Consider the following 144,179-nt stretch of genomic DNA (forward strand, 5'->3'; position numbering starts at 1 on the left):
TGGTTTGACCAGACACTTGTACTTATATGTTGGTGTATAATGGTTGTAATCCTCAGCTGGACACCCTGTACCTGTAATATATCCAAGCATGCAGAAGTAGCTTGTATCTTCATCGTATGGCTCACATGGTCTAACATCTCTACATAGCTAAATGTGAAAATTAAGCAAGCAGACAATGTGTTTCTGATGGGTAAATTGATTACAATGCTAATACAGAAAATACATTTTGGACAGAAAGTAACAAAAATGTAAAGTGAAGGGGTTAGTCATGGTGAATGAAATCATTGGAGTAGATGCCACACCATTGGGAGTCAAAAGTCCAGAGTACTCCTCCCATTGGAACTCGTAGGGAGTTGGGGATCAGTCAACAGAGTGAAAGTGTGGCACACACAAGAAGTCCTTTCGGAAGAGGTCACTTGCTGGATTCTTAGCTGGACGTCCCCGCTGTGTAAGGGGTGGTAGTCTGCTGCTACAGAGGGAGGGCTGTCTGGGGCTGGTTTTTCCTTTGGCAGGGCATCGCTTCCAGTGGCTGGTACCGATATTGATGTGCCTGATGTTGATGAGCAAAAGGAAGGGGTAGACTGGTGTTGAAAAACCCTGCTCAGGGTGATGTGAATGTACTACTCCTACTCCAATCTAACCCACTTGGGGGAAAGTGCTGAACACTAAAAGGATGACATTTACTATCCCATTCCAATCAAGGATAATTTGAGGAAGGTGTTTGATAATAAAGGGGTGACAATTATTATTTTCATAACAATCTAAAACATTTTATGCAAGGTGCTGCAGACTAAAAAAATTACATCTCAATCAATACTCTTATAATTCACATAGTTTTTGAACTATAAAATGAATTAAAATGTACTTAAAATACAATAATTGAAACTACAATCCTATACATTCGTATTTGAACATTAACATATACAATATTTTTATCATTATCAATAATTACTATATATATTTAAAATATTTGCCACAATTTCTCATCTTTTAGGGAGGCCATGTTGGTATTGTGGGCACCCATCTGTTCCCACATGTCTCTGTGCATGTCCCTCTGTAGCTGCTTCATTTCCCGGAGTTCAATCAACACCTGGCCCATCATGGCTTGGGACTTCTGAAAGACCTCCAATACGTGGCTTATGGTGCCCTGGCTTTAGGGTGGTGCCTACAGCACGCTGTCCCACATTTTGATTTTCAAAATGAGAGGAGTATGCTGTACTTGTACTCCAGACAAACGTGGCTCTCCTCTTATGATTTCATCCAACATGACTCTTAACTCATCTTCTGAAAAACGGGGATTTTTAGAACGTGACATGGTGGAACAAGAAAAAACGGGTGACAGTGACTTACTAAACAGTGAAAGAGCCAAAGGGTGTGAATGGACAAAAGTGTGTGCAGGGTGTTTTATGGGATGGTGAAAAAAGGGGTACCTAATATATGTAGTCTGTGAAAAAAGGTGCTCTGGATTCTGTGTTTTACATTGGAAATGCAAAGGATTATGGTCTGTGAAGGGGTGTGTTTTATAGTGTCCCTTGCAGGTGTGCCCACTGTGGCAATGTGTGTCATATGTGTTGTTTTCAAATTCATTCAATGTGCAGTTGTCTTATACTTTGCTGACCGCGAACCGCCGTGGTTCTGACCGCCATTGTAACCGCCATGAAAGGTCCGCCACGGCAACTGTGTGCTTGTAGTACGCTCGGTGGTTGGTCGCAGTGCTGTTGGCGCTGGAGGTCAAACCGCATACTTCCAGGCTCCTGCGACGCTGGCGGTCTGCCATTTTTGCTTGGTAATCGACGGTCCTGCCTGTGCAACTTGAAAAAGGGCAGTCTAGAAGACCACCAGCATGGCAGTCTTTTCAGGACTGCCAACATGACGGTCTGGCGTTTCGACCACCAAACTCGTAATGAGGCCCATAGTGTTGCTTCAGAACAAGTGTAGAAACATATAGGGTTTATTAATGTGGATATAGCCATGCTGTTAACCCTTTTCTGAACTATGATGAGCAATAAAAGGGTGACATTTACTATTCCCTCTCCAATATAAACCAATTTTTTGAAGGCGTTAGACACTGAAGGGATGACATTTACAATTCCTGCTCCAAACAATACCAATTTGGAGAATGTGTTGGACACTAAAGGAGTTACATTTACTAATCATACTCCAATCTAACCCAATTGTGGGAACATGCTGAACACTAAAGGGATGAAATTTACTATCCCACTCCAATCGAAGCCAATTTGGGGTGTTTTCTAAAACATTTAATACAAGGTGCTACAGACTAAAGAATTTACATAAACGATCAATACTCACTAATAATTCACATAGTATTTGATCTATAAAATGAATTAAAATTTACTTAAAATACAGTAATAGAAATTACAATCCTATACATTCTTATTTAACCCCTTCACTGCCAGGCCATTTCCCCCTCAGGTGCCAAGCCTTTTGTTTGGCTGTTTGGGGCAGTTCGCGCTTAGGCCCTCATACCTTTCTGTCCGCATAAGCTACCTACACCAAATCTGCGTCCTTTTTTCCCAACATCCTAGGGATTCTAGAGGTACCCAGACTTTGTGGGTTCCCCTGAAGGAGACCAAGAAATAAGCCAAAATACAGAGATCATTTCATTTTTTAAACAAATATGGGAACAAAGGGCTGCAGAAGAAGGCTTGTGATTTTTTCCCTGAAAATGGCATCAACAAAGGGTTTGCTGTGCTAAAATCACCATCTTCCCAGCTTTCACGAACAGGCAGACTTGAATCAGAAAACCCAATTTTTCAACACAATTTTGGCATTTTACTGGGACATACCGCATTTTTACTATTTTTTTAGCTTTCAGCCTCCTTCCAGATAGTGAGAGAAATGGGTGTGAAACCAATGTGGGATCCTGGAAAGCTAAACATTTCTGAAAAGGAGACAAAATTCTCAATTCAGCAAGGGGTAATTTGTGTAGATTCTACAAGGGTTTCCTACAGAAAATAACAGCTGAAATGAAAAAATATTGAAATTGAGGTAAAAAACTGCCATTTTTCTCCACGTTTTACTCTGTAACTTTTTCCTGCAATGTCATATTTTTTAAATCAATATATCGTTACGTCTGCTGGACTCTTCTGGTTGCTGGGATATATAAGGCTTGTAGGTTCATCAAGAACTGTAGGTACCAAGAGCCAATAAATTAGCTGCACCTTGCAATGGGTTTTCATTCTAGACCGGGTATACAGCAATTCATTTGCTGAAATATAAAGAGTGAAAAATAGGTATCAAGAAAACCTTTGTATTTCTAAAATGGGCACAAGGTAAGGTGTTGAGAAGCAGTGTTTATTTACACATCTCTGAATTCCGGGGTGCCCATACTAGCATGTGAATTACAGTGCATTTCTCAAACAGATGTCTTTTTTACACACTATCTTACATTTGGAAGGAAAAATGTAGAGAAAGACAAGGGGCAATAACACTTGTTTTACTATTCTGTGTTTCCCCAAGTCTCCCGATATAAACGGTACCTCACTTGCGTGGGTAGGCCTAATGCTCGCGACAGGAAACGAACATGGACACATCACATTTAAACATTGAAATCTGACATGTTTTTTGCAAAGTGCCTAGCTGTAGATTTTGGCCTCCAGCTCATCGGGCACCTAGGGAAACCTACCAAACCTGTGCATTTTCGAAAACTAGACACCTAGGGGAATCTAAGATGGGGTGACCTGTGGGGCTCTCACCAGGTTTTGTTACCCAGAATCCTTTGCAAACCTCAAAATTTGGCCACAAAAACACTTTTTCCTCACATTTCGGTGACAGAACATTCTGGAATACGATAGGAGCCACAAATTTCCTTCCACCCAGCGTTCCACCAAGTCTCCCAATAAAAATGGTACCTCACTTGTATGGGTAGGCCTAGTGCCTGTGACAGTAAATGCCCCAAAACACAACCTGGACACATCACATTTTACCAAAGAAAACAGAGCTGTTTTTTGCAAAGTCCCTAGCTGTGGATTTTGGCCTCTAGCTCAGCCGGCACCTAGAGAAACCTACCAAACCTGCCCATTTTTTAAAACTAGACACCTAGGGAAATCCAGGATGGGGTGACTTGTGGGGCTCTCACCAGGTCCTGTTACTCAGAATCCCTTGCAAACCTCAACATTTGGCCAAAAAAACACTTTTTCCTCTCATTTCGGTGACAGAAAGTTCTGGAATCTGAGAGGAGCCACACATTTCCTTCCACCCAGCGTTCCGCCAAGTCTCCTGATAAAAATGGTACCTCACTTGTGTGGGTAAGCCTAGTGCCCACAACAAGAAATGCCCCAAGACACAACATGGACACATCACATTTTTCCAAAGAAAACAGAGCTGTTTTTTGCAAAGTGCCTAGCTATGGATTTTGGCCTCTAGCTCAGCCGGCACCTAGGGAAACCTACCAAACCTGTGCATTTTTAAAAAACTAGACACCTACGGTAATCCAAGATGGGGTGACTTGTGGGGCTCTCACCAGGTTCTGTTACCAGAATCCTTTGGAAACCTCAACATTTGGCCAAAAGAAAAACACTTTTTCCTCACATTTCGGTGACATAACTTTCTGGAATCTGAGAAAAGCCACACAATTTCCTTCCACCCAGCATTTCGCCAAGTCTCCCGATAAAAATGGTACCTCACTTGTGTGGGTAGGCCTAGTGCCCGCGACAGGAAATGCCCCAAAACACAACCTGGACACATGACATTTTTCCAAAGAAAACAGAGCAGTTTTTTGCAAAGTGCCTAGCTGTGGATTTTGGCCTCTAGCTTAGCCGGCACCTAGGGGAACCTACCTAACCTGTGCATTTAAAAAAAACTGGACACCTAGGGTAATCCCAGATGGGGTGACTTGTGGGGCTTTCACCAGGTTCTGTTACCCAGAATCCTTTGCAAATCTGAAAATATGGCCCAAAAAACACTTTTTCCTCACATTTCGGTGACAAAATGTTCTGGAATCTGAGAGGAGCCACTCATTTCCTTCCACCCAGCATTCCGCCAAGTCTCCCGATAAAAATAGTACCTCACTTGTGTGGGTAGGCCTAGTGCCTGCAACAGGAAATGCCCCAAAACACAACGTGGACACATCACATTTTCCCAAAGAAAACAGAGTTGTTTTTTGCAAAGTGCCTAGCTGTGGATTTTGGCCTCTAGCTCAGCCAGCACCTTGGGAAACCTACCACACCTGTGCATTTTTTAACCTAGACACCTAGGAGAATCCAAGATGGGATGACTTGTGGGGCTCTCACCAGGTTCTGTTACCGAGAATACTTTGCAAACCTCAAAATTAGGCTAAAAAACAATTTTTCCTCACATTTCGGTGACAGAAAGTTCTGGAATATGAGAGGAACCACAAATTTCCTTCTACCCAGCATTCCCCCAAGTCTCCTGATAAAAATGGTACCTCACTTGTGTGGGTAGGCCTAGTGCCCGCGACAGGAAATGCCCAAAACACCACGTGGACACATCAAAATGATCAAATACAAAACTAACTGTTTTTGGGGAGGAGGGGCACCTGTGTTTTTGGTCCTGGGCTTAGCAGCCATATAGGGAAACCTACCAAACCCAAACATTTCTGAAAACTAGACACCCGAGGGAGTCCAGGGAGGTGTGACTTGCGTCAATCCCCCAGTGTTTTCTTACCCAGAATCCTTTGCAAACCTCAAAATTTGGCAAAAAAACACTTTTTCCTCACATTTCAGTGACAGAAAGTTCTGGAATCTGAGAGGAGCCACATATTTCCTTCCACCCAGCATTCCGCCAAGTCTCCCGATAAAAAATGGTACCTCACTTGTGTGGATAGGCCTAGTGCCCGCGATAGGAAATGCCTCAAAACACAACCTGGACACATCACATTTTTCCAAAGAATTGTTTATGGATGATACGTTTTTGGAAGAGATTGTTGAGCAAACTAATTTGTATGCAGAGAGGCTCGCTTTGATAGACTCCTGAAATTTCACAAATGGCATCCTTGACTCTGGAGATCTATCATTGAACACAACAAAAGCATTAAAAGTTGCCAAGTGGAACAGGTGAACCGCTAATTTCTTATACCAAACATAAGACTTACGAGCAGCAGTGTAAGGTTCCAACCTCTGATCTACTCTATCCACACCACCCATGTGCTTATTGTAGTCTAACATGCACACAGGTTTGCGCATTTCAGCAACTTGACCACAAACAGCCACAGGTGAAGTACTCTCATCATAGATGATAGTTAGCATGTACACATCCCTCCTGCCTACAAATTTCAGAGCTAGCAGCTCATCATTCCGCAAGGCAATGCACTGTCCCTTCCCAAGTTTTTTACAGACAAGCTATCTTGGATAGCCTTTCCGATTAGAGCGGATTGTGCACAAGCAACGGTGTCCACTCTGAACAACTCCTTGAACAACTGAACTCCAGTGTAGAAGTTATCTACATATAAATGGTGACCTTTGTTAAACAGTCGTCTACCAAGTTCCCACACAATTTTCTCACTAATTCCAAAAGTGGGTGGACAACCAGGGTGGGCAAATACTTGAATCCCTACCAGTATAGACCCGGAAATTATAAACATATCCTGTACTACTTTAGACAGCGTAAACAATTTAATTCCATACCGTGCCCTCTTGCTAGGAGTGTACTGCTTAAAAACCAAATGACCCTTGAACAGGACCAAAGATTAATCTACAGATATTTCTTTGCCTGGAACATAGATCTCTAAAAACCGATCTACCAAATGATCAAGCACAGGTCTAATCTTAAAAAGACAGTCAGAATCAGGGTGATCTCGTGGCAAGGCTAAAGCATTTTCTACAAAATGCAACATCCGAAGAAGAAGCTTATACCGGTTATGACTCACGATAGCAGGAAATATAGCAGTTGCCATCAAGGGACTAGTAGACCAATATGAAGACAGTGATGGCTTTCTTATCAGCCCCATCAAAAAAGTTAAACCCAAGAACTTTTTCAATTCTTCCAGATTTGTGAGAGTCCACTGGCTAGCTCTGGAGTGTGGCCTAAGTCTGGCAGTGTTGTCCCTCAAATACTGCTCTGCATACAAATTAGTTTGCTCAACAATCTCTTCCAAAAACGTATCATCCATAAACAATTCAAAGAAGTTGACAAGCAAAAGGTTTTCCGTATTAACTTGACACCCTGGGAAACCACTAAATGCAGGCAACTGTGGCTGCTCCATGTTTAGTGCAACCCACATGTCAGGTCTTCCAATGGGAAGCCTTTCAGCCACTGGCTGCTGCACCATTGGCACATCAGTGTCCTCCTCTAAAACAGGCCCTTCATCAACACTGAGAGTTGCTTCATCATCAGATGATTCCTCTCTGACAGAAAATTCAATTACAGAATCTTGCACTTCCTCCTCTGCCTCAGATGCAGAGTCAGTCTCATAATCATGATCAGAAGACAACTCCAAAAGCACACCCACAACCTCCTGAGCGGTCATCCTACGGCTAGCCATGATCCCTCCTGCAAAAAGTAACTGAACAAATGCACCATGAACAACCAGCAATGTGTAAGATAAGTAATAAACAAAGTGTAGCTTTATCACTAAGAGTTATAAACTCAAAAACTAAACCGCTCACTTGCCTGAAAAAAGCTTGACTCACCAGCAACTACTCTGAACAGCCACAGCAATCACTAATGATATCCCACTAAAAAGAAGAAAGAAAAGCAAATTAGACATAAGACAAGTCACATATCATTGTGCATAAATCCAAGGATAATTTCACACACAATCCTGCATTCAGTACACCACCTACAAACATGTCATTCATACATGGCAACAATACTCCTTTGGAATAAATTTATCGCATCGCGATCGGGCAGCAGGAATGCTGAAAGAGACATTGAGGGAAAGGAAAACCCTTTCCTTTCCCCCAATGCCTCTTTTTCTGTAATCCCACCCCCCGCCCGGAGCAAAACTTACCTCCTCCTCCGTAGACGCGCTGGAAGCAAATGGCTTCCAGTGCGTCTTGCACCCTTTGATGATGTCAGAGCGCGATTGTGCGCTGATGTCATTAGGGTGGTAGGGGGAGGTCGGGGGTGGAAGGGGAAGTGATTCCCCTTCCAACCCTGATCTAGGGGGATGGCCCTCGGGCCTTGAGGGCCGGTACCTGGACGTAATGGTTATGTCTGTGGCACCTGAGCGGCGCACCCACGGACATAACCATTATGTCCATGGCGGGGAAGGGGTTAAACATTAACGTATACAATATTTTTATCACAATCACTAAGTAATATCTATATTTTAAATATTTGCTACAATTTTTCACCTTCTGAACCATAAAATAAAAAATAAAATCACAATCCAGATTTAACAATCATAGAATGAAAAAAAAATGTAAATAACATTTTAAAACAAATTCTCAACATAAAAAAATATAAATATTTTAATTATATTTTTTTCACAAAATTATAAAATGTTAATTGTTTTTATTTACATTTTTTTTAATTAATCTACTTTATTAGGTATACTTTATATGTAATTTTTATGTTTAAAACAGTTTTGTATTTTAAATATTTATTTTCAAATTTAGAAGAAAATAATTTAACATTTATTATAATTATATATTTTTTAAATAACTATAAATTATTATTTATAAAAAAAAATGTAATGTAACAAAATACATTTAATTATTTTAGAATATTGATTTGCATATCATTAACATAATTAACAATGAATTAACATTCAAATATACACTTTTTAAAACTCTCCTCACCTATGCATACATTTGCAAAACTCTTGGGGTGGCCACACAACATTAAGGAGAACTCAAGTCTATGGCTGAAGGAGGCCGACCGAAAGCCTCTCTCTGTACATTATGGGGGTCATTCTGACCCTGGCGGCCGGTGACCGCCAGGGTCACCGACCACGGGAGCACCGCCAACAGGCTGGCGGTGCTCCCAAGGGCATTCTGACCGCAGCGGTTCATGGCATGGGCACTGCAGGGGCCCCCGTAAGAGGGCCCCACAAAGTATTTCAGTGTCTGCTTTGCAGACACTGAAATACGCGACGGGTGCAACTGCACCCGTCGCACCCCTGCAACTACGCCGGCTCAATTCTGAGCCGGCGTCCTCGTTGCAGGGGCATTTCCGCTGGGCCGGCGGGCGCTCTTTTGGAGAGCGCCCGCCGGCCCAGCGGAAATGTTTGAATGGCCGCCGCGGTCTTTTGACCGCGGTGCGGTCATTTGTCGGCGGTACCTTGGCGGACGGCATCCGCCGTCCGCCAAGGTCTGAATGACCCCCTATGTGTTCTTTGCATTGTGTGCTGTTCTGAAACAAGATTATCTGTTGCCAGACCTAAAAATGACTGGTGAGGTGGGCAGATGGTCACTTACTGTTCAAGGTGCATCAAACTAAGCATAGGGGTTCATTACGAAGCTGGAAGTCTTGAGACCACCCGTCTTGCAGTGGCAGTTGGACCGCCTCACTCCAGGCTGTGTCTGACCGCCACATTACAACCCTGGCAGTTGGATTGCCGTCTTCGCCAGGAACATGGTTTCCGACAGGCTGACACCAGTCAAACTTGTGGTCAGTCACGGCGGTGCTTAGTTCGGCACCACTGTGCTGATCCTGAGTCCCCTTTCCACCAGCCTTTTCATGGTGGTTTAACCGCCATGAAAAGGCTTGTGGAAAGGAAGTGCTAGGTGCCACAGGGGGCATCCCTGCCCAGCACCCTCAGAATGCGCACTGTCTGCTTTGCAGACAGTGCGCATTGTGACAGTGCTGTTGTGCTATGGTATTGGCCTCAGCTCCCTTAAGGGAGCCAGGACCAATAATGTAGCACTGTTCCCGCTGGGCTGATTGGCGGGACTGTCGAAATACGATGTTTCTGCTGGTCATCCCGGTGAGACCATCCTAATATGAGTGTGGGTGAGGCCACAGGGTTGGCAGTCGGCTCATCCAACCACCAAACCCGTAATGAGGGTCATAAACCAGACAGAGAGAGAAGTGATGGTTAAAGGTGAGAGGGATAGTGGAACAGGGACTAGATGGTCTGGGGCTCTCTCTGTTGAATGTGTAGAGTTGGTAAAAAAAATATAAGAGAGCAAAAGCACAGATCCCATGCATTGAAAAAGGGCAAAATACATTGCAAAGGACAATGGAGGCACAGGTGTCACCTACACACAATATTTGCCCAGATTATTAAAATTATAGTCAACATTTCATGAGAGCTATAGTAATTGGCTGAATTAATATGAAAAATGCATCATATGCATTATCAGTCCTAAGCTTGAATTAACAAGGCCATGGTGTAGCTCAATCAATCAATATTTGTAAAGCGTGGCTACTCACCCGTGAGGGTCTCAAGGCGCTGGGGGGAGGGGCGTCCTCCAAAGATCCATGTCTTGAGGTTCTTCCTGAAGATGGTAAGCAACGGCTTTGTCTGAGGTGAAGGGGGAGGTTGTTCCAGCTGTTTGCTGCACTGTAGGTGAAGGTTGGTCCTCCGGAGGTGGTTTTGCGGATGCAAGGGACGGTGACCAGGGCCATCTGGCAGGAGTGGAGGGATCTGGCAGGGGTGTGGAAGGAGACGCGGTGGTTCAGGTATGCTCGTCCTGCATTGTATATGCCCTTGTACCTGTGGGTGAAAAGATTGAAGGTGATTCGCTTCTCCACCAGTAAGCAGTGGAGGGTCCTCATGTTCTCGGCACAGGAGGTCAAGAATGAGTCTGGCAGCGGCATTCTGGATGAGTTGAAGTTTTTTGATGTTCCTAGTTGAGGTGCCGCCGTAGAGGGCGTTGCCATAGTTGAGCTTGCTCGTGACTAAAGCGTGGGTGACTGTCCTGCAACAGTCTGCTAGGATCCATCTGAAGATCTGAAGTTTGGGGAGTGTATGCCAGCAGTAGGAGGTGACAAAGTTTACCTGGGGGTCATGGATAGGGAAGAGTTGAGGATGATTCCTAAGTTGTGAGCATGCTCGGTCGGTGCAGGGGCGGGTGCTGAGGGATGTGGGACACTAGGAGTTGTCTCAAGCTGAATTGCAGTTGAACCTTCCACTTGGAGACCAGCTACATTATACTCAGATGGATTCCCCCAGCTCCCTCTGATAGATGAGAATGATGAACACTTGCTCCCGGTACTGGTAGACAGTTCTTGGTCACAGAGAAGTATCTCTGGACTTGAAAATATCATCAATAAGTGTGGAGCCCCTCTCCACTCACTTACACAGTACACAGCACAGTTGAGGGGGTCACTCCCCATACCACTGTTACTGCAGTACGTGCATCACCTGGGTGAAAGGCTAAATGTACATGAAAGATAAGTCGGTTAACAGGTGAGGTGGGCCTGCAATATTAAGTGGCCACAATTACCCCCAAATTTAGAAGGCTATGATATGCAGACCACTAGGTGGGTGTCAACTTTAAGCTATTGCGGTGTACGCCTTTGAAGTGTAAAACATTGTTGCAGTAGTAGTAATTGAATAAGAAATTAAACAACACGATGTTGCTCCATTTATCTGACTTAGATCAGGAAATTAACACCATCTCTCCCTCCAGGGCTCCCTTGAAAAAATAATTTTTACCCAGAGACTGCAGGGACCATTCCACCAATATATCACAGAATAGAGAAAAGAAAGTATATATGCAGAGAAAGACATGCATGAAGTGAGGAAATAAATGAAGGTCAACATAAGGGTTGATCAGCAAAGTGGTTACAATGAAAATCGGAGGAGGATAAAAGATGTGTAAGCCAACTATGCTACAGTGGTAATTTCGCTAGATGTGGAGGTACAAAGACTTCAGAGGATTTGCAGAAGAATTCATAGCGATTAGAAAATTATGGTATAAGGAAAAACAATCATCTGGGGGGCTTACAGGAAAATGAGGTGAACAGGGAGGGTGAGGTTTTCTCCGGAAGCTCTTTGATTATTGCACTACATTGGTGATCAAACTAATTCTGCTCTCACACCAGGTAAATGCTGGTATCGTGAAGTGTGGTATTTATCTCCAATTCTGAGTTTTTCCTAAAGAAATGAGAAATTAAGGCCAAGATGTATAAAAGGAAATTGCATTTCTTAATGGAGCGAATTACAATTTCGATCCATTAAGAAATTGAATACTGCCTTTCAATAGGTACTAAGGGCCAGATGTATCAAGCGATTTTGCATTCGCAAACGGTGCGAATCGTAAAATTTGTCCGTTTGCGAATGCAAAAATGCCTTTCAGAATGTATGAAAGGCATTCGCAGTGCAATTTTCAGGAATCGCTAAAATAGCGATTCCTTAAAATTGTGACCCCCATTTAGAGAATCGCAAATTGCGATTCTCTAAATAGGAAATCACAAATAAGGAATCCTTATGTGCGATTTCTTAAGCACATGTATCAAGCATTTCCTAAATGCGAATTGGGCATTTAGGAAATGCAATTACCACCAACAAAAGTTTGGTGGTAACCATGTGTAAATTTTAAAAATGCATTTTAAATGCATTTTTAAAATTGACATGTAGTGCACACATGCCCCTAAGGCATGTGTGTGCTTCACATGTCCGTAAAAATATTTTTGGGGTGCAGCAGTGGGGGCCTTAGGCCCCCAGCACCCTGGGATTTGCATTTCCTAAATTGCGTATTCCTAACTGGAATTCACAATTTAGGAAATGCAAAACCATTCGCAGCAGGCCCATAGGTGCAAATGGAGTTGGATTCTCTATTTGCTATTCGGTAATAGCATTTGCGAATTTTAAGAAATCGCTATTACCGAATCGCAAAAATCATACATACCATTTTGTATTTCTTAAATAGCGATTTCTTTAAATTCGCTATTTAAGAAATGCAATTTCGTTTTTTTATACATCTGGCCCCAAATGCGGTCACAAAATGTTATTTCTACCCAGCGCATTTTTAAAAGTACCATGTTCCGCACACATGCCCCCAGGGCATTTATGCGGTTTACATGTGCATCAATTTTTTTATGGGGTGCATCAAGGGGGCGCACAGGCCCATAGGCATCCTTGGTTTTGCATTTCCTAATTTGCTATTTAAATCGGAAATTTGGAAACGCTACACCATTTAGGCCCGTGGGGACGAATAGTGTAGCATTTCCTAAATAGCGATTTCCTAATAGTGATTCATACTCTGAAGGAATCGCTATTAGGAAATCTCTATTTTTGTACATTCCATTTTGCATTTCCTAAACGGAATTTCGTACATCTGGCCCTATGTGCAGAATTTGCCATAGTGTCACAAGGCAGGTTTGAACTTTCAGAATTCACAAGAGAAAAATTGAAGGGATGCAGTAATTATCTCAAATTTTGGAATACCAATTGCCATGTAAACAGGGATTTCGAGAGGGATCTAACTGGCAAAGTGAAATGGAAAAAACAAGGACAGCCTCCTATTCTTCATTAATTATTCTGCAGAGATCATCAGGTTGAGGAGAAAAGCCTATTGCCTTTACGGCCTAATTATTGCATAAGCTAGGACTTGGTCAAGTTCTACAAGGTTTGGCTCTCCCCCCCCAACCCCACTCCCCTTAGTTCAGTGCACCATAGGTTGAGCGTGAAAGCCCCACACAAACCCACCATGCCCGCCCCACACAAACCCACCAAGCCTACATGTTGATGTGGTGTCCATGTTTTCTGGGTTACTAACAGTCTTGTAAAGAGGTCAGGAACTCAGTGAAAGGTCAAAGCCAACAATTTCATTCTTTAGAATATCACACACAAGTATTGCACTATGGGCCTGATTTAGATCTTGGCATTGTTACCACCAAGCCACGTCAGCGGGGGACCCAAGAAGACTGTCAAGTTGACGGTGTTCCGCCCACCATAAATAGATGTTACGGTTCTGCGAGCGGAGGACTGGGAACCGATTGCTGATAGAGGGAGCGGAAGATGGCGGCGGGACCCAATGGACTTGGTGCAATGGCAGGGGCTATAGAATATACGTAAATGCCACACTCTACCTTAGCCCTATATGTCCCCCGCACTACACACTACACACTACACAACACAACATCAGTCCAACACAACCTGTACATGCTGAAAACGCACATTGACATACATCCTAGGCACAACATACAGACACCATTGGTACTGCACCCACTCATAACACACAACACAAACACATTAACCAACACAACTACACATTCAGCTACACAGACACACTCACATACAAGCACACCCACACACATCACGACAACATCTGCCACACAACAACAATACTCACCTGAATGTGTCACATGGCGACACAACACACAACAACAACATTGGCTCACATGCAACTGACACACATACAGACACAATCAGACCACACACTCCAGCACCCTCGACCTCAAACAGCCAATCCACACACACACACACACACACCCATACATGTACTGACTCACATACACAACAGATAGCACAAACCTACCAGTACAGGTCCCCTAATAATGCGCACACATGGACGTTGTCCATTGTGAGTGTATGATCATTGTCGTACCAACATTCATTTTTACAATGAATGATGACACCACAATGACAGTTGTTTATGTGTGCGATATGCGTATTGTCCCAGTGTGTCCCTAACCATGTGTGACAGTTGTCTCCCCGACATATGCTTGTGATAGAGATTTAAAATAATTACTGTGACACGTATATGCCTGCAGTGGTCCCGACCTCCCATGCAGTGCTCACTCAACATACCCTGCCAATGCGGTGTCCCTACCTTCAAGTCCGGCGGTGGTGGGGGTCGTGTTTTCTCTGTGGGTCAGTGGCAGAAGTGATGGAAGGTGTTGTCCAGTAGAAAATGGAGGTGAAATAGGGAAAAACAGTAGTTTTCACCCCTTCCCCCCAATCTGCCAACTCAGAAGAGGAGGTTGGACCGTCACTTTTTTCTTGGTGGTAAGGCACATCCAAATCTAAACAGCAGGAAGGGTGGCTGGGGTCCCACCGGCACCCACTTTTCCCTCTCCTGCCATCAATACAGGTGGTGTTTCTTCGCGGAGATGGCAGTTGGAATGTGGGCTTTCGTCTATGAGACCGACAACATCTAAATATGATGGGTAGACCATCACAGTGGTGAGCGGATTTTTAGTCGAAAATGTGACAGCGGGACCCTTACTGCCAACATCTAAATCAGGACCTATATATTGAAAGTGTTTATTTCAACAGTCTCATCCTGTTGTTTAGTACATGAGTAATAACCACATTGAAGATATTTACAACAGCGCTAATCCATGTCACCAACAGTGAGAATATTATGAACATTTCTAACATATTTGTAATGCCCTTGGCAACCTAGATACTACTTCTATGTGTTACACTATGAAAGCATGGAGTAGTTAACTTGCTTCTAGAGTTTCATGGGATTTAGCAGTGGGGATGGGGCTGTCCTTGCCCTGTTCGGGCAATCATGACATAATTTTCATACTTACACTCATTTGCACTCATTATTGTAATAAGCTTGTATCTAATGTTCACATACATTGTCATTCAAGTAACAAAATTCTTAGATGTCTGAAATTATCTTAGAATGAGTGCAGCTTCTGAGCCCTAAAACTCAATAAAGCTGTCACAAGCCAGGGTCTATGCAAAGGTGATTCAATGGGGAGACCAATGAATTATCCCCCAATCTCAGGAAACATCAAACCTCTCTCTGAGAACCACCAGAATTGCAATATGCAGGCTCCTAGTGATTGGGAGATTCCATCAAAGAAAATAAATGCCAGGGATTGTATAGCTGGACACTAGGTCGAGGACTTTTATTTTTACAGATGTTACGACTGTTGAGAAAGATGGTCAAAGTTGTTTGAATTGCAAACTGCCTTGTAATCCTCATACAAGTCCCAGTCTTCCTCATCATACTTCTGTTTTTCCTCTTCATTTCCCTCTATTGAGTCTATCATACTATTTGGCTGAGAGGCCAGTTAGTTATGTCCCCAAGGAAAGGGGAGAGACTGAAACTGTTTTCTTTAATTATAAGGTTGTCTGTTAAGTCAGCCTTTTGTCTAGGTTCTCACAATAGAAATACTACATATATTCACATTACACACATACAGTGGGAGTCAGTGTATTGAAGAGTACTGGCAAGTATTCAATCATCTGCAGCTGACAGAATTTATATGAGGACCACTTTTTATAATGGTAGTTCATAGTATCTCTGGTACATGGAGTGGAGATTATTCATACATGGAACCAGTTGTATGCACTTTTCAAATGAAATATTTAAACCATAGCGGAACATTCCTACAAATGATGAGTGCCCATGTGTGCTGTGAAACCTTGTATTCTATTTGTTTTCAATTATTGGTGTTGAAATGGCAATAGTGTCATCATAGTGTCATCTTAGAAGAAACTATTTTTCTCTGTGAAATAATTGTTTTGTCACCAGAATAAAGTATTTGCAAAATTCTTCACCAGCTGTTTACAAAACCTTGATCCAGACACAATGTGAAATAGGTTGGGATGAGTAGAGCATTAAACAATCAGTTTTCACTATAAGTGCAACCCATTCATCTCTACTGTATTTATGTATTTCTGGATTCCCATACAGAGTAGGGGATACTCGGATAATTAGCACCATATTTAAAATAAGAATATCAGCGACCACCATTGTGAAAAGGTATTTAGTTGAGAGTATCATCACACTAATCAGGGTGGATGTTAAGGAAGAACAGAATGCAACAAGCAGCTTCGGCATCAAGGGGGATAGGGACCATGAGCACACATCCTTTGGCATCTATGGGCAAGTAAGTGCCAATCTAACAAGCGGAGGAGCGGAGGTCTTTTCAATACCTTCACAGAAGACTGAGGAATTTGTTCTTACTATACATACATCAACATTTTACAAGGGCAATGAGCTGTGTGCTATTCAATTCTGGGAGCCCAGGTTCACTTCAATGAAATAGCACACAATTGCCCAAACAAGATTTGCTAAAAACACAGCAGGGGACGCTCACCATGGAATCCAGTAGTGAGAGATGTGCTTACTGTTGTGGGCAGAGTTGGTAGCGGTGAGGAGGAGAAGGATGCATCCTGAGACGACAGTCTACATCCTCTATTAGCTGTGATTCGATGGAACAGCTAGGCAAGAAGTGATGGGTAGTGTGGCAAATGGAGGCATGTCAGGTGTGGGAGAGCTGAGGTCTGAGGTGCAGCCTTTTACAGTGGCTAGAATGAATCCAGTCAAGAACTATTTGGCACTTTACAGCAACAACAGTGTTCGTGGGCAGGAGGTTTCTGATAGGATCCCTTCCACTGGGGCTGCAGGGAGTACATTCGTTGATGGACCTTCAAATACTCCCGCTAGCTAGGTCAGAATTCCATCTGGGCTTCATGAACCTACAAATGGAAACTGCAGCAAATCAGTTAACTGCAGTATTGCAGAACTATGTCATCACTCAGAAGCAATTCAAAAGTGACACAGGGAATGGAGGGCTTCAGGGTAGTAACATGGGGTTGCCCATAAATATCTCATGCAGAGACAGATTTGGACTGGTTCTGGGTGGCAGAAGCAAGTAATAAATCATAAATGTACTGAAAATTTACTGAAAAGCGTAGAGCCCTTCAAAATGACCAGAGTGTTAAGATCTTTCTTAAGGGCTTGGGAAAGAATAGAAAGGCCCTTTGTAATGCCCCTATAGAATTGGAAGGAGAAGAGATACTTGCTCTCCTCATGAATCCTTTAGCAGAGGTAAAGCATACACCCTGCATAACTTTCATCTGTAGACCATAAGAAACAGCTTGATTGAGCAATTCCTCAAACTTTTTTGCATCATATGTTTTGTTTGACTCTCCCATCCCTTCAATTCGCATAACACAGCCACTACTTTATTCTCATTGATCTTCGTGACATTCAAGTAGACCCCACCTCATGTGCTGTAAACTGTACAATTTAAGAGAACAAATCTTGACCTACAAAGTTTACTGGTGAGGTTGGGCTCATCAGGAAGGTATTTCGATTGGTAATAGCTCCTAATGTGACAGAATAGAATCAGTGATGTGGTGGGAGATCTTAAAGTTGGAAATGCCATCTACATCAATGGTTGAGCCCTAGAGAGGTAAGGAAGGAATTAAGAGGTTTTCAGGGCTTAGCTGCTGACCCCAGTATCAATAAGGATGAAGAAGGTTTGCCATTTATCATGAGCTATTTTGATCAGAAGGAGCACTGTATTATGTGCATCTCAGGCTGTTTTAATTTTCAGATATTTGGTCTGTGTTGCTTGAGTGGATGCCCTTAAAAACTACAATTAAAACATGGACTTTCCTGAGGGGCTCTGTTACCTCTGACTATACCCTGTCCCCATCCTCTTATTCCTGCTCCATGCCACTTTTTACTCTCCTCTGTGTGCAGTACCCCTTCTTCTCTCTTTTACAGACTGTTGAAATGCTTACATTTATAAGGACGTCAACTTGCATTCATTTGATTCTTTCTTACTTTCTTGCACTGCCAGGCAGTGGTCTACAACAGTAACTAACTCCTCTACACCTATATTTTGCCACCAAATGCTGCTAAATCTTCAGCAAAAATCCCTACACAAACATAAACCCCACAGCTTCCTAAACTTCTTACACGTGGAGGGCAATAATAAAGACCCTCTCAACATGTCTTTCAGCCTATTTAAGCAATCAGTTGGTGACTCTCCTTTGTTCTGCTTACAATGTGAGATTTTCGACCAGTCAGTGTTACTGGACACACTTCTATCACGGGATTCAGCAACACCTCATTAATTGTTGCATGACTCAGCCATCACGGATTTTGGGCTTGTAACCAATACAGCTTTCATTAATGCTAGGGGAATGTTTCATGATGTTAACTAAGTCTGTCGGGGACAATGGCACAAGAATGGTCATTTTCCCCCAGGCCAGTGTACTCTCTGAGGGGAAAAGGGCATGAAGGGGCTCTTTCTGGCATTTGTCCTTGTCTTTGTTGTTAGAGAGTGGTGTGTGGTCTGTCACTGGTTTTCAGACTTGAGATTCTAGCTAATCAGCTCATAGTGCACCTAAGACTAATTCCGAGTAACAGTCAGACTGCAAACCCAGTCAGTTAGAGGTCAAGCGGGGAGTTATCGAACCCATTGTACAGAGTGGGAATGAGGGTTGACCTCTTGTCACGAGCGCCACTCACTATCCCATAATGCTTTGCTGCAAGTCACGCTAATATCTGCTGATCTTGCTGCACCCGTTTTTTTTTGTCGCCTTGTGTCTCTACTTTCTCTTGAGCAATTAGTGAGATTCACTGAGAATTAGAGAGTGAGATTGTGAGTGAGAGTAAAAGTGGATGTGAGTGACACTGAGTGAGAATGAGTGTGGGGGAGTATAGAGCAGTAAGAATAAGGGAGTGTGGATGAGCATGAGATTAAGTGAGAGAAGGAGTAAATGAGTGAATGTTAGTGAACATAATTGAGCTTCTGTTTGTGTTGCTTTATGAATATTTGTGAGTGTGCACCACTCTGGTGAGTCTGCACCTGGCCCTGGCACCAAAGAGGAAATTCTTTGTTTATGGAGGCACTCATGGCAAAATGTTGACATATTTGTGGCAGCTATTGGCTAAAGGGGTAGTCCGGCAAGAGGTTGGTAATGGCATACTGGGCATTATTCTTAGTATAAACGACACCCATGACAAAATATTTGTGCTAGCTCACTGCAGGTAATTCCTGGCATATAGGACACCTGTGGCGAAATGGTGGCTTTAATATAGTGGAGATAATTCTTGCCAATATGGAAGAGAACCATGATACATGGAAGGAAGGGGGTGGTGTCCACGGCAAAATGCCAGCCTTAACATAAGAGATAATTGTTGACATACGGGCTACTCATGGCATATGGAAGCTGTCAACAGAAAAATATATTGTGTGCATTGATTGTCATGTGGGGTCACCTACAGCATAAGATGGGCATCTACTAGAAACTCTAGCCCATAATGGAGGTAGGTTTTGGCACACAGTGATGCCCACTTAAATTTTGTTTAAAAATTGGGGTCAACTCATGGGGGGGGGGGGGGTTGGTATACCACAAAAGTGCTTCATTATTTATTGAATGTAATTTTAGTTCTTATGATTTTTAAACAAATTAATGTGAAAAGTACGATTTACATAACACTATTAGACCACATTGTTTCAGATTTTTGTTGTGAGAGAAGCCTTTGAATCCTCCTACAAGAAGCTGGGCTTGCTTGCTTTGCATGTTAGCTCACTGGATTCAGGACAAGTATCATGACCCACCACTTTAAACAAAATCATCAGCCACCACTGGTTTGTGGACCTGAACATTCTGGGCCTGGAGATACCAGGTGATTCAAAGTTGCTCAGTGCTAATAAGGCCCTGAAAGAGTCAAGTAGAGTATGGAGATCAGGGTCATCCACAGTAAAGCCACTGAGGACCCATTTTACAAACCTTGCAGTTATCCTGAGACAGAATACGAGGTTGGCAAAATTCAGGTAAGCAGATCGCATGGGACTAATCCTACCTCCCCAGCGCTATGTCTAACTTGTCCTCCCCCTCGTGGGACAAACCATCATTCTGCTATCAGATTTGCTGCAGCATGTCTCCTTCGCAGGATAATGCTTTAAAAAGTCAATGAATCTTTTGGCTCAGCATACGAGTGTGGAGGAAAAGTGATTAGATTACACAGCAAAACAATTCAAACATGATAGTATGACCACTGTGGCCACACAAGGAAAACTCCAGTCTGGAATATGGTTAAGGGGTTTATTGCAAACTCAAACTCAAAGTCATATAGACAATTCTTAAGACAAAGTTATCAAGGTACAGAATCACTAAGGATTGACCAACACAATGGAAAAGATTCAAACAAACTAACATTAGCAGAACTATACATACAACAAAAACAATACAAACCATCAGAAGAATCACCTGCTGTATGGAGCACAAGTGCTTTTAGGTTTTTACAAACATCAAAACAATTTAAAGTCATCTAAGCTTAGCTAGTTTGGGGAAGGGAAACCCTACAGATTAGCCAGTGAAGAATTAACATATGCTGGGCTAAACACATGTGGACAAAAAGGCAAAAAGCACAAAAAGGACAAAATGAATTTGGAAAAAGGAAATATGGGATAACAGATTACTGACTAGAGTGGGCATAAAGCAAGTAAAAAGAAAAGGCGTCAGCATTTCAGAAGCTCAGTCATGAGTCTTCTTCTCTGGGTCAGGGGAAATATCTCTAAGTCTCTGCAAGGCATTTCAGAGGGGCAAAGGTAAAGAGAACCTCTGAGAGTCTAAGGGGTTCAGCAAGTACCAAAGAGTGCGGAAAATCTGAATCAATGTCCAACTGAGGATTGATATGTGAAAGTTCATACTGCAAGATAATTTGTCAGTCCATCACTCCATTTGATGCAGAAGATATTACATCGAATGAAAATCAGTAAGGTGACACAGACTGCAACATTGCCAAAAGTTCTCATTACCAACAGGTAGAAAATATTTCATCTGGACTCATCCATGCATCTTGAAACATTTGTAAATTTTACCAGTTCCACAGCTTCAAATGTACTGAATTCAAGGCCAGGTTCTCAAGCTCCTAATGTGTAAAACAATAAAACATCTATTACTAAACTATTTTTTTTCATGAAAACGATATCTGAAAGAAAGGTTCACGTTAGTAAGACTGACTAAACATTTTCTGCACAGTCACAAAGCAGGGCCTTGCAGGCCTCACTTAGGCTAATGCAAGTGAATTAAAATAGCACATTCATTTATGCGTTTAATATACCTTTATAATTTTAAGCCATTATTTCAATATCAGTAAGCTACCAGATTTGTTCATGTAATAAAAAATTCAAAACAAAAAGATTCTGTTAACCTCTTAGCTGCTGGTCCTCCCCCCCGTGCTGAGCCCTTTTTTAGCTATTTGGGGTAGTTCGTGCTTAGGCCTTCATAACTTTTTGTCCACATAAGCTATCCACGCCAAATTTGCGTCCTTTTTTTCCCAACATCCTAGGGATTCTAAAGGTACCCAGAGTTTCTGGGTTCCTCTGGAGGAGACCAAGAAATTAGCCAAAATACACCTAAATTTTGTTTTTTTTTTTAAAAAATGGGAAAAAAGGGCTGCCGAAGAAGGCTTGTGTTTTTTTCTCCTGAAAATGGCACCAACAAAGGGTTTGTGGTGCTAAAATCACCATCTTCCCAGCTTCCAGGAACAGGCAGAGTTGAGTCAGAAAACCACATTTTTCAACACAATTTTGGAATTTTAATGGAACATACTTAATTTTTACTATTTTTGGTGCTTTTATCCTCCTTCCAGTTAGTGACAGGAATGGGTGTGAAACCAACAGTGGATCCTGGAAAGCTAAGTATTTCTGAAAAGTAGACAAAATTCTGAATTCAGTAAGGGGTCATTTATTTAGATCCTACAAGGTTTTCCTACAGGAAAAACAGCTGAAAAAATAAAATGAAATTGAGCTGAAAGAAACAGCCATTTTTCTCAACGTTTTACTCTGTAACTTTTTCCTGCAATGTCAGATTTTTTAAAGCAATATACCATTACGTGTGCTTGACTCTTCTGGTTGCAGCGATATATAGGGCTTGTAGGTTCATCAAGACCCCTAGGTACCCAGAGCCAATAAATGAGCTGCACCTTGCAATGGGTTTTCATTCTATATGGGGTATACAGTAATTCATTTGCTGAAATATAAAGAATGAAAAATAGGTATCAAGAAAACCTTTGTATTTCCAAAATGGGCATAAGATAAGGTATTGAGCAGCAGTGGTTAATTGCCCATCTCTGAATTCCGGGGTGCCCATACTAGCATGTGAATTACAGGCCATTTCTCAAATAGACGTCTTTTTTACAAACGGTCTTACATTTGGAAGGAAAAAATGTAGAGAAAGACAAGGGGAATTAACACTTGTTGTGCTATTCTGTGTTCCCCCAAGTCTCCTGATAAAAATGGTACCTCTCTTGCGTGGGTAGGCCTAATGCTCGCAACAGGAAAGGCAACATGGACACATCACATTTTTACATTGAAATCTGATGTGTTTTTTGCAAAGTGCCTAGCTGTGGATTTTGGCCTCTAGCTCAGTCGGCACCTAGGGAAACCTACCAAACCTGAACATTTTTGAAAACTAGACACCTAGGGGAATCCAAGATGGGGTGACTTGTGGGGCTCTGATCAGGTTCTGTTACCCAGAATCCTTTTCAAACCACAAAATGTGGCCCAAAAACACTTTTTCCTCACATTTCGGTGACAGAAAGTTCTGGAATCTGAGAGGAGCCACAAATTTCCTTTCACCCAGCGTTCCCCCAAGTTTCCCGATAAAATTGATAGCTCACTTGTGGGGGTAGGCCTAGTGCCCGCAACAGGAAATGCCCCAAACCACAACGTGGACACATCACATTTTCACAAAGAAAACAGAGCTGTTTTTTGCAAAGTGCCTAGCTGTGGATTTTGGCCTCTACTTCAGCCGGCACCTAGTGAAACCTAGAAAACCTGCACAGTTTTGAAAACTAGACACCTAGGGGAATCCAAGATGGGGTGACTTGTGGGGCTCTGATCAGGTTCTGTTACCCAGAATACTTTGCAAACCTCAAAATGTGGCGAAAAAAACACTTTTTCCTCACATTTCGGTGACAGAAAGTTCTGGAATCTGAGAGGAGCCACAAATTTCCTTCCACCCAGCGTTCCCCCAAGTTTCCCGATAAAAATGATACCTCACTTGTGGGGGTAGGCCTAGTGCCCACAACAGGAAATGCCCCAAAACACAACGTGGACATATCACATTTTTACAAAGAAATCATAGCTGTTTTTTGCAAAGAGCCTAGCTGTGGATTTTGGCCTCTAGCTCAGCTGGCACCTAGGGAAACCCAGCAAACCTGCACAGTTTTGAAACCTAGACACCTAGGGGAATCCAAGATGGGGTGACTTGTGGGGCTCTGATCAGGTTCTGTTTCCCAGAATCCTTTGTTAACCTCAATATTTGGAAAAAAACACTTTTTCCTCACATTTCTGTGATAGAAAGTTCTGGAATCTGAGAGGAGCCACAAATGTCCTTCCACCCAGCATTCCCCCAAGTCTCCTGATAAAAATGGTACCTCACTTGTGTAGGTAGACCTAGTGCCCGCAACAGGAATAGATCACACAACGGTCAATGTTGGTACTTACATGAGGCAACTGTTGACCCTGGGGTGATCCATTCCTTACGCAGACACTAGGTTTAGGCACTCAAGTGGGGTAGTGTTTTTATCAGGACAGGTGAGGAATCACTGGGTGGTAGGAACTTTGTGCATCGCAGCATATTCCTGTAGTTTGTTTGACAGAAATGCAAGAAAACTAGAGTTTTTATTCAACATTTCAGCTTTGCAGGGTATTCTGGGTAAGAAAACTTTGGGGAATCCACACAAGCCACACCTCTGTGGACTCCCCCAGATGTCTAGTTTCCAGAAATGTTTGGGTTTAGTATGTTTCCCTATATAGCCGCCGAACCCACGACCAAAAACACAGGTGCCTGACGTACAAAACCAGTTTGTTTTGTGTTAGATAATTTTGATGTCTCTACAATACAATTTGGGCAGTGGAATTTGGGGCTGAACTAAATTGGGGAGCTCCTAAGAGTGCATCCTCTCTGTGCTTGCCCCCGCATTCACCTGCTCTCTGGGTTGGGCTAACCCACTATTGCCCTGTTGCACAGACTGTGCTTGCGAAGGGACAACAGGACTGCCCTCATCACCTCCCTCAAAATTTACTGGAAGGAGTTATCCAATGGGACTCCTCCAACTGAAAAATCACTCCCAGAGTCTGCGCCATTGTCCTATCCCTCAGATGCTGTCTCAGTATCTGCTGTCTCAGTCTCTGATCCTATGTCAGAGCTGTCTTCTATAACCCGAGTGACGTCAGCAGCAGTCATCCATCAAGATGCTATCTCTGCTATTGGCTAAACTGTTGCTCTAAAACACTAGCCTACATAGACAGTCACAAAATTGCTGGTGTGTGTGTGTGATACGTGCAACAGTAGAGGCCACCTTACCTGCACGTCTTCCCTCAATCAGCACGTTCTTTCAAGACACTCAAACACCTTGTCACATACCATTCATCACAGTCTTTAGCACCTTCTGCGCCCAGTCCAACAATCATTATTGGTGCTCCCACTCCCATGTCCTCCTCCTCGGATTCCCTCATTACCACCCAGCAAATGTGCTCTTCATCTCTCCATAGCCACCCCGCACATACATTTCATTTGTATTATAGCGCAGGTAGTGGCTGACTTTACTAATGTACTCAGCTATTTACATAAAATACAGATTTGCTCTTTCCAGTAGTCATATAAACGTTCTGCGCTTCTTTATGGCACTAAAACTGCCACTAGACAAAAGTCTGATCCTTTTGTAGCAGAAACATAATCACAAGACTTACTTGACTTTTTTTATTGATGCCTAAAAGCTACAGTTGAAATGCGTCAGTTGAAGTATGTGCACTGCTTTGAAGACGCAAGCTGCAACTGCAAGACAACTTGTGGCAAATATATATTTATATATATATATATGTATATCTATATATATATATACATATATATATATATATATTGTATATATATATATATATATGTATATATATATATATATATACAGGGGTGTGGAATTTATTAAAATATCTACTTGTCCAGGGGACAGGTTGCTTCTCAAATCTACTTGTCCTGTAAAAAGATCTACTTGTCCCTTTGGTGCCATGTAGTGTGGCGACAAATTATGGCAGCAATCTCATTATGTAAGAGCTCTGATAATAGCCTCTCTGATTATGCCAGGGCTACTACCTTAGTAGGGCTTGAATACTTGCAGTTTCAATCCCTACTGTAGCAATTTCCTTATTTTTCCACCTTTCTGCAGATCTGCATACTGGGGCTGGAGGAAGCAGTAAGCAATAGTTCCAGGGCTGAAATGCCTTTGAGTCTGCAAACCTACTAACCTGCATGTTTTAAAGATTTTCACCAGCTTCTCTCTAATATTTTCCCATAATAAGAAAGGTTGGACATTTACTCCTGACAATGGCAGAATTAGAACTTCTTCCAGGGTTGGGAAGAAAGTGGCTGGAGGGAAAATGAACTTGCAAATGCTCAATAGATTTTCACATAAGCAAATCTACACATCGTATTTACCCATGCTAAAATACAGTTCACAAATATTTTATAGGGGTACGACATATACCATGGGTGCACTTTTGTGACTTTCTTTAAGAATTTGGGGCCACATGTCAGTAGGTTCAGATTTGCGACCCGCAAATTACGAGTCAGAGAGACTCGCAATTTGCGAGTCGCAAATCCGAATGTAGGATGGCACCATCTGTGATTCGCAAGGGCTTCGCAAATGCCCACCTCATGAATAATCATGAGGTGGGTCGCAATTTGCGACCCCCTTGCGAATGGCGGCCCTCACAGGGATGGTGGCCTGCTGGAGACAGCAGACCACCATGTCTGTGACTGCTTTTTAATAAAGCTGTTTTTTTTGTAATGCAGTCCGTTTTCCTTAAAGGAAAACGAGATGCATTACAAAAACGAAAAATGAAACGTTTTCGTTTCATTTTTTCAGAGCAGGCAGTGTTCCGCAGGACCGCTGCCTGCTCTGAAAAAATGTTTACAGTGACATTCACAATGGGGAAGGGGTCCCATGGGGAACCCTTCCCTTTAGCGAAAGTGTTAGCACCCATTTGAAATGGGTGAAAACTGCGATTGGTTTGCGCCCGTGTTCGCGGTCACAAAACAATCCTACATTGCACTGCGAGTCGCAATTAGGAAGGGAACACCCCTTCCTAATTGCGAGTCGCAAACCCGTTTTGCGATTCGGTAACCAGGTTACCGAATGGCAAAACTGGGTTTGTGCATCGCAATGTGCTTTTTGCACGCCGCAAACAGCGAAAGTCGCGACATGCAAAAAGCTACCTACATGTGGGTCTTGGTCCCTAATTAGGTCTGGTGTTAACAAAACATTTTGTTTTTATTAAACTTCTATTTCTCTCTCTTTCGGCTGGCTTTACTGTGAGCGATCGTATTCTGCTCTTCCACAAGGAGCAAATTGGCACACAAAGTAGTTTTGTTCAGTGTCAGGAACTACAGTGGCAATCATTGACGTAACAAAACTGGAGGGTGCCCCTTTGCAAAGAACATGGAGGAGCCCCGTCTCCAGACTCACTCAGGCCAGGTGCTGTGTTGAAGGGGCCCCCAGGAGGGCGGCTGCGGGGCCTTTGTTATGCCACTGGTGGCAATGTGTGCTTTTAGAGTTCAAAAACGTTTTTTTTTTTTTTTTTGCCAGTGTTTGTTACAGTGTTGAGGGCCTGATAGCTCCCACAACAATAAAGTGTTACAAAAGCCATGTCAAAACAAGACACGCATTGATGAAACTAAAAGACTTATAAAAATATGTCCGATCAGTTGGCTTTGTCAGTGTTTGTTTATTTTCATGCTTGCCATAATCGTGTTGAAAATGGTTACACTGATTTTCCATTAGAAATATTTTTGGGAAATACTAGCATGCACCAACACATTTTACTAAATGACACTTCATTTGCATCTAATCAGAGAGCATTCTGGGAGCATTATACTTAGCCTCATAGCCTAAACTTTTCAAACGTGTATACACGTTTTTCTTTTTTGTACTGGAACCAACATCAGTAGTGAAGTGTGACCTTAAAACATTTATTTACAGCACTCACCCTAATAATGAAGGATTTCAAATAATGAACCATAAATACAAGTTCGAACAGCATTATCTTTTGGAAACACATTACCTCAACGGCAGAGAGTTCCACTTTCTGTAAACAGGCAGCCAAAAGGTTTGTGCTGCAGAGGGTTGGGCCTACTTGCCCCAAGGACAAAGTAAACATAAAAACTTGTTGCCCTTGACCCCAAACCAGATGTCCCGGGCGTCGGCGATAGGAATTCCACATCCCTGTGTATATACATATATATAGATCACTTTTATATGTGGGTCTGGTTTTCCTGAAGGCCGATTGCAGCCCCCAGGGAAACCACACATGCACTGACAAAAGTGATATATATATATATATATATATATATATCTACATGGATATAGCTATAGATAGATCTCTCTGTCTCTCTCTCTCTCTCTCTCTCTCGATATATATATATATATATAGATATATATATAGCTATATCCATGTAGATAGATATATGTATATGTATATATATATATGTATATCATCTTGAACTTGACAAAGACCATCCGGTCGAAACGCGTTGTTCTGTTCTGCTTTTTTTGTTTCAAATTAAACTCAAGAATTACTTTACCTTGGTGGAGTGCACTGCTAAATTTTTTATGAAATAATTACTTTTGGGTTGGTTCACCCAGAGCGGTTGCACCGGTATTCTGTGAGCGTGGCGCCTTTCATCGAACCGCGTTGTTGTCTGATATATATGTATATATATATATATATATATATATATAGATCTGTAATTTTTTTTTGGTAGTTGTAGGGTTTCCTTGGGGGCCAAAATGGCCCCCAGGGAAACCCTACAAGAAACCCTACAACTACAAAAAAAAATTATTGCCCCCTGCCAATTTTATTTTTATTTTTTAATTAGCCCCTGGGTCCACCAACCTTGAAATTAAAAAATATGGCTGGGGGTGGGGGGAGATTGGCCCATTTTCCGAGGGGGGCCGACCCCCCCAAGTGAAATCCCTGGTGTCTACTGCCAGTTCCTGGCCCTCGATCGCAGTTGTGCTGCGATCGAGGGCCAGGAAACGCGTTCAGGAAGGCCTCGTATGAAAGGGGAGAGTCTCACCTTTCATACGAGGCCTTCTTGAACGTGGGAAAGGCCGTTTGGGGGGGTTTTCCCCATCTGAGTAGGAAGCGGCCCTACAGCTGCTTCCTGCTCCGAAGGGGAAAACAACACTGTGACGTCAGCGTGCCTCGCAGCGTGCTGACGTCACAAAGGGGCGGGTGGGGGGGTACACGGAATAGCTTCTGTGTCTCCCAGGGCTCAAAAAAAGAATAATCCTCGGGTGCAGGTCGTGACCAGCACCAGGGAGGTAGTGCGGGCGTCGGCCATTGGCTGACGCCCGCACTTAACGGGTTAACCCTTTCGTGTAACTACAAAGCATTACTGCATTCTTTACATTTGCATATCACTTTTAAAACACTTCTTACACAAAATCTATTATAATTTCAGTGCACACTATTAGTTTTCATCATGAATTATAACATAAAGACAAATTAATTGATTATACATGAACTTTCATGACTATACCACATCCATCTTAACAGCTAACCTACAATGGATGCACAATAATATGACTTAGTGTGCCAATTTACATCAAAACTATTAATACTTTGATTAACAAAATGCATAAACTGTCATGTATAGATGATCACTGTGACATGAGGGACAGTTCTGAAGTTTCTGCTACATTACAACCATATGCTGATCACTTTTGGTCCTGACAGGCTTGAGACTTGTAGGGCCTCATTAATAGGATGGAGGCTGGATCCATTCCTCAAATTGAGTATGTCCATTCTTGGATTATGGTTGCTGTATATTGAAGTCCTAGTTGGTAGTGTTATCAATCAAAACCCAGGTCCCTAGCTGCCAAGGTCAGCAGCAGAGCTACTGGCCCACCTTGGGCACCCTTGACTCTGTCCAGGAATACATTTGAGGGATGTTGATCAATGTTCACTTTCCATATCCCTTATCGATCTTGAAATTTTAGATACATCATTCTCAGTAATTGTTGTATGCTTGCTTTGACCCCCCCCCCTCCTTCACCCCATGCTTTAAGGAAATAATTCTCTTCTGGTATATGCCCCAAAGCATACAAATTATTTGAGAGTTGGGCTGTGGAACTCAATGTATCACCTTACTAAAATAATATTTCCAGTATTTTTCTAATTATTAGTACACACATAGTGAGATTCTTCCCATTCCTACTTCTAGAAACATATATTTTGAAAAGTACTAAGTAAACAAATAACTTTACAGCTATGGTTTCTGGAGAAAACGTGCATGGATGGATACAGTGTAACAAGCGGGCCATAATGAATTCATGCTTTTCACATTTTAATAATAACTAATATTTTCTCCTGTAGACCACAAAAGCTCAAATAACGAAATACACCGTTTATTGCACCACAGCGCGGCGGGACTACAATTCGACTGATGGTGGAAACAAAATAAATATAAACCAAACTCTACACCAGGCCCACAGTGAAAGCAGAAAATACTGGGACATCAAGTTCACCGTTCACCTCACATTGTGGTGTTTAATCCACAAATTCAAAGTCCTGTCGATAACACTCTCCCATGAACTAACCTCCCCAACATTTCCTTTTTCACAGAACTAGTCACAGTAAATGCGAGTCACATTTCTAATGCTTATTCTGCATGTGTGCTGTCGGACTTTAAAGTAGCTAATATATAGTCAGCACACAACCTCCTTACTGACTCATCTTCTTCTGCGCACTAGCATTGTAACATTTGTAAAGTAGTGATGTAATAAATGCACAGCACGTCTTAACTCTCACATCCTGCCAACCAACTGCACATAAGCAACAAATGGTATGCTGAATTGCTCTGAGTCAGAGAACTCAAATACTAACATGCAAAAACATATTGAACCTGTTATCCGCTCAGTGAGTCAAAAACACACACTCGTGTGGCACACAGGATATTGAATGGGAAAAATATTGTAAAACATTCATATCGGAAAATGAGTTTAAAAAAGTAGAGGTAAAAAGTCATGTGTGTATGTCGATGAAAATGCAAAAATATAGAAATAAAAATGACATTTTCAACTATTTGAGAATAGTACATAGGCATATATATTAACCATTAAATCTACTAACTATTAATCTCTATTGGATGATACCTGATTCTCCCTAATCCATAACTTTTTAATTTGCATCATGTTGTCTCTTTTATTTTATGAGGGGGGCATGCATGTACTGCACCTCCTGCCACAATTTTTCCTCACCTTATTAGATCACAGCTTACACGATCACTTACATCTTCCACTCCTTAAACTTGACCCAACCTCTAAGCCTACTCCAACCTCAATCATCTCTCATGCCAGCTGTACTTTTATCCAAATCCTAACACTGTCCCTTACTTCAACACTAACCATAGAACCTTTCCTTACACCTTACCATACACCATTCCTTACTGTACCTTTAACTCTCAACCAGTGTGTAAAGTTTACCTGTACCTAATCCCTTTCCTTGACTCATCTCTTAATCTAATCATAACCGTACCCTTTAACCCCTTCAATAGCCTCAACCCGTATATACTGCCACTATACTTTACTCTAACTCAACCCCCTGTCATCTAACCACAACCTAACCTCCCTTGCTAGATCCCTAACCCATGAGTTGGTATACAACATTTTTCACCTTTTTGGCATATTGTGCTTTTTGCAGTATGATTTTCCTCTTCTTTAGGTCTAGTGTTAGCCAAGACCTTGTGAGTTTCATAAAATTATACGTTTTTATATAAAGAGAAATTCAACCAGTTCTCTTCATCCATTGTTTTTTTGTTGTGTCAGAGACACGTTGCTTCCACCCACAACAGCATACATCATGGGACAGTGAGTCAGCCTACTTCAGCTACTGCCTAACTTAACTTTGAGTAACTGCATTTTGCTCTTTCACAAGGAGCACACCTACACACAAGGTAGTTCTATTCAGATCCACTGTTTTTGTTCTTATTTTATGTTAGACCTGACAGCCTTAGGGTGGTCATCCCCCAACTTTTTGCCTGTCTCCCTCCCCTTTTCTGACACTGTTTTTGCTGGTTTTAGGACTCTGCACACTTTACCACTGCTAGCCAGTGCTAAAGTGCATATGCTCTCTCCCTTAAACATGGTAACATTGGTTTACTCCCAATTGGCATATTTGATTTACTTGTATGTCCCTAGTAAAGTGGCCTGCATGTGCCCAGGGCCTGAAAATTAAATGCTACTAGCGTGCCTGCAGCACTGATTGTGCCGCCCACGCAAGCTGCCCCTTAATCATGTCTCAGGCCTGCCAATGCAAGGCCTGTGTGTACAGTTTCACTGCCACTTTGACTTAGCATTTAAAAGTACTTGCTAAGCCTTAAACTCGCCTTTACCTACATATACGTCTCCCCCAAGGTAGGCCCTAGGTAACCCATAGGGCAGGGTGCTATGTAGGTAAAAGGCAGTACATATACCTGTGTGTTTTATATGTCCTGGTAGTGGAAAACTCCTAAATTCGTTTTCCACTACTGTGAGGCCTGTGCCTTTCATAGGCTAGCATTAGGGCTACCCTCATATACTGTTTGAGTGGTAGATTCTGATGAGAAAGGGGTAAATAGGTCATGTTTAGCATGGCCAGAATGGTAATAGTAAATCCTGCTTATTGGTGAGGTTAGATTTTATATTACTATGTTACAAATGCCACTTTTAGAAAGTGAGCATTTCTCTGCACTTAAAATCCATCTGTGCCTTACAGCCTGTCTCCAATCAACGTCTGGACTGGGCTGGTTGACAGCTTCCTTGTGCATTTCAGCCAGACAACAACAAACATAGGATACTCAGTCACACCTGTACTCATCTGCATGCTGAATGGGGCTTTCTGGGCTGGAAGGGTAGAGGGGCCTGACACTTACAGTTCAAAGGCTAGTGGCCTGCCCTCACACAATGGACTGCCAAACCCCCTACTGGACCCTGGCAGACAGGCCTTTACTGAAAGAGGACCTTGTGCACTTCACAACCACTCTTTAAAGTCTCCCCCACTTCAAAGGCATTTTTGGGTATATAAACTGGTTCTCTGACCCCACCAAATCAGAGACTTCTGGACCTGAACCTACAACCTGTGTAGAGGAATTGCCTGGCTGCCCAAAGGACTCACCTGGACTGCTTTGCAGTAAAGGACTGCTGCCTTGCTGGTCTCTGACTTTGCTGAGAAGCGCTTTCCAAGGACTTGGATTTAGCTTGCCTCCTGTTTTCTGAAGCCTCAGGACCAAAACGGGCATTCATTATGAACCTAGCGGTAAACACCGTCGACCGCCGTGGCGAGGGCGAACAGAAGACCGCCATTGGCGGTGAACAGAAACCCGCCATATAATCAATCAAAAATCTGAATCCGACAAAAATCACCCTTCTACCAGTCACAGCCAGGAGCTTGTCGGCAAAATGCTGGACCTCCCACCCCGCCACCACCGAGCACACCAACACCCCGCCCTACAAATAATGATGCACAAATCACTGCAGCGGTCAGTGGAAGCCGAGCGACCATTGGTGTTGCGGACCACCAGGGGCGGCAAGTGGACCCAACAGTAAGAAGTGCACACATTGGATAAGTTAGAAACCCACACACCTGACACACATCCACACCACTATAAAACACTCACAGACACACCCCACAATCCTTTGCAATGAAAATAGGACAACTAAGACAGAGAACACCAGAAGCAGACACCGAACGCCACAATCCATGATACTTACACCCAACCACACAAGAGCACCCTCACCTAGATCCATGCAAGACACCATTCACAACACTCACCATGGCACCCCCCAAACATGCAGGCTTCACTGAAAGGGAGCTAAGGACCATGGTGGACGAGATCCTGAAGGTCGAGCCACAACTATTCGGGGCAGAGGTGCAGCACACACCCATCACCAGGAAGATGGAGCTATGGCAGACAATAGTCAACAGGGTCAATGCAGTGGGACACCATCCACGCACCAGGGACGACATCCGCAAGACATGGAATGACCTGCGGGGGAAGGTCAGGGCCATGGCATCTAGGCACCACATTGCAGTCCAGAAGTCTGGGGGAGGACAACCACCAACACCACCCGACTACACTGACTGGGAGGAAAAGGTACTGGCTATCCTGTACCCTGAGGGCCTCACTGGACTCACCGGAGGAATGCACTCGGGTAAGTCGTCTAAAATTACACCATATCCATTACACCTGTAATGCATGCACCACCCCACCCCTCCAACACCCACCAGAACCACTACCCCACCCAGCCCACAAGCACTTAATCCAGTCCCCCTGCATGCCCACACACCCACTAACAGGCCCCCATCCCTCCCCCTGTGCACAGCCACCCACCCCTGTAAGGAAACACAATGGCCTATAACACCCACAATGCACCTCCACATCCTAAGCTAAAAGCAATGCTAACCTCACCAAAGCATCCGGCATGGCCCAAAGTGTGTAAGCTGCACAAACCCACCCAGGCCTCTGCACCCCATCCAACCATGCTAATGTAACAGACATGTCCATTTCCCCCAACAGGCACCACCACCCATGCCACCCTGACGGACAGGACAAGGAGCGGCAGTGCCCCACAGTGAGACAGAGGCACCTCGCATGACTCTGGGGATGGAACCCTGGACACTGACGATCAGCCTGGCCCCTCACACAGTCCTGGATTGTCACCATCCAGCAGCCCCACCCAGGATACCATTGACACCCCTACCACCCACCCAATTACATCAGCCCAGGGCAACTGTCCACACACCTGTGTATCTAGGCCACAGACTGGTGGAACACAACTACAGAGGCCACAGTCACCCTCTACCAACATGCAAGAAGACGATGGCCCCAGTACAAGTGGTACCACCAGACCTGTGCAGGAGACAGAGGCACAGGGGGCTAGGCCCAGTGGGAGGGCATCAGTGGCCCGGGGGGAGGCCATAGGATGGATACTGCAGCCCAGGATGTGATTTGGGAGGTCCTGGGAGCCTACCACCATACCCAGGACAGATAGGCCCAGATGGTATCCACCCTGGAGCAGAGTCAGAGGATGCAGCAAGCACACCACCAAGAGGCCATGGAGCAGTGGAAACTGCACAATGCCACAATGGCCAGCATAGCAGGTGCGCTGCTGCAGCTTGTCCAAACACAGCCTGAGGCCTACACAGAACAGGAAGCCCCCACTACAGCACAGGATACAGACCGGACAACAAGAGTATCAGCAGCAACTTTACATGTACTACCCTCTGAGAACACACAGGGGACATCCATCTCAACCACTGCAGGCCAACAACAGGCACCCAAACGGACCCTCAGGCCAAGATATGGCACAGGAACAGCTGCCAAGAACAAGGCCCCCTCTAAGAAGTGACTCTGCAAAAAACTGTCTACCAAGTTTCCCACTCTATCAACCACCAAACAGTGCTACAAATAATACAAACTGATGTAAGCATGGATGGACCTACCAATACTGCCAACAATGCTGCCACTATGTTGCCATTTTGGATAACCACCATTAGCCCATTCCCATCACTATAATCTGCACAATTTTATCCCTGCACCAAATAAAACACATTTTCACCTGTTACAATGTCCCCTGTCATTAAGTTTGAACAAAGTGAAGTATGGATGCAACTGGTTGATAACTCCTTTATTTGTATCTGAGTAGCATGAAAAGCACCACACGCCTTACATGTTGTTGTGCCTAAATAAGTGTTGAAATAATAGACTAAATTGTAATCTGTCCTATGCAGACCTGGTCACAGTGTCAATTAGTACTGATCCAACACCCCCATAGATGACAAGGCACACTGACAGTATGATGCATGCACGGACACCAATCTCATCCAATCGTCCCACATAGTCACTGGAAGTAGAGTTGTATCAGTTGTGTCCTGGAATTTACATCGTCCCCTTCCTCATCATCACCATCACTGTCATCCCTCTCTGAGGAAGCTGGTCTGGATATACAGCACCCTCCTCCTCCAAGAGGGGGATAGAATTTCTCACAGCCCGTTGTGCAGCATGCAGCAGGCCACCACTATTCTGCACACCTTCTCAGGCCCATAGGCCACGGAACTGCCAGAGATATGTAGACAACAAAATCTTGCCTTCAGGAGACCTATTGTGCGCTCTATCACCCTCCTAGTACGTCCATGGGCCTCATTGTAATTCCTCTCCACATCTGTTCCAGGATTCCTCACTGGTGTCAGGAGCCAACACAAGTTGGGATAGCCAGAATCACCTAGAAAAAGGTGCACAACACAACTTTAAATGACAAGCCTCAGAGGCAGACAGCCTGGCTGTCTGCTCGGTGGCAATAAGTGACAGAAACACCTACCTATGATCTACCCTCTGTCCTCTTGTAGTTGTTCCATCTTGTGTGGCACACTACTGTTCCTCAGCACAAATTAATCATGGACTGAACCAGGGAACATGGCATTCACATGTGTGATGTACTGGTCTGCAGTACACATCAACTGAATGAAAGTTCTTCCTGTTTCTGTACACCTGTTCACTGACTCTTGGGGGGATGATAGCTATGTGGGTGCCATCAATGGCATCTATCACATGGGGTATGTTGGCAAAGGCATAGAAGTCTGACTTGATGGCAGGGAGGTCAGCACTTTGGGGAAACCTCACATATGACTGCAGGTGTTGTATAAATGCATTCAGGAATCTTGACAGTATAATGCTAAACATTGGCTGTGAAAAACCTGCACCCATGCCCACTTGAAATGAGCCCGTGGCCAGGAAATGGAGTGCAGAGAGCACCTGCACTTCAGTAGGGATGGCATGCTGATTACACTTTGCCGGAGTCAGTGCAGGATCCAGTAATGCATAAATGTAAAGAATAGTTCCACGAGTGAGTCTGTAATTGATAATGATGTGACCCTCCACCATGGTCCGCAAATCCACAAGTGGTCTGTACACCGATGGGGCCCTTCCTCGCCACAAGGGTCTGTACCTAGGAGGAGTTGAAAACATGTGTGAGGAACACACATACATAGGCACACATTGCAAGTCATTCAGCACTGCTGGTGTGATTGTCGTTGACACTAATGCATAGTGTGTGTGACATAACAGCAACTTGACCACAATGATAGATCAGGGCTGGTCAGGTGAGGTAATGTTAATCGTCATATGCCTATGGGTGTTTGGGGAACAATAGGGTCTGCATTGTGCAGATGGGAGTTTTACAAATGTGCAGTTTTAGCCAAAATGTCTGCCCCATGTAATCCAGAACTGTTGTTGTGGAAGTGACCTCATACCACTGGCGGTTGACGTAACAGCATAAGGCAGTGTTTACCGCCGTGCGCAAATTCATTGGTTAACATGGATGTCAATGGGGAATCCTAGCATATCATGATCGCCGGCGGCGGTGACAGTGCACACCGCTGCGGTGCGTACGCAAACTCGTCACCCCAACTTCACTTGACTCCCTGATTTCGTGAAAGCAGGTACTCCACTGAGTGTACTGTTGTGTCCTACCTCTGGTCATGGAAGTGGCACGTGTTGCAGGAGAAAGGGCCCCGGCCTTCAACCAAGAGGAATTGGAGAGGCTCGGGGACGGGGACTTGCCCCTGTACGCCAAGCTCTACGGAAAGCCAGAGGTACAGGTGAGTAGGATGATTGGGGGCCATGGATGTGTGTAATGGTTGGTGTTGGCTGCATACATGTGTGCACCTCTGAAACTGGATGGGCCAGGGCTCCTGACATGCTGCGTGTGTTTTTGCTGTTAGTCGGTTTATACTGTCCGTCCCATAGTGGACGTATAGCCAGCTGTATATGATTGGCCAGTGTCTGACCTCTGTGTTACATTTCTGTGTGTCCCTTTTAGGTAAGCGCCCACCAGAAGAGGGGACTTTGGCATGCCATCACCAAGGAGATGCGGACCCTGGGGGTCTACAACCGGCGGAGCACTCACTGCAGGAAGAGGTGGGAGGACCTGAGGCGCTGGGCGCAAAAGATCTGCGAGGCTCAACTGGGGAAGTCTTCCCAACAGGAAAGGAGTGCCCGTCGGGCAAAGACCGCCCTTATACAACTCATCCTGGCGGTGGCGTACCCAGACCTGGATGGGTGCTTGAAGGCTGCACAGCAGTCACAAGGGGGTGAGTACACATACCATACTGTGTCATCTTCCGCCACCCTATACCATCACCGTCCTCCCATTTGCTCCCCACTGAGTTGTGCGTGCCTGCTCACCCAGAAGGGTGGGCGCCTCTTTCACCCCAGGCACCTCTTCCCCTGCCCCAGTCAGCCCTGCTGCCCTCACGGAGGAGGCTATTGACCGCCTGAGAACCATCTCTGTAGAGCAGACAACCATTGTCAGTGCGATCCAGGGGCTAGTATCAGAGATGCAGCAGACCAATACCTATCTGGATGGCATTCACGGTGCTGTGTCTGGCCTAGAGATGATCTTTTCAGCCTCTGGCCTCCTCTTGGACGGCAGCCAATGTCCCTGGTCATTCCGTCACCTCTCCAACCTCCTGTACCCCTTCCAGCACCCCACTACCTTCACCCATCCACAGCACACATTCTGACATGCAGACACACACCTCAACACACAAGAAGCACACTTCAAAACACTAGCACCACACCTCCCACCACAAGCATACACACAGCCAACATACACATGCACACACAACAACATCCACTTCCCCCAGTGTGCCCACTTCTTCCGCCTCCCTGTCTGTCCCCTCTACATGCACACCCCCAGGCACTGCACCTTCATTCACTGCTGCTGAGCCTATTCCTGCAGTCACCACAATAGCACACATCCATACATGCACCCTAGACACCACACCTGCACTCAGCCTTCTGGCGGAATTATGCCTATGGTCATAATGCGGTTGGCGGCTGGTAGCTACGGCGACGGTATGTTGGCGGCCGTCGCCGTGGCGGTAAGTGGCGTTTGCCACCAATGTCATAATGAGGGTCTTAGTCCTTTAAGTCTCAATCCACCAAACAAATACACTTCTAAAGGCCTGAGGAACTCAGGAGTGGCATTTAGAGGCTTAAAGGGTGTCAGGCAGAGGCCAAACAGCAGGGTCCAATCAAGGTCCAGTTGCCACTGCTCAGCTACAGGGAAAGGCTTCTTGTAGCTTGTTGAGGAGGAACAGGTCCAGTGTTCTATGCTCTCCTCATGTCTCAGACAGCAGGTTCAGCCCTTTTTTGATCTTCCACAGTTCCAGTAGTATTCTGAAGTGGGTGCCTGGAGATGTCAGCAGCAAGACCTACATAAGGGTAACTTCTAAATAATTAAAAGGAAGGTTTTGACCTCTCAAAATGATTATTTTGACAAGTTCAATTTGTAGTTTAAAACTGCACCAGGAAGGCTGCAGTAGGTCGGTAGGCCTGCAGTCAGGTCTGCACTGATACTGTAGTGGATGGATGGCACAAGTGGTGCTGTAGTCTACTAGTGTCATTTAACTTACAGGCCCTGGGCATATTTGGTATCACATACTATGAACTTACAGATAAGTTAAACATCTTATCTTATTTTATCTTATCTTAAGTCATGCTATGTGTATTTGTAAAGTACACTATCAGAGGCTATCCTGGTGCTGAGCAGGTGTGCATGCCTGTCCCTGCTTCTGGTCGGTCAGTCAAATGAAAAGCCAGATCTTCAGCTACATGCAGAGTTAAAGAAGAGAGGAAGCCCTGATGTGGAGTGTCTCTCCTGTTTTGTCTCCCCATCCCTGTTCTCTTGTGTTGTCTTTGTACAGCAGCATCATCTGGCGAGGGAGCTGAGTCACCGGCGAGTGGGGATGCAGCGGCCCACGGATCCTCAGAGGCAGAGTCGTCCGACGCCATGGGGACCAGTGGGTTAGAGGGCGAGGGGAGTACCACGGGGGAGGCAACTACCACTGGAGGTAGTGACTCCGATACCTCTTCCAATGGGAGCTCCCTGGCGGTGGCGGACCCTAGTGGGCCCACACCTACTGTGTCATCTTCCGCCACCCTATACCATCACCGTTCTCCCATTTGCTCCCCACTGAGTTGTGCGTGCCTGCTCACCCAGAAGGGTGGGCATCTCTTTCACCCCAGGCACCTCTTCCCCTGCCCCAGTCAGCCCTGCTGCCCTCACGGAGGAGGCTATTGACCTCCTGAGAACCATCTCTGTAGAGCAGACAACCATTGTCAGTGCCATCCAGGGGCTAGTATCAGAGATGCTGCAGACCAATACCTATCTGGATGGCATTCACGGTGCTGTGTCTGGCCTAGAGATGATCTTTTCAGGCTCTGGCCTCCTCTTGGGTGGCAGCCAATGTCCCTGGTCATTCCGTCACCTCTCCAACCTCCTCTACCCCTTCCAGCACCCCACTCCCTTCACCCATCCACAGCACACATTCTGACATGCAGACACACACCTCAACACACAAGAAGCAGACTTCAAAACACTAGCACCACACCTCCCACCACAAGCATACACACAGCCAACATACACATGCACACACAGCAGCATCTACTTCCCCCAGTGTGCCCACTTCTTCCGCCTCCCTGTCTGTCCCCTCTACATGCACACCCTCAGGCACTGCACCTTCATTCACTGCTGCTGAGCCTATTCCTGCAGTCACCACAATAGCACACATCCATACATGCACCCCAGACACCACACCTGCACTCAGCCTTCTGGCGGAATTATGCCTATGGTCATAATGCGGTTGGCGGCTGGTAGCTACGGCGACGGTATGTTGGCAGCCGTCGCTGTGGCGGTAAGTGGCGTTTGCCACCAATGTCATAATGAGGGGCTTAGTCCTTTAAGTCTCAATCCACCAAACAAATATACTTCTAAAGGCCCGAGGAACTCAGGAGTGGCATTTAGAGGCTTAAAGGGTGTCAGGCAGAGGCCAAACAGCAGGGTCCAATCAAGGTCCAGTTGCCACTGCTCAGCTACAGGGAAAGGCTTCTTGTAGCTTGTTGAGGAAGAACAGGTCCAGTGTTCTATGCTCTCCTCATGTCTCAGACAGCAGGTTCAGCCCTTTTTTGATCTTCCACAGTTCCAGTAGTATTCTGAAGTGGGTGCCTGGAGATGTCAGCAGCAAGACCTACATAAGGGTAACTTCTAAATAATTAAAAGGAAGGTTTTGACCTCTCAAAATGATTATTTTGACAGGTTAAATTTGTAGTTTAAAACTGCACCAGGAAGGCTGCAGTTGGTCGGTAGGCCTGCAGTCAGGTCTGCACTGATACTGTAGTGGATGGATGGCACAAGTGGTGCTGTAGTCTACTAGTGTCATTTAACTTACAGGCCCTGGGCATATTTGGTATCATATACTTTGAACTTACAGATAAGTTAAACATCTTATCTTGTTTTATCTTATCTTAAGTCATGTTATGTGTATTTGTAAAGTACACTATCAGAGTCTATCCTGGTACTGAGCAGGTGTGTATGCCTGTCCCTGCTTCTGGTCGGTCAGTCAAATGAAAAGCCAGATCTTCAGCTACATGCAGAGTTAAAGAAGAGAGGAGGCTCTGATGTGGAGTGGGAGGCCATTCCATGCTTAGGAGCAATGTAAGAGAACACCCGTCCTTGTGAATTGCTTCTGTGTGTGCCTTGGATGTGGGCAAGCAGAAGTCCTGTGGAGCGAAGGGTGACTGGGTAATTGGTTAAAGGAGATGGGACTGTTCAGATATGTAGGGTCTGAGTTGTGTAGTGCCTTGAATGTTTGTGTGAGGAGTTTGAATTGAGCTTGTTTGTGTGTTGAGAGCCATTGTAGTTCTCTGAGGTATGCTGTGATGTGCATTCTGTGTGGGAGGTTGAAGATGAGTCTGGTTGCCGAGTTCTGGATGGTTTGCAGTCTTCCAGTCAGTTGCTTAGTGATCTCGGCGTGAAGAGAGTCCCCATTGTCCAACTGGCTGGTGACTAGGGCATGAGTGACTGTTTTTCTAGTGTTGCTTGGGAACCATTATAAGATCTTTCTCAGCATCTTCAGGGTGTAAAGGCAGGATGAATTGATGGTGCTGACTTCTGTTGTCATTTCCACTTTACTATCAGTGGGTTCTGGGTGTGGGTATGGGTCAGAGTTCAGCCGGACACGATTTGGACTTTCATGGCGAGGTGTTCTTGATAAATATCACTATTTCTGTGTTGTTGGTGTTGGGCTTGAGAAAGTTGGCTTTTATCTAGTTAGCGACTTCAGTCATGCAGGTGGTAAACTTGTTTCTTGTGTTGTGGGTCTTGTCCGAGAGGGGGACTATGAGCTGTGTGTCATCTGCATAGGAGAGGATGTTGATGTAATGTGCACAGATGACATGGGCCAGAGGGATCATGTATGGATTGACAATGGTGGGGAGCAATGTACTTAAAGGTACTCCCCAGATGAGTTTATGGGCTTCAGAGGAATAAGGTGCGAAGCTGATGGCTTGTGTTCTATTTGTTAAGAAGCAACAGATCCAGTTGAGAGCAGGTCCTTGAACATCAATCACTTGCAGCAACTTGATGAGGATGAAGTGGGAGACATCATAAAAACACATATTCCAGAATAAATTGTCAATGACAGTTAAAAAATGTCTTTGGTGCTCAAGCATGACTGTTAGAAATTAAGGGGCATATTTACAAGTAGCTCGCACTGCTGGTGCAACACTTTTTGTGACACACCGACAGTGTAGGCTGCAACCCGTATCTGAAGGGCCATGCAAAACCACTTTGTATGGCTTTTCATGGTCTTGTATATATGGAGTAAGGCAACACAGCGCATGTCACTCCTTTGCCTTACTCCGCGTCAAAGAGGCTTTCCACAGGGTTGTAGGGGGTGTTCCCACACAACACCCATGGATTTTGACGCATTCCCAGATTTACAAGAATTTGTAAACCTGCGATTGCGTTAAAAGCCTATGCCTCCCAAGGGGAGGCATAATAAGGAAAACAAACTTTATTTCTCTTTGTTTTTCCTATTTCCATGTGTGCTGCAGAATGCAGCACACATAGAAGGAGGAAAAGGTCTTGATTATTGTTGTGCAGGAAGGTGTTCCTTCCTGCTCAAAAACAATTATTTCTACATCACAGACATGGTGAAAGGGTGCCTGCGTTGGCTCATGGCAGCCAATTATGCACCAGCGCAGTGGAAGAGGACAGGAATGTGCTGTATCTAATAGATATGGCACATTCCTACCCTTTTGTTTTGAAGCAGGGTAGAGCAGCAAACATATTGTAAATTAACCATGGGAGTCTTCATTTGGCAGACGAAGGCACCCTGTCCAAGTAGAGACCACAATCCTAGTCAGCGTAAGTCAGATACACACATTAAATTAACCGGTGCTCACCCTGTGGTAGCTTGGCACAGAGCAGTCAGGCATAACTTAAGAGGCATGTGTAAAGTATTTGTGCAACACTTAATTGCAGTAACGCAGTGAAAGACACCACTAAAGGACTCATCACCAGGTTAGGAAAATGCATAATATGTATCTGATTAAAACAAGGCCACAACAACAATTATCCAATATGTAGAAGTCAAGATATGATTTTTTAAAGATTTAGGGTCTCATTTTGAGTTTGGCTGACGGGAAAGCCCATCCTCCAAACTCCCGACAGGATGACAGCCGCTGTAGTGGCGACTACCCCGCCAGACCTATTAGGTATTTCCCACTAGACTGATGGGTGAAAACAGAGGTGACCGTGCGTCAGCCTAGCAGGAAACATGTGGCGGCATTGTCTCTGGCTCATAATTGAGCCGGCGGCAATGCTGTTGCCTGCTGGGTGCACCAGCACCCTGGCAATGCTGTGCAGACAGTGAACATTGCGGGGTGCTGGACTGGGGGACCCCTGCAGTGCCCATGCCAATTGCATTGTCAGTGCATGGGTCCCCCTGTGGCCCCAGCACCTGTTCTCCTCCAGCCTTTTCATGGTGGTAAAACTGCCATGAAAAGCCTGGCAGAGAACGAGGTTGTCATCTGCAGGGCAGTCATCAACCCATCAGGATCACCTATCCCAATAGAGACGGTGGAACCCTGGTGGTCTGACTGCCAGGGTCTTAATGTGGCAGTCGGACTGTCACAGCAGCAGCGGTCCTGACCACCACGCAGGGCTCGCAGTCTTAAGACCACCAGCTTCGTAATGAGGCCCTAAATGTGAAAACAGCGCTTAGAAGTCACTAGCGGTCAAAAGACTACTTGAGGTCGCGAGGGACCGGTGCAAATCCTAAATCCAGGCTGACTACGATAGAGGGTAGGCCGGCTACAAAACCCATGCATTGTCAGCAGAACAGTACCTTTTATTGCAGCAATGCATAATTGGTGAGGACACAATGCATCACACTTTTCACCCCGCCCTGTGCACTGCTTCGTCAGAGGCTCCATGTAAGTTGATTTGATGCATTGTCATCCGGCCATGCAGAGCGTCATTATCGGGGAGCAAAGTCTGTGATCTGCTGTCATCGGGCAGCCGCTGCGTCACCACCGGTAATGCAATGCACTGATTTTTCTGACACACTCGGGTGATGTATTGCTTTTTGAAGTTTGCAGCTGCAAAACCCACCTCTGAGGCCCAGGACTCGAGGGGACACCTCTGGCAATCGTGGGATTCATAGATGGCAGAATACAGCAGCATCAGGAGAGTTGCAAGCAGTCTTTGATATCCCTGAGACTGCATAAGAACAGGGAGCAAGCCAGTAAGCCCTTGGAGCTTCTTCGGTTCAAGGATGTAGAGAGGAAGTCCAGTCATTCTCACTGTAGCACTGCAGGACAGAAGCAGCAGGTAGTAGGCCAACACAGCAGAACAAGCAGCTATGTTGCAGTACCTCCTACAGCACAGCACACAGCAGCAGTAGACCAACACAGCAATGCAGTTGCAGAGTGTCAGTCCCTCCTGGCAGCACAGCAGTCCTTCTTTGTGGAAGAGTGTCCTTGGTTCTAGTTGAGATCTGTTTTGCTGGGGTTTGGGGTCCAGTACTTCTAGCAAAAGATGCCTTTGATGTGGGGGAGATTTTAAAGGAGTCCTTTGAAGTGCAGAAGAGTCCCTTTCATCCTGCCAGGCTATCTGTGGGGGTCAATCAGTCCTTTGTGTGGAGACAGGACACCACCTACTGAAGTGTAGCAATTTGCGATTCGCAAAATCATATGCAGAATGGTCTCCATGACACCATCTGGGAATCGCAAGGGGGTCGCAAAGACCCACCTCATTAATATTAATGAGGTGGGTCGCAATTTGCGACCCCCTTGCGATTCCCTGCACTCACAGGGATGGTGGCCTGCTGGAGACAGCAGACCTCCATGTCTGTGACTGCTTTTTTAATAAAGCAGATATTTTTTTTTTTGTATTGCAGCCAGTTTTCCTTAAAGGAAAGCGAGTTGCAATACAAAATAAAAAATGAAACCATTTGGGTTCATTTTTTCAGAGTAGGCAGTGGTCCACTGGACCACTGCCTGCTCTGAAAAAATATTTTTGTCGACATTCACAATGGGGAAGGGGTCCCTTTGGGACCCCTTCCCTTTTGCGAATGAGTTAGCACCCACTTCACATGGGTGCTAACTGTGAATTGCTTTGCGACCACGTTCGCGGTCACAAAGCAATTCTGCATCGCGGTGCGAATCGCAAAATGGGAATGTGCATCACGAAGCCCGTTTTGCATGGCGCAAACTGCGAATTTCACAGTTCCACGAATTTCATCTCTATTGTGGAGAAGTGTGGCTCAATGGTTAGAGCGGCAGACCCTGAAGCAGAGATCTGGCTCAAGACCAGAGTTCAAGTCCCGCTTCGGCAGGTCTTGGGCTCAATTCCCCTTGACCAGATAATTCTCGCCTCGGTGCCTAATCTAATTCATGGGTCCAACTCTGGGCAATAGCTTGCTTAATCTCCACAACGGCCCCAACAGCGCTTGGATGCCTGGCTTCACCCTGGGGGTGCTCAGGGTATGAGTACAGCACCTTGAGACCCTAACGGGTGAGTAGTGCGCTATACAAGTGCTAATTTACATTTTTACAGTTTGCGCCATGCAAAACGGTTGCTACATCTGGCCCCATATGGGGTGAAATGATGGAGATAGCATGCGAATGTGACAGATCTGGCATAGCTCGCGGGGCAGCAGGAGATGCCAGAACCCTGAACGGCATGAGGTAGCCTGGTGCTTTTTGGTCAGTCTTGTAATGATTGTGCGGGTACACGAATTCTAACCAGGTTGGTGGAGTACAGTGAGGACAGTGCAGTGTGTAATGAGATTCTGTGGAGCCAGAAATTAGTGGTGCCTTCCTAACTGCTTGAACTGTGCAATAGAAAGGGAGCGCCAGAGAAAAGTGGTCACCATCTTATTTAAATGTGGTAGGAATCTAAAGGGCTGGAATTCTCTCAATTATGTAGGACATGCCGCTGCAATACCTGACCCAGCTATGCCACTCCTTACAGGCACTGCGACTTGTGGATGAGTTAAATGATGTTTCACATCTGTCTTCTTCCTTTGACATTTCCCTCAAAATAGAATTTGTTGTACTCTAAGGAGGCTGACCTCGAATATTGCTACCTCGTACGCTTGGGCTGCTCCAGGTGCGTTTTCACCTCTCGCATTTGCATGGCATGTTGGGGTACTGTAACTCTGGTATTTGAGGCACTGCATCTGGTAATTAGTTGAGAGATAGATACATCGGGTTAAGTAATGCATGTCAGCGACATCCGCGCAAAATTTCAAGAAGACACGGTACATAGAACATCATACATATGTCTAGAGTATCAGAGAAATTCTAGATAGTGGGGTATCACCATGCTCACAACAGCACACATTTTTAAATAACTCCACACCCACAACATCCGACAGATGCGTTAGAAAGAATAGTGCACACACATTGAAAAAAATCACATCTAGGCCAAATAGTTTGATACTGTGCAGGCAACTGAAAACATTTCTAAGCACACCTAATTGTACATATTAGACAGAATATTTTATACACATCCAACACAACTCAGTTATGCCTTATAGTTGTGGACCACCATTCAGTGCTTAATTTGAGATGGTGGTTGCCGGTGGGGGGGCACCTGCACGTATTTATGGGGACTGGCACTTATTTTTCCATATAAAATATTTATTGAATGCAAGAAAGGGAAAAACACACAGGTCTGAAAGATGGAGGAAGAAAAAGAGGGCAAAACCATTACAAACAGGAAGCAACAACCTGCAAGAGCAAGAACAATGGGAAGGGAGTGTCTGGCAGTGTATTAAAGAATGCTAGCCTTGGTATTTGATGGACCAATGTTTTATTGATCTGATGCCAATTTCTAAGCAGAGTTTAGGGCACCAGCACTCTTCTTTTCACAAACTAAGCACACACATAATCACAACAGGACACACATCACACTATTATAAAACAGAACATATTAAGACAGAGATGCCAAACACAAGCTACATATTCTATTAAATGACTATTGAAGCACCCCACACTACTGACCACCAACAATTGTCTTGCCCACATACATGTCTACCAGACAAATGGCATGTATGCCGAACTATTAGGTGTTCAATCACCATGATACTAGGCCTGGGCAGAATTTCAATTAAGCTGGAGTAATCAGAGTAATTTTGGTAATTCTTGTTTACCTTTTGATGCACAATTACTGCTAATAACTCTATTACACCTTTCCACGTAATTAAGAGTAATTTGGAGGAAAATAATCCTACAGTGTGAGCACATTTAGCAAGCATGAGTGGTTCATCATGCTGCTGTTTGTGTTCTGTTGCATTTAGAGCTATTTTCTGTGAGCAAAATGCTTCCTTGCATCCATTTTGGACACATGGGCGTATTATGCACAAATAAATTAGCGCTAAATTCTGGAAATAAAGTGGATGAAAATCCTACCCCAAGTGCACATTTAGCGAATGCTCGCACTTGCTACAGATGTTCTGTTGCATTTAGCACTATTTCTTGGCACAAAATGCATTCTCATGTCCATTTTGGACATGAGGGGGTAGTGTTTTGCTAAGAAAAAGTGCTAAATAAAGAATTACTCATTACAATTCTGTGTGATCTTGCTGAATTGTTTGGTAATTCTGTGTTATTAGGCTACAGGAAATTACATGAATTATGCCAACCCCCACCTGACACAGCCCTTTGGACTCACCCTTCAAACTCCAAGATCTCTCACACTCAACTCATTGAAATAGAGACATTCAGCAGCTAGACATTCTCATACATCCTACCGGTAACATACTCGCAACCCAAATCATACTCCCACCTGGAAAGTAACTTCCAGACAACCCATGGCATTGCGATGCAACACCAATTGCAGAACCTTCACTATGCAAATGTGGCTAAGATAATATAAGTTTGAAGAAACACTTTCAATAGCCATTAGTTGGCAGTATTGTTACTTGAGAAGATCAAATTGCACTATCTTACATGGGATTCCGCAATTTTGTCTTTAATTTCTTTATAACTGATGAATTGTGATTCACCCAGTCGCCTCATATGAAGAATAAGATAGCCACTCAAAATGTAATTGCTTACTACAGTTGAGTTCTGATGTCTCAATGTCTGCCACAAGCAGCGGGAGGGAAAGGCAGGTCAGGTCACGGAGCATAATTTAAGCAGCTGTTTAAAGAAAAATGGATCATGACTTTTCTTCTGCTCTGTCTTTTTAGCTGTACAGTGACAAGCAGAAAGGAGATCTTTATGGCAACATGTTTCATGTTTTCCCGTCCTTAGGTTATTATAGAAAAGTTAGAATCTATCCACAGGTTCTACACATTCCAAGCTGCTGAGCTTTTTAAAAAAAACTGATTTGTATAAAAACTGATTCTCATAGTTTTTTTGCAACAAATATCTAACAGTTTTTTTGATGTATTTTGTTTTACACTAAAGATTCTATTTTTACTCTTCATGTTTGCAAACATGCTGTCTCTTTCATATGAAAGGACTACACACCAAGGATTTAACTGGTTTGCGAGAAGGGTGATTGTGTGACCATGTATTATAAGGAATAAAGTACCCCCTGGCATCCATGATAAGGTTGCTGCAAGTCACCTCAAAGCTCCAGAATCTTACAATGGAACTCAGCCTTTAGCCCCATTCCTCTATATAGTCAAAGAACTCCTCTGTTATAATGCACTGACAGAGATACTCTATTGCATGTATATTACCTGGAGATCTTAAATTCACTGTGAAGAGGAAACAGACCAGTAGTAGAAATTAGGACAATAGAGCTACTTGAGCCACACTGCTTCAGCAAGCTTCAAAAATACATTTTAAAGTAGCTGCTTTTAGTTTAACTCGAATGCCAAGAGCTAAAAGAAGACCTCCCTGCAGTCAGGGAGTAAATTAGGTTGTCACTTGGGTGACCTTGATATCAATTTGAAATCAAAAGGTGAAGGAAAATTCTTTTATCAACTGTGATATTTAGCACCAATTTATTCAATGGGTAGATGAAACAGACTTGGGCAAATGAGGCTCATTTTCTTTATCGTGGCTCCTTTTAGGAACAAGATCATACTGCCTGTATAATTATAAACAAAAAGTGAGGCCCTCACGCTAACAACAATAAATCGAGATGGATTTTTAGGGAGCCTGAGTAAGTTCTGTTATTACACGCTTTTCACAGCACCTGAAATAACCAGCCTGTCCCTTTATTCAAGCGAATGCATTTTTGGCGAGACTGGCTATTGCATGTCAAACAATTGCAATTCAAGAAATGCTTGTAGCTTGCTTCCCTAATTCGGGAACAGCATGATTTTTGGAGAGCAGTTGAGAAGAAACCTGTCGATGTGCTTCTTACGATGTGGGGTGCAGGCCCTTGTCTGCTGTCTGCATGGCACACGTGGGGCCAGCGCCTGGTATCAGTCTTCAGTGGGCAGATGGTCTGATTCAGCTCCAGCTCGCGCTCCTCTCCGTACTTTACTAATGAGGAGTTCGGAAATCATGGCGCATGTGTTTGAAGAGAACAGATTGAGCTGAAATAGTAAACAGGCTTTTTAAAGACTCAAATCTTTCATGCAGGCTTATTGTCTCTTTAACTGTTCATTAGCAAGCAGGGCAACAGAGGCACTGCACATTAAATTTACTTCAATAAAAAACAAAAGCCGCTGCTTAAGGGAACGATCACCAGCATCCCAGCACTTTACTGGGGAATGAATGAGGTTTTGCTAATGTGATGAATGGAAGACAGGAACCTTTAACACCTGTACCAATGAAGAGTAGAAAATTAAGCAAAAAGGTAGCCGTTTATTAATATAGAAATCGAACCTGCGACTCACTGAGAGGAGGGGCTTTAAAGGACTGTGTCCTACTTCCTACTGATAACGTTTGGACCCATATTCTTCTTTTTTTTTCTTCGAACAGACCTTTTTAGGATGCTAGAAAAGGAAAGGAGATTTAAATCAACCTTTTGATTTAATTGACAGTGTAACCTGTTTAGTCACACATTAAATCCAAGAGGGGGAGGATAAAGTTCAAACGTTTATTACAAATTTAAAGCCAATCTGATGTAAATGAATCTCAAAAATGGCATATAAGTACAATATCACCAAAGGTGAAGCAAAGCTTTGAATGAAGTTAAATCTTATAATCATAAGACATATGAGAATTTCAGTTGGAGCAATACATAAAATGAGAAATAGAATCAGATGATCTGTATATACCTTGAGATCCTCTTGCCTAATCATTGGAAAATCTAAATTAATCTAAGTATCCTAAATTGAGCAAAAGGGAAAACCTAATCAGGTCTCAGAAAATATAGGAAACTGTCAGCTTAGCAGAAACCTCAGTAGAAGTTCTGAAGAGAGGTGATGCATAGCATAAAGCCAAACAAGGGGATAAAGAGTAGAGAGGTCTGTACTCTAAGTCTCAAGGGATTCTGCCCTCGTCTAACTAGGTGATTACCAATTAGGCCTACAGAATCTTTGAGAAATGATGTCATCCACATCAGTAGTTTTCAATTCTTCCTTGCACACTTGAAATCGGCACCTCACCTCAAAATGTTTTCATCCCACATATCGAACATCAGTAAAGCCTTGAGTGTCTCTTGGTGTCTGGTAGAGAAACAGGAGTCTTTCTGTCTCAGTTTGTTAGGGCTCCTTGCCTTTGCCAAAATATCCTCCCTTACCCCACTATCTTCAAAACACAATGGGGCATTTTTATACTCTGTTTGCACCAAATTAGTGTCATTTTTTTTAACTCTAATTCGGTGCAAAACTAACTCCATATTTATACTTTGGTGCTAGACCCCTCTAGCACCAAATTTATGGAGTTAAAGTCATTTTTTGAAAGTGGAGACCTACTTTGCCTTAATGAGATGCAATGTAGGCGTTCCCGTGCAAAAAATGACTCTATGGCCTTAACGCCATATTTAGGGGCATATTTATACTCTGCGGCATATTTATACTCTGTTTGCACCGAATTAGCGTCATTATTTTTTTACTCTAATTCGGTGCAAATCTAACTCCATATTTATACTTTGGTGCTAGACCCATCTAGCACCAAGGCCCTGATTTAAACTTTTTTTGCACCGCATTAACGTCATTTTATGACGCAAAAGTGGCGCAAACTTACAAAATATTGGCCCTTATTTATACTTTTTGCTGCAAAACTGCACTAACTCAATCTTGCACCAAAATGTTTAGCACCGGCTTGCACCATTTCTGTGCACCAGCCGGGCACCAAATTTATGGAATGGTGCAAGTCGGTGCAAAGGGTAGGCTAGAGTAAAAAAAAATGACTTTAGTCGGGTGGGGCTGGCAGTATAGAAGAAGAGGGTTTAGCACCAAAAAATGACTTTAGGCAGGTTAGAGTAAAAAAAAATGACTCTAACCAGATTAGCGTCATTTTATGGTGCTAAACCTACCATGCCCATTTCAGGGCCCCCTATGGCACTTAAACAAAAAAAAAACAAAAAAATACAATCTTACCTGTACTTACCTGGGATAGGGACCCCCATCCTCCGCAGTCCCTATGGTGTGGGTGAGGGTGCACCTGGGGCCTGGGGAGGGCACCTCTGGGCTTATTCCATGGTGTTCCACCATGGAAATAGGCCCACAGGTCCCCTAACCCCTGCCCTGACCCAGGTCTTAAAAAATGGGGCAAAGCTTGCTTTGCCCCATTTTTTGACCCCTCCTCCCTCCCTTGCACCATTTTTACATGGGAGTATAAATATGGTGTTAAGGCCATAGAGTAATTTTTTTGCACGGGAACGCCTACCTTGCATCTTATTAAGGCAAGGTAGGTTTCCACTTCCAAAAAATGACTTTAACTCCATAAATTTGGCGCTAGACGGGTCTAGCACCAAAGTATAAATATGGAGTTAGTTTTGCACTGAATTAGAGTAAAAAAAACGAAGGCTAATTCAGTACAAACAGAGTATAAATATGCCCCTTAGCATCAAAAAATTATGCTAATCTGGTCAGATTCATTTATTTTGACTCAAAACTGCCTAACGTCATTTTTTTTAAAGCTAGCCTACCCTTTGCACCGGCTTGCACCATTCCATAAATATGGTGCCCAGGTGGTGCTAAAAAATGGTGCAAGCTGGTGCAAAACTTTTTGGGGCAAAACTGCCTTAGTGCAGTTTTGCACCAAAAAGTATAAATAAGGCCCAATATGCCTTTCATTAGCTGTAGACTTGCACGACTGCACCTGCAAAGAAAAAATATTGCGATGTGAGCAAAACTCCACATTGAAGGTTAAACACAAAAATCTACTTTTTAGGCCTTTGGTTATGCTAACCTAATAAGGCATTGAATGAACATTCAAAATACATGATTATAAGTGCATCTTACTATTATAAACGAAAAACAAGAATTATAAACGAAACATGATTATATGCAATTTCAACATAATGCCATAATCAGTGTACACAAACATAAATGTGCACGAGTACTACATTTCAGCATGTTAAAATCAAACATCAGAACAAACACACACAAACAAATGGGGTTTGGCTAGGGTATGCACTAAGCCAGGCAGAACCCACCATTCTAAACAGGACGAAGGAGTGACACACCCAAGATAATCCCTGCTCACCCTCTTGGTAGCTTGGCACGGGCAGTCAGGCTCATCTCAGAGGTCATGTGTAAAGTGTTGCATAACACACACAATACATCTGACACCATAAATACACCACAAAGAAAACACAACAACAAGTTATATAAAAAATAAACTGTATTGCATAAAACATAATTAGACCAAACACAGCAATACCCTGCTACACAAGCAGTTGTCAGAATATCACCCAGGTTACTAGTACTCTGCAAAAATAAGCAGAAGTCAGGTAAACATATAGGTTACTGGTTATTCTGCAACACCAGCAGTAGTCAGGTTTGTCATTATCACTAAAATTATGCATAGAATGAAACATTCCTGTATGGCAGATCATTATTATCCTCAAAAATGCCCATATCATCATAAACACGATAAGACATCATCATGAATGCACATAAAATGCAATATTCACCGAATGGCAAGTCATTAGTATCACCAACATATATGCACATAACAGGAAAATATTTCCAGGTTGCATGTATCATGTAAAACATTACCGGGAAAACATTGCTGGAACATTCCTATAAGGCATTTGTCATAGAAAACATTACCCACTCTCCTAATGTATATTAGGTAGATCCTGCAATTGTGCCCATCACCCCAATCATGACAGTGCTGCATATACCCTAGGTCAGGTCTGCAACAGGTAATGCAGTATCCACACTGAGGGAAAAATTGAACAAAGGCACCCCATACAGGGAAATCACCAACACGGCTGATTCTATGAGGCACGTGCTCCCTGGCACTCCATGGGTCACTAATTAGTGGATCTTTATCCACTATGCTCTGGCCGTACTAGGGTAGCTTAAATGGCTCCCAGCATGCCTACTATGAAGAGTGCGGTAAGAAGAGGCTCGGCGGGGACAGGACCTCCATTAAGGCTTCCCTTCCATCTGGCGAGCCATACCTGAATACCCCCTGTAGGCAGTAATCAAAGGTGGGGGCACCTCCACCCCGTGAGGACTTGCGGGCAGACCTCCTCCTGGTCTCACCACATGCAGCGTGGGTCAGGTGGCTACCCACGAGCGCGGCACAGCCATGGCTGGCCAAACACGGCCCTCCTTTGCTTCTGCGGGGTGCACCCTCTTTCTCTGAGGGGTGGACACACCCACCTCTGGCCCACCTGTTACACTCCACCAGCCTGTTGAGCTCCTCGTGCTCCTGCGCCCACACCTGACAAGTTACGCAAGAGCCCCAAAGGGACCGCGTCACTCCCTCGGGCTGCTGACACAGAAGGCGGTGACTACTTGTGCCCTGGGGGCAGTGGAGAGAGCACTCCAGCCTGCACTTGCTCGTCCCTGGGGGATAACCAGGCTGTTCTCTCCTCTACTCCCTGGCTACTCCTCATGGGGGGAGGATGAAAAAAATCACTGAGAGGGGGCACTCTCAGCGGTCCAACCCCCTCTGGGAAAGAAAAGCACTCGGATTGCACTGTGGAGGTAATGAGTGGAGCAGTCTTCAGATACGAGAACCACGAAGAAACAAAGCGCTGTCCTCACGCTGAATTACGAAGACACAAAGCACTCTCCCCACGTTCAAGTAGGAAAACCCTGGGGCGCTCCTTCTATATTGAACTCATCCAAACAGGGAGGAAGGGGGTACACCACCCAACCCCTGGAGATCACTGGGAAAGGTCCAAGGGGAAATAAAGCAGCAGTGGGCTAGCACATCACGGTCCTTGGAGCAAAGCAACAGTCCTCCTTGTGACCCAGCAGCGGTTCCTCATAGCAGCATAACATGTTTCTCTGCCAACTCCACGCAGTGTTTTAATATGTGGGGGAAAACCCCCTGTACTTATACTCATTTGGCATAGCCTCCACAAAAGGGGCAGAAGGGGTTCAACCAGCACTAACCAGTTCCAAGACTGTCCCCTCTCTCCTCCAGCACTGGCTCCAGACGCCAGCAGGGGGTAAACGAGCCCTTTGTGTGAGGCCAGGGCACAGCCTTTACAAATGCAGGTGTGCCCCGCTTCTACCTCTCCTTGTGACACCTCCACTATGTCTGTGTACAGGCTATCTGAAAAGTAGGCACAAAGCCCAGCTGCCACTCTACCCAATATGAGGATTGGAGTCAAGCTGCAAAACACCAGAGTCATAAGCACAGAGAAATGCTCACTTTCTAGAAGTGGCATTTCTGTAATACTAATACAAAATCCACTCACCCCAGTAAGCAGCATTTCTCACTACCATTACAAACATACCAAACATGCCTATGCTACCCTCCCAGATCAGACAATACCACCTAGACATAAGGTAGGGTACTTCCAATGCAATTCTATGAGAAAGGCAGCACTCACAGTAGTGAGAAACCAAATAGACTGTTTTATCACTACCAGGACAGGCCACCCAACCTGTTACACAAAGAGCACCCTGCCCATAGGGCTAGCTATGGCCTACTTTATGGGTGACTTACATGTAGTAAAAGGGGATTTCCAGGGCAGGCAAGCAAATTTAGATGCCAGGTCTATGTGACAGCAAACTACGCACACAGGCTCTATGGTAGCAGGCCTGAGACAGGTTTGAAAGCTGCTTCTGTGTTTGGTGAAAGCTGTGCTGCAGGCCCACTAGTGGCATTTAATTTACAGGCCCTGAGTATAAGGGATACCACGGTACAAGGGACTTACAGGTACATTAAATGTGCCAATTAGGTATGAGCCAATCATACCAAGTTTAGAAGGAACAGCACATGCACTTTAGCACTGCAGTGTTAAAGTGCTCTGAGTCCTAGAGCCAACTAAAGGAAGTTAGAAAACTAAGAGGAGGTAGGAAAGAGTTTGGGGATGACCCTGCAAAAAGGGTCGGATCCAATGCAACCCCCACCAGCCTAAAGCCAAGGGAGACAAATGAATACCTTGATGGGCTTCCCTGGTTGGGGAGATAGAACATGGACCCTGACCTGCGACTGCAGGAGCACGTTTGAGTTCTACGCCAATCTGATCCCAGTTGGATCCCTCTGTCAATGCTTCCCATACAGCCTAGGCTAACCCATGGGGGCTCCCTAGCTGTCGGTGGTCAGAGCCAGGCCCCAGGCCATCCAGAGGCCTCTGGGCTCGGAAATCTCTCTGAGTGGGTCTAAGTGCATAGCATCCTCTCTTCACTCCACTGTCCACAAGTTTAGGAGTTCTACCCTACCACTGGTCCTCCAGCCTAGGGTCCGCACCCATAGGCTGCACAAGGGTTAGGGGCGAGGCTCTCCTCCCGCTATCCCTCATTCTAGAGTACCACCACCTTCTCCTAGGAGTGGTGCCACCAGAATCCAGAACTGTCAAGGCGCTGGGAACAGCCACCCTGCGCAATTCTCCCACCAGCCCAGGGTCTGCACCCTTGGGTTGAACCGGCGTCAGAGGTGAGCCTCTCTCTCCTGCCCCTACTTCCAGAATTCTGCAACCCCCTACCATGGAGAGTACCCCTAGAAGTCACACCAGGGGGGTGATTGGGCCAACCGTCCCCCCCCACCCACATCAGGTCAGAGTTTGCACCCTGAACCTGACCATTCGGCCCAGGGTCTGTACCCTTAGACTGGACCACTGCCTGGCAAGCCAGGACTTCCCGGGGAGTATTCCTACCCCCTGCAAGGGAAACACCTTACCTAGAGGCTGTACTAGAGTCTGCCTGGCACTGGTCTCCCGACCCCTACCCACCAAGGTCATTCCTGGGGGCCCTGACCTCAGAGATGACCCCTGACCTTCCAGGTCCTCCACTGGGGGCTGCAACCCCCTCACGACTCCTTTTCTGGCCTCCCGCCTCCTCCACTCTGGAGTGGCACTACCAGACACCAGGACTGGCAGAACACTGCTGACAGCCACCCGCCCCGTCCTCCTGAAATTATGAGGTCCCTCTCAGCAGATGACCCTACGGTACAGGGTAGGCTCCCTCCCTGCTGTTCCCTCATGGAACCCTCCAGGCTCTGGGACTGGATCTCGGGCATCCTGATACTCAACCCGCCCCATTCCCTCTCCTCTGAGACTGGACTTGAGATCCTTTACCCATTTCACTATGCTGGGACCTACCTGGGACACTACAAGTCTCCCCCACCTCACCTGGTTGGGGAATACCTAAGCCACTCCCTTCAGGAACACCACCAGATGCCTTTCCAAACACTCTGGTACTCACCCAGAGGTCTGCCTTCCTTTGCAAGGTCCCTGGGGTCAGAGAACTCATACTCCAACAGGTGTTGATGTAACCCTGAAAAACAACAATGAAGTAGGTGCTCTCTGACAATCAGATTAAACAGCTTTTCAGAATTGTCTGCTGTGCTACCCTTCACCCATCCATCCAGTGCAATGCAGCAATCATCCACAAACTCCCCCAAGACTGGTGGGACAGTTTTATACTGCGCCTAACCCTCAATCTGTATTCTTCAGGGGTGAAGCTATACTTTCTTATCAGTGCCTCCTTCACAGGGGGATACTCCTTCCTGTCACTCTCTTCCAGGGCCAGTAGGGCATCCCTCTGCTCCTCAGGAATATAGCTCCCCAGGCCAGTCCCCCAATCCTTCTCAAGGATCGTGCACACTACCAGAGCCTCCTCATATTCTCTCAACCACTGATGTATGTGATGTATTTTATATACATATATATACATTTTGAATTCTGTGTGGTGAATGCTAATACAATTCAGATGCTCCACTTTACATTAGTAATTTAAAACGTGATATATGTATTGTTGATTAAATTATTATGTCACTGCTGTAACACATGATGGTGCAAGGTGCAAGGGGTTGCTTTAAAAATTTTTTTGCAATTTTGTGACTGCAAATTCAGAGATGAGGTCTGCACTTCTCGATCCAGTCATCCACAGCCGTTTATACAAAATCACAAAAGAAATCCTGTCTCATACATTTTCATGAATAATATATGGAGTTTTTGCTACTCTGCAGGAGTGGGAATTTGGCCATGCAACTGATTACTACGTCAGTAGCAGGGATACATGACTGTGGCATTGCAAAGGAATCAGTGTGCTTAAAACACTGATAAATGCAGAACAAAATTAATGCATGTTTCTGTGCGTTAACTACATTCTGCATTATTGTGATGTGTTTTTTCCTCACCTGGCTTTACAGAGAGTGGGAGAACCAAACACAATTTTTACAGCCAGTAATTCCATCTGGAAATAACCTTAATGGAGCATATTTATCACATAATCATGCAGTGCAGCAAGTCATCTTACTGCTCTGCATGATAGGGAAAGGGCAGGAATGTGCCATAGTTAATAATATACAGTGCATTCCTGTCATTTTCAAGCACTGGTGCACAATGTTGCAGGATTGTTTTTGTGCGGAAATGACACCTTCCTGCATAAAAACAATCCCCTGAAGCACATTCCTATGTCTATGTGTGCTGAAGAATGCAGCACACATAGAAAGAGGAAGTAATGTAGATATTTTTCCTTGCTATGCCTCACCTGGGGAGGCGTAGCATTTTGATGCATTCCCAGGCTTACCAGTAATGGTAAATCTGGAAATGCACCAAAATTCATGGGTGGATATGTGGGAACACCCAACCTCCACCCATGGAATGCCTTTCTGGACAAAGTAACGCAACGCGGCCATTTGTGCTATTTGTGTTACTCTAGATTTATCAAGGCAGGCCTTGCCTAGCTTGATAAATGTAACTTAAGAGTTGTGTTGTCTTTCGTCCCATTGCGTGGCGCAAGGACAACACAATTCCTACATAAATATGCCCCCAAATGTTTTATATCATGTTCCATATCCTATTTGTAATTCTTTTCTTGTTCCAAGACTATAATATGTGTAAAGAACATAAAACACTTAGGGGGTCATTACAAGCTTGGCGGGCGGCTACCGCTGCCCGCCAAGAAGTAACCGCCGTGCGGCCGCCAATGCAGCCGCACTCCCGCAGACCCCATTACAACATCCCCGCTGGGCCAGCGGGCGCAAACCTAGTTTATGCCCGCCGGCCCAGCGGGGATGCGGCCGCAACATAGGAGCCGGCTCCTAATGGAGCCGGCGGTGTTGCGGCCGTGCGACGGGTGCAGTAGCACCCGTCGCGCTTTTCACTGTCTGCTATGCAGACAGTGAAAAGCTGCATGGGGCCCTGTCAGTGAAATTCACTGAAATTCACAAGTACCTATAATTCATGCTCTAAAGTAACTATAACTCACATCCTTGCCATGCACAGTGTTGTCATTAATTATGTCATTTCAGATGCTGCAGTGATGTTATTGATGATGTCATAGAACATGTAATGAGTGAGGTAATATGGGAAACAGGGCCACTGGAATAATGCTACAGGAGCCAAATTATCTGGCAGGGTTGAATAAACTATGCAGCAAGAAAAGGCAATGTATGCAGCATATTGTAACACATTTTGCAATAGTATTATTTCATTATTTTGTCATTTATTAGTACCAGTTTAATACGCTAATATGGTAATAAGCAACAGAAAGGTGACTGGCCAGGCGTTGCAAAGAGCCTTCTACTGTGCGCCAACATGTCGCTGCATTTTTTGTAACTTTTGAACCGTTGGAGCTAGAAACACATTTTTGGGTTAAAATCTGCATATTATATGGGAGATTATGGAATATGTGGCAAAGGCGGCAAATCAATTATTATGCGAAAATGGCAGTGACTGCACAACCCCTTAACTCCAGTGGCCTTGATGGGAAGTAAGTACCAAGTGTATGGTGCAAGTGTGAAGTCCCCCTTCCTATGTTAAAAAAAATCAACCCCGAAGATGGAGTCCCCAGGGCCTCTTTGAGGCTTGGAGATGGGAGACACTCGCCCCCTCCCAATATTTAGAAAAAAATCATCCCTGGGGGATAGGGTCCCTGGGGCCTTTCCTATCTTTCCAGCTAGAAGCTGAGGTAGAAGAACATTTGTTTTTTACAGTTTCAGGAAGATTTGTCAAACGGTGCCAAAGTTATAAGCAAACCAAAAAATTCAGGCTCAAAATGCTGCATAAATTCTGCAAAAAAGTAGCAGAGAACTCTGAGTAGTTCCAAAGTTTAAGTGGAGAGCAGCTCCTATATTAGACACCCTATAACACCAGTGACACTCTAAATCTGCTCACCTCAAATGTCGTTTTTTCTAGCAAAGTTTTTAAGCATTGGATAAGCATAGTGCCATCCATGCATGTCAAGGGTTCTTTTTATTCATTCCAAGTTACACTAAACCAAAGTTTTAATACTGTGCCTGGAGTGGTAAAAGGGTTTGCCCTTTTCTAGCTCGTCCTGTATGTCTGAGGAGGGAGTGTCATTGGGTAGCTGCTGGACGATGTAGCAGTGAAGATTTCTTTGTGAAGACTTAGTCACTTTTTTTGGAAGTTGAAAATCTTCAGTGGAATGAGAAAGGAGGCTGTAGCCGACATGAGTTCCAAGAAGCTGGATACTCCTTTGGTGAAGGACCACTGAATAGGATTTGCTGCCGCAGAGAAGGACGCAATGGGAGCTGGAGCGAATTTAGGCCAGCCGGCGATGCACCTTGAGAGGACAGACAAGCAGGTCTGTTCTGGTTTTCTCTTGAGTCTCAGAACACTTTTTAGCCAAAAATGTTCTAAGTCTCAAGTTTTGGCTTTTGGCTATCTAGGCTCCTTTAGCACCTCCACCAAGGGTCCAGGACTGGAGGGCTAACACTTGGTGGGGCAGAGGGGGTAGAACCAGTGTTCCACGTGTTGGAGTGTGACCTTTAAAATTAATATTAACATGAAAAGCTTGCAATATAATGTATAATGAACCTGCATAGGAAATGTGTTAACGTAGAAAATAATACACGTGTTTGAAATGTGCCCACGGGGAGTGGCCACCAATGTATACGAAGACTAATGAAACTTATTAATGATGAATTAATGATGCACTACTGTTTGAATTTGTATTAGCATATCATAATTAGAGCTATGTATTTGAGTTTTGTTAACTAAATTACTAGGCCTTAGTTGGCGAGGGTCTGGGACTAGCTGCCTGGTCTCATATTAAACTGCGTTTTTCTAATGTGCAATGTGCTGCTTTCCTGAAGGACACGAAGCTGTACTTTTCCAGAAGCTAGATATGTGTGTGTGGCCGTAGTAAATTCTTTCTAAGGGGACCCGACTAGCTCAAGGAGACATTCTTGACGAATGCAACAGTGTAATTCGTAACAGGTGCAAGGCTGCCTAGACTAGGAGAAAACAATGGGACTACTGACTGGAGCGTAAAGTGTAACTTTTCTTACCTGACATTCCACCCGATTAAGACGTCAATTACAGGAGCCAATCAACTGCATGAGAACTGTGTTTTGTGGAAAATTCTAGTGAGGTGCGTGGAGAATTATTGGGCAGAGATAATGATGCACCAAAACTGATCCAATAGGGAATTAAAAGCTAGTCCGACTGTTTTGATATAACCGCAGGACCCGAGAAGAAATCAGCCATTATAAGCCATACTCAGCCATTATTTGGACACTTTTGCCATTATTCTGACATTCTGCCTTAAGCCATACTTTGCCATTGTTCTTTTGAGACTTTGCTGTTATTCTTCTTGATACTTTAACCATCCTCTATCTAAGTCCTTCGTGATACTTACTTCTCCTCCATATGAGGGAAGTGTCTTATCCTTAGCTATGCCATACTGAGACTTTGCCCTGTCCTATCTTTGCTGATGGTGAATCGACTGATGTCCTGAGGACGAAGACTGACGCTGTTTGCTGATTCGTTGGAGGGGTAACTATCTGATGAAATTGTAATTGTCTGTTTGCCTTTTCTTTCTAGGTACCAACTGCTCTTTTGATAGAGGCCATAGTTAGACGTTTTCCAAATTTGTGTTTGCTAAATTGTTTTGCATGAAGCCCAACGTGCTGATGCTAATTCGAAGTTAGTTAAGGTGTTCACCAAAATCTGACACAAATAGACAAAGGACTGAATTCTTGCTTTGTTGAATCATGTATCATTGCAACTCGATAAACTGTTTCTTACTAATGACATGATAGAAATTGATGAGCATAGTTTGGAAGTAAGCAAGGTGTATTGGAAAAAGTAGGTTTTGGGAAAATTGTTCTTTTTCAACGATGTTAATTGGAGAAATGATGTGCTCCTAAGTCCCAAATGACTTTCCCGTAACTCGGAGCCTGCTGAAGGGAGTTTGAGTATGTTCCTGGCGTTCTAGTGATAGTGTGAATGAAGTAGGTTTTGCGCTTGCACAGCTTATGCATACCGCAATACCGGTGAATTGTGAGGTTTGTGAGAATTTTAGGCTAGGTAATGTTTCAGTAGGAGTGTGCATACTCCGCAGTATGAGAGTAGGGAAGTCGGCGAACTTCATGTGAGTGTGGTGCTTTGTGCTAAAAAATTATCCATGTGGTTGTTGGTGATGTACGGACCCTGCGTGGTCTAAGACTCCGGAGTATATTGATAAGTGTATGAGACACTTGGTTTATGTTGTAATTTGCGCGGTTTAATAGGTCAATCGGGCGTGGTTGACGAGTCGAGTTTGAGTCAAAGTGAGTGAATGAAAACTTCGATGGAGATTTGGTGAGTTCTAAAGTGCACTAGAACAACACATTGACAAGTCGAGAGTAGAATTTGCAGGTCAAATTTTGCTTGCGAGTGTGGGATCTGAGAAGGAGAGAGTAGCGGCCGAGGCTAAGCAAAATCTCTGTAAAGTTCTGAAGCGATTGTGTTACCCTTTCTTGTAGTGAACCGGCAGATTTGACTTTTCGTTGGTGCTCGCAATATATTGCATTAGTTTTTGTGTGAGCGTAGAGTGAGGAAGACAAGCCGCAAGACTTTGTCAGCCGCAGTGTGTGTGAGTGTGACGTCATTGGATCCGCGCTGGGATAGGGCGGTTAGTGAGAAGGGTCGCGCACGGATTGGCAGCCGTCCATGAGAGGCAATTGGTTGAGAAGGTAAGCAAAGAGAGTTCTGGGAATTAAAGTAACTTCCTGATTCAATTGTAAACAAAATAAAAGATGCAAAAATTAAGTTTTTCAAGGCTTTAAAGAGCGCTTTGAGGGGAGATACATATATTACTGCGAGTGTAGGGGAAGTTACACCGCCAGAAGATACACCGGCTTATGCCGTAATGGAGGAGAGGGAAGTCGCGCCATGTCTTTGGCTAAAGCAATGGTGCAAAGCGACATAGAAAGAAGGGTGATTGCTGTTTCAGGAGCACAGGATGTTCAATATAAGGATTTTGGAAAATTTGTGGAGGATGCTAAATGAGCTAAAGCCACCTCCGAGGCCAGCACAGTTTGAGGCGCTAGCAATTTGGAAACTGATGGCAATATGACAGCAGCAACAGAAATTCAAGATGAGAATGAGGAAAGCAGAAAAGACACTAGCGGAGGCTAGTTGGGATAGTGCACACAGAGTCTGGAGGAGAGAAACAATAGACGGAATTAGGATGTTTCCAGCAATAGCTCAAGAAAGTGAAGACAAAGGAGGGAAAGCTACTTGTAAGACTGACAAATGTTCTTCTAAAGACAAAGAGGCTAAGAAGCCCTGGTCAGAGATGGATGACTCAGACGATGATGAGTTCCTTAATCAGTTATTGAACGACCGACCACCGCCATATGCAATAGATGACAACAGACCGAGTACCAGTACAGGTCCTGTAAGTTCAACTCAGAGCAAGGTGACAGTGAATCCAATACAGGTTAGTCCTGTCTCGACACCAGTTCCGGTGCAGAGTAGTATTAGTGTGTCCACTGCTCCAGAGATGCAACCTCAGGTACAGCCACCACAGGTTCAGAGACTTTACCCTGATGTCCCAATATTAGAAACTACCACGAATTTGATGGTGCCGTCAGATCCGACATATAAGAGACCAAAGCTGATACAGACCGAGCTAACTTCACCTTTACTGTCCAAGCCACAACAACAGATGGTTCCGAATTACACTTCGGTCACAGGACCGCAGTCAGCCATGGCACCAATAATGAACCAGAATATGAATTTTGGGAAACAGGCAGACGCCAGCTGCAATATCTTTGCCCATTACAGTTGGTCCACCAGTACCATTGTATGCACAGGCGAAGCCTAGTGTATGTGATCAGGGAATAATGGCTCAAGAAATGACAAGAGGAGGGTTCGTAGGGAGCTCTCAAGGGATGACTCCAGTGGAGCCGACCTTCGAAAGGTCTAGGTCTTTATTAGACTTCAGCCCAATAGGGGCTCCTCCAGTTGCCATGAGACAATCAGGTTTGGGACTGTTGACTCCGCAGATCTCGAGTACAAACATACCGCAAACACTGATGGTGCAGGCAGGAAATATCTCCTTGAAAGGTTTAACTGCGCAACAATTGAACGATTGGTTAGACAAGTTAAATTTTCCACAAACTACTCCTGCAGTAGCAGGGAGGTCAGAAGGAGAAGAATACCTGAATTTTGTGAGGTTGGGCATGGAGGCAAATGAATTAGTTGAAGGAAGCATGGGAGTGAACAGGCTAGAATCATACACGGAAGCAGAATTGAGATACTTGTGTCCGAAAATAACCAAGGAAGTAAGCAGAGTGCATGAGAGGTTGGCAAATTTGGCTGATAAATATGGAATAGACTTAGAAAGTACTAGACATCTGAAGAGAAGTTACAGATTAGACTTTGAGCCTAAAGATTTTGAACACATGAGGTCCACTGGGATGAAGGCACACCTTAAAGAAATACTGCAGAATGCACAGGTTTGGGGAGCCTTAGAGAAATGGGAAGGCAGATGGGCGAAGAAAAGAGACAAGAGGAAAAGTGACTCCATAGAGCAGCCAGCCAAAGCCTCACAGGATGTAGGTGCGGTGAAAATGTTACCGATGAGACGGCTGGAGGGGTTCTTGTCCATGTGCCGTGGACCAGAGGTGATATCCTGTCATTTACAAATGACTTTCCCAGGTTGAGGGAAAAACCAATAGAGTGGTATCAGCAAACGGACAGGTTTGTGAAACTTGCGAAATGTCTCTAGGAAGACCTGAATACTCTCTTTGAGATCATAGTTCCAGCCGATTTGTGGCTTGAGTGCAAGAGGAGTGTGGATTGGCCGGCCGCGGAACCGGCAAGGGATAGAGTCACAGGAGCACCGTCTCCTGAGGTGATGAGATTCTAATATAAGGTAATTGAGTTCTTGAAACAAAGAGTTTTGCCACAGAATGTTGTTTTGGCAAAATATTGATCGGACAGCACAGGAACCCAAAGAGTCGATACATGCCTATTATGACAGGTTGTTGAAAGCGTTCAAGAACTACAGCGGTACAGAGGTTGTTGAGGCGAAGGACATGAATCACCTTGTGTTCAGATTAGTTGAGGGATTGAGACCGGAGATTAGTCAGATGATTAAGAATCATTTGATCTGTTGGCAAGCAAAGCCGATTGACGAGGTGTTGCAGTACGCGAAGTACTGTAGTGAAGAGATTGAGTTGAAGCAGAGGAAGCTGAAGGAGAAAGCGAAGGTAATGCAAATTAAGGCAGCACAGTCAGGGATGCAGGGAGGTTGTCTAGAACAAATGGTGCAACAGCCGCAAGGAAACAGGATGTTTCCGGCACAAGTGAGAGGCAGAGGTCGAGGAGGTTTTGTGAACAGAAGCACAGACTTGAATACTATAGTGGTTCAAAACGATGTGCAGGGGATGAAGAAGATGTTAGCTTGTCATGCTTGCGGGGCGTTGGACATTGGAAGCGGGAGTGCCCGATGATGGTGCAAGAGGGTGTTGTTCAACAAAGCAAGGATGTCAGTGCATTTCAAAACGTGAAGGGACCGAGGCTCAGAGGTCCTAATCCGAACTTTAAGAATAACATGATTCAGATGCAGGATCTTCAACCCACGCAGCAGGTGCAGATGCCACGTGTACAACCGATGCAGATACAGCAAATGCAACAGCAGGTTCCTATGGTACCTAGACAGCAAATGCAATTGCCCTTAGCGCCAAGGGAACAGCAACAGGTGATGCTTACTCAACAGATCACAGGTCAAAGAATAAGTCAAAGTAACGCAGTACAACAGTTCCCATTGCGTGGTGAGAATGGAATAAACAATGAATGGTCGGATGAGAGTTCAGATAGTGAGGAGTGCACGCTTGCAGCGTCCCTAGAAGTAGATCAGAAAGGGCCCTATGTTCAGGGGAAAGTAATGGGTCACAAGGTATTGTTCTTGGTTGACACAGGAGCTACACGCTCTACGGTCAGAAGTGCAGAGGTTCAAAAACTGCCCCTTTCGGGACGTACAGTCAAGGTAGTAGGAGTGGCTAATCAGCTCCTGACTAACCCGATCACAGATCCGATTCAGGTTGAGCTTGGCACTTTTCAGGGATTGCATAGGTGTGTAGTTTGCGATTTGAGTCCCGTGTCCCTACTGGGAAGAGACTTACTGTGCAAGACAAGGTGTTTGATCACCTGTTCCAATGAGGGAATTGAGGTTCAGACAAACAGTGACAATGAAGGAGATGAGGAGCAAGTTTCAGAGCCTGAAACGGAGACCACGGATGAGCAGTATCCTCTGATTAACTTCTTCCCAATGTTCACAGTGACTGATCTGCCAGCAGACTTGCAGGGGACAGTCCAAGAGAAGGTGTGGGACTTGACAGGGAAAGAAGTAGGACTGATAAAAGGAGTAGAACCAGTCAAAGTCAATGTGAAGCCAAATGCTGTGTTCCCCCAGATACCGCAGTACCATATGGCGCAAGATGTCCTTATAAAGGTGGTGCAATTGATTGCAGACTTTGTGAAACAGGGAGTCTTGAAGGAAATGATGAGCAGTCCGTGTAACTCACCAATAATGGGGCTGAGAAAGCCCTGTGGGAAAGTTCTCACTGTCCAAGACTTGAGAAAGATTAACAACATAGTAGTGAAATGTTGCCCAGTGGTGCCAAATCCAGCTGTGATCATGTTCCAGGTTCCATGTGATGCAGAGTGGTTCACAGTGGTTGATTTGTCCAAAGCGTTCTTCTCTGTGCCTCTTCATGAGGACAGCCAATTTCTTTTCAGTTTCAAATTCCTGGATAAGGTGTACAATTGGTGCTGAATTCCTCAAGGGTTTTTGGAATCACCTTCCATCTTCAATCAGATACTGAAGAAGGATTTGGAGTCATTGGAATTGCCTTTTCAATCAACTCTAGTGCAGTACATTGATGACCTGTTGATTGCATCCAAAACGAGGGATGAGTGCAAGTATGGTTCGATTGCCTTAGTGAACCACTTGGGAAAGAATGGGCACAAGATGTCCCCAAAGAAGCTGCAATACTGCTAGAAAGAGGTGAAGTATTTGGGTCATCGAATTGAGAAAGGATCGAGGAAGTTATCCAGGGAAAGAGTGACTGCCCTGTTACAGATGAATCCCCCAACGACACGGAGAGATGTAAAGATGTTTCTGGGAATGGTGGGCTACTGTCGCCAGTGGATCCCGAATTTCTCAGTCATCTCCAAGCCATTGGTGAGACTGATGGTTAAGGATGGGCCAGATGTCATAGTACTGTCAGAAAAAGAGATGAAGGTGTTTACTGAGCTAAGGGAGAGCATGTGCAGGGCTCCAGCTTTAGGTATGCCTGACTATACAAAGCCTTTTGTTCTGTTTTGTCATGAACGTGATGCATGTTCTTTGTCTGTCCTGACACAGGTCCATGGAGATGTAAACCGACCAGTAGCATATTTTTTAGCTACTTTGGACCCAGTTGCAGCAGTCTTACCGGGTTGTCAGTGTGCAGTAGCAGCAGTTGGTCAAAGCCTCACACAGTGTGAAGGCATAGTGATGACACATCCTTTAACAGTCATGGTCCCTCACTCAGTTGAGATCTTGTTTACCCGTACCAAAACGCAACACATGACAAATGCAAGACTGACAAAATATGAAACTATTATATTAGGGTCACCAAATGTAATGTTGAAGACATGTACAGTGCTGAACTCGGCAACTTTGCTTTCAAATGAAAACACAGAAGTTGAAGATGTTGAAGATGTAGAACATGATTGTCTTGAGGTAACAGAAATGTGCACCAAACCGAGGCCTGATATTAAAGATACCCAATTGGAAGAAAATGACAAAATTATCTTTGTTGATGGTTCATGCTTAAGAGACTCAGTAGGAGTGCTAAGAGCTGGATACGCTGTATGTACGATCTCTGGTATCATGGAAGCGTCTTGGCTTGAGAGAGTATATTCTGCTCAAGTGGCTGAATTGGTTGCTCCTACTAGAGCATGCCATGCTTCTGCACAGCTGAGAGTGACTATCTATACTGATAGCAGATACGAATTTGGAATTGTTCATGATTTTGGCCAACTATGGTCACAGAGGGGTTTCCTGACCTCTTCTGGTTCTCCAGTGAAAAATGGTGAAACAATTAAGGAGTTGTTGCACGCGTTTCAGTTACCTCATGAAATTGCTGTGATGAAATGCAGTGCTCATTTGAAATCGCAAGACTTTGTGTCAATGGGAAATGGATATGCGGATCAAGTCGCAAGGTTTTGCGCATTGAACTGTTTATCGTTTAAGGATCAGTGGGAATTGTTACCTGAAACAAAAAATGAGACATGCACAGGTTACGCATTAAGGGTGATTGACACGTTAGAAGAATTGAGATTGTTGCAGGGACGTGCCAGCAAAGATGAGAAGCGTTCTTGGGTTAGGATGCAATGTGTACAAAGACCAGATGACTTGTGGGTCTCAGATGAGGGGAAAATGGTTTTGCCTAACAGGCTCCTGTCACAGTTTGCAAGGTTTTACCATGGGCAAGCGCATATTGGGAGAGATGCTATGATCAGGTTGTTCAAAATTGACTGGTTTAACCCAGTTCAGACAAGCTGCAGAAGCTATTTGTCACAGCTGCATCATCTGTCAACAGATGAATGCGGGGAAAGGGACTGTGGTAAATTTGAGCCACATTGGGAGAGCAGGAGGTCCATTTAGCAGAATGCAATTGGATTTTATTGAGATGCCCGTGTGTGGAGGTTTGAGATATGTGTTGGTGATTGTGTGTATCTTTAGTCAGTGGATTGAAGCATACCCTACACGCAGGAATGACAGTCTCACAGTATCGAAGCTGCTGCTTAGAGAATTGATACCACGTTTCTGGGTTTCTGATCTCTTTAGAATCAAATAGGGGAAGTCACTTCAACAACGAGGTGGTTAAGCTCTTGTGTGCAGCATTGAACATTGAACAGAAGTTGCATTGTAGTTACCGCCCTGAAGCATCAGGACTAGTGGAACAGATGAATGGTACCCTGAAGTCGAGAATGGCAAAAATGTCTGCAGCCACGAATTTGAAATGGCCCGATGCGTTGCCTTTGGTGTTAATGTCAATGAGAAATACGCCCAACAAGAAAACAGGACTGTCTCCTCATGAAATTCTCATGGGCCGAGCTATGAGACTGCCCGCAGTGCCTGTGAATGCTCTTGGGAATATAACGGATGATATGGTGTTGGACTACTGCAAGGGTCTGGCTGACGTAGTCTGCTCTTTTTCTCACCAGGTGGAAGCTACCACCCTGCCACCGATAAATGATCCAGGACACAACCTGAAAGCTTGTGACTGGGTTGTCATCAAGAAACATGTAGGGAAGTCGTGTTTGGAGTCACGTTGGAAGGGGTCATATCAAGTAATATTAACGACTACTACTGCTGTAAAGTGTGCGGGAATTCTGAACTGGATCCATGCCTGTCACACGAAAAAGGTGACGTGTTCAACTGATGAGGAAGTTGAGTTGTTGAAAGTACCGACAACAGAGAAGGAAGTCTCAGGGCCGGAGAGTGATCGAAAGGGAACTGAGTCAGAAGGAGAGCCCGTTGAGGATGGCTTAGTCACTCCAGTAAGAGACGAAGGAAAAGAGACCGAGAGGGGTGACGGTGAGCCTATCTCAACTGAGGCACCAGGAGAGCCAAGTCAGAAGGAGGTTCTCCCGGAAGCAGACGAATATGGAAAAATGAAATAGAGCCCCTGACAGACCCAGAAGGCGAAGGAGTTGAGGCGGAAGAGAGTCAGAGTGTCCAGACTCCTCGTGAGCAAATTGCAGGTCCATAAAGAGAAAACACCATAGAGTCAGAGGAGGGTGAAAGACTGCCACAAGAAAGATCAAAAGCCAGAGAGACACTGAAAGGAGATAAGTGGTCAGAGTTGCAAGTGACAAAGGGAGAAGTGGTTGTCGAAGATGCAATAGAGGAAGAGGTCGCTACAACAAGGAGAGAAGATCTAAGTGAAGGAGAGTTGCAAGGTGATCGCAAGTTGAAAAGAAAAAGAGTAGCAAACAAAAGGTACGCAGGTCCTGAATGGGCGTATGCAACGTCAGCTGAATGGCAACAAGAGTTTTTGGCGTTCTGTTTTGATCGAGAAGTCCCAGGTCAGTACTTTGGCACCTGAGTCTGGGGAAAGAGACTGAGTTGACCTAAGAACTGAATTAAAGAAGAGAAGTTGAGAAAAGCGACTGATAACTTACCAGATGTGACACTGTTAACCTGAATTGACTTTTGAAAACAGATTTTGACAAGCTGCTAACCTGAATTGACAAGGATCCCGGGAATGAATGTGAAAGCTGTAACTAATTGCTGAAGAAAGACTCTTGCTTGCTATAACTTTGCTGAGAAAAAAAAGAGTTTTAACCGTCCTTTGTTGGTTGTTGTTTGAACTAATCATCCTTCACTTTCTGATTCTTTATAGATCATGGCTAACACTAGAGAGGATAATAGGGGAAGTAAGTGTTGTAAATGTTTGGGTGTTGGTTTGGGTGTCGTGTGTGTGATATTCATCATAGTTGTGATTGTGGGTATGCTATTAGTGGGTAAAAGCGGAACTAACAATGCTACAATTCCTGAGACTGCCACTGCACTAACAGCTTGGGAGAGGTTTGAGCAGGATACGAAATATTTGCATGAAGGGACTAACGCAAAAGGGGAATTATCAACTAATCTTTTCTATCGCTTGCTGAGTGAGTATGTTGACACTAAGGATGTGAAAGATTGTTATGTGTGTACACAGATTCCTGTTTCGGTACAAGAGGGGGTTACCTATCACAGTCTGCCATTTACATATGGGATAAGTTGTAGTCTGTTACTAACAAGATTCTATAACCAGGAAGAGATTCAGGGGCATATTTATACTCCGTTTGCGCCGGATTTGCGTCGTTTTTTTTTACGCAATTCTGACGCAAAACTAACTCCATATTTATACTTTGGCGTTAGACGCGTCTAGCGCCAAAGTCCATGGCGTTTGCGTCATTTTTTTGCGTGGACACCTACTTTGCGTTAATTATATGCAAGGTAGGCGTTCCCGTCTAAAAAATTGACTCCGCGGCATGTGCGCCGTATTTACACTCCCGGGCAAAATTCACGCCCGGGAGTGGGCGGGTCAAAAAAAAGGACGTACGGCCACTTTTGCACTGTTTTTTAGCGCCTGTAAAAGGCAGGCGTTAAGGGACCTGTGGGCTCGGAAGGAGCCCAGAGGTGCCCTCCCATGCCCCCAGGGACACCCCCTGTCACCCTTGCCCACCCCAGGAGGACACCCAAGGCTGGAGGGACCCATTCCAGGGACATTAAGGTAAGTTCAGGTAAGTATTTTTTTTTTTTTTTTTGTGGCATAGGGGGGCCTGATTTGTGCCCCCCTACATGCCACTATGCCCAATGACCATGCCCAGGGGACAGAAGTCCCCTGGGCATGGCAATTGGGCAAGGGGACATGACTCCTGTCTTTGCTAAGACAGGAGTCATGTCAATGGGGGTTGGGAGTCAAAAAAAAATGGCGCAAATCGGGTTGCGGCGCAAATTTTGCCTCAGCCTGACTTGCCCCATTTTTTGGCGCCCAAGCTCCATTTTCCCCTACGCCGGCGCTGCCTGGTGTACGTAATTTTTTTTAACGCACACCAGACAGCGCCGGCGGCTAACGTCGGCTAACGTCATTCAATAAATACGGCGCCCGCATGGCGCTTCAGAATGGCGTTAGCCAGCTCTAATTTTTTTGACGCAAAACTGCGTTAGCGCAGTTTTGCGTCAAAAAGTATAAATATGGCCCTCAGTATTTTTATTCCAACCATGACCTTGTGTTTTCTTATTTGCCTATCATAGAGGATTTGAGTAGTGTAGCTAAGTACTATAGTATAAAATTAGTTAAGGGATTCTTTGAGGCGACATTAACAATTAGTACATCCTATGCACACTGTAATAATTTGACATGTTTGCTTATACCCGTAGAGAAAAGCTTTTTAGATCACACGGAAGATAGAAGAAGGGCATTGAAGGGTAAATTGGAGAAAGGATTGCAGCAGCAAGCTTTTGCTAGTAGTGAGAGTTACAGTGCGGTTAGGGAACAGGGGAAGTTAGCTTTAGATGCACTACACGTAGGCAAGCTTTGCATATCTAGACCAAAGTCATATTATGACAATGTGTTTGTGGGAATGAGTGAATGTAAGCGTGTGTTTTTGTTTCAGAGTAAGTGGACGTTCATGTTAAATGGACAGGATCCAGTGATCCCTGGGATCTATTATATATGTGGACTTAATGCTTGATACCGTCTTCCAAAGGGATGGTATGGGACATGTTATTTGGGGATAGTTTTCCCAAAGATAAATCAACTAGAGGACTTGAAAAAGTTTCCGAAATTGTCTGAGTTACATCGAGATAGACAGAAGACAGATACTGCTGCTGGTGTAGTAGGAGACATATTTGTTGCGATAATTCCTTCAGTGGGAGTTATCTTAAACTCCATACAGATTCGAAAGTTGTCTACTATTGTGGATAACATGCTGACAAATTTTACAGGGGCTATACTCCTGATGGATACTGAACTTGCTGCGGAGAGGGCTATGACTCTTCAAAACAGGCTTGCTTTAGACATTCTTTTAGCGAAAAATGGCGGTGTCTGTAAGATGCTTAATGAGCGTCATTGTTGTGCTTACATACCTGACAATAGTAATGAGATTAGAAGTATGCTTACTAACTTAACTAGGGATAGTACAGATTTGAAGGAACTGAAAGAACAAGGTGTTTGGGAAAAGGTTGGGAAAGGACTTGCTTCGGTTGGGAGTTGGTTTAGTAATATTTGGCATGGGATGTTGGCAAAAATAATACAGGGAATATTGATTGTCATAGCTTGCTTGTTTGGATTATGGCTGTCATGTAAAATTAGTTAAAGAATAAAGTTGAAAATGGCAAAAAATAATAAGAGGAGGGAAGAAAAACAAAGGGAAAAATTATTCAGGGCAAAATTACAGGGGGAACGATTGAGAGAGGAAATTGAGATGAAGGAATTTTAGAATGTAAATTTGAAGGGAAAGGTTTGTGTGATGACAAGAGTCATCAGAGGAGGGATTGTTGGAGTGTGACCTTTAAAATTAATATTAACATGAAAAGCTTGCAATATAATGTATAATGAAGCTGCATAGAAAATGTGTTAACGTAGAAAATAATACACGCGTTTGAAATGTGATCACGGGGAGTGGCCACAAATGTATACAAAGACTAATGAAACTTATTAATGATGAATTAATGATGTACTAATGTTTGAATTTGTATTAGCATATCATAATTAGAGCTATGTATTTGAGTTTTGTTAACCAAATTACTAGGCCTTAGTTAGCGAGGGTCTGGGCACAGCTTCCTGGTCTCATATTAAACTGTGTTTTTCTAACGTGCAATGTGCTGCTTTCCTGAAGGACACAAAGCTGTACTTTTCCAGAAGCTAGATATGTGTGTGTAGCCGTAGTAAATTCTTTCTCAGGGGACCCGACTTGCTCAAGGAGACATTCTTGCCGAATGCAACAGTGTAATTCGTAACAGGTGCAAGGATGCCTAGACTAGGAGAAAACAGTGGGACTACTGACTGGAGCGTAAAGTGTAACTTTTCTTACCTGACATTCCACCTGATGAAGACGTCAATTACAGGAGCCAATCAACTGCATGAGAACTGTGTTTTGGGGAAAATTCTAGTGAGGTGCATGGAGAATTATTGGACAGAGATAATGATGCACCAAAATTGATCCAATAGGGAATTAAAAGCTAGTTCGACTGTTTTGATATAACCGCAGGACCCGAGAAGAAATCAGCCATTATTAGCCATACTCAGCCATTATTGGGACACTTTTGCCGTTATTCTGACATTCTGCCTTAAGCCATACTTTGCCATTGTTCTTTTGAGACTTTGCTGTTATTCTTCTTGATACTTTAACCATCCTCTATCTAAGTCCTTCCTGATACTTACTTCTCCTCCATATGAGGGAAGTGTCTTATCCTTAGCTATGCCATACAGAGACTTTGCCCTGTCCTATCTTTGCTGATGGTGAATCGACTGATGTCCTGAGGACGAAGACTGACGCTGATTGCTGATTCATTGGAGGGGTAACTATCTGATGAAATTGTAATTGTCTGTTTGCTTTTTCTTTCTAGGTACCAACTGCTCTTTTGATAGAGGCCATAGTTGGATGTTTTCCAAATTTGTGTTTGCTAAATTGTTTTGCATGAGGCCCAACATGCTGATGCTAATTCGAGGTTAGTTAAGGTGTTCACCAAAATCTGACGCAAATAGACAAATGACTGAATTCTTGCTTTGTTGAATCACGTATCATTGCAACTCGCTAAACTGTTTCTTACTAATGACATGTTAATGCTGGTCGTATATATGCTCTATACTTTGATTAATTGTGTTTTAATTCCAAGTTTGAAGAGTTACTAATGAGATTGATTGCTAATGAGATTAACGGAGATGATATTAGATTATAACAAATAGGGAAATAAATATTCTAATTCTTTACTAAATTGGTGTGGTTATTCATGACTGAAAGGTCATGGTGTGTTCGCTTTATTGACTTATATTAAATGTTATTGATTATCTAGTTGATTAGTTACTAAGAGATTGATTGGGTTATTGAGATATTGATTGTGATGCCAGAAAGATACCTCCTACTGGGAAGTCTCTGAACATGGTCAAAAGGTTCATCGGCCTAGGCGTGTCTCCTTGTAAATTTACTTATCAAGGTTCTGACGTGCATGCGCTTGCGCTGTAACTATCCTGAGCGCTCAATCTGCATTATGATGCTCTCACGCTTCACCGAGACACCTTTACTGGCCGTTGCTTTTAACAAGCATTTTCAATGCAACGGGACACACATTTGTTTGAGTTAGCGCTATCAGCGTTGTAAAGCGAAAATAAACACAGTGCGATCGCGCTATGTAAAATGCAGCACGATCGCGCTGCGCAGAAAATAAATAGATAAAGTAGTCTGGACTCCAGGCTGAAAACATCGAGCCTCGTATGTTTTTGGTACTTTACCGGTGCAGTGTAGGTGGGCTAAACACCGGAAAAGGCATGACGTATGCATGCCTTTCACAAATGAAAGCAAGCGGATTTTAAAAGGCAAGCCCACGAACCAATGTAAGTGACTGACGTGGCATGGCCGTGGTTTCAAGCCCAAAGAGAGATTACAGAATGGACGGAGCACTTTGTGCTAGCCCATAAAAAGCGAATGGATTGACAAGAAGATCACTTGCTTGGAGCAGCAAGTATTGGAGAAAGGATGGTGAGCGAATGGCTTCTCAGGCTAAGGTGCCTTTCAGTGCATAACCAATGCCGTGCAGCTTAATGTATTTTAAAGGCCGTGACCTAATCAACATTGTTTGGCATCTGAGGGCCTGGCGCGTGGCATGCTGCTTATGTTTTAGGTTCGTTCTAAAGCTCATTTGTGTTAATAGGACAAGCACTCGGCGCTTAAATTAATATACGTGCTTTATTTATTTCGAGAAGTCCTTCCTGGCCCTGACTCGCCATACTACACTGCGGCAACATCATTAAAATAGGTTGTTTTGCACGACTTCTTAGCCTGTGTGTGCCCTGCCTAGACCTTGTCTCCGTAAGTGCGGCACCGCCGACCTGTAAAGCATGATTGCAAGCAGTAATACAAGAATGCAGACAGAGACAATGACTGGAAAAACAAGCACGCTGTTGTATTATATTCTTACAAATGTGCAATGCGCTGCTCAATTACACTCGATTTTGTAATGTCAACAGATTATACGGTTCATTTACCACCGTTCACACCAACACACGAGGATACAGCCTGCTCACTCATACATCCTCTCGCAAAAAAACACACTAAACTACTACTCACATGTCACAACAAAGTTCTTAATTCATAGCGAGCGCTTTCAGCACAGCACCCCAGCAGCAGCGGCCAGAGGCCCACAACCAACTCCCACCGCACAAAGGAGGCGGCCCCCTTGCAGCTCTGTGGTGTACAACGGGGTCTGAATTCACGCAAAGAACTGGCCTCTGTCTTCAGCCCAGGTGCCCCTCGCTTTGTATGGTGTTTATGTTATCACAAATGTTGAAGACTTACTAGTTGAGCTGTGGTTATAACAGATATATATCAAGATATATTTTCCAAACAAAATCTCGCAGCACCTTGCACTGCAAGGGCTTAGTTCACGTTTCTGTGCTCAGAAGGGCCCACGGAGGGCACACTTTTGCCATTCTGGAACCACAACAGTTCAGTAGGGTTCAGTAGTGAAGAGTGTTGCTGCAACCAACCGGAAAGCAGCTAACTCACTTAGCAGCCACTTCTTTATGAGAGCCAACATGTATTAACTTGATTTACTCCTTATCAGGAGTAAGTACTGTGCACAGTCCTATTTTAACTTTCATCCTGATTATTTTTTTGCTTTCCCAGTCAGAAATGTAGAAGTAGAAGAATGTAAAATAAAACAAGACAATAATTTACTCAAGTCAGCAGGGAAACTTTCCAATAGGGCACTGAACAAATGTGCAGCACAAGTAGTGGAAATTTGCAGAAACAGCAGCGGCTTGTGCTCTGGCCCTTATGGTTTTTTTTTCGTTTTTTTTTTTAAACTAACTAATCACTGCAAGCACTCATTTGTTACAGCTCGTCGTGACAGAGAATATGTCTTTAATCTTGCTTCTTCACGTGTAGAGATAATGTTTAGCTTCATGTTAGTGATCTAGGCATTGTTTGTACTTTACATGTGGACAGCAGATAGCTGTTAGACCTGGCATCCTTGGTGTGGTGTCCCCTAACTTTTTGCCTCTACTTCCCAGATTGTTGCTCTGTGTTGGACTCTGTTTTTGCTATTTTTGTTACTCTGGGCACTTTACCAGTCTAAAGTGCAAGTGCTCCCTATGTGAAATTGTATTTGTAATTGGCTTTTCCATAATTGGCATATTTGATTTACTAGTAAGTTCCTAGTACAGTGCAATAGAAATGCCCAGGGCCTGTAAACCAAATGCTACTAGAGGGGCCTGCAGCACTGATTGTGCCACCCACACCAGTATCCCTGTAAACATGCCTCAGACCTGCCACTGCAGTGTCTGTGCGTGCAGTTTTAAATTGTCAATTTGACTTGGCAAGTGTACCATCTTGCCAAGCCCAAGCCTCCTCTTCTTATACAAGTAAAGCATGTCTAAGGTAGGCCCTAGGTAGCTCCTTGGGTAGGGTGCAGCGTATGTTAAAGGTGGGACATGTACTGATGTGTCTTACATGTCCTAACAGTCAAATACTGCCAAATTCGTTTTTCACTGTTGCAAGGCTCTCTCATAGGTTAACATAGGGTCTGCCTTTAACTATTCTTAAAGTGTAGTTCCCCTTTGAGAGCAGATAGAAATTTGGAGTTTGGGGTCTCTGAACTCACAACTTAAAAAAACATCTTTTAGTGATGTTGGTTTTTAGATTGTTAGTTTGAAAATACCACTTTTAGAAAGTGGGCATTTTCTTGCTTAAATCATTCTGTGACTCTGCCTGTTTGTGGATTCCCTGTGTGGGTCAGACTGAAAGTTAAGCTGTATGTGAATCTTCTCTAGACAGTGACACAAAGGGAGCTGAGGTTTAGCCTTCGTATCCTGATGAGTCATATGGGCTAGAGTGGAGGAAGGAGTGGTCACTTACACCTGAATGGGCTGTGCCTGCCCTCATACAATGCTGTCTCCAACCCCCTGGTGTGTGTCTGGGGTCAGGCCTGGAAAAACAGAGACTTTTCTTTGGGGTTGGGCAACATCAAAGGCAGAAAAGGGTATAAGTATTGGACCCAAAACACCAGACTCTAGATTTCTTCAAGATGCACTTCTGGAACCAAGAGAACCTCTGCCAAGAAGAGCTGAAGAGCTGAGGAGAAGTGCTGCCCCTGCCTCTGACTGTACTTTGTCGAGGTATCCTGCAGTTGCTGCTTCTGCCTGTGAAAGAGGACAAAGACTGGCCTCTGTTGTACGTCACTGCTAGAGAAGAATCTCCAAGGGCTTGAACTGAGCTTGCCTTCTTTTGTTGAAGTCGCAGTGCCATCAAAGACTTCCTCTGCTAGCACCTAGACTCTCTGCCAAGATTCCTGCCCTGCCAAGTGCTTCCTAATCCAGTCCCTGGGCCCTTGAAAGGAGAAGTTTGTGGAAAATCAAAAAGATCCAAGGAAACCGACTTCGGACGACTCCGGACTGATGCTGCCTGCAACTGAAGCCGTGGCCCTCGCTGGAGTGCGACAACCCCGCAGGCCCGGTGCCACTTCAGCCTCGCTGAAGTCCGCGACTCCGTGGAAGTCGCCACACCACATCTTGACCACCGGATACCGACTCAGCCAGAAGTGCGCGGATCCAACGCTTCACACGATACCTCCTAACCTCCGCCGCTCCGCAGCAAGGATCCGATGCCTCTTCATGACGCCTCCACTCCTTCACTCCACAGAATTGGAACCGATGCTGCCTCAGATCCAGTAATGCCACGATCCCCGACTCCGTGCACTGGCTTGTTTCCTCATTTTCACAAGGTACTGTACCTGGGGGTCCATGTGACTCCGTGACCGGTGCCATTAGCGTTGGATTGTTGGGAATGACTCTGTTACAACGCCGTGATATCACCTAATTGAAGCATTTATGTTTCTAAGTGCTATAGTGAAGTTTAATCTTTAAAAATGCATAACTTTGCTTGTGTATGTTGGATTTTTGTTGTTTTGGTCTTTTTTTGTTCAGACTAATATTGGCTATTTTTCTAACCTGGTGTTGAGTCATTTTGTAGTGTTTGCACTGTATTACTGTGTGTGTTGGTACAAATATTTTATACATTGTCTCTGGGTTAAGCCTTTCTGCTCGTGCCAAGCTACCAAGGGGGTGAGCGGAGGTTAACCGGGTGTGTTTCTCCTTTGCCCTGACTAGAGTGAGGGTCCTTGCTTGGACAGAGGGCAACCTGACTGCCAACCAAAGACCCCATTTCTAACATTGGTGATCAGCGGTGAGGATTGAACTTGTATTTGTACTTAACATACAGTGATTAAGTGTATACTACTATTTTCAGTGCAGACCATTACGTAACCACATACCACTTGTTTTTGTGAGTTGCTTTTTTCTCTTCTTGGACTTCATCTGATTCCATTTTTTGACTTTTGACCTTCTCATTAGGAACTCTTTGTTCTGCCTTGAAACGTTGCACTTTTGACTTGCCATTATATCTCAATCTGGAGATGCACCAGCTGTAGCTGTTTTTGAGTTGGAGAAGCTGGAGAATTATACAGTTGCTCAACTAAAACAGTTCAGTAAGTATCTTGCCTGTCCCATTAGGAGCTCTGCCAGGACGGAGGAGCTGCAAAAGGCACTGAGGGTCTGGGTGACAGCCAAAGAGGTTGGGGGGCACACAGAGGAGGAGATTGAGGGTGAGAAGGTGCAAAACAGCCAGGAGGGTGTAGTAGAGGTACCTGTACTGCCTGGGGCGAGGGTCTCCAGGGCGGGTAGCAGTGTGTCCTCTAAGGGTCTGGGTTACAGGACAGACAGGCAGAGAGGGTGCACCTGTTTGAGTTATAGAAGCTTAAGGTGGAGAGGGTGATGAAAGAGAGGAGGATGGCCATTGAGGAGAAAAACATGCTCTTGGCTCATGAGCTGAGTTAGGGAACTAGATTGGAGGTGCTAGTCTAGTAGAGATGGTGGAAGCAACACCAGAGTGGAGCCTGGAAAGTGCAGAGTGCACATTCCCAAAGACCTAGTTAATGATTACAAGAGAGAGGATGATATCTACTTGTGGTTTAAGGGGTATGAGTCTTCTCTCCGCATGAACATGGTCCCTGAAGCACATTGGGTAGTGAGTCTGTGGAAGCACTTCGAGGTAGAAGGGAGGGGCACAGGTATGCGTGCAGGGAACAAAGATCAAAGAATTGCACCAGGGAGCTGCTGTTAAAAGGAGCTGCCTGCTTGCTGGAGCAATGGGGCAGCAGGGGAGGCCTTGAGGCTCCCCACGCAGTCCCAGACAGCCCGTAAAGGGCATATAATAAAGTAAATTGTAAAAAAGGGTCAGGGCCTTGAAGCCCCCCCGTGGTACAAGATAGCCCATGAAGGGCTAAAAAAATGTATACTTAAAAAAAGAATAACTTAATTGTGAAGGTCACAGATCTCAACAATGAGCATTCAAGGTTCGAGTCCAGGTGTATCCCTGGTCATTTCCCTCCTTTTTTTTCAACTGCAAATGTTTAAGGCTCATACTGAAAGGTGACCTTACTATTGTGCATTGACAATTGCTGTACCATTTTATGATCCTGTTGAAGGCAAACGCTGAAACATGTCAGCCATTATTTCTTGCACATACAATTTTCGGCATGTAAATAATCTTTGCAATTCCTGTGCCGTTGTTTCGACCTGAGTAACACTGGCTGGACTCCAGTAGAATTGCATACTTTACACATATTTAAAGTCTTTACATATTACATGTTACAATTTAAAGAATGAGACAAAAAACAGATATTGTTAACAGTCTTTTTTTCTAAAACCATACACTGTGGGCATGTATTGATGTCTTCCATAAAATATCAACTTACAGAAACTCCCTTCCTGCTCTTCTTGCACATTATTCAAGAGATCACATGCTGGTGCTTAGAAGCCCTCAGCTGTAGGTGAGGTCATCACTGTAACTATCATTCCATCAGCCAGTATAAACGGTATCAAAACAGTTATGAAGTGTTTGCAATAGTAGTTACTTAATGAATGGACATCATGAAAAGGGCCTTCTAAATGTTGGTACTACTTTTGTCAGAGTATTTTTCTCAGGATGTTCCCTTCACATCTCATGTTCAATGGATAAAGAGTGCAGTGTTGTGTTACTTCCAGTTCCTAAGTGGATTAAGCCCTCGTCAGGAATGTCAAGTCCAAGCTGAGTCAAACTAGTGTAAAGACCTTGGAATATCATGTAGCCACAGAAGGCAAGTGGGAAGTGGAGGTGCAAACATTGTCTTAAACTGTTAACTGGCTTGAGTATCAGTCAACGAGGTGAACAGCGTGTCTTTCCCTGGGGCCAGCACCCAGAGTTCTCGGCACCTCATTTTAGAGAAGGGCATGTTTGCTTATACCTGTAGAGAAAAGCTTTTTAGATCACACGGAAGATAGAAGAAGGGCATTGAAGGGTAAATTGGAGAAAGGATTCCAGCAGCAAGCTTTTGCTAGTAGTGAGAGTTACAGTGCGGTTAGGGAACAGGGGAAGTTAGCTTTAGATGCACTACACGTAGGCAAGCTTTGCATATCTAGACCAAAGTCATATTATGACAATGTGTTTGTTGGAATGAGTGAATGTAAGCGTGTGTTTTTGTTTCAGAGTAAGTGGACGTTCATGTTAAATGGACAGGATCCAGCGATCCCTGGGATCTATTATCTATGTGGACTTAATGCTTGATACCGTCTTCCAAAGGGATGGTATGGGACATATTATTTGGGGATAGTTTTCCCAAAGATATATCAACTAGAGGACTTGAAAAAGTTTCCGAAATTGTCTGAGTTACATCGAAATAGACAGAAGAGAGATACTGCTGCTGGTGTAGTAGGAGACATATTTGGGGCGATAATTCCTTCAGTGGGAGTTATCTTAAACTCCATAAAGATTACAAAGTTGTCTACTATTGTGGATAACATGCTGACAAATTTTACAGGGGCTATACTCCTGATGGATACTCAACTTGCTGCGGAGAGGGCTATGACTCTTCAAAACAGGCTTGCTTTAGACATTCTTTTCGCGAAAAATTGCGGTGTCTGTAAGATGCTTAATGAGCGTCATTGTTGTGCTTACATACCTGACAATAGTAATGAGATTAGAAGTATGCTTAGTAACTTAACTAGGGATAGTACAGATTTGAAGGAACTGAAAGAACAAGGTGTTTGGGAAAAGGTTGGGAAAGGACTTGCTTCGGTTGGGAGTTGGTTTAGTAGTATTTGGCTTGGGATATTGGCAAAAATAATACAGGGAATATTGATTGTCATAGCTTGCTTGTTTGGATTATGGCTGTCATGTAAAATTAGTAAAAGAATAAAGTTGAAAATGGCAAAAAATAATAAGAGGAGGGAAGAAAAACAAAGGGAAAAATTATTCAGGGCAAAATTACAGGGGGAACGATTGAGAGAGGAAATTGAGATGAAGGAATTTTAGAATGTAAATTTGAAGGGAAAGGTTTGTGTGATGACAAGAGTCATCAGAGGAGGGATTGTTGGAGTGTGACCTTTAAAATTAATATTAACATGAAAAGCTTGCAATATAATGTATAATGAAGCTGCATAGAAAATATGTTAACGTAGAAAATAATACACGCGTTTGAAATGTGATCACGGGGAGTGGCCACAAATGTATACAAAGACTAATGAAACTTATTAATGATGAATTAATGATGTACTAATGTTTGAATTTGTATTAGCATATCATAATTAGAGCTATGTATTTGAGTTTTGTTAACCAAATTACTAGGCCTTAGTTAGCGAGGGTCTGGGCCCAGCTGCCTGGTCTCATATTAAACTGTGTTTTTCTAACGTGCAATGTGCTGCTTTCCTGAAGGACACAAAGCTGTACTTTTCCAGAAGCTAGATATGTGTGTGTAGCCGTAGTAAATTCTTTCTCAGGGGACCCGACTTGCTCAAGGAGACATTCTTGCCGAATGCAACAGTGTAATTCGTAACAGGTGCAAGGCTGCCTAGACTAGGAGAAAACAGTGGGACTACTGACTGGAGCGTAAAGTGTAACTTTTCTTACCTGACATTCCACCTGATGAAGACGTCAATTACAGGAGCCAATCAACTGCATGAGAACTGTGTTTTGGGGAAAATTCTAGTGAGGTGCATGGAGAATTATTGGACAGAGATAATGATGCACCAAAATTGATCCAATAGGGAATTAAAAGCTAGTTCGACTGTTTTGATATAACCGCAGGACCTGAGAAGAAATCAGCCATTATTAGCCATACTCCGCCATTATTGGGACACTTTTGCCGTTATTCTGACATTCTGCCTTAAGCCATACTTTGCCATTGTTCTTTAGAGACTTTGGTGTTATTCTTCTTGATACTTTAACCATCCTCTATCTAAGTCCTTCCTGATACTTACTTCTCCTCCATATGAGGGAAGTGTCTTATCCTTAGCTATGCCATACTGAGACTTTGCCCTGTCCTATCTTTGCTGATGGTGCATCGACTGATGTCCTGAGGACTAAGACTGACGCTGATTGCTGATTCATTGGAGGGGTAACTATCTGATGAAATTGTAATTGTCTGTTTGCCTTTTCTTTCTAGGTAACAACTGCTCTTTTGATAGAGGCCATAGTTGGATGTTTTCCAAATTTGTGTTTGCTAAATTGTTTTGCATGAGGCCCAACATGCTGATGCTAATTCGAGGTTAGTTAAGGTGTTCACCAAAACCTGACGCAAATAGACAAATGACTGAATTCTTGCTTTGTTGAATCACGTATCATTGCAACTTGCTAAACTGTTTCTTACTAATGACATGTTAATGCTGGTCGTATATATGCTCTATACTTTGATTAATTGTGTTTTAATTCCAAGTTTGAAGAGTTACTAATGAGATTGATTGCTAATGAGATTAACGGAGATGATATTAGATTATAACAAATAGGGAAATAAATATTCCAATTCTTAACTAAATTGGTGTGGTTATTCATGACTGAAAGGTGTTCGCTTTATTGACTTATATTAAATGTTATTGATTATCTAGTTGATTAGTTACTAAGAGATTGATTGGGTTATTGAGATATTGATTGTGATGCCAGAAAGATACCTCCTACCGGGAAGTCTCTGAACGTGGTCAAAAGGTTCATCGGCCTAGGCGTGTCTCCTTGTAAATTTACTTATCAAGGTTCTGACGCGCATGCGCTTGTGCTGTAACTATCCTGAGCGCTCAATCTGCATTATGATGCTCTCACGCTTCACCGAGACACCTTTACAGGCCGTTGCTTTTAACAAGCATTTTCAATGCAACGGGACACGCATTTGTTCGAGTTAGCGCTATTAGCGTTGTAAAGCGAAAAAAAACACAGCGCGATCGCGCTATGTAAAATGCAGCACGATCGCGCTGCGCAGAAAATAAACAGATAAAGTAGTCTGGACTCCAGGCTGAAAACATCGAGCCTCGTATGTTTTTGGTACTTTACCGGTGCAGTGTAGGTGGGCTAAACACCGGAAAAGGCATGACGTATGCATGCCTTTCACAAATGAAAGCAAGCGGATTTTAAAAGGCAAGCCCACGAACCAATGTAAGTGACTGACGTGGCATGGCCGTGGTTTCAAGCCCAAAGAGAGATTACAGAATGGACGGAGCACTTTGTGCTAGCCCATAAAAAGCGAATGGATTGACAAGAAGATCACTTGCTTGGAGCAGCAAGTATTGGAGAAAGGATGGTGAGCGAATGGCTTCTCAGGCTAAGGTGCCTTTCAGTGCATAACCAATGCCGTGCAGCTTAATGTATTTTAAAGGCCGTGACCTAATCAACATTGTTTGGCATCTGAGGGCCTGGCGCGTGGCATGCTGCTTATGTTTTAGGTTCGTTCTAAAGCTCATTTGTGTTAATAGGACAAGCACTCGGCGCTTAAATTAATATACGTGCTTTATTTATTTCGAGAAGTCCTTCCTGGCCCTGACTCGCCATACTACACTGCGGCAACATCATTAAAATAGGTTGTTTTGCACGACTTCTTAGCCTGTGTGTGCCCTGCCTAGACCTTGTCTCCGTAAGTGCGGCACCGCCGACCTGTAAAGCATGATTGCAAGCAGTAATACAAGAATGCAGACAGAGACAATGACTGGAAAAACAAGCACGCTGTTGTATTATATTCTTACAAATGTGCAATGCGCTGCTCAATTACACTCGATTTTGTAATGTCAACAGATTATACGGTTCATTTACCACCGTTCACACCAACACACGAGGATACAGCCTGCTCACTCATACATCCTCTCGCAAAAAAACACACTAAACTACTACTCACATGTCACAACAAAGTTCTTAATTCATAGCGAGCGCTTTCAGCACAGCACCCCAGCAGCAGCGGCCAGAGGCCCACAACCAACTCCCACCGCACAAAGGAGGCGGCCCCCTTGCAGCTCTGTGGTGTACAACGGGGTCTGAATTCACGCAAAGAACTGGCCTCTGTCTTCAGCCCAGGTGCCCCTCGCTTTGTATGGTGTTTATGTTATCACAAATGTTGAAGACTTACTAGTTGAGCTGTGGTTATAACAGATATATATCAAGATATATTTTCCAAACAAAATCTCGCAGCACCTTGCACTGCAAGAGCTTAGTTCACGTTTCTGTGCTCAGAAGGGCCCACGGAGGGCACACTTTTGCCATTCTGGAACCACAACAGTTCAGTAGGGTTCAGTAGTGAAGAGTGTTGCTGCAACCAACCGGAAAGCAGCTAACTCACTTAGCAGCCACTTCTTTATGAGAGCCAACATGTATTAACTTGATTTACTCCTTATCAGGAGTAAGTACTGTGCACAGTCCTATTTTAACTTTCATCCTGATAATTTTTTTGCTTTCCCAGTCAGAAATGTAGAAGTAGAAGAATGTAAAATAAAACAAGACAATAATTTACTCACGTCAGCAGGGAAACTTTCCAATAGGGCACTGAACAAATGTGCAGCACAAGTAGTGGAAATTTGCAGAAACAGCAGCGGCTTGTGCTCTGGCCCTTATGGTTTTTTTTTCGTTTTTTTTTTAAACTAACTAATCACTGCAAGCACTCATTTGTTACAGCTCCTCGTGACAGAGAATATGTCTTTAATCTTGCTTCTTCACGTGTAGAGATAATGTTTAGCTTCATGTTAGTGATCTAGGCATTGTTTGTACTTTACATGTGGACAGCAGATAGCTGTTAGACCTGGCATCCTTGGTGTGGTGTCCCCTAACTTTTTGCCTCTACTTCCCAGATTGTTGCTCTGTGTTGGACTCTGTTTTTGCTATTTTTGTTACTCTGGGCACTTTACCAGTCTAAAGTGCAAGAGCTCCCTATGTGAAATTGTATTTGTAATTGGCTTTTCCATAATTGGCATATTTGATTTACTAGTAAGTTCCTAGTACAGTGCAATAGAAATGCCCAGGGCCTGTAAACCAAATGCTACTAGAGGGGCCTGCAGCACTGATTGTGCCACCCACACCAGTATCCCTGTAAACATGCCTCAGACCTGCCACTGCAGTGTCTGTGCGTGCAGTTTTAAATTGTCAATTTGACTTGGCAAGTGTACCATCTTGCCAAGCCCAAGCCGCCCCTTCTTATACAAGTAAAGCACTTCTAAGGTAGGCCCTAGGTAGCTCCTTGGGCAGGGTGCAGCGTATGTTAAAGGTGGGACATGTACTGATGTGTCTTACATGTCCCAACAGTCAAATACTGCCAAATTCGTTTTTCACTGTTGCAAGGCTCTCTCATAGGTTAACATAGGGTCTGCCTTTAACTATTCTTAAAGTGTAGTTCCCCTTTGAGAGCAGATAGAAATTTGGAGTTTGGGGTCTCTGAACTCACAATTAAAAAATACATCTTTTAGTGATGTTGGTTTTTAGATTGTTAGTTTGAAAATACCACTTTTAGAAAGTGGGCATTTTCTTGCTTAAATCATTCTGTGACTCTGCCTGTTTGTGGATTCCCTGTGTGGGTCAGACTGAAAGTTAAGCTGTATGTGAATCTTCTCTAGACAGTGACACAAAGGGAGCTGAGGTTTAGCCTGCGTATCCTGATGAGCCATATGGGCTAGAGTGGAGGAAGGAGTGGTCACTTACACCTGAATGGGCTGTGCCTGCCCTCATACAATGCTGTCTCCAACCCCCTGGTGTGTGTCTGGGGTCAGGCCTGGAAAAACAGAGACTTTTCTTTGGGGTTGGGCAACATCAAAGGCAGAAAAGGGTATAAGTATTGGACCCAAAACACCAGACTCTAGATTTCTTCAAGATGCACTTCTGGAACCAAGAGAACCTCTGCCAAGAAGAGCTGAAGAGCTGAGGAGAAGTGCTGCCCCTGCCTCTGACTGTACTTTGTCGAGGTATCCTGCAGTTGCTGCTTCTGCCTGTGAAAGAGGACAAAGACTGGCCTCTGTTGTACGTCACTGCTAGAGAAGAATCTCCAAGGGCTTGAACTGAGCTTGCCTCCTTTTGTTGAAGTCGCAGTGCCATCAAAAACTTCCTCTGCTAGCACCTAGACTCTCTGCCAAGATTCCTGCCCTGCCAAGTGCTTCCTAATCCAGTCCCTGGGCCCTTGAAAGGAGAAGTTTGTGGAAAATCAAAAAGATCCAAGGAAACCGACTTCGGACGACTCCGGACTGATGCCGCCTGCAACTGAAGCCGTGGCCCTCGCTGGAGTGCGACAACCCCGCAGGCCCGGTGCCACTTCAGCCTCGCTGAAGTCTGCGACTCCGTGGAAGTCGCCACACCACATCTTGACCACCGGATACCGACTCAGCCAGAAGTGCGCGGATCCAACGCTTCGCACGATAACTCCTATCCTCCGCCGCTCCGCAGCAAGGATCCGATGCCTCTTCATGACGCCTCCACTCCTTCACTCCACAGAATTGGAACCGATGCTGCCTCAGATCCAGTAATGCCACGATCCCCGACTCCGTGCACTGGCTTGTTTCCTCATTTTCACAAGGTACTGTACCTGGGGGTCCATGTGACTCCGTGACCGGTGCCATTAGCGTTGGATTGTTGGGTACGACTCTGTTACAACGCCGTGATATCACCTAATTGAAGCATTTGTGTTTCTAAGTGCTATAGTGAAGTTTAATCTTTAAAAATGCATAACTTTGCTTGTGTATGTTGGATTTTTGTTGTTTTGGTCTTTTTTTGTTCAGACTAATATTGGCTATTTTTCTAACCTGGTGTTGAGTCATTTTGTAGTGTTTGCACTGTATTACTGTGTGTGTTGGTTCAAATATTTTAGACATTGTCTCTGGGTTAAGCCTTTCTGCTCGTGCCAAGCTACCAAGGGGGTGAGCGGAGGTTAACCGGGTGTGTTTCTCCTTTGCCCTGACTAGAGTGAGGGTCCTTGCTTGGACAGAGGGCAACCTGACTGCCAACCAAAGACCCCATGTCTAACATTGGTGATCAGCGGTGAGGATTGAACTTGTATTTGTACTTAACATACAGTGATTAAGTGTACACTACTATTTTCAGTGCAGACCATTACGTAACCACATACCACTTGTTTTTGTGAGTTGCTTTTTTCTCTTCTTGGACTTCATCTGATTCCATTTTTTGACTTTTGACCTTCTCATTAGGAACTCTTTGTTCTGCCTTGAAACGTTGCACTTTTGACTTGCCATAATATCTCAATCTGGAGATGCACCAGCTGTAGCTGTTTTTGAGTTGGAGAAGCTGGAGAATTATACAGTTGCTCAACTAAAACAGTTCAGTAAGTATCTTGCCTGTCCCATTAGGAGCTCTGCCAGGACGGAGGAGCTGCAAAAGGCACAGAGGGTCTGGGTGACAGCCAAAGAGGTTGGGGGGCACACAGAGGAGGAGATTGAGGGTTAGAAGGTGCAAAACAGCCAGGAGGGTGTAGTAGAGGTACCTGTACTGCCTGGGGCGAGGGTCTCCAGGGCGGGTAGCAGTGTGTCCTCTAAGGGTCTGGGTTACAGGACAGACAGGCAGAGAGGGTGCACCTGTTTGAGTTATAGAAGCTTAAGGTGGAGAGGGTGATGGAAGAGAGGAGGATGGCCATTGAGGAGAAAAACATGCTCTTGGCTCATGAGCTGAGTTAGGGAACTAGATTGGAGGTGCTAGTCTAGTAGAGATGGTGGAAGCAACATCAGAGTGGAGCCTGGAAAGTGCAGAGTGCACATTCCCAAAGACCTAGTTAATGATTACAAGAGAGAGGATGATATCTACTTGTGGTTTAAGGGGTATGAGTCTGCTCTCCACATGAAAATGGTCCCTGAAGCACATTGGGTAGTGAGTCTGTGGAAGCACTTTGAGGTAGAAGGGAGGGGCACAGGTATGCGTGCAGGGAACAAAGATCAAAGAATTGCACCAGGGAGCTGCTGTTAAAAGGAGCTGCCTGCTTGCTGGAGCAATGGGGCAGCAGGGGAGGCCTTGAGGCTCCCCACGCAGTCCCAGACAGCCCGTAAAGGGCATATAATAAAGTAAATTGTAAAAAAGAGTCAGGGCCTTGAGGCCCCCCCACGGTACAAGATAGCCCATGAAGGGCTAAAAAAATGTATACTTAAAAAAAGAATAACTTAATTGTGAAGGTCACAGATCTCAACACTGAGCATTCAAGGTTCGAGTCCAGGTGTATCCCTGGTCATTTCCCTCCTTTTATTTCAACTGCAAATGTTTAAGGCTCATACTGAAAGGTGACTTTACTATTGTGCATTGACAATTGCTGTACCATTTTATGATCCTGTTGAAGGCAAACGCTGAAACATGTCAGCCATTATTTCTTGCACATACAATTTTCGGCATGTAAATAATCTTTGCAATTCCTGTGCCGTTGTTTCGACCTGAGTAACACTGGCTGGACTCCAGTAGAATTGCATACTTTACACATATTTAAAGTCTTTACATATTACATGTTACAATTTAAAGAATGAGACAAAAACCAGATATTGTTAACAGTCTTTTTTTCTAAAACCATACACTGTGTGCATGTATTGATGTCTTCCATAAAATATCAACTTACAGAAACTCCCTTCCTGCTCTTCTTGCACATTATTCAAGAGATCACATGCTGGTGCTTAGAAGCCCTCAGCTGTAGGTGAGGTCATCACTGTAACTATCATTCCATCAGCCAGTATAAACGGTATCAAAACAGTTATGAAGTGTTTGCAATAGTAGTTACTTAATGAATGGACATCATGAAAAGGGCCTTCTAAATGTTGGTACTACTTTTGTCAGAGTATTTTTCTCAGGATGTTCCCTTCACATCTCATGTTCAATGGATAAAGAGTGCAGTGTTGTGTTACTTCCAGTTCCTAAGTGGATTAACCCCCGTCAGGAATGTCAAGTCCAGGCTGAGTCAAACTAGTGTAAAGACCTTGGAATATCATGTAGCCGCAGAAGGTAAGTGGGAAGTGGAGGTGCAAACATCGTCTTAAACTGTTAACTGGCATGAGTATCAGTCAACGAGGTGAACAGCGTGTCCTTCCCTGGGGCCATCACCCAGAGTTCTCGGCACCTCATTTTAGAGAAGGGCACCATTGATACCACTGAGAGTCATCTGCTGAAAGTGTTGTACTTGGCTCAGTTTGCACAGCCCTAGCATAACGGTCCCCAGGACATCACAGGCAAACAACCATGGCTGTGGCCCAGTACGCCAAGCTGGCCTGGCGGCCCTGAGACTGCTTCTGACAGTAAACTTCTGCAGCCACACGTAAATAACAACAACATAAAGCTGATGTATGTATGACCTGCAAGGAAACTGGATAATTAGCATAAATCTCATGAATCCCCTATGGCCATTATAGACCATTGTTTTCAAGGAAGAAAAACTGCTACACCGGTAGTAATCTGGACCTTGCCCACACAGAGTATGTATTTGTCAGCTAAGCAGACGAGGGTAGCCCACAGGTAAATACACACCAGGAATTGTGTAAACGGGCATGTGTACAATGTACAATCAATTATTGTGATTATGAGCCCACTGTCCCATTAGGGTTTTCCATTATTACGCTCATCAAAACCCTGATAAGCCTGCACTCTTATGCGCCATTAATATTTCCATAAATGTAAACAGCTGTTACTGTTGGTTATACTTTTCATATATATATAGATTGGATTTCCACATACGCAAGCTCATGAATTTCACACATAGGCACTAATGAATCTGCCAAACGACTTATTGATAGAACACATGATATAATGGGTGTGCAAAGCACAGCTTCATGTGTTTTTAGCCATGTTAATGGGATTCAGTTTATCACCCTGGGAAGGATGAAAGACTGAGTGGACACATGTGGATTCAAGCCTGTGACAATGGGGGTTAAACACTTGTTCTTGTAGAGCATACATTACACCACTGAGCCGCCAATTTAGATTCAATGGCTAAATGAACACACCATGCCCTATTATGTTGTTACTGATTTTTAATACCTTAGTTTCTAGTCCTTCAAGTATGCTGGGCCTCTTGCAAGTGCATCAGTCTCTGTAGCTTGGTATTTCTAGTGGACTCAAAAGCAAATCTTAGTTTCAGTGGGAAGATAATTAACACATACAGCTTAGACTAGCTTGAATAAAAACAGGTCTTGTGCATTTGTACAGTGTGCCGATGATTTTTGCCTATATTTTCCTAAAACTAACTCAAACTAAAATCTGAAAAGATACCCACCTATTTAAAGTGACAGCCGAAAAGTCCCTATTTGGGTTTTACTTGAATGGCTACTACAGAACCACTGCATCTAAAGAAGCAGCAGGCTTTTGTGTCTGTGGAAACGTTGCAAGCTAAAGACAGAATGCTAGTTACACTATGCTCTCAGTAGGTAAGGTAGCACTTCTTTCTATAGTATTCCTTCCCAACGTAGGTGCTCAGTATGTGAGATGTTCTATTGGTCAGTCTAAAACATTCCAGATAGGTTTTGGCCACACCACTGGTTTGTACTGTGCCCTATGCTCACAGACATGCCTTCACGCTACCTGGCCTTCTGAATCCAGAACTATAAAGTAACATTTCAACGGCCAGCGCAGCACAGAAACGAGGAGTGAGTAAAGGCGAGAAGACTGTGAACCACGCACTGTATGATGACTTAACTGTGGACTTGGAAAATATCAGTACCCAGAAGTGGGCAGAACCCCTTTCTCTCCCCAGAAAACAGTCAAGTAAAATGTATTTAGGGCAAACAGATACATTAAAATGTAATTGGAGTAAGTCTGTGGTGGGTGATAATTACATCGAGATAGTTTATTGAATATGAATTAAACATTAGGCAGGATTCACAAAAATTACGGAAAGTTTGAATTATGTTCAATAAACTAGCTGGATGAAATTATCATCTACCACAGACTTACTCCATTTAAATTTTCATTCAGTTATTTGCCCTAAATACATGTTATGCAGTATAGAAATGGGAATGAAAAGTCAGGTCTACTTCATAATTATATTTTCATTCAGTGTTTCGAGACCCATGCACATTGCAGAAACGCAGATGTAAATATTACTTTAAAATACTAACTGTAACCTACATGAAACTGTGTAAAGTCAGGTGCTTTTCATTATATTTGACACTGTAAGCTATGATTACCAATCGAAAGTGCAGGTCTCCTGGGAGATAATGGCGCTCTCACAGAAGCTTTAGATCCCTTCAGCCCAAGTCTCTATTGTCGAGCCAATGAAACATTTCTAAAGCTGTAATCTTCAATCAAAAGCAAGGGCTCGAAAAATCTTTAAAATGTTACTAGACCTGCAGGTTAAGTAACTTAACTAATCTTCTCGACCTAACTGTAATGTACTAGACCCGTAAACGGGTCTCAAATTGTATGATCCTAGGCAAATAGTTTACAGAGTCGCTTTTTCTTAATTCTCACATATGATTGCACCTTCAAATATGTGAGCTCAACATTTCTGCATTACATAAAAAACTGTTTTGTTTGATTAAGTAGACTAAAGTTTGCTGCATGCATCACAAGAATCTAACCCACATACCCATGAGGTCTAGCCCACATAAACCTAGGACTTCTTTTAGTTTACTAACAACATTGCCATCAGGGCAGGAGTGTTTCTCAGTTTGTTTACATACTCAATTTTAATAAATATATGACTAAACCATGATGTGGTAACATACTGACATCTACACACAGTAACTTTCCAAGAAATGTCTAAAAACATCTCCACTAACTTGCAGCTTTACTGACAAAACTATATAGTGTATACCAATCTGTGAAAATTAGGTTTTAGACACCATATCCTTTGCACATCAACATGTAAAGTATTCTGATTTATTTTCATCCTATTAAAATATTTTTCATCACACAGAAATATGAAAAAGGTCTTTCACAACTACTGAAATATATTTTGAAATGTTTGCACAGTTGACTTAGTCATTTAAATGTTGTGTGTTAGGATCCTTTTAATTTACATTCTAAGCAGCAGGTCACACAGTTCACCTTACAAAGGCCTGGAACTCTGCAGTCAGAAGGAAAATTAATTGTAAGAAAAACTGACTTTTGACCTCTGTCTGTGAACACAGAGCAAATGTGACATAGGAACAAGATTTAAAGGGATCTTTTATTGCCCCTGCACTTTTCAACTGAACAGAACACCTGCTCAGTGTCAACCCACCAATGCAAGTGGTTGAGTGGATTTCTCAGCCCTGAAAAGCATCAGGGCTTGTAGCCTGTTCCTGGGCAGGGCATCTCTGTGCCACTACAGAGACATGTGAACTGCGCTCCTTTAATATTCGTCAGAGCACTAACATGGAATTTGAAAGGCGCATGTGCAGCAGGCGGATCTGCCTGCAGTACATGCGTGCTTTTAATTCACCCTCTAGGCAAGGTGGAGGTCAGCGCCCAAGGGTCTAAGGGTGTTGTCAAGGTGCGAGATGCCATGCCTTCTCCTATCCCTTCCCTCGTAAAAAATGAAGATCGAGGCTTTTGTAGAATGCAGGTGTGACCGTTACGCCCCCTCTACACCCCAATTCTTAACTGTCACTTAGGAAATAGTGCTGCAGGGGACACCACCACCAACTGCACAGTGAACATGAGCGTCTCAAGCCCTTTTACATCAGACAGTAGGGACGAGGGAGCCCGTTGCTTCATCTTGACTGTGAGCAACACCCCAATTTACCTCCAACAGCGACTGTGTTTTTTCCACTCATTCTGGCTGCAGAATGTGTCAGGAAGCACAAGATTATGGTTTCTTTAAGAAGATCCAAACACCAAGGAATTACAGCCATCTTGGTAATCACTCTGCCCGTCTCCTTTTCCAAAACGTTTAAGTGAGTTATCATATTATTAAGAGTAAAAAAGGCATTTGTGCTTTGAAGGTTGAAAAGGTGACCAAAGCAGTTTAAAGAGACTACAGTTTTAGGGCTTGCAAAAACTTTGGAAATTAAGATAAACTCTAAACCCGCCAAACATGCTAGTGGTTCATTAAGAAGATAAGCACTCTCCAAAGGCCCTCATTAGGAGTGGCCTGGATAATTTAGGGATGTGCAATAACAACTGTTATCTCAGATACTGGCATTATGCCCTAGTGGCTCCTATTAACGGGCGAAGGAGGCATTGCCCTACCAGCATCGGGGAGGAGACAAAAGGGAGAGAATGACCACCAAGCAGCTTAAAACGAAGTTCTCGCTGGTTGGTGCTCCCCGTCAAACTGATTTAAAAAAATCTATTTTTTGGGAGCAAGGGGTGAGGTCGGAGTCATCTTGCACATATGCTGGCCGGGTGAAGACTATTCCTTGCCCTTGAGGCACAAGCAGGGAGAGTAACATCAGCTTGATGGGAGTGGCAGCACAAAGCAGTGAGGCTTAGATTTCAAGTGGGGTGCTTATGCTGTGGCCCAGGGCAGGGCAGCAGAGCACCATTCAGGTAAAAGCATAGGGACAGGGCTGGCTGATATCACCACAGTGCAGTGGGTGACAACAATTGTAGCACTCCTTTCGTCTCTGCACTATTAGGCTTCCTAATTGGATAATGCAGGCTGTGGGGTGGGCTATAGATGAGTTTGGCAGCTCCTACTCGGGGGTTTTCAGCACGCAGCAGGTGTGCCTCATGCTACGTGTTGGCTCTTTATTCATCAGGACTGAGACCATAGAGCTGCTGCTAAAGTGACACTATAGATACCAATTGTTGGAAAAAGAAAGGCGCCTGCAGCTACTGTAACAAATAAGTGCACAGCAGGTTTGTTTTTTAAAGTTACTGAGGTCTGGATTAGGGTAGGGGCTCCCATTAATTATAACAAGCATTTGCAATGCAATAGGTCTCGCATTTTCTTGAGTTAGAGCTATTGGCATTGTAAATTCATAACAGGACTTTTGTTGCCACATAAATTGGTCAATCCTGCTTCATAATTTCGTCTTTTCCTGCCATATAATTCCAGTGGCTTTGCATATAACATAGAATATAGTTACAGGACACTAGGCTAAACTGCCCATACGTGTTGTGCCTTAACAGGGCCATGCTGGGCAGTGGTGACAGTGCCAACAGAAGCGGCTGAATCAAACCATGGTGCCGAGGACGCATTATCATTTAAATAAATCACAATCCGGATGAGAAGGAAGTCCAGGCGCAGTTTGGTTTTCACACCCCTAATTCCAAAGACCCTGCTGCACCACATAACTTTCAATTAACAAAAACAAAACAGGTCATAACTAAGTCCAACATCACATGCGACGTGTGCACAGCAGCAGCATTGAAGTAAATTACAACACACTATGCAAGCAAACGTCTTTGCAAATATGTTATTTAGGGCACTCACACCAAAGCATCTTGTACAAGTGAAGCAAAGCCTGCCCCTTTCATCCAAGCAGAGCTACGTGGCTGGAAGAAGAAGGGACTGGGCTGGAGGTAAGTATGAAAACTCAAACATAGCTACCATCCCACTTCCAATATCGCACTCGAGAACAAGCATGTACGTGCCGCTCAGGACACCCCGGCGCCCAGACCATACTGCGGGGACAAGAGAAGCCATACTGACAGCCCTGCCGCTGCCCAGATGTGGCACTCTGCACTGAGGAGGCACGCGGTAAGGGCGCGGCTGGTCCAGGCTCACAGGAGGTCTGGCAAACAAAGGTGGGCGTGCGCTCTGGGCCCTTTGAAGCTGCCCACCGAGCCCTGGAAACCTGACATTGCCTGATGCCATGGCACCGAGCACCTAATTTCACATGCACCACTGCGTGGCACTTGAACCAGTAACCACATTAAGACAGCCCTCGTTGAGTGTCCAGCATTGCAAATGCAATAGCAATAAAACAACTAGGAACACTGTGTGTACATAAGAAAGATAGCATCATCCCACTAGAGGATGCGTGGCAATGCGTATAGCATCTGCCGCAAATCTCAAGGGGAGGGGTGGGACATGTGAAAAATCACAAAAAAATAATTTAAAAAACAAGCAAGATCGCGCTGTTTAAAACCTTGAATTCGCCAAGGAGCGCTTGGATAAACAATAGAATTAAACTGGTAGTAATGCAAAGCATTCGATTAATGCCCAGTGAGATCGTGTTGTTTGGGAAATAAAAGAGTCGCCCAGAAACCACTTGCAAAACATGGAGCCTGGTATGTTTTCAGTAGTGGGCCGGTGCTCTCGAGGAGGACTAAACACCAAAACAGGCATGACATATGCACACCTTTCACAAATGAAATCAAGGGAATTTTAAAAGGCAAGCCCACGAACAAATGAAAGTGATGGGCATGATAAGGGTGTGGTTAAAAGCCCAACAGAAAGACAACAGGTTGGAAGCACTTGTGTGCCCAACCTAAATAACATGCTAATTTTGCCTGACATATTTATAGACACAGCCTATGAAAGAGACCACTTGAGAGATAAGTGATAGTTTTTAACATGAACTGTCAGTGATCTGAGGCAAGACAGTTGTCCTGTAAACCCCGCAGGTGGGCCATATATATTTATAGAACAACATTACAGTCTAGGAAATTAATCACAGTAGCGTTTTTATACAGTTGGGTTTCTGACCGCTACTTGAAAGTGCTTCCATGCCCGATAATTACGAAAAAGGAGTTTTGGTGAAATAAAATATTTGTTTAAGATCATGCAGTTTAAGCAGGGAAGCCCTATTTACACTGATTTTCTGCTTTCACTTTATACAAATCAGCCCCCCCCCCCAGGTTAAACTCAGCACTCATAAACTTCACCAGCGCCCTTATGAGCTTGGCAGCTAACACCACACTATCGCAACTTTCCATAGATAAATTCGTAAGGTCAAACAAAACTTCTGAAATGTATTATGGGAAAATGGCTAATAATGACCCGGATATGTGTGTTTTGGTGCAGTAAGCAATAACATTTGCATTTTTCTCCCCATTATCGGGGACAAATGCCCAATTAGGTGCTATTTCGTACACCCGCTGATTTCCGATCCAATGGTGATGGATTTTAATGGGAGTTCTAAATACCGGGCCATTGTAATGGCATCCTAAGTCTGGACTCGAGTATCATAAAACCAAAGGAGGGCTGATAACAGCTTGTTGAGGGGAGGTTCCTCTCGTGAAAGGGAACAGTACTAACGTATATGCAAGCTGCAGAACACAGAGGACCTCCCAGAAGATGGGTGCAACCGTGAATTTGCAGTGAGAAGTCAGTGCTGGTAATTATTAAATATCGGCAATACTGCGCTTGGTATTTTCTGACGATCCAGTACTGCACTGAAGCTCTTGCGTGAATCTGAGGCAGCCTGTTTGCTGTCCAGGAGGTGCCCGCTCTGACACGTTTGGACTGGGATCCTGCGTGAAGTCAAGAGCCGCTGCCTGAACCCGTCCGGCCCGCCCGTTCACTTTTCTATTGATGTGAAATGTTAGCGGTGCTGGGCCGGGAGGCGCCGTGCCAGACATCAGTCAATCCCTGTCATTCAGTCACAGGCTCGAGCCTCTCCAGACCTGGATTCTGACGGGTCAATGAGCAATTTTAATTTCCAGATCCCAATCCAGCACCGGCAGGGTTGAAGTCTGTGAGTGAATGGCACTGACAGTAGAAAACACATCTTGCAGCAAGGAGACTCAAGGTTTCCCTCCCGTTGGACTCTCCTCTCATTATTGCACCCGTTTAAATAATTTTGCGAACAAATGAAAAGCAGTGATCTCAACTGTGGAGGGAGCCTGGAGACCTGCCTCCCTGAGCCGCAGTCGCAGTAAGATCCCCAAGGGCACAGCACTCCAAAAGGGAGACGCACTGGTAAATGCTGAAGGCGCTCCCCCCTTTATAATGCATATGCAGACCCGATGATTATGCCAATGTTTGTCTGTAAAGCATTATTTTAAAAAAGTTAAAGAAAAACAAGTTCAAAATATTAGAGGAAAATCAAACACATATCTTATAATATCTAAAAAAAATGCATTTATTTAATGTTTTCAATCGTTGTAAAGTGGCATGATTTATTTTTCAAATACTTTTCAGTAAGGGACTCTAAACAGAACGTAAAAAAATCATGAATCTCTGTTTGTTTTTTTTAGCTAGTGTCCTAGCAGAATTTTGAAACTGCAAATCTTGGTGAGGAGAGATCTCCCCCCACCAACACACTCACAGCCTGGAATGAATTTACCAGGGTAACAGTATAGTGTTTCACTGACTACATACGAGGTTGCTCATTTATAGGCTGTTTTGATCTATAGTCTTTTCAGCCACTGGTTGAAAATGCTGCACTCCATTAACAGTGCCACAGTGCACTCTGAATGCACTAGGCGGTGCATTTAGGCCTACCTACTTTCCAGTCAGTGCTTGCGTATGCCTGCAGTGACTCAGAAGCATTGCATTTGCATTTTCAATGTTCAAAATGTTCCAGTTTTAATTGGACCAGAGCCATCAGAAAGAAGGCGTTTGTCACAGTTTCACAATGAATCTGCAAAGCATCGTGCTCAGATATCGAAAAATGTATGTTTCTTGGCCAAGTTAGAAATACCATGACATCTGCGGTGGGATTATCCAAATTTGAACGATCTCCAAAGGCCCAATTCTTTTTTCTGTAAGAGGGAGTAATTCGCTTTATGACAAGTATTTGCAATGCAATAGGTCTCGCATTTGTGAGAGTTAGGGCTACTGGCGTTGGAAATGACAATGGGGGTCATTCTGACTCCCGCCGGCGGCGGTAACCGCACGCCTGGCGGGAGCCGCCGAATGACCGCACTGCGGTCAAATGACCGCAGCGGTCATTCTGAGTTTCCCGCTGGGCTGGCGGGCGACCGCCAGAAGGCCGCCCGCCCGCCCAGCGGGAAACCCCCTTCCACGAGGATGCCGGCTCCGAATGGAGCCGGCGGAGTGGAAGGGATGCGACGGGTGCAGTTGCACCCGTCGCGATTTTCAGTGTCTGCCACGCAGACACTGAAAATCTATGTGGGGCCCTGTTAGGGGGCCCCACGACACCTGTTCCCGCCAGCCAGGTTGAACCAGGCTGGCGGGAAGGGGGTCGGAATCCCCATGGCGGCGCTGCTTGCAGCGCCGCCGTGGAGGATTCCCTGGGGCAGCGGGAAACCAGCGGGACACCGCCGGTTTCCCGTTTCTGACCGCGGCTGTACCGCCGCGGTCAGAATGCCCATGGAAGCACCGCCAGCCTGTTGGCGGTGCTTCCGCGGTCGTTGGCCCTGGCGGTCCATGACCACCAGGGTCAGAATGACCCCCAATGTCTCTTACCTATGTTTCTTGGTTTGGAGTGTAGTGGTAGAAGACTGCCAAGATACCGCTGCGGCAGCAGAATTCCACCACGGTCATTATGACCCACTGCTTGGAATCCTCCAAAATTCAGACACCCCACAAGTCCGCCACACCAAAGGTCAGTGATAAACTGGTGAAAACGAAACCTCAACCGTCACGCCAACAGAAATACGCCCACATTATCACGACACACGAATCCACGCAGCTGCCTTTCAACTGCGGTATTCCATTGGCGGTACACACCGCCGCTCTCAAAATACACACACATTTACAAAACACAGCCACATTGGACAATTCGAAATACACACACCTGATACACATACACACACCACTCCCACACACCCAATCCAATATAAAACACACACCCACATCACCCACAAACCCCTACGACAAAATTACAGAGAGAAGGCCAGAGAGAGACACTACAAACAACTACCAAGCATCCACAAGCACACAATACCATCACCCACATAACTTCCACACACCTCACACAACACACCACTACATATCACCCCACTTATCACTACACACACCACCCCACACATCACCCACACCACACCATGGCACGGCAAAGACACCCCAGGTTCTCGGAGGAGGAGCTCAGGGTCATAGTGGAGGAAATCATCTGGGTAGAGCTACAGCTATTCGGATCACAGGTGCATCACACCTCCATAGCTAGGAAGATGGAGCTATGGCGAAGAATAGTGGACAGGGTCAACGCAGTGGGACAGCACCCAAGAAATAGGGATGACATCAGGAAGAGGTGGAACGACCTACGGGGGAAGGTGCGTTGCGTGGTCTCAAGACACCACCTTGCGGTTCAGCGGACTGGCGGCGAACCCCCACCTCCTCCCCTACAACTAACAACATGGGAGGAGCAGGTCTTGGCGATTCTGCATCCTGAGGGCCTCGCAGGAGTAGATGGAGGAATGGACTCTGGTAAGTCAAATCTTAACTATTACATCCCCCACCCTCACCCCACCTCCATCACTCCAACTGCTCACAAATGTCCCACTATCACAACCCACCCATACCAACACCAAGCCCTGCATGCAACTACAAAGCATGGACACTCATCCCCAATGCATGGCCACTGCACATACCCACACACACCCCTAAACAACTATCACATAAGGTCCTACACAAGAATGCAAGCACTGGGGTACACGGTCACCCACCCATTGCACACCATGCCACACACAGATGTAATAAACAACCTTTTATACCCCTGCAGGACCCCTACCCAACGTCACCGGACAGGAGGGTCCACACATGTCCACACCACCAACAGAAGAGGCCCACAGTGATGACAGCAGCTCTGTCCAACTGGATCTAGATGACCAGCCCGGCCCATCGGGGACCTCTGGACAGTTGGTTCCCCTGACACAGTCACAGGCCACCACAGAGCTCCCCCCTATGGAAACACCAGCACAGCACCCACCCAGCGGGCCCATACCTCTGTCCCCGAAAACGTCAATCAGCAGTGTGTCCACCACTACAGGGAACCCACGCTAACCCACCACCCCAACAACAACAGGGACCTGGGGGAAGTGGCAGTGGGCACACAGTCCAGGGGACGGAGGCCCAGGAACACAGGGGAACTGGGAGGGCTGCTGTGCGACAGGGGGAGGACAGGCCAAGGGAACCCACTCTCCACGAGGCCCTCTCCAACATCATGGGAGCCTACCACCATTCCCAGGAGATGATGGCAGTGGTACTGGCCAAGTTTCAGGAGACCCAGCGCCTGCAGGAGGAACAGTATTTGGGCTTCAGGGAGGAACTCAGATCCATCAGTTCCACCCTGGGCACCATCGTAGGGTTGCTGAAGGAAGTCCTCAACACCAGGAGGGACACTGTGGCACAACAAGGGGCCCCTGACACTAGCCTGGATGATGAACTGCCCACCACCTCCGCCGGCGCTAGTGGACAGGAGGCACCGCCACAAGACCACCACACCAGCACCCCACCCCCTGCAGAGGGTGAACCACCCAGCAAATGGTCCCTGAGATCCAGGACAAAGACAGAGAACGATGCCAAGACCCCTGCCAAGAAATGAGACCACCCTGAATGTCATCCTTCTGTCCCACTTTGTCATCCTGTCCATCCTCAAACTGCCCCAGCTCCACTTCCTATGCCCATTTATGCAATGCACCTGTTAGACTAATAGACTGGACTCTGCCATGGACATTCCTCCACCATCACCCCTCACCATTTTACAACCCCCTCCAATATTGAGCACTTAAATAAACACCCTTGAAACACAAAACAATCTGGAGTCAGTCAAATCAAATCATAAACATTTATAAAGCGCGCTACTCACCCGTGAGGGTCTCAAGGCGCTAGGGGGATGGGGTTACTGCTGCTCGAAGAGCCAGGTCTTGAGTTGCCTCCAGAATGCGAGGTGGTCCTGGGTGGTCCTGAGGCTGGTGGGGAGGGAATTCCATGTCTTGGCCGCCAGGTAGGAGAAGGATTTCCCACCTGCCGTGGTGCGGCGGATGCGAGGGACATCGGCGAGAGCGAGGTTGGCGGAGCGAAGTTGACGGGTGGGTGTGTAGAAACTGAGGCGGCGGTTGAGGTATTCGGGTCCCTTGTTGTGGAGGGCTTTGTGTGCGTGGGTGAGGAGTCGGAAGGTGATCCTTTTGTTGACGGGAAGCCAGTGCAGTTGTTTCAGGTGGGCGGAGATGTGGCTCTTGCGGGGTATGTCGAAGATGAGGCGGGCGGAGGCGTTTTGAATTTGCTGCAGACATTTCTGGAGTTTAGCGGTGGTTCCTGCGTATAAGGTGTTGCCGTAGTCCAGGCGGCTCGTGACGAGGGTGTGGGTCACGGTCTTTCTGGTGTCGGCGGGGATCCAACAGAAGAACTTTCGGAGCATGCAGAGGGTGAGGAAGCAGGAGGATGATACGGCGTTGACTTGTTTGGTCATGGTGAGAAGTGGGTCCAGGATGAATCCGAGGTTGCGTGCGTGGTCTGAGGGGGTTGGTGCGGTGCCAAGGGCCGTGGGCCACCAGGAGTCGTCCCAGGCGGACGGGGTGTTTCTGAGGATGAGGACTTCCGTTTTGTCTGAGTTCAGTTTCAGACGGCTGAGTTTCATCCATTCTGCGACGTCTTTCATTCCATCTTGCAGGTTGGTCTTGGCGCTGGTGGGGTCCTTGGTGAGGGAAAGTATCAGCTGAGTGTCGTTGGCGTAGGAGGTGATGTTGATGTTGTGTTTGCATACGATGTCGGCGAGGGGGCTCATGTAGACATTGAGGAGAGTCGGGCTGAGCGAGGAGCATTGTGGGACGCCGCAGATGATCTCGGTGGGGTTTGAGTGGAAAGGTGGGAGGTAGACTCTTTGGGAGCGGTTGGAGAGGAAGGAGGTGATCCAGTCCAGGGCCTGTCCTTGGATCCCAGTGGAGCGGAGGCGGGATATTAGGGTTCGGTGGCAGACGGTGTCGAAGGCAGCCGAGAGGTCGAGGAGGATGAGGGCAACTGTTTCTCCGTTGTCCATCAGAGTTCTGATGTCGTCTGTGACTGAGATGAGGGCAGTTTCTGTGCTGTGATTGGCACGGAATCCGGACTGAGAGGGGTCGCGTAGGTTGTTGTCTTCAAGGAAGTTGGTAAGTTGCTTGTTGACGGTCTTCTCTATGACTTTGGCAGGGAAGGGGAGGAGCGAGATGGTGCGGAAGTTCTTCAGGTCGCTGGGGTCCGCCGTAGGTTTCTTCAGTAGGACGTTGACTTCTGCGTGTTTCCAGCTCTCGGGGAAGGTGGCCGAAGCAAACGAGCTGTTGATGATGGTCTGGAGATGATGTCGTCTGCTTTGTTGAAGATGAAGTCAGGGCAGGGGTCCGAGGGGGCACCGGAGTGGATGGAGTTCATGGTGGCTTTGGTCTCTTCCGTGTTGATGTGAGTCCAGGCGTTGAGGGTGATGGCTGGGGTTGTAGGTTCTGTGGTGGTTGGCTGGGTCTGGTGACCGAAGCTGTTGTGTAGGTCCGTGATCTTACGATGGAAGAAGGTGGCGAGGGAGTTGCAGAGGTCTTGTGAGGGCGTGATGGCGTTGGCGTTAGGGTTGGAGAGCTCTTTGACAATGTTGAAGAATTCTTTGTTGTTGTGAGTGTTCTTGTCCAGTCTGTCTGTGAAGGAATTTCTTTTGGTGGCGCGGATCAGTTGGTGGTGTTCGCGGGTAGCGTTCTTGAGGGCAGCCATGTTATCTGCGGTGTGGTCCTTGCGCCAGGCTTTCTCGAGGGTGCAGCAGTTTTTTTTAGATTCCTTGAGGGTGTCTGTGAACCAGAGAGGTTTTTTGGTGTTGGTCTGTCTTGGGAGGCGTCTGAGGGGAGCGAGGTTGTCTGCGCAGTTGGTGATCCAATGCGTGAGGCTGAGGGCTGCGTCGTTGGGGTCAGTGGAGAAGGTGGGTTGGTTGTCGCTGAGAGTGGAGAGAAGCTGTTCCGCGGGGATTTTGTTCCAATGTCCGCGTGGGATGGGTTGTGTGCGGAGGTGGAGAGTCTCGCGTCTGAAGGTGAAGTGGACACATCTCTGGTCGGTCCAGTGTATTACGGAGGAGTGGCTGAAGGATACGTGGTTGCTGGCGGAGAAGATGGGGTCGAGCGTGTGTCTGGCGATGTGGGTGGGGGTGTTCACCAGTTGCTTGAGACCGAGGTTGCGAGGTTGTCGAGCAGGGCGGTGGTGTTGGGGTCGTTGTTCTGTTCCAGGTGGAAGTTGAGGTCGCCGAGGAGGATGTAGTCCGGCGAGGCAAGGGCATGCGGGGAGATGAAGTCAGTGATAGAGTCGCTGAAGAGGGCGCGTGGTCCAGGGGGTCTGTAGAGGAGAGTTCCTCTGAGGGTGCTCCTGGGGTCGGTGTGGATCTGGAAGTGCAGGTGTTGACGTTGATGGAGTCCTTGAAGACCATGGCGATTCCTCCACCTACTTGGTTGGTGCGGTCTCTCCTGGAGATCTTGTAGCCGTCGGGGATGGCTATGGCGATGTCGGGGCCGAAGAGGCGTTCATCCAGGTCTCAGTGATGAAGGCGACGTCCGGTGCGGTGGAGTCCAGGAGGTCCCATAGTTCAACGGTGTGCTTGTGGACGGAGCGTGCGTTGATCAGGATGCATTTGAGGTGCTTGTTGGCGCGTGGGCTGGCGGGCGTGGTGGTTTCGCGGTGGAAGGTGAGTTTGCAGGTGTGACATGCGAAGGGTCCATGGGTACGTTTTGGGTTGGCTTGGAAGCAGGTGCTGGAGCGCCCCGGGTTGAGGGCGTGGAGGGTGATGGGGTTGTAGCGGTGCTGCGGGGTTTGGGAGTGCTGGGGGCCAGGGGTCGTGGCGCTGGGCGCGGTCCAGGCGCGGACGGGCACAGACGGGCGCAGATTGGCTTGCCCTTGGCGCACCTTTGGCGCGCCAGCGGTGCGGCCACACAGCGGCCGCCATAAGAAGGAGGAGGGGGGGAGGAGGGGTCAGCTGGGGGCGGGAGGGGGGCGACGAATGGGAGCAGGGGGGGCGGGCCGAGCAGGAGGTGGCGGCGGGAAAGCAGAGGGTGGGGGGTCAGGAAGAGGGGAGGGGAGAAAAGATAGGGGAGGGGGGGGTTAAAGGTGGAGGGGAGTAAGGAAGAAAGATAGGGGAGGGGGGTTACAGAGGTGGAGTCTGTGCTTTTGAAACATTGTATTAGCAATTACAGTGTCAAAATGCTCTTTCAAATGTAATGTCAACATACCTATGTCACACAGCTCTAGTCCATGAGGAAACAAAGCAGATGTCACACAGTGGGACCAACATCTGTGAAATCGTAAGGGAAAGTGACAACTCAGTGACCATACACTGGGTGAAAACGACAGACAGTTGAGAGGTAGTAGTGTTAAAGTAAGCAGCTTTGTATTCTTACCTGTGTCTCACTGGAAATATTGCAGGATCACTGAGTTCCTGTTGTCGATGTCCTCTTCTTCTGCTTCCTCGTCTTCACTGCCCACAGGCTCCACAGCTGCAACAACACCGCCATCTGGACCATCCTCCTGCAGAAAAGGCACCTGTCTTCGAAAAGATAAGTTGTGAAGCATACAGCAGGCCATGATGATCTGGCACACCTTCTTTGGTGAGTAGAATAGGGATCCACCTGTCATATGGAGGCACCTGAACCTGGCCTTCAGGAGGCCGGAGGCCCGCTCTATAATCCGCCGAGTTCGCCCATGGGCCTAATTGTAGCGTTCCTCTGCCTTTGTCCTGGGATTCCTCACTGGGGTCAGTAGCCATGACAGGTTGAGGTAACCAGAGTCACCTGCAAATGGCGAGGGACAACTGTTAGACACACAGTAGCCTGTAGGGATATCCCCAGGCCCAGACAACCATTCCCACTGACTTGCTTCCAGGTGCTCACCTAATAGCCACACACAGTGCCTCTGGAGTTGCCCCATCACATAAGGGATGCTGCTATTCCGCAGGATGTAAGCGTCATGCACTGAGCCAGGGAATTTGGCATTCACATGGGAGATGTACTGGTCTGCCAAACACACCATCTGCACATTCATGGAATGATAACTCTTCCGGTTTCTGTACACCTGTTCACTCCTGCAGGGTGGTACCAAAGCCACATGGTTCCCATCAATGGCACCTATGATGTTGGGGATATGTCCCAGATCATAGAAGTCCCCTTTCAATGTAGGCAAATCCTCCACCTGAGGGAAAACGTTGTAGCTCCGCATGTGTTTCAGCAGGGCAGACAACACTCTGAACAACACGTTGGAAAACATAGGCTGGGACATCCCTGATGCTATGGCCACTGTTGTTTGAAATGACCCACTTGCAAGGAAATGGAGTACTGACAGCACCTGCACTTAAGGGGAAATTCCTGTGGGATGGCGGATAGCTGACATCAGGTCTGGCTCCAGCTGGGTACACAGTTCCAGGATTGTGGCACAATCAAGCCTGTAGGTGATGATCACATGTCTTTCCTCCATTGTCGACAGGTCCACCAGTGGTCTGTACACCGGAGGATGCCGCCATCTCCTCACATGTCCCAGCGGACGTTGCCTATGAAGAACAACAGCAAGCACAGAGTCAACCAACTCAGAGGTACATACCCACAGCTTACACAGAACACGAATCATAATCCGAAATTTGGCCTGTATGAGTGTTGAGGCAAGGCCTAGGTATGTGTGACGCAGTTAAAAATTAAGCCATGTGGGCCCCTGAAATGGCGGCTGCCTGACCTGTAAAGTGGGACAATGGGATGTGAGGTAACTGCGCTGGCGTTGTACACCGTCGCGGTAGGCGGTTGAAGACCGCGGTGCAATTCTGCATTGGTTAACATTGGACCCTATGGGTCCCAGGAGCCAATGACGATGTACGCCGGCGGTGACGGTACGCACTGCCGCGGACGTGACTGCCATTTTCTATCTGTTCAATCACTCGATACCTGATCTTCGACAGGAGAGGACCTACCCTGCAAGTGCTGCTGTGACCTCGGTCTGTAAGAGACAATGGCTTGTGCGTCTGGGGAAAGGGCCCCTGCCTTCACATCGGAGGAGTTGGAGAAACTCGTGGATGGGGTCCTCCCCCAGTACACGCTACTGTACGGTCCTCCAGACAAACAGGTAAGTACACTGGGAGCATGCTCTATGGGCTATGCCTGTGTGGAGTGGGATGGATGAAAGATGGGGGGGATTGAGGCGTGCATGAAACAACGGTGAGTGCATGTGCCACATGGCAAGGGTAGGGATGGGGGCCAATGGCTGTAACAGTGCAGTTAGTAATAATAATTCTTTTCTCCCTGTACAATTCATGTAGGTCAGCGCCCACCAGAAAAAGGATATTTGGCGTGCCATCGCCAAGGACGTCCGGACCCTGGAGGTACACCACAGACGGAGCACCCACTGCCGTAAGAGATGGGAGGACATTTGCCGCTGGAGCAAGAAGATGGCGGAGGCCCAGCTGGGGATGGCCTCCCAACGTGGGAGGCGTGCCCGTCGCACCATGACCCCCCTGATGTTCAGGATCCTGGCGGTGGCGTACCAGGAGTTGGATGGGCCCTTGCGGGCATCACAGCAGCCACAAGGGGGTGAGTACACTCTCATGCTGCTGATTGTGCGTGCAGTGGAGGTGTCTGGGTGGGGGAGGTGGGCTGTGGGTTTCCCTAGGCCAGGGTGAGTGTGCTAGTTAGGTCCCCTTCTTCTAGCAGACCTTGAGGCACCCCACCCCACCTGTGTACAGTGCCAAGTACACCTAGTCAGGCTCCTGTGTCATCCAGGTGTGCAGATGTCGACCATAGCCTTGTAGGCCATGTCCCAGGGATTGAACAGTGGACTCCAAGTGCGCGGCGTAGTGCAGGGGGCTTCTGTGTCTGTCGTATCCGCCAACGGTAACGGTAATGCATGCACTCAAGATGTCTTTCTTCTGTCGCCCCCTCCCCTTTTTGTGGTCTCCCTGTTCTTGTGTGCATTAGCATCATCAGGCGGAGGAGCAGTGGCATCGGAGCAGGAGGGAGCTGCATCCCACATGGCCCTGGAGGGCGAGACAACGGACTCGGAGTTCACCAGTGGGACGGAGGGCGAGGGGAGCTCCACGGCGGGGACAGGAGCTGAGACCAGTGATACGGACTCGTCCTCTGATGGGAGCTCCCTTGTGGTGGCGGAAACATCTGTGCCCCCCGCATCTACAGGTACAGCCACCACCCCCCTACCAGCACCACCCTCCCAGCAGCACCTCAGCCTTTGCCCCGTGCCTGCTCACTCAGGAGGGTGGGCATCACCTTCGCCCCAGGCACCTCAGCCCCTGCTCCAGTCACCCCTGCTGCCCTCAGTGAGGAGGCCATTGACCTCCTCAGGTCCCTCACTGTTGGGCAGTCTACCATTTTGAATGCCATCAAGGGTGTAGAGAGGCAGTTGCAACAAACAAATGCATTCCTGGAGGGCATTCATTCTGGTCAGGCAGCCCTTCCGCGAGCTTTTCAGACTCTGGCCTCAGCACTGATGGCAGCCATTGTCCCTGTCTCTAGCCTCCCCCCTCCAACTTCCTCCACCCCGACCCAATCCCCTGTACCTCAGCCTATCCCAAGCAAACCTTCAGACCAGCATGCACACACATCAACACAAAAGGGAAGCTCTGGCAAACATAAGCACCACACATCCCACAGGCACTCACGCAAGCATCACACACATGCAGACGCACCAACATCCAGTGCCTCCACTGTGTCCCCCTCCTCCTCGTCTCCCTCCTCCCTCCCAGTCTTGTCTACACTCACACCTGCATGCATTACATCTACAGCCACTACTTCCATCACCAGCACACACACCATCACACCCCGCTCACGTGCAGTCACCACCCCCACTGCCATTCACACATCCCCTGTGTCCTCTCCCAGTGTGTCTGTGATGCCACCTCCCAAGAAACACAAACGCAGGCACACATCCACCCAACAGCCATCCACCTCACGACAGCCTCCAGAGCATGCACCTTCACTCAAAGTCACCAAACGAACACGTCCAACAACCACAACCTCTTCCTCCACTCCCAAACCCCCTCCAGCTACCCGTCCCAGTGTTCCCAAGAATCTTTTCTGTCCAACCTTGACCTCTTTCCCTCACCTCCCCCACCCCGTCAGTCTCCTAGGGCCCGACTCTCCATGTCCCAACCCAGCACCTCAGCCACGACATCTCCGGGACCAGTGGTGCCTGTAGTCACCGGAATCTGGAGTGCACCGGCCACCAGGGCAACCAGTGTGGCACAGAGCCACAGCACGGACAGTCCCCCATCAGTCAAACATCAAAAGTTGGCCAGTGCCCAGTGGGAGAGGGGGAAGACTCCAGCCACCACCCCTCCCAGGGGTACAGGTGGGAGTGTGAAGTCAGCTACGACACCTTCCAAGGTGGGGAAGGGCCACAAGAAAGTCAGTAAGTCTGGGAAGAGCAGCACAGTGGAGAAGACCGCCACCATCCCTGCTGCCCAGGAGGCCACCGCCAGCACCAGCCCAGCTGCCCAGGAAGCCAGCACCAGCCCAGCTGCCCAGGAGACCACCGCCATCATCCCCGCTGCCGAGGAGGCCACCGCTATCATCCCCGCTGCCCAGGAGGCCACCGCCAGCACCAGCCCAGCTGCCCAGGAGGCCACTGCCAGCACCCCCCAGCTGCCCAGGAGGCCACCGCCATCATCCCCGCTGCCCAGGAGGCCACCGCCATCATCCCCGCTGCCCAGGAGGCCACCGCCAGCACCAGCCCCCCTGGGCCAGACAGGACCGCCAGCACCAGCCCCGCTGGGCCAGACAGGACCGCCAGCAGCTGAGTCACTGTCAAGGACCCCGCCGCCACAAGCACCGCTGAACAGGACACCGCCACCACAAGCACCGCCCTCCATGTGTCAATCAAGGCGCCATCACTCATAACTGTCAACAAAGCATTACCAGCGGCTGAGTGTCGCGCCCTGGATGAGCTTTCCCGATCCCTCTCCGAGTCAAGGACTACGTTGAAGTCTCCTCCCCAAATCACAGCTGTCTGCAGCTTATAAAACAACGGCTCATAAATAACTTGAAAGCGTGTTAGTTAAAGGGTGGACGAGTGAGTGAATGGATGGATGGATAGGTGGATGAATGAATGAGTAAAATGATGACTGCATGGATGGATGAGTGAAAGGGAGGGTGGCTGATGGATAAAAGTGTGGATGGTTAGATAAGTGAAAGAATGGATGGATGAATGGAAGGGTAGGTGGATGGATGAAATGGTGAATGGATGGATGAGAGAAGGGGTGGATAGATAATGAGAAACAGTGGCTGGATGCATGGGTAGAGTGAAAGGGTGGATAGATAGATGGAAGGATGGATGAGGGAAAAAATGGATGGATGAGTGAAAGCAGGGTGGGTGGATGAATAGATGGATGGACAAGTGAAAAGGTGGATGGATGATGAGAGATTGGATGGATGAAAGGGTGGATGGATGGATTGACGGAGGGATGAATGAGTGAGTGAAAGGTTGGATGGCTGAGTGAAAGGGCAGTTGGATGGATTAATGGATGGGATGAGTGAAAGGGAGGATGCACAAATGAATGGAGTGAATGGATGGATGGATGAGTGAAATGATGAATGGATGAGAAAAAGGATTGTTGAATGAAAGAGTGGATAAGTGAAAGGCAAGGTAGATAAACGGATGAAAGGGTGGATGGATAAGTGAATAAATGGATGAGTGAAAGTGAGGGTGGATTGTTGAAAGGGCGGATAAATGGATGAGTGAAAGAACGGATAGATAAGTGAAAGGAAGGGTGGGTGGATGTACTGAAGAGTGAAAGCATGGATGGATGAGTGGATGGGTGGATAAGTGAAAGTATAAATGAATGGATGGATGAGTGGCCAGGGTGAAGGATGAGTGAAAGGATGAATGTTTGGATGACTGAGTAAAAAGGATAGATGGATGGGTGATGAAAGGGAAGATGGATGGAGTACAAAGATGGAAGGATGGAGTGAAAAGGTGGATGATAGATGGATGACAGAAAGGATGGATGAAAGATGAATGAGTGAAAGGATGGATGGATGAGTGGAGAGATGGATGAGTGAAAGGATGGATGGATGGAGGTGTTCCCTGAGGGATCAGGTGTTGCCGCAACTATGTGGCATCAAGATGATAGCACCTGCGGCAACATCGTAGAGCCTTCCAGGCTGCCAGGAGTTAGGGTGGGGGCCTGGAGGCATTGGCACAGCAGAATGAACCTCTTCTCCCTACTGCTGCCATACCAGAGGGATGAGGATCGGGTGCAGTCGAAGCCAAGATCCTCATGAAGCAGCCGCACCCTCGAGGAAGAGGCCTGGTTTGCAGCATTGCCTGTTGGAGCTATAGTGACAGGAACGCTGAGGCAACAGAATAATAAAGGGCAGCACACTGGATCACTGGGGCAGTATTGGACACCTTGTCTGTTGCCCCAGAGGATATTGGTGACTTTCATGGTGCGAGTGAATGGTGAGTGGGGACCTGATGAATAATCTGGTTGGGGCATTGTGGAGCTGGAGGGGGGTCCCCCTCCAGAATTGTATGCATTGTAGTAGGCTCCCAGCAGTGGTGCTCTAATAGAATGGAACACATATTTTGCACACTGGGCCGTCCCAGCCCCTGCTGCACTGGAACACGAGAAGTCATCCCCTCAAACCTATTGGTCCATGTGGCTGGAATCATAATTCTCCTGGCCTTGTGTGGGGGGAGTTGAAAATACCTGTGGGGCCCATTCGAGAGACTCTTAAGGCGCAGAGAGCATTGATGCTTGGACTTTGGGGCTTTCCCTTCAGTTAGGAATGGCCCTATATTCCAGTTAATTTGGTTACTACCTCTTCTTTTTTGGGACCTGTGGCTGTCCCCTGAGAGACCCCCAAGAAGATTCCTTCAGGTGAAAGTAAGTCACCTGGCTTTATCTGGAGTGCATGGGAGCTATAGGTGTACCTGCTGTGGAGACTCGCTCATTGCCGACCTTGGCCACTAGTGCCAGAACTATGGGCCATACCTCCAAATACAGAGAGACAGATGGAGGTGGTTAACTGTCTCTGGGGCCCCACGGGGACACTGATGAAGGCTCTGCCAGCTCTACAAAGGACATTTTACCATGTTGTATTCCGTTTTGGCGGCCTTAAAGACACTAGGGAGGCCCTGGAACACAACATGGGCACTGTAGTGATGGACCTGGGCAGTCTCAGAGATGACCACCAAAAGCTGGTCAAGCGTGTGATGACAACAGAGCTCACTGTTACTGAAATGCAGCCCACAGTCAGGGGGCCTCTCTTCTCAGATGGGTGAGGTGCTGGAGCAGATCCAGACCCTGGAGCATAGAGCAGAGGATGTGGAGGGCAGAGCACACTGGAACAATATCCGCCTTGTGGGGCTCTTGGAGAGAGAAGAGGGATAGGATATGGTTTCATTCCTAGAAGATTAGGTGTTGAGCTGTATCAGACTGAGGCAAGGGTGCTGCATGGTAATCTTGGCAGAGCACTGACGGCTCTCCACAGGTCAATACGCTTTCGGAAAACTCTCCCTATATCCATGGTGGGGTGAGCAGCAGTTGCCAAAATGATCGTTTTGCCTAGGCTCATATAGTATTTTGCCACGCTCCCCATTGTAATCCCCTGTAGCAAATTTTAAGAGATGCAATCCATGTTTGTGGATCTCAACTGGGAAGGCTGGGCGGTCTCCACCAAGTAGTCCTTGTGAAACTTTAGTGCCCAGTTAAGGATGGTGGTCTGGCAGCTCCTGACTTCAAGGCATGCTTACTGGCGGCCCAATTGCAGTGCGTGAACAGGTGGGTGGATGGTAGGCCTCAAAGTGGTCCACTCCTGGAGGGGGATGCACTGGCTCTACCATGGCTGACACAGATCCTGTTGGAGCCTAAGTGGGTAATGGCTGGGCACTGCACCCTGCACCCAGTGGCCAAGTATTGCTGGGTGTGGTATTTGCAAAAAGCGGTAGTGGCCGCCCCTCCAACCCTGCATTACCTTTCCGGTGATTTGCTTTCTTTCTTCCAGGTGGTGAAGTTCAAACAGTAGAGGAATGGGCAGCTCTGGGGCTGGAGATGATTGGCAATCTCTATGGAACCGGGTTTCTATGATCCCTCCAGGACCTACAGGCAGCCTATGACTTGCTGGTGGGTTACTTCCTCTTATATGGCATGCTCACTGTGCTGGTGCATCATCGGTGGCACCTGTGACGCCCATCCCACAGGGCTGTCATGTCCTATGTACGTCCTCAGAACAACACTGGGCAATCACAAGACTATGGCCCTCATTATGACATTGACGGTAAATCCCACTTACAGACACATTGACTGCCACCAACATACTGCTGCCAACATACCACCGCTGCCGCGGATATCCGTTCACCATATTAAGACCCACACACACACCAATCACTATTCACCCACATACACAATTCCGCCACACCAAAGGTCAGTGATAAACTGGCAATATCAAAACCCACACCATTATGCCAACAGAACTACGCCCATTATGACCCAATGATCACCACGGCGGACTTTCAATAGCGGTAAACCATTGGTGGTGCATACCGCTACACTCAAAATACACACGCTCAAACAAAACAGTACCACATTGGACAATTCAAACTACACACACCTGAAACAAATACACACACCACACCCACACCACTATAAATCACACACCCACAATACCCAAAACCCTTTACAGCTACAGACCTTTGGCACGAGATAGACACCACGACCACAGACAAGACCAGAGCCACACACCACCATCACCTATACACTACCCACGCACCTTACATCACACAACCCAACACATCACCCTGCACACCCTTACCTACACAACTCACACAACACCCATGGCACCACTAAGACACCCCAGGTTCTCAGAGGAGGAGCTAAGGGTCATGGTGGAGGAAATCATCAGGGTAGAGCCACAGCTCTTTGGAGCACAAGTGCAGCAGATATCCATTGCTAGGAAGATGGAGCTATAGCGGAGGATCGTGGACAAGGTCAACGCCGTGGGGCAGCATCCCAGAACACAGGATAACATCAGGAAGAGTGGAATGACCTACGAGGGAAGGTACGCTCCATTGCAGCAAGACACCAACTCGCTGTAAAGAGGACTGGCGGTGGACTCCCACCTCCTCCCCTACTACTAACAACATGGGAAGAGCAAGTCTTGACAATCATGCATCCTGAGGGCCTGGCAGGAATAGCAGGAGGACTGGACGGTAGTAAGTCAGCACTCTATTACTATCACCCCCTACCTGCATGCCATCACATACCCCCACCCTCACCCTCACTCCCATCACTCCATCACTCCACCACTTCCCACACACCCGCCATCACATATCACCCATCCCGATGCCAAGCCCTGCATGTACCACCAATGCATGGACACCACTCACAGCCCTGCATGGACACCTATTGTAAGGAAATGGCTCCCTGTTGCAATTACCCCCCACTTTTTGCCTGATACGGATGCTGACTTGACTGAGAAGTGTGCTGGGACCCTACTAACCAGGCCCCAGCACCAGTGTTCTTTCACCTAAAATGTACCATTGTTTCCACAATTGGCACACCCCTGGCACACAGATAAGTCCCATGTAAAAGGTACCAGTGGTACCAAGGGCCCTGTGACCAGGAAAGGTCCCAAAGGGCTGCAGCATATGTTGTGCCACCCTAAGGGACCCCTCACCTAACACATGCACACTGCCATTGCAGATTGTGTGTGTTGGTGGGGAGAAAAAGGCAAAGTCGACATGGCATCCCCCCTCAGGATGCCATGCACACAAAATACTGCCTGTGGCATAGGTAAGTCACCCCTCTAGCAGGCCTTACAGCCATAAGGCAGGGTGCACTATACCACAGGTGAGGGCATAGCTGCATGAGCAATGTGCCCCTACAGTGTCTAAGCCTATTCTTAGACATTGTAAGTACAGTTGTGGCCATATTAAGTATATGGTCTGGGAGTTTGTCAAAAATGAACTCCACAGCTCCATAATGGCTACACTGGATACTGGGAAGTTTGGTATCAAACTTCTCAGAATAATAAACCCACACTGATGCCAGTGTTGGATTTATAAAAAAATGCACACAGAGGGCATCTTAGAGATGCCCCCTGTATTATACCCAATTGTTCAGTGCAGGAATGACTGGTCTGTGCCAGCCTGCTGCTGAGAGACAAGTTTCTGACCCCATGTGGTGAGGGCCTTTGTGCTCTCTGAGGACAGAAACAAAAGCCTACTCTGGGTGGAGGTGCTTCACACCTCCCCCCTGCAGGAACTGTAACACCTAGCAGTGAGCCTCAAAGGCTCAGGCTTTGTGTTACAATGCCCCAGGGCACTCCAGCTAGTGGAGATGGCCGCCCACTGGACACAGCCCCCACTTTTGGCGGCAAGTCCAGGGGAGATAATGAGAAAAACAAGGAGGAGTCACCCACCAGTCAGGACAGCCCCTAAGGTGTCCTGAGGTGAGGTGACCCCTGCCTTTAGAAATCCTCCATCTTGATTTTGGAGGATTCCCCCAATAGGAATAGGGATGTGCCCCCCTCCCCTCAGGGAGGAGGCACAAAGAGGGTGTAGCCACCCTGAAGGACAGTAGCCATTGGCTACTGCCCTCCCAGACCTAAACACACCCCTAAATTCAGTATTTAGGGGCTCCCCAGAATCTAGGAAACTAGGGGCCAGATGTAGGAAAAAATCAAATTGCGACTTGCAATCTGTCGCAATTTGACATGCAGAAAGGTGTCTCAGACACCTTCTGCAACTCGCAATGGGGTCGCAAAGACCCACCTCATAAATATTTATGAGGTGGGTCGCAGGTTGCGACCCCATTGCGAGTATAGGCACTCGCTAACATGGAGGCCTGCTGACGTCATCAGGCCTCCATGTTAGCGACCTGCCTTTTAAATAAAGTTTTTTTTTTTTTTTGAAGTGCAGCCCGTTTTCCTCAGAGGAAAACGAGCTGCATTTCAAAAAATTCCGAAACCTTTAGTTTCGGAATTTTCAGGGCAGGGAGTGGTCCCTTGGACCACTCCCTGCCCTGAAAAAATAATATGGGGTCCATTCACAAAGGGGAAGGGGTCCCATGGGGACCCCTTCCCGTTTGCGAATGGGTTACCATCCACTTCAAGTGGATGGTAACTGCGACTCCATTTGCGACCGCATACGCGGTCGCAAATGGAATTGCATACCATTGCGAATCGCAAATAGGAAGGGAACACCCCTTCCTATTTGCGATTCGGAAATGCATTTTGCGAGTCGGTCCCGACTCGCAAAATGCATTTCTGCATAGGAATCACGCATTTGCGAGTCGCAAACGGCAAATCTTGCCGTTTGCGACTCGCAAAGTGCTTCCTACATCTGGCCCTAGATTCCTGCAACCTGAAGACGAAGAAGGACTGCTGACCTGAAAGCCCTGCAGAGAAGACAGAGATACCAAGGGGCATATTTATACTCTGTTTGCGCCGGAATTGCGTCGTTTTTTTTTACGCAATTCCGACACAAAACTAACTTCATATTTATACTTTGGCGTTAGACGCGTCTAGCGCCAAAGTCCATAGAGTTTGCGTAATTTTTTAGCGTGGACACCTACTTTGCGTTAATGATATGCAAGGTAGGCGTTCCCGTCTAAAAAATTGACTCCGAGGCATGTGCGCCGTATTTACACTCCCGGGCAAAATTCACGCCCGGGAGTGGGCGGGTCCAAAAAAATTACGTACGGCCGCTTTTGCGCTGTTTTTTAGCGCCTGGAAAAGGCAGGCGTTAAGGGACCTGTGGGCTCGAAAGGAGCCCAGAGGTGCCCTCCCATGCCCCCAGGGACACCCCCTGTCATCCTTGCCCACCCCAGGAGGACACCCAAGGCTGGAGGGACCCATCCCAGGGACATTAAGGTAAGTTCCGGTAAGTATTATTATTTTTTTTTTGTGACATAGGGGGGCCTGATTTGTGCCCCCCTACATGCCACTATGCCCAATGACCATGCCCAGGGGACATAAGTCCCCTGGGCATGGCCATTGGGCAAGGGGGCATGACTCCTGTCTTTGCTAAGACAGGAGTCATTTCTATGGGGGTTGGGAGTCGAAAAAAATGGCGCAAATCGGGTTGAGGCGAAAAATTTGCCTCAGCCTGACTTGCCCCATTTTTTGGCGCCCAAGCTCCATATCCCCCTACGCCGGCGCTGCCTGGTGTACGTCGTTTTTTTCCACGCACACCAGGCAGCGCCGGCGGCTAACGCCGGCTAACGTCATTAATTAAATACGGCGCCCGCATGGCGCTTCAGAATGGCGTTAGCCGGCGCTAATTTTTTTGACGCAAAACTGCGTTAGCGCAGTTTTGCGTCGAAAAGTATAAATATGGTCCCAACTGCTTTGGCCCCAGCCCTACCGGCCTGTCTCCCCACTTCAAGAAAAACTGCAACAGCGACTCGTTCCCCACGGTCCAGCGACCTCTGAAGCCTCAGAGGACTACCCTGCATCTAAAAGGACCAAGAACTCCAGAGGACAGCGGCTCTGCTCCAAAGAAGAAACAACTTTGCAACAAAGAAACAACTTTTAAAGGACTGCACGTTTCTCGCCGGAAGCGTGAGACTTTCCACTCTGCACCCGACGCCCCCGGCTCGACCTGTGGAGAAACAACACTACAGGGAGGACTCCCTGGCAAGCCAGAGTTGACCCCCCTGAGCCCCCACCAGCGATGCCTCCAGAGGGAATCCAGAGGCTCCGCCTGACCGCGACTGCCTGCTTCTAAGAACCCGACGCCTGGTAAAGACACTGCACCCGCAGCCCCCAGGACCTGAAGGATCCGACCTCCAGTGCAGGAGCAACCCCCAGGTGGCCCTCTCCCTTACCCAGGTGGTGGCTACCCCGAGGAACCTACCCCTTGCCTGCTTCGCTGAAGAGACCCCTAGGTCTTCCATTGAACTCCATTGCAAACCTGACGCCTGTTTGCCCTCTGCACCCGGCCGTCCCCGTGCCGCTGAGGGTGTACTTTTTGTGCTGACTTGTGACCCCCCTGGTGCCCTACAAAACCCCCTGGTCTGCCCTCCAAAGTCGCGGGTACCTACCTGCTGGCAGACTGGAACCGGGGCACCCCCTTCTCCATTGAAGCCTATATGTTTTGGGCACCACTTTGACCTCTGCACCTGACCAGCCCTGAGCTGCTGGTGTGGTAACTTTGGGGTTGCCCTGAACCCCCAACGGTGGGCTACCTTGGACCCAACTTTGAACCCTGTAGGTGGTTTACTTACCTGCAAAACTAACAAATACTTACCTCCCCCAGGAACTGTTGAAATTTGCACTGTCTAGTTTTAAAATAGCTTATTGCAATTTTTGCCAAAACTGTACATGCTATTTTGCTGATTCAAAGTTCCTATGATACCTAAGTGAAGTACCTTTCATTTGAAGTATTGATTGTAAATCTTGAACCTGTGGTTCTTAAAATAAACTAAGAAAATATATTTTTCTATACAAAAACCTATTGGCCTGGAATTGTCTTTGAGTGTGTGTTCCTCATTTATTGCTTGTGTGTTTACAACAAATGCTTAACACTACCCTCTGATAAGCCTACTGCTCGACCACACTACCACAAAATAGAGCATTAGAATGATTTATTTTTGTCACTATTTTACCTCTAAGGGGAACCCTTGGACTCTGTGCATGCTATTTCTTACTTTGAAATAGTACATACAGAGCCAACTTCCTACACCTATCACTAAAGCATGCACACTAGAGTGAACTATACATTCCACCATATACCAGCATACACAAGTGAAAGCTGCCAGGGCGAATACAACCAAAAAGGGCAACCCTCTGATGTAAAATATGTCACACACAGAAACAATAACACTGCATTTACATCCCCACAGGTACCCCAGCCAATGTCAGTGTAGAAGAGGTGCCAGTACTGTCTAGTCCCCCCACAGAAGAGGCCCACAGTGATGACAGCGACTATGGTCGCCTAGATCTGGATGACCAACCTGGCCCATCAGGGACCTCTAGACAGTCGGTTATCCATGCACAGTCACACACCACCACAGATCCTCCCCCTCAGGAAACACCACCACAGCACCCACCCAGCGTACCCATACCTCTGTCCCCAGGACACGTCAATCAGCCGTGTGTCCACCACTACAGGGATCCCAAGGCACACCTCACCTCCAAGACAATCAGGGACCTGGGGTCAGTGGCAGTGGGCACACGGTTTAGGGGACAGAGGCACAGGACAACAGGGACACTGGGAGGACTGGTGTGTGCCAAGGGGAGGACAAGCCCAGGGAACCGACTCTCCAGGAGGCACTCACTGAGATCCTGGGAGCATATCAACATTCCCAGGAAATGCTGGGCCAGATCCTGGCCAACGTGCAGGAGAACAGGCGGTTGCAGGAGGGACAGTAGTAGGGGATCAGGGAGGACTTGCAGGCCATTAACACCATCCCGGTCCACCGGTGCTGGCAGGCATGGCCAACATCATGAGGGAGGCAGTCTCACACCAGTGGGCCCCTGCCACTTGCCAGACATCTGAACTGCCTTCCACCTCCGCTGCCGCTAGTGGACAGGAGGCCCCGCCACAGGACCAACAGGCCACCCCTCCCCCTGCAGAAGGAGAACCACCCCGCAAACGTACCCTGCGATCCAGGCAGAAGCCAGAGACTATTCCAAAAACCCCCGCCAGGAAATGAGACTCTCCTGATTGTCACCCGTGTCCCACTCAGTCACCCTGTCCACCTTGAACTGCCATTGCTCCCCTTTGTATGTCCCCATGGACAATGCATCTGTGCTACAAATAGACTGGAACTATGTAGGAAAGTACCATCTTGCCTGTCATATTACCCCCATTTTTACTTGTGTGCCAGTTTGTTTTTGCCTGTCTCACTGGGATCCTGCTAGCCAGGACCCCAGTGCTCATAGTTGTAGCCTGAATGTGTGTTCCCTGTGTAGTGCCTAACTGTGTCACTGAGGCTCTGCTAATCAGAACCGCAGTGCTTATGTTCTCTCTGCCTTTAAAATTGTCACTGCAGGCTAGTGACCATTTTTACCAATTCTAATTGGCACAGTGCAATACCCTTATTATTCCCTAGTATATGGTACCTAGGTACCCAGGGTATTGGGGTTCCAGGAGATCCCTATGGGCTGCAGCATTTCTTTTGCCACCCACAGGGAGCTCAGACAATTCTTACACAGGACTGCCACTGCAGCCTGAGTGAAATAACGTCCACGTTATTTCACAGCCATTTTACACTGCACTTAAGTAACTTATAAGTCACCTATATGTCTAACCCTCACTTGGTGAAGGTTAGGTGCAAAGTTACTAAGTGTGAAGGCACCCTGGCACTAGCCAAGGTGCCCCCACATAGTTCAGGGCAATTTCCTCAGACTTTGTGAGTGCGGGGACATCATTACACACGTTCACTACACATAGGTCAATACCTATATGTAGCTTCAAAATGGTAACTGCGAATATGGCCATGTAACATGTCTAAGATCATGGAATTCTCCCCCCATGCTAAATCTGGTATTGGGGTGCCAATCCCATGCATTCCCGGGGCTCCAGCATGGACCCCAGGTCCTGCCAAACCAGCTCTCTGGGGTTTTTACTGCAGCTACCGCTGCTGCCAACCCACAGACAGCCTTCTGCCCTCCTGGGGTCTTGGCAGCCCAGTCCCAGGAAGGCAGAACAAAGAATTTCTTCTGAGAGAGGGTGTTACACCCTCTCCCTCTGGAAATGCTTTGAAGGGCACAGATTGTGCCCTCCTTGCATAAGCCAGTCTACACCAGTTCAGGGATCCCCCAGCCCCTGCTCTGGTGTGAAACTGGACAAAGGAAAGGTGAGTGACCACTCCCCTGTCCATCACCACCCCAGGGGTGGTGCCCAGATCTCCTCCAGTGTGTCCCAGACCTCTGCCATCTTGATCCAGAGTTGTGAGGGCACAATGGAGGCCTCTGAGTGGCCAGTGCCAGCAGATGATGTCAGAGACCCCTCCTGATAGGTGCTTACCTGACTAGGCGGCAAATCCTCCTCTGAGGGCTGTTTAGGGTCTCTCCTGTGGGCTTCTCTTCAGATAACGAACAAGAGCTCACCAGAGTTCCTCTTCATCTCCCTTTTCGACTTCTGCCAAGGATCGACCGCTGACTGCTCCAGGATGACTGACAAACTGCAACAAAGTAGCAAGAAGACTACCAGCAACATTGTAGCACCTAATCCTGATGTCTTTCTCAACTGTTTTCTGGTGGTGCATGCCTTGGGGGCTGTCTTCCTTCACCCTACACTGGAAGTTGAGAAGAAATCTCCAGTGGGTCGATGGAATCTTCCCCCTTCTAATGCAGGCACCAAACTTCTGCTTCACCGGTCCTCTGGGCCCCCTCTCATTGTGAAGAGCGTGGTCCCTGGAACACAGGAGCTATATCCAAGTGACCCCAACAGTCCAGTGGTCCATCTGTCCAAATTTGGTGGAGGTAAGTCCTTGCCTCCCCACGCAGGCAGTAATCCTGTTTACTGCATGAACTGCAGCTGCAAGGGCTTCTGTGCCCTTTTGCAAGGAATCCTTCTTGCACAGCATAGCCCAGGTCCCCAGCACTCTGTCCTGCATTGCTCAACTCGCAGAGTTGACCACCGGCTTCGTGGGACCCTCTTATGTAGTGTTGAGATGATTGCTGTGCTCAGTTTTCTTGTACCCGTGTTCAAGTACTTCTGTGGGTTTTGCCTGCTTTTGCGTGGGCTCTCTGTATTGCTGAGTGCCCCCTCTGTCTCCTCGTCCAAGTGGCGACCTCCTGGTCCTTTCTGGGCCCAGGCAGCACCCTTTTTCTTTAACCATATCCTTTGCAGCTAGCAAGGCTTGTTTGCAATATTTCTGCATAGAAACAACTCTGCATCCTCCAACATGCTGTGGGACATCTTCTGTGCAAAGGAGAAGTTCCTGGCATCTTCCGTTGTTGCATAATCTTCAGCTTCTTCCACCCAGAGGCAGCCATTTGGCACCTTCATCTGGGTTTAGTGGGCTCCTGCCCCCCCAGACACTTTCGTGACTCTTGTACTTGGTCCCCTTCCTTTACAGGTCCTCAGGTCCAGGAATCCATCTTCAGTGCTTTGCAGTCAGTTGTGGTCTTTGTAGAATCTCCTATCACGACTTTAGTGTGTTTCTGGGGAAGTAGGGTAACTTTACTCCTACTTTTCAGGGTCTTGGGGTGTGGTATCTTGGACACCCTTAGTGTTTTCTTATACTCCCAGTGACCCTCCACACACTACACTAGGCCTGGAGTCCTTAAGTGGTTTGCATTCCACTTTCTTAGTATATGGTTTGTGTTGCCCATAGGCCTATTGCATCCTATTGTATTCTACAGTGTTTGCACTACTTTTCTAACTGTTTACTTACCTGATTTTGGTTTGTGTGTATATTTTGTGTATTTTACTTACCTCCTAAGGGAGTATGTCCTCTGAGATATTTTTGGCACATTGTCACTAAAATAAAGTACCTTTATTTTTAGTAACTCTGAGTACTGTGATTTTTAAGATATAGTGCTATATGATATAAGTGGTATAGTAGGAGCATTGCAAGTCTCCTAGTTCAGCCTAAGCTGCTCTGCTATAGCCACCTCAATCAGCCTAAGCTGATAGAACACTACTAATCTACTAATAAGGGATAACTGGACCTGGCACAAGGTGTAAGTACCATCAGGTACCCACTATAAGCCAAGCCAGCCTCCTACAAACCATACCCTGGACTTTCCTCCATCATCACCCCATCCCAATGCACTTGCCCCACTTCTCCTTATCACTTCAATAAATACCCTTTGAATAAATACAAGTATGGACTATGTCAAATTATTTAAGTATGTATTCGTTTAACCAGGTTCAAACATTGCAATTAAACTGTACAGTAATGTTCACATAGGAAAGACCTGTAGTTGGCTGCAGTGATCACACCAGGAGTGATAGTGGGTCACCAACATCTGCAAAATGAGTTGCCAAAGGGTACAGTGAGTGGGCATAGAAGTAGAAAATAACAGCATGACAGTGACAAAGATAAACAAAAAAATGTAAATGAAATATGAAGTAACACTGTCTTACCTGTGTGTCATTGGAAGTATTGTCGAATCACTGCAGTTCTGTTGTCCTCATCCTCATCCTCTGCCTCCTCTTCCTCACTGTCCACAGTGTCCACTGCTGCCACACGGCCATCTCCAACCTTCTCCTCCTGCAGAAAAGGCACATGATGTCTCAAGGCAAGGTTGTGCAACATGCAGCATGCCACAGTTATCTGGCAGACTTTCTTGGGTGAGCAGCACAGGGATCCACCTGTTAGACGGAGGTACCGAAACCTGGCCTTCAGGAGGCCAAAAGTCCTTTCTATTATCCTTCTGGTTCGCCCATGTGCCTCATTTAACGTTCTTCCACCCTTGTCCTACAGGGGTCAGTAGCCATGATAGGTCTGGGTAACCAGAGTCACCTGCAAATATCGAGGGACAACATTTAGCTACACACTATCCCATATGGCCCACACCATACCCATACACCAACATATACTGGGTGGGGACCAGGAGGGCTCACCTATTAGCCACAACCTGTGCATCTGCAGTTGGGCCATCACAATTGGGATGCTGCTATTCCTCAGGATAAAGGCATCATGCACCGACCCTGGATACTTTGCATTGACATGGGAGATGTACTGGTCCGCCAGGCACACTATCTGCACATTCATGGAGTGAAAGCTCTTTCGATTTCTGAACACCTGTCCATTTCTCCTGTGGGGGACAAAGGCAATATGTGTACCATCAATTGCTCCAATGATGTTGGGGATATGTCCCATTGCATAGAAGTCAGCTTCCACTGTTGCCAAATCCTCCACCTGGGGGAAAACGATGTAGCTGCACATGTGTTTCATCAGGGCAGACAACACTCTGGTCAGCACTATTGAGAACATTGGCTGTGACATCCCTGCCGCCTTGGCCACTGTCACTTGGAATGAGCCAGATGCCAAGAAATGTAGCACTTATAGCACTTACTCAAGAGGGGGGGATCCCAGTGGGCTGACGGATAGCTGAGATCAGGTCTGGTTCCAATTGGGCACACAGCTCTTGCATTGTGGCCCTATCAAGTCTGTAGGTGAAGATAGTGTGCCTGTCCTCCATTGTAGGCAAGTCCACCAGGGGCCTGTACATGGGGGGATGTCTCCATCTCCTAATCATCCTCAGCGGCTGTAATCTAGGGGGCAAAACGGTGAGCAGCTGGTCATTTTCAGAATATCCTCAGAGTAAAATGCATTGCATGTTGTGACAAAAACAGTATGTTTGCGTGTAGTCCCTAAATGTGCTCATGTCTGCTGTGACGCAGTTATGTGCCATGGGCCGCCCCCCCCCTCAAATGACGGACACCTGTCCTGTGTGGAGGGACAGGTGTAAATGAGGTAATTCCACTGACGTTGTGCGCCGTTGCGGGAGGCGGTCAACAACCGCTGTGCAACTCCTCATTGTTTATCATTTGGCCCTATGGGGTACAGTAGCCAATGGTGATGTACGCCGGCGGTGACGGTACGCACCGCCGCGGACGTGACCGCCATTTTCTATCTGTTCACTCACTTGCTACCTGACCTTCAACAGGAGAGGACCTACACTGCAAGTGCTGCTGTGACCTGTGTCTGGAAGCGACCATGGCTCGTGTGACTGGGGAAGGGGCCCATGCCTTCACCTCGATGGAGTTGTAGAGACTGGTAGAGAACCGACTGCTGTATGGGCCTCCAGACCAACAGGTGAGTACACTGTGCACTCGATGCATTGGGCATGAATGCATGGAGTGCTGTGTGTAAAGGCCTCATGTAAGGGGGGGGTGGTTGAGGGGTCCTGGGCAGAGTGCTGTATGTATGGTGGTCAATGTATGTGCATAAGGGGATGGGAGGGATATGGTGGGCCATGGGTGTAACCAGCCGGACGGTATGACTGATCCCTTCTTATATGTCATTTTTTCAGCAGGTCAGCTCCCATCAGAAAAAGGGTATATGGTGTGCCATCGCCAAGGATGTGCGGACCCTAGGGGTCTATGGCAGGCAGAGCACCCACTTTCGCAAACGGTGGGAGGAAATGAGACACTGGGCTAGGAAGGTGGCAGAGGCCCAGCTGGGGATGGCCTCCCAGTGAGGAAGGGGTACCCGTCGAACCCTGACCCCTCTGATGTTCCACATACTGACGGTGGCCTATCCAAAGTTTGATGGGCGCTTGAGGGCATCACAGCAACCACAAGAGGTGAGTTTAGTTTCCAAAACTGCAAATTGCACATGGTGGGGTGTTGTCTGGGTGGGGGATGTGGGCCTGTGGGTGCCCCTATGCCAGGTCGGATATTGCAGGGTAGGATCCATGTTGGGTAGGGTCTGTTGCACTCCACCCCCAAACATGCTAGTGGGCATCTACTGCTGGGCAGGGATCTGTGGGTCTCAGGTATGCTGCTCTTGGCATTAGGCATTATTCTCCATGGCCTGGTGACTAGAATTGCCTAGTACATAAGGCTGTTCCTTGTGGTTTGTGTATGCCAACGGGAGTGTTGTTGCTGGCATTGACCAAGTTTTTCCTCTGTCTCTTCCCCCCCTTTTTTGGTCACCCTGTCCTTCTGTGCATTAGCATCATCTGGCGGAGTAGCAGAGGCACCGGCGACGGAGGGAGCTGCATCCCACATGGCCCATGAGGCCGAATCCACTGACGGTGAGGGCACCAGTGGGACGGAGGGTGAGGGGAGCATCACGGCCGAGACCGGAGGGGACAGTTCTGACAGTGATACCTCCTCTGATGGAAGATCCATTGTGGTGGCAGACACCTCCGTGCCCAACCCAACTACAGGTACAGCCGCCACCCCCGTACCAGCACTGCCCTCCCAGCAGCACCTCAGTGAGTTTCCTGTGCCTGCTCTCCCAGGAGGGTGTTCATTTCCTTCGCCCCAGGCACCTCAGGCCCTGCCCCAGTCAGCCTGCTGCCCTGCGTGAGGAGTCTATTGACCTCCTGCGATCCATCTGTGTTGGGCAGTCAACCATAGTAAATGCCATCCAGGGGCTGGTATGGCATTTGCAACAAAGAAATGCATTCCTGGAGGGCATTCACTCTGGCGTGGTGTCCCAACAGAGATCATTCCAGGCTCTGGCCTCCTCCCTGATGGCAGCCATTGTTCCTCTCTCTAGCCTCCCCCCTCCAACTTCCTCTAACCAGTCCCATTCCCCTCAACCCCAACCTATCCCAAGCACACCATCAGACCAGCATGCACCCAAGACAACACACAGGAGCGGCTCAGGCAAACACAAGCACCATACACCATCCCACAGGCACTTACACAAACACCATCCAGATGCAGACATGCCAACATCCACTGCCTCCACTGTGTCCCCCTCCTCCCCCTCCTCCTCCTCGTCCACCTTCCTCCCAGTAGTGTCTACACTCACACCTGCATGCACTACATCCTCATCCACTACCTCCATCACTAGCACGCCTAGCAGTTCACACTCCTCACTGGCAGTCACCACCCCCACATCCATGCACATGTCCCCTGTGTCCTCTCTCACTGTGTCTGCGCCCCCTCCCCCCAAAGTACCCAAACGCAAGCACTCAGACACCCAACAGCCATCCACCTCACAACAGCATCCACCCCATGCACCTGCACCCAAACACAGCAGACAGACACCTCCAACCACCACTCCCTCTTCCTCCACTCCCAAAACTTCACCCTATTCCCACCCAGTCTCCCTAAGAAGCTTTTCCTCTCCACCCTTGACCTCTTTCCTGCCCCTCCCTCCCACCCCGTCCTTCACTTTGGGCCAGGGTGGCCAGAACCCAGGCCAGCACCTCAGCCACACAGTCCATGGCAACTGTAGGTTCGGCAGCTACTGCAGGTGTGAGAGGCTCCAAGGAGACACCCGTCAGCACTGCCAGTGTGCCTGCACCAGCTGACAAGGGCAAGAAGGGTCCACCAGCTGCCAAGGGCAAGGAGGCACCAGCAGCTGCCAGTGGCAAGAAGGTACCACCAGCTTCCAAGAACAAGGAGGCACCACTGCAGGCAGGAAGGATAGTAGGCCTGGTGTTGGAGCAGAATCTGAGCCCACAACACCAACCATGGCACTTCAGCTGTTCGAGGCTGCAGGGAGGGGCTGGAGCCTCCCCCACCACTGACAGCACCGCCACCAGCATCATTGGCAGCAGTAGCCCCAGTAGACAGCCATCCAAGGCTGCTGGGGAAGGGCTGGTACCTCCCCCTACCACTGACAGCACCGCCACCAGCACCGCCACCAGCGTCACTGGCAGCAGCAGCAGCCCCAGTGGGCAGCCATCCGAGGCTGCTGGGGAAGGGCTGGCGCACCGCCCAACCACTAACAGCACCGCCACCAGCACAGGCACTGCCACCACTGTGCAGCCGTCGCTGTCGGCTGATGAACTGTAGTCCTGCCTCCATGGAATGTCATGCTGCAAATCTTGTGGGTCTGATGCCCAAGTGAGAGACTGTGACCTTGCACTCCCCAAGATCAGCATCACTGGGCACAGATCCCCATCCAGAACCCATGGGAGAAGCCATCCACTCACCCCCTCCTTGCCAGGATGAACCACACTGGGCCGAGACCCCCTCCAGAACCAGTGGAAGAAGCCACCCACTCACCCCATCCTTGCCAGGATGAAGCACACTGGACACAAAGCCCCCTCCAGAACCAGTGGAAGAAGCCATCCACTCACCCCCTCCTTGCCAGGATGAAGGACACTGGGCACAGATCCCCCTCCAGAACCAGTGGGAGAAGCCATCCACTCACCCCCCTACTTGCCAGGATGAAGCACACTGGGCACAGACCCCCCTCCCGAACCAGTGGAAGATGCCATTCACTCACCCCCTCCTTGCCAGGATGAAGCACACTAGGCACAGATCCCCGTCCAGAACCAGTGGAAGAAGCCACCCACTAGAGAGACTGTGGCTTTGCACTCCCCAGGACCAGGCAGTGGGCAAACCACCCACTTGAGAGACTGTGGCCTTGCACTCCCCAGGACCAAGCAGTGGGCAAACCACCAACATGAGAGACTGTGGCCCTGCACTCCCCAGGACCAGGTAGTGGGCAAACCACCAACTTGAGAGACTGTGGCCTTGCACTCCCCAGGACCAAACAGTGGGCAAACCACCAACTTGAGAGAATGTGACCTTGCACTTCCCAGGACCAAGCAATGGGCAAACCACCCACTTGAGAGACTGTGACCTTGCACTCCCCAGGACCAGGCAGTGGGCAAACCACCCACTTGAGAAACTGTGGTCTTGCACTCCCCAGGACCAAGCAGTGGGCAAACCACCCACTTCAGAGACTGTGGCCTTGACACTCCCCAGGACCAAGAAGTGGGCAAACCACCCACTTGAGAGACTGTGGCCTTGCACTTCCCTGAACAGAGTAATGGGCATGTAGTCTCCTCCAGGAGCAGTGGCGTTGTACCATCTTCCAACTGAGGTGCCCCCATTCCACTTCCCCCTGAGGTGCCTGTGTATTTACGAGCTCATGCCCCTGCAGTGTTCTCTCCGTATAGAGGCAGGAGCCTTGGCCTATGTGATATGGCCCTGTGGCCCACAGATATTATGGACTGGGCAGTGTCCCTCCATTTGTATATCTTTAAATACTGTTTATAATTTGAGTATGTTTTTCAGGATTTTGATCTTATTACATTCACTTCAATTTGTTTTGTCCTTGCATTATTCCTGAGGGGTACGGGGTGGATATGTAATGTTACTGCATCTGTTTGTGTGTATGGTGTTGGGGGTGGGTGTGTTGCGTGTTGCGTATGTGTGTCACTCTCTTTTTCCTCCCCCTCCCCTGTGTGCTAGGGGCGGTACTCATCGTGGTCGTCTTCGTCTGCATTGGTATTCCTGGTGTAGGAGGAAGTAGACCAGCATGGGTAACACCTGTAGTTCGGGCTCCATGGCATTGTGATTGTTCCCTGGGTGTTCAGAGGTGAGTCGTTTCCCTTCTGTGTACTGTTTTCGCCTAAAGCTGCACTCAGACAAGACAGAGGTCCTCATCCTCGGCCCCACCCCCTCCGCCTGGGACGCCTCCTGGTGGTCCACCATGCTGGGAGCCCCACCAACGCCCACCAACAACGCACGCAACCTGGGTTTCATCCTTGACTCATCGCTCTCCATGACCCAGCAAGTGAACGCTGTCTCATCCCCCTGCTTCACCCTCTGCCTGCTCCGCAAGATCTACAGGTGGATCCCTACCGAAACCAGAAGGACGGTCACCCAGGCCCTTGTCAGCAGCAGACTGGACTACGGCAACGCTCTCTACGCAGGAACCACGGCCGTTCTCCAGAAAAGACTGCAACGAATACAGAATGCCTCCGCATGCCTCATCCTCGACATCCCTGCCACAGCCACATCACAGCCCACCTGAGAGACCTACACTGGCTCCCCATCAACAAAAGGATCACATTCAAACGCCTCACCCACGCCCACAAAGCACTCCACAACACCAGACCAGAATACCTCAATGATCAACTCACCTTCTACACCCCGAACCGACAGTTCCGCCTCACCGACCTTGCCCTCCCCGCCGTTCCACACATCCACAGGACAACAACCGGTGGCAGATCATTCTCTTACCACGCTGACAAGACCTGGAACACCCTCCCCATCCACTTACGACAGACAAAGGACCTACTGATCTTCAGGAGACACCTCAAGACCTGGCTGTTCGAGCAGTAGCAGCTCCCCTCCACCCCCCTTAAGTGCCTTGAGACCCGCACGGGTGAGTAGCGCGCTCTACAAATGTACTGATTGCTTTTGATTGCATTGGTACCGCCCCAGAAAAGGTGGCTGATTGGTGTCTTGTAATACAATGGGTGGAACCATGTCTTCCGCCTGGCTGTTGGCGGTTACCGCCGCAGTGCTTGTTGCTACCGCCGTGGCGGTCGGTGTGTTAAAGTGGTTGTCTATGTTGGCTGTTTCCGCAGTGGTCATAATTCAATTTTGTTTTAATGCCAGCCTGTTGGCAGTATTACTGCTGCTTTATCACTGACCGCCAGGGTTGTAATGAGGGCCAATATGTTTAAAAAATAATAAGAGGTCCAGCATAGAATGCAGTTTGCCACATCACCTGCAGGAAGATGTAGAGTGGACAGCATCTTAGTGTTGCTCCCCTGCAGGCTAAGATGTGAAGTGTGTCCCAAAAGGGTTACCATAGGTACAGTGGGCTCCCCTCAGTTTATTGCCTCTAACCATCAGGAGTGGGTGGAATGAGGCCGCAGGGTCTTATGGACTGTAGTGTTCAGCAGTGAACATGGTTTGGCCACTTGTTAGCAATGCTGATTTTGAGAATGAGGAGAGATTTCTGTAAGCCAGTATGAGGTCCAGCCCATAGAGCAAACAAATTACAGTGGGATGAAGCGTGCTGGTTGTCCCCTCAAAGTACTGCCAACTGTCCATGGAGAGGCATGGAGGTGCAGTTGTCTATAGCACCTTTTCTCTTCCACCGCCATATCCTTGAGCACTATTCTGCTCTTCACTGCCACAAGGGAGCTGAGTGATAGTAAGCACGGAGTGAATGAATGAATGAACAATCGTTATTTGTATGATTATTTAAAACCTTTGCAAAACACAAAAGTTCAACCTCTCTCCCACTATGGTCCCAGTTGTCTAGTTTCCGACAAAGTAAGTTCAGTTTGCTCTCTAGAGTTAATACGCTTTGGACTAGCATGTGGGTTAATTCTAGATGGATCTCCATTTTGTGTGACTGCCAGGTTGAAGCTTTTACCTTGGCTAAAGGGAAGCATTGATGTTCTCCATGATGTAATCTGAACCACATCTCCCTTTCCCTTGTGCGGGACATTTTGGGGTGGGTTTTCCTCCTAGGGACTCTTGGTCCCTTTACCGGTGCTTGGTGCTCCCATGTTTGTTTCTCGCAGTGGCCAATTGTCTTGCTCTATTTTGGTTCGCCATTCCCGTGAAGCTTTCAATAAACCTTGTAATGGGGTGGAGCAAGCTCGTCCATTGTCTGTGGGTTCATTTGCCTGAACCACCTCTGTTTGTGGTTGAGACTGCTGGTGAATCTCAGCCACTATTACCCGGTTATTCCCACTTGGAGGTTCCGTCTTCCTTTTTCCTGGTTCTGGATTGACGCTCCCTCTAGTGGATGCTGGTCCTGATGTCTCAAGCTCGTACTCAGAACTCACCGGGTACAGATTGCTTCTTTTGGCTCCCCCACAAAGCACGGTTTTTGTCATTGTCTTTCTCGTTATTTGTATCGTTGGGGCTATTCCAGCACTCTTCCAAGGCAGTGTCTGCCAATACAACCAACTCTTCAATTATTGAGGAGCCCGTACCAAAGCTTGTTGCATAGCTAATGGAGTCCTGATCTTGCTCCTGCTCCTGTCCTTGTTCTCGTTTGTGCTCAGTTTGTGTCGGCCTTGGTACAGGGTCACGCTCCAGTATCGGAGATGGCAGAATAATTAGAGCCTATGGAGGGGGGTCATCCAAGGGGACAATGGGGTCTCCCTCTTCGTCTCCTTCTCCTGCCCCCCTTCTTGCTCTTGTAAAGTAGTTGTGGATGTAAATTTTCATAGAGCTAGAAGCCTTCTGCTTAAGGGCAGTCTTGCTGTCCATTGGAGTTTTATTCTCATCTGCTAGTTGCTGGCCTGCCATAGTGCTTGGTTTGTTGTCCTCTCCTTCATGGTGCTTCATTACTATTAATGCTGCAGTGCTCACAGTATGCCTAGTAGAACTCAGGACCAGGAGGGGGGATGCCACTTGATCGAACTGTGTGGACTGCAATGGATGTATGCTAGGATGTATGCTGGGGTAGGTTAAGCGCCACCACACCCAACCTTGTGGGAGAGGGCGCATGCACGCTACCCACGGCTACTCGTTGCTGCTTGCAGCTCGCTGTTTCCCCCAATTTTGTGCCCTTTGCCAAGGCCATAGTCTCAGTCACAAACACGTTATTAGTGGTCACAGGTACTAGGTTTTCTGCTGTTGCTTATAAGAATGATAATGATAGTTACTGTCATTGCCTGTGCCTGCGCTTATGTAGTGCCAAGTTGTGAAGTTATGAGTGGCAAGAAGCTGGGGGATTGTGTAGGGACCCTTCCCCTGGCCCGTGGGTCCGTGGGTCATGCTGGGCTAATAAGGACTCTATAGGGTTGAACGGACAGGCTGATGCTTGTCAATATTTCAATCTCTTTCAATTTTCAATTTTCCAAGACTTTCGAGAGATCTTTCCCAGAAAGAGGCAGGCAAGGAAGACAAAGCAAACTGATGAATTTGAGTGGATATAGTGAGATCTGTGTGGTGATCTTTCAAACTGACACTCATTTGTCACTATCCAAGCTATTTTGGTTGGGCTCAGTACCCGACCTCTTAGCTACAAATTCATCATAGAATGAAGGGACTTTTCTCAAGGATTCATCGAGAGACAGAAAAGCAGAGGATCCACTGACCAGCAGCAGATTTCCAACACTAGCCGCAGTGATTCACAAAACCTCAGTCTAGCTTCACAAAAACAATTTTGAATCCTGAGCCAAACTGCAAGCGCTTCAGTTGTGGCGCAGGCAGAAGCCGTCAGTAAGCAGAGAATATTGGCAGCAACATATCGCTTTTGTGGCTCGCTCCTGAACTGCAGTTACAATAATAGGCAAGGGAGGGTTTTCTCTTCCCCATTCTCTGCTGCCCGGCTTAATAGGGAGTCCCACAAGGCTTAGTGCTTTCCCCACCAACCCATGCCATAAAACTGAAATTAATAACAAATAAATAAATTAAACCCTATATATGCAATAAAAATGAATAAATCACAAGTGAAGATTGGAAAGAGAAATAAATGAAAATGTTATTGTGAATGTTTTCTTTCAGCATCACACGGCAGAGTTATGGAGCAATCCTAAAGTTTTTATACAACTGCAAAGGTCCCCAGATAGTGGATCTAGGAGCCAAAATGGAATTCCTCAGGTCACTGGGAGTCATTACAGTGAGGACAGAGATGATGTAAGGGCACTCTTTTATCCCTCAAGGGACATTTGGAATGCTGAGCAACTGTGGAGATTGGACTTGGTCTCACACTGACTTGTCAGGAGCATAATGCAGAAAAGTAAAGAATAGGCTGAAAACTCATGTGAAGTAAGTGAGCTACAAAGCTTTGAAGAACAATGGTGCTGACAGCAACAACAAGACTCCAGCTTTCTCAGGATGTGTGTCAGCTGCTCAGTGAACTCACTGCTGACACCTGGTTTACCCGTAAGCTAACCCAAGCTATGTAATCAATACACTTGCAACACAATTTCACACACAAAAGAGTTGTTAGTGTAATTTATTGTGTTGGTGCATGGTAATGTAAGAATACTTCTGTCCTCACATCCACCAAGAGCTAGCGGTAGCAATGTTATTAAAGCATTACTACACTGCAAGTAATTGCAGAAGGTTGTAACTATTAGCACAACTCATGAAAGACAGTGTAATGCACACATTTTGTAAGAGACTATGGATCTGATTATGGGGGGTCAGAGTCAGATGTGATAAAAATCTGACATGAGCTATCTGGATGTTTTTGGATGTGATAATTGTTGCATATTGTGAGATCTTGGGAAACAACATGGATTTTGGTACTTGCTGCACCAAAATCTGCATGTTACAGTAAATACCGTACACTTTTCTCCTTTTAAATTCCAGCAAACAAAACAATGAATGTACTTACTGTTCTGCTAACACCACGCAGAAGGAGGAGGATTCTTCCGTTAAATCAAGTATGCCTACAGAAAATTATAGGTCCAGCTCAAAGAAGGCTGAACTTCTTAGAACAATATGCATGATAATATAAGACAATGTTCATATGAATTATCTTGCAGAGCTAGCAACAAACATTTTCTAAGAAACGCAAACTGAGAGCCAGGCCAAAACACTGACAACTTGCCATTTGCTTTTTCTAAATATAGCCTATTGAGACAGCAGGAAGAGAGAATGCAAGCACAGTTTAAAACAGAGGGGGTAGCCATAATATAAATGTCACACCTTTCATTTTGTTACAACAAGGGATGTGTGATATGACTGGTATGATACAGAACACATTTACCAGTTAAGGTAAAAGAAGGCAGTAAAGATGAACAGGTGACAATAGTACGATTAATATGAACAACATAACACAGTCAATGCCTGGCACACTATATGTAAGCTATGCTGGCTGTTTTTCAGTCTTGTAGGGTGGAGGAGGAGAAGGACCTGCACTGGGTAAACAGCAAGATACGCCTCCAGAGAAACATGTGTTACTTATGTGGAAGGTACAAGTGCAACAATACAACAGTAAAAGAAATAAAGAACTTAAAAGTAGTTATCAACACAAATGAGAAAACAAATGTAAGTAAATACCACAAAACACAAATGGAAAATGGAGAAAATAGTATTTGGAGTGATTGATAAATTTTCCTTAACAAATGGGTTATGTATAACAACAAATGCTCCAAAGCAAAGGTGTATTTTATTAAGAATGCAACTTAAGGGCAGCAGCACACTGGTGCATCTGTACAATCCATCTTAGTATGCATCAGTGTTGAGTTCCATGTGGGACGTAGAGGTAGAATGCAGGCTGTGGCTGAAGAGACAAGATGTGTAAAGGGGTTGTTGCTTTATGTCTTAATAAAACTATTCTCTTGTGTTCCTCGTGTCCTCATTACTCAAAACTGGCGACGAGGATGGGATGTGGAGGACAGACTGACGAGCACTAGAGGCGTCTACTGGAAATTATGTCTACTGGACTCATAAGAAAAATGAGGAACCCCTGGGTCTTGCTCATTGTTCTGTGTGAGGAAAAAATCTCCAACCAGAGATTGGCTTTGCTGACGTTGTCACGGCTGTGTGAGTTGATTAACGCGTTTTAATACCGGAAGAGCTGTTTCGATCCACAACAAGATTGGCTGAGAGCTTGCCGCACATGCTCTTGAATGTGGAGACATGTGAGGGGGCATCTGCTTAAGCTTAAGGTTGGTGCAATTACTGGAAAGTTTTCAATAATACATGCTTTCCGAAAAAGAAGCATTTTGGGGATGACGCACTGTTAGAAGCACTTTCCAGTAGCAGGATTAAATAAGCTCTAAAGCATTCTTCCTTGCAGGAGAGCATGACTTGCGGAAGGACGCTCATTGTGCAATGTGAGGAGACACAAATGCCTACTGACGATGCCGACTCGCTGAAGTTGCTATGGAGACTACCGTAATTCTTCTGAGAGAGATACAGCGACAGGAAAGAATACGCGGCAAGCAAGGAATACACGAAACACAGAAAGCTAATTTTGGACTGCAATCAGGGGCGCTAGTGGGCCTCAGTTGTTCCCTATGCTAGCAAGCAGATCAAGGTTGCAGCGTAGAAAGCGGTGACTACTTTCTTTATTTTAGCCTATTGTTTTGTGTTTTGTGTGAATGGGATGAGTGTTAGTTTTATTAGGGACATGAGGCATTTAAGCCTTTAACTATGGTTGCTCAATGGGATGTCATTTTGACGTTCATGTGTAATTCCTCATTTAAACACTAAGGCCCTCATTACAACCCTGGCGGTCGGTGTTAAAGCGGCGGTAATACCGCTAACAGGCCGGCTGTAAAAAAATGGGATTTTGACTATGGCGGTTACCCCCATCCAAGACTGCCACTTTAACACACCGACCGCCAGGGTGGTAACAGCTGCTGGGCTGGAGACTTCGGTCTCCAACCCAGCAGCCGTCACAATCCCACCCTCGGGATTATGACCCAGCCTACCGTCATGGTTTTCGGGCCAAACTTACCGCCATGAAAACCATGGTGGTAGGCACTATCAGTGCCAGGGAATACCTTCCCTGGCACTGATAGGGGTCTCACCCGCCCCTCTCCCCCTCCCTAGAGTCCTTTCACCCTCCCCCTCCCTCTCCTGCCCCCTGCACATATACACACCCACACACGCACCCATTTACACACATGCACACACCCATACCCACCATCACCCACGCATGCACACATACATACCCACACACCGCAACACACACCAACATACTTTGTCACACCCATGCATTCACAACACTCACTATCACTCATTCATGCATGCATCCTACGCGACTCACACCTGCATGCACACATACAAACACATACACACCCCCCCCACACTTACAAACAACACCCCCACTCCACACTCCAGTCTGAGAACCCGACTTACCTGCTTGCAGGGGGTCCTCCGGCTGGAGACAGTCCGTGGCACTGCTGTCAGCAGCAGTGTCCACCAGCAAAACACCTCCAGCCCGTATCATTGCTCATGATACGGTCAGCAGTGTTTTGCTGGTGTGGCGGTGCTGCTGTCAGCAGCGCCACCTTACCGCCGTCCACTGCCATGACCGTCAGCAGTGTTCCGCCAGCATTTTGGCAGAATACTGTCGGCGGTCATGATACGCGTAGACGGCTGGTAGCCACGGCGGTGGTATGTTGGCAGCCGTCGCCGTGGCGGTAGGCGGTCAATACCATCAATGTTGGAATGAGGGCCTAATTGAGGGAAGTGTGCTACATGTGACATTTGTTATATTATTGCTCAGCGTAGGTGGAGTGTGTAGCACAACTAATAGAACAGTTATGGAGGCCTTGTCAATAGTAGCTCCTCCTACGTTTTCTACAGAATCCTGACCCCCCAATTATGGTATGGGAAGATTAGCGTGAATTCTTTGAGACTTGCCTTGAAGCCATAGAAGGACAAATATTCCCACCTTCACGTAAATTAGCCATATTAAAACATAATATAGGCATAGAAGGGAGGAAGGTGTTAAAAACACTGCCCTAACCACCAAGTGTTTTGCAAACCAATTCGTGGGGGATGGAGAGGAAACATCAGATTCTGAGGAAATGAACAATGATTAGTATAGGGGTGCCATGAAGGCGCTTGAAGACAACTATGACAAAAAAGGTAAACTTGGTAGTAAAACAGATTTTTTTCAATGTCGCAACTTCAGGGGGAGAGCGGGGAACAGTATATGTCCGTATTGAGAACATTAGCCACCACAAGTAAGTTTAAAGACTTATACAAAGAAATAATCAGAGACCAATTTATTAATAGTACAAGCAGGGTCAAAATCCAGGAGAAATTACTAGAATTAAAAGACCCTTTCCTGAAGAAAACAATACATTTTGTGAGACGTATAGAAACTACATATTTAAGTATGTAAAACACTCAACAAAGGTAGCTCTAAAGAAAAAACAGAATATGGCAAGATAAATGTAGTGCTCAGGACAAAGAAATGCCAAGGAACATCTAGCAAGAGACCCATTAACCAGGAGAAAAGAGCATGTTATTGGTGTGGAAGTATGAGGCACACTGCAGATGCAGGGAATTGTCCAGCTGCAAAGGCAAAGTGTTTCAGATGCAAAAGAGCGGGCCATTTCTCATGTGTGTGTAACCAAAGGGAAGGAAGTTCAAAATGTCAAAAACCAAATAAGGTGAAGGTGGTATTGGGAAACAACGTGCAGTTGGAAGACGGTAAAAAGTGAAATGCAAGGAAAATAACCTTATGAACCGATTTGGAATGGGAAATATGGTTTGAGCAAGTATGGTAGGGAAGTGCCGGTTAAAAGACCAAAGGCTTATGACATGGCACCAAAGGTAACAAAGATAGAAAGGGAAGAGAGAACCTTGATGGTATAAAGATTATGTAATGCTGTTGACATAGACATAGATATAAAGACCATGTAATGCTGTTGACATAAAGACTATGAAATGCTGTAAAGTGTCTAGGTATAATTTGTTTAGCATTGTACATTTTTTTAGCTCATCTGGTGGTCATTAGTATTGATGTTCATGACAATATTTTTCTTTTTTGTGATATTTTCTTCTTACGCCTTTGATTTTGCTTTGCATTTTTTGTACTTAACAAAAGAAAAAAATAGAAAGAGATGTGTTGCATCTGTACAATCCATCTTAGAATGGATCAGTGTTGAGTTCCATGTGGAACCTAGAGGCAGAATGCAGGCTACGGCAAAAGAGACAAGATGTAGAATGGAGCCGTTGCCGTACATCTTAAATAAACTCTTCTCCAAGGCCCTGACTGGTATTTTCAAAAGAGTAGGTTTTCCTAAGGAGGTGATTTCTGACAGAGGTACAAACTTCATGTCAGTTTACCTGAAACACATGTGGAATGAGTATGGGGTGACTTACCAATTCACCACACCATACCATCCACAAACCAATGGACTTGTTGAAAGGTTCAACAAGACATTGACGGGCATGATCATGGGGCTCCCTGAAAAACTGAAAAGGAGGTGGGATGTCCTCATGCCATGCCTGCTTTTCACTTACAGAGAGGTGCCTGAGAAGGAAGTAGGGATTTCCGTCTTTGAACTTCTGGCAGGAAAATTAGGGAAAACAGGGAGGAGTGCCCACCCCAGCTAGGACCACCCCTAAGGGGTCCAGAGCTGAGGTGACCCCCTTCCTGTAGAATCCTCCATCTTAGTTTGGAGGACAGGGACCAATAGGGTTAGGTTTGTATTCCCCCCCCAAAGGGAGTGGTCACAGAAAGGGTGTAGCCACCCTCAGGGACAGTAGCCATTGGCTACTGTCCTCTGACAACTGTAATGCCCCTAAATCCAGGATTTAAGGACTCCCCTGAACCTAAGTCGTCAGATTCCTGGTGACATGACAAGAAAGAAGAAAGACTTCTAAGCTAAAACCTCAGCAGAAAAGAAGGAAGACGAAAACTGACCTACCGGCCTGTCTCTTGCTTCAAATAACCTGCACAAGAACAGCAACGCATTATGCGGGACCTCTACCAAGATTCAAAGGGCTGCCCTGCACCCCAAAGGACCAAGAACTCCTCAGAACAGTGGGCCTGTCCAAAAAGAAACTACATCAAAGGACTCCAGAACCTCCCCGGATCCTCAAGTCCTGACCACTCTGCTCCCGACTCCTACGACCTGTGTCCAGGTGGCTCAACCAGCTAGAGAGGATCCCTAGGCGATTCTGAGCAAATGCCTACCCTGGGTTGACCTCTCCTTCCCTCCACAATGACGCCTGCAGTGTGAGTGCAGAGACCCCCCTGACCGCGAAAGCTCCGGACAAAGATATCGAATGCCTAAAGGTACACTGTACCTTCAGCCCCCAGGCTTTGGAGAACCCGACCACCGGTCCAGCAACATTCAGCAGGCGGCCCTCCTACTTATCCAGCCTGTGGTTTTCCTGAACCGACACCCTGGACCCAGCCTGCAGCATCTAAGTGACCCCTGAGGTCCCCTCATAGAAAAGCATTGGGAGCCCGATGCTCTGTTTACACCTTGCACCCGGACACCCCTGTACCGCTGAGGGTGTGCGTTTAGTGCCTACTTATGGCATCCCCGATGCTCCTATAAACCCCAAGGTCTGCCCTCCGAAGATGCGGGTACTTACCTGCCAGAAGATCGGAAACTGAGTGCCCCCAGTCTCCAAAGGAGCCCATGTTAAGTTTGCTTCTACTTTGACCTCTGCACCCGGCCAGCCCCGTGTTGCTGGCGTAGGAAAGTACCCTGTTTTTGGCATGTTACACCCAATTTCTGCCTGATGTCAGTGTGTTTGACTGTGTCCTGGGATCCTGCTAACCAGGACCCCAGTGCTAATGCTCTCTCCTCTAAATGTTGTCACTGAGATATTGGTAACCCAGTATTTCACCCAAAATTGGCATACTGGTCACCCCTTATAAGTCCCTAGAATATGGTACATAGGTACCCAGGGCATTGGGGTTCCAGGGCATCCCTATGGGCTACAGCATTTATTTTGCCACCAATAGGGAGCTCATGCAAAGGCTTCTACAGGACTGCCATTGCAGCCTGTGTGAAATGGTGCATGCACCCTTTCACTGCCATTTACACTGCAGTATACGTCACCCATATGTCTAGCCTTCCAACCCTGAAGGCTGGATGCAGAGTACCTGTGTGTAAGGGCACCCCTGCACTAGCAGAGGTGCCCCCACGTAATCCACGACCATTTTCCCGGACTTCGTGAGTGCAGGAATGCCATTGTATGCGTGCACTATACATAGGTTACCACCTATTTACCGCTTCACAATGGTAACTCCAAATATGGCCATATTTGGTATCAAACATGTTGGAATCATACCCCAAGGTTTTGGCAAGCATTGGTTGTATGATTCCATGAACTCTGGGGGCTCCTTAGAGGACTCCCAGTGCTGCCATTCCAACTTTTGGAGGTTTTCCAGGCAGCCCCAGCTGCTGTCACCTCGCAGACAGGTTTCTTCCCTCCTGTTGCTTGAGCAGCTCAAGCTCAGGAAGGCAGATCAAAGGATTTCCTTTGAGAGAGTTATGTTACACCCACTCCCCTTGGAAATAGGTGTTATAGGCATGGGAGGGGTACCCTCCCAGAGCCTCTGGAAATGCTTTGAAGAGCACAGATGGTTCCTTCCTTGAATAACCCAGTCTACACTGGTTCAGGGACCCCCCCAGTCCCTGCTCTGGTGCGAAACTGGACAAAGGAAAGGGAAGTGACCACTCCCCTGTCCATCACCACCCCAGGGGTGGTGCTCACAGTTCGTCCAGAGGGTCCCTGGGTTTTGCCATCTTGGATTCCAAGGTGGTAGGGAACTCTGGGAGCATCTCAGTGGCCAGTGCCAGCAAGTGACGTCAGAGCCCTTCCCTGAAAGGTGCTTACCTGTGTAGCTGACCAATCCCCCTTTCTGGGCTACTTAGGGTCTCTCTCTTGGGTGGATCTTCATATTCGGATTGAAAGACTCCAGCAGGAACCTTCTGCATCCTTTACTTCACCTACTTACTGGAGAAACTGCATCTGGACCCTCCAGGAACTCTACAACTGCAACAAAGAAGCAAATACAATTTCTGCAACATTGTATCTTCAGCTCCTGCCGCAAACTGAAATGGTGTCCCAGTTGTGCATCCTCAGAGGATAGCCAGTCTTCAGCCTGCACCAGAAGAACGAAGGAATCTCCCTTAAAGCGAAAGAGTCACTTCCCTGCTTCAGCAGACACCCCTCTGCAGCAATGACGGGTGGCTTAGTTCCCCTCTCCTGAAGAAGTGCATGGAGCCAGGAACGCGGGTGGTGGACTGAAGTGGTCCCGATGGTCCCGACGGCCAACTGTCAAACTTTGGTGGAGAGCTTGCTTCCCAACGCAAGAGAGTACCCCCATGCACAGCATGTTTTGCAGTTGCCACGGCTTGTTGGTATCTTTCCTCAAAGTTCTTCATGCACCGTGCAGCTCTGGCCCCCAGCACTCTATCCTGCGACGCACAGCTTCCTGATTGGTTCTCTGGCGGCGTGGGTTCCCTTTGTGTAGTGCTGCATGGGCCTCCGTTTGCACCGTCTTTATCCTCGTGCTGTGGGACCCCTGTGCACGCTGCCTGGTCTTCTGAGTTGTTCAGAGCCCCCTCTGTCTGCCCATCCTGGGTAGAGTCTACCAGATCCCTTCTGGTCCCGGGCAGCTCCATTTTCCGCTAACCGCGAGCTTTGCGTGTGCCAAGGCTTGTTGGCAAAATCCAGCGACGCAAACCAGACTGCATTCTCCTATCCGGCGTGGGACATCTTCTGCACCAACAAGGAACCCGCATCTCTCTTCTTGGGTGCAATACTGACTGTTTTTCCTCACCGGTGGTTCTTCTTTTGCACCTTCATCCGGGTTAGCAGGGGCTCCTGTTCTCCCTGGACTCTTCAGTGCTTCTTGACTTGGTCCCATTCTTCCACAGATCTTCAGGCCCTGGAATCCATCATTGGTGTCTTGCAGTCTCTTCTGGTTTTTGCATAATCTTCTTTCTTTCCTAGGCTCTAGGGTGGGTTCTATTACTCACCTTTGGTGTTTTCTAATACTCCCAGTGCCCCTCTACACACTACAATTGCCTAGGTTGGAAACTGACTTTTGCATTCCACTATTTTAGTATATGGTTTGTGTTCCCCCGGCCCATTTCTAACTTTTGTGATTTTCACTATTTTCACTGTTTTCTTACTGTTTTTACAGCTAGTTCTGCATACTAGTATATATAATTTGTGTTTTACTTACCTCCTAAGGGAGTATAGTCTCTATGGTATTTTTGGCATTTGTGTCAGCAAAATAAAGTACCTTTATTTTTGTAACACTGAGTATTTTCCTTCATGTGTGTGAGTACTGTGTGACTACATTGATATTGCATGAGCTTTGCATGTGTCCTAGTTAGACCTTGGCTGCTCATCCACACTACCGCTAGAGAGCCTGGCTTCTAGACACTGACTACATTTCACTAATAAGGGGTAACTGGACCTGGTATAAGGTGTAAGTAAGTTTGGTACCCACTACAAACCAGGCCAGCCTCCTACAGCTAGTAGTGGGTGTTTGGGGTTAACTTGAACCCCAACCTGTGGAATTCCTAACCCCAGGAGACTGGAACTGTAAGTCAAGTACTTACCTGTAAATTGTACTAACTTTTCTTCCCACAGGAACTCTTTCTTCTGAAAATCGCAGTCAACTTTTAAAATAGATAATTGCCAATATTAAAAAAACTGTATAACTTATCAATTTCAAACAAAGTATAATTGATATAGGTGTGAAATACGAATCTATTGAAGTACTTACCTGCAACTTGAATCTTGTGGTTCTAGAAATACAATAAGAAAATATATTTTTGCTATATAAAAACCATTGGTCTGGAGTTGAGTCACTGAGTGTGTGCTTCTTCTATTTTCTGTGTGTATGGAACAAATGCTTTGCACTACCGTCTGATAAGCCTAACTGTTCGACCACATTACCACAAAAGAGAGCATTAGTATTATCTACTTTAGCCTCTGTTAAGCCTCCGTAGAACCCCTGGACTCTGCGCACACTATACCTCATTTGATATAGTATATACAGATCCAGCTTCCTACTTCCACCGTATTCAGAAACAAAGTCATGGCTTGTGGACTGTAGAATAGCCATCAACATATAACTAAAAGGTCCAACTTGATGCTCTGGCAGAAACATTAAGAGAAGTGAATTTCCCCTGAGTCTGTAGACTCAAACTATTTCTGATACCAAATGTCAATGAAGAACCAAGGAAATACTTCTACAGAATGAAAACATTGAGGCACTTCTTCCCTGACCTTGGATTCCAACAAAAGCTACAGCTATCCTCACTCTTGTTAGCTCTAATATTGATTGAGCAGTCAGCCCTATTTCTTGGTGCACCATGCTTCCTTATATGTAAATTACAATAGATTCTGAATGCCACAGCATTACCTCTTTGTCTTCATCCAGAGAACACATTGCACTACTCTAACAAGCCCTTCACTGGCTGCCTACAGCTAACTGATCAATGTTCAAGGCAGTTTTCACCATACAAAGATACACTTGTACCTACTGATGATGTTTAGACAAAGCTCCTAAAAAAATGGGCAGTATGCTCCAGTTTAGCACCAAAGATTATTGTATTGCCTTACAAAAATAAATCCTAAGGAGTTGTTGTGGGTTGGTTAGTAGATATCGTAGCAGAGCGTATGCAAAAGAATAGGTCTGACAACTGGTTCTGGTAATTGGGTATAGTATTATTGTCCATATAAATCTTTGTTCCTGGATTTTCTGTTTAACTGTTCCTCTTTTCTGTGTCTCTGTTTCTTGCTGTATTTTCTGTTCTTTCAGTTCTTGTAGGCTGTTTCTGTGACAGGTTTTTTCATGCTTCCTTCTCTCTTTCCTTTTTTGTATCTTCCAAGGGTCTCGTTGGTAGACAGCCCCACCGCCAGATGTATCCAAGAAGAACAGGGAACAGATGCGGAAAAAAGGTAAGCGAGCTTTGTTTCCTTTATTCTGTGCTGTCTCCTTATAGAGGGGAAGGGGAAAAGAAAAGAAGACCAGAGGAAGTAGAAGAAGTAAGTAGAAAAAGAAAGACCCCTGCAGATAAGTGACTTCTCTTAGATATTGTGATGGATAGTGTGCAATCCTTGTTGTGCTATGCCTACCTTTCTAAGGTGCCACAAACTCGTGTTGGTGAAATATGTGCAGCCCGGAAACCACAGTACCCAACGTTGTAGGAGAAACTCCCTTTACATTCCAAAATTAAGATTCCTTCTCTCCCTCCTTCTCCCTGTCTTCCCCTCCTCCCCACTTCCACAAATAATTAGCAGGATTTTGTATGCAGGCACATACCTGCATGAGCCATGTCCCTCCGAGGACATGGCGGGTTACTTTATTTCCTCTTGCAGGTTCTCTTTCTCCTTTCTCGAAGGCCGCTTCCCTTTTTATTTCTCCTTGGATCGTGCCTATACTCTCCATGTCTTTCTCTTCTGTCGCTCTCCCTCTCGTCCCTCCTCCTGATAGTGCCTTGTTTTCTGCGTCCGTCTCTCTGGCGTTCTCTCCGTCTGCTCCGTCGTCAGACTCCTGCGGTGCTTTCCAAACCCAGATATCCAGGTTCGTGTGTGTGCTCCACTTCATCTCACCTTCGATAGTACCCCCGGGGTATGCAGTTGTCGGCCCTACCCCTGCGATGGTGTCCAAAGCCAGAGTAACTCTGTTACAGGAGGATATGCATTTTCAGTACAAACCACAGCTTCTCAGAATCTTAAACTTCTTCTAAGCCAAAATACAAAGTATTCAAGAAAGTCTAAATTTCAGAAGGAAGGTGACAACTTGTTTATTTCTGAAACACCTTCCAGTCCATAGTAGTCAATATGTAGATTGGAACAGTTACTCATTGCCACCCTACTTACGTTTTTCAGACAATCAGACACCTCCTTGATCAGCCAGACCAAAGCTCCAAAGACTTCCTCCAAGCACAGAGCAGCCTACAATACCTACACTGGTGTGATAATAAAGTTTACACAACAGCATGTGAACATAACAACTTAACCATCTCCAACTGCTAAGAAGT

Source organism: Pleurodeles waltl, chromosome 1_1, assembly GCF_031143425.1.
Source record: "Pleurodeles waltl isolate 20211129_DDA chromosome 1_1, aPleWal1.hap1.20221129, whole genome shotgun sequence".
Lineage (NCBI taxonomy): Eukaryota > Metazoa > Chordata > Amphibia > Caudata > Salamandridae > Pleurodeles > Pleurodeles waltl.